At 48.8% G+C, this 108,026-nt stretch overlaps 5 protein-coding genes and 1 long non-coding RNA gene across 7 annotated transcripts; 3 read left to right on the top strand and 3 right to left on the bottom strand.

The window, feature by feature from the left end:
- Window positions 1–35,798: 35,798 nt before the first annotated feature.
- On the bottom strand, window positions 35,799–37,556 carry LOC122378827 (transcription factor AP-1-like). The gene has a single exon (XM_043360358.1). The coding sequence runs from the start codon at window positions 37,358–37,360 to the stop codon at window positions 36,548–36,550; it is 813 nt and encodes a 270-aa protein (XP_043216293.1). The 5' UTR covers window positions 37,361–37,556; the 3' UTR covers window positions 35,799–36,547.
- An 18,584-nt stretch (window positions 37,557–56,140) lies between these two features.
- LOC122378826 (40S ribosomal protein S26-like) lies at window positions 56,141–64,261 on the top strand. Of its 2 annotated transcripts, none has more exons than XM_043360357.1 (3): window positions 56,141–56,436; window positions 61,145–61,322; window positions 64,056–64,261. In XM_043360357.1, exons 1-3 carry the CDS (start codon window positions 56,434–56,436, stop codon window positions 64,214–64,216), a joined length of 342 nt encoding a protein of 113 aa, XP_043216292.1. In that variant the 5' UTR covers window positions 56,141–56,433; the 3' UTR covers window positions 64,217–64,261. The 2 variants fall into 2 exon arrangements, with proteins under 2 accessions (XP_043216292.1, XP_043216291.1); XM_043360356.1 differs by lacking the exon at window positions 56,141–56,436 and adding an exon at window positions 56,717–56,752.
- Window positions 64,262–65,984: 1,723 nt separating this feature from the next.
- Window positions 65,985–89,864, top strand: LOC122378824 (pachytene checkpoint protein 2 homolog). The gene is made up of 2 exons (XM_043360355.1): window positions 65,985–66,183; window positions 87,294–89,864. The coding sequence occupies exons 1-2, from the start codon at window positions 66,146–66,148 to the stop codon at window positions 88,696–88,698; spliced, it is 1,443 nt and encodes a 480-aa protein (XP_043216290.1). The 5' UTR covers window positions 65,985–66,145; the 3' UTR covers window positions 88,699–89,864.
- Window positions 68,041–72,800, bottom strand: LOC122378825. The gene is made up of 4 exons (XR_006256087.1): window positions 72,745–72,800; window positions 70,892–71,038; window positions 69,380–69,645; window positions 68,041–68,950 (listed from the first exon to the last, which is right to left on the bottom strand). It is a non-coding gene; the product is annotated as an uncharacterized LOC122378825 (long non-coding RNA).
- On the top strand, window positions 79,799–84,732 carry LOC122378823 (uncharacterized protein K02A2.6-like). The gene is made up of 2 exons (XM_043360354.1): window positions 79,799–80,113; window positions 80,678–84,732. Exons 1-2 carry the CDS (start codon window positions 79,931–79,933, stop codon window positions 84,092–84,094), a joined length of 3,600 nt encoding a protein of 1,199 aa, XP_043216289.1. The 5' UTR covers window positions 79,799–79,930; the 3' UTR covers window positions 84,095–84,732.
- A 5,554-nt stretch (window positions 89,865–95,418) lies between the features above and the next one.
- Window positions 95,419–98,081, bottom strand: LOC122378822 (platelet glycoprotein Ib alpha chain-like). The gene is made up of 3 exons (XM_043360353.1): window positions 97,954–98,081; window positions 96,282–96,620; window positions 95,419–95,936 (listed from the first exon to the last, which is right to left on the bottom strand). The coding sequence occupies exons 1-3, from the start codon at window positions 97,997–97,999 to the stop codon at window positions 95,578–95,580; spliced, it is 744 nt and encodes a 247-aa protein (XP_043216288.1). The 5' UTR covers window positions 98,000–98,081; the 3' UTR covers window positions 95,419–95,577.
- Window positions 98,082–108,026: the final 9,945 nt, after the last annotated feature.

The following is a 108,026-nucleotide window of genomic DNA, read 5'->3' as shown; positions in this document are numbered from 1 at the left end:
TGCCTAGCCTAGCCCTAATCATGTAGGTATGTTACAGGTCAAGTTCAAAGTCCACAAAATAAATTCCAATACATCGTGCCACGTCTTTTATGCAGTTCAGTTCTGAGTCAACTTCGCTGCCCATATTGCCCCTGCTAGACTTGATGCTTGGACGGACACTGCACCGCCTCTTCGCAAGTCAATTGAGCAAACTGTACGATGCGTACGTTGATCTTGCCCATGGATAGCAGCGATTCACGAGTGTAGAAAATGAAATTCAGCGTTGACCAGCATAGGCATGTTTTCTTGTTTATGCCAAAAAAGGATAAAAGATTCTCTGTATAGTAGGTATCATGCCCACAATTGTAGTTTATTAACAATGATATTGATATGCCTCCATACAATTATAAACCACTATGCAAAAGTGATAGGAATGAATTTAACCCTCGCCGGCCGAGGGGGGGGGGCGGGTGCCGCCCCCCCCCCATAGGGTTTTTTCGCGATAGCTCCGAACACGCTGGCGATAGAGAGCTGAAACTTGGCATACCTGACCTTTGATCCAAGCCGCATCTTTTGACACCAACCGCATTTTTGGGTCAGGTCAGGTCACTGACCTATGACGTCATAAGTGAACCTCTGCACGGTCTTCAGATGTCGCAACTTCGCAACGCTCTCACTTCCACAGGAGATGTCACAGGGAAATGAAACTTGCAGGATCTAGTATCCATTATGAGTCTCACAACTTGTATATCTCGGATTTTTCCTAAAGGTCATATGAGGTCAGGTCATTTTCGTGACCTCACCATTATAAGTCAATGGGGAAAAATGAAAACTGCTATTCTGGCGCCGGGAACGATCTCCAACTATCTCAAGCACACGGAATCGTGATTTGATGCACTCCTTGCAAGGTTAGATGCGTCACTTTTGCAATGTTGACCTTGCGTGACGTCATTTATGACGTCATCAAGGTCATATTAGTTTTTCGTCAATAACTCTTGATCAAATTGAGCTAGCGAGTCGAGAAAGCCACCAATGGACTCAGGAAGACCTGCCGAATCGAATGATATGCGACATGACCTCTTTCGACCAACTTCGTGACCTGGGGGTGCTGACCTGACCTTGACCTGAGGTCAACACCCCAAGTTGACCTGACCCGGACAAAAAGTATATCATTCGACGCGCCTGAGCGAGGCGAACACGATGCTGCCCAAAATCGCGGCTCTGCGGCTGTTTTTTGCGAAGTTATTCACCAAAAACTGAACCGTACCCTGGGGCACTTGACCTGACCTCAGAGGTCACCGGTTGACCTAGGACCTTAAAATCGGGTACCAATCTCTGCATCTCGTAACGGCGCACAAGCTCGTTTTTTCCGCGACGCGCTAGCTCCACCAGGGGCGAAACGGCGAGGGGGGGGGGTCGTACCCGCCCCCCCCCCCTCGGCCGGCGCGTATGTAGAAAACCAATAGGTCCGGCGAGGGTTAAAAAGAAGAGAGCAAAACCAATTAAAATTCTGACGTACCGATATTAAGAAACAGCTCTTAGCTTTAGCCCATTTTTCGATTGTTTATAAGCAAAATAGTTTTGGCGCACTTGATTCGAAGGACGGCGCTCAACATGGCAATTCCCGGTGCACACCGAATCCGTAACGAATACGGCGTTACGTCGCCAAAAAATCGAACTACGCATGCGCGTTGCATTGTGCCCTCCACTTTCAAGATATTATTTAATTGCCGACGTATTCATTACGGCACGTAACGGTCATTACGGATCCGGTGTGAACCACGCATTAGACGTTTAACCCTCGCCCGCACATGGGGGGGGGTGGTTGCCACCCCCCCCCCCAGGTAGTCTTTCTGCTCTGCACTTAACATTTTTAGAGCTAGAAGGCTGATTTTTCGTATAGCTGCTCCTCTATCCTTTCTTGATGTCCACTGAAAATTTCAAGTTTCTGTGATTTTTGGTTTCGGAGATATGACCTTGTTTTTCAGGTCATGTCATGACCCAAATGGCCAATTCTCAACATCTTGCGCTGGCTATGGGCCTTGTGAGCTTTTGACACCTTGATTTCGGCCTTTTTTGCCAGTTTTACCTCCCAACTATCATGGAACATGTTGTTCGACGATGTACAGATGTCAAGGTCAAGTTCAAGGTCAACCTAGGTCATCTAAGATAATTGCGTTTTAGGTAAGCGGAAATTACTTTATGTCAAGTTTTTTGACTACATTTTTGGTAAAAGCTTCTCAGATCATGATTTCATGTAATATGGACACAAAAACAATCGGTGCACACATAAGTATACACACAGACACACACATATTATTGACCTTGACCTAACTTGACCTGACATGACCTCAGCAGCAAAAATCTGGTCGGATAGTGTGACAAAGAGGTTCTAGCTGGCTTGGTACCAGAAAACAGCATCGTCATCGGTATATGGTAAGCAGCGCACTTGATATCCAACGTTGACCCAAAAAGCAACATTTTTTAGTTTGACCTGACCTGGAAGGTCAATGACTGACCTGAGAAGGTAAAACTAGGTATCATTGGATGCGTCTCTTCCCAAAGAATCTTTTTGGTCTTTACCGCTAAGCTCTATCTCCAACAGGAACGAAATGGCGCGGGGGTGGCAACCCCCCCCCCCCATGTGCGTTCTAGGATGGGAAAATGGCATGTGCGGGCGAGGGTTAAGAGCTCAGGCGACCTCGTCGTGTCACTATTAAATTCTGTTGAAAAAACTGTTTTATTGTGACTTGTCACAATATGAGACAAAATCAGCTAAACAATGCATCGTATGGCGGCGGCCAGTGCATGCGAGGTTCACTCTGCGAGGCCAGCGAAGTTAAAAGTTGATTGATGTTGATTTAACTAATGGTGATAATGTCGAGCGGTGTCCAGCAATCTTCTGCTAGAGAACTGAATAGCATATCGAGTGAACATGTGCCGCATTCCATATTTGTTCTATAGCCTTCTATTTCGCAATTATGCATTCTGATCTTCCATACACTTCAAACAAATCGGGCACTCCAGCTGCTTTAAATAAACCCAGAGAGCACAACTAATGCTCGCCTGTGGCTGAAACACCTCACAGGGCCGTAGCGGCCTCGTGCGCCGGCCTCGTGCGCCCCGGACCATGCCCCGGAGCGCAGCCCGGATCCGGCTGCGGCTGCCCCACGCCGCGCGCGCACTTTCACGGGGCCGGGCCTCTCTGAACCGGATACATACGCGGTGGTTTGGATGGACGAACGGAGCCTTACTATGTCAGTGTCACGGTACAGTGCTTGATAGTTTGGTAAAAAAGTGAGTAATCCGCTTGCGATGAGGTAACTGCACGAGTCTGGATACTAAATGACACTTATCATTCCTCCTCAGTCAGTTACGCGGCTATCCTTGAGGCTAAAAGAATGCGAATTCTGCTGATGTCGTTCTGTACCTACATTTTGTATCCTGTCATTATGTATCCCTTCAGCACGTGATGGCCCGAACAGTCATTTGGTGCACATATTCTATCCAGCCGGCGGCCGCACAGAACGTGTGGGCGACCGCGTCAGCGCCAAACATATTTACGTTCCGAGTCCGACACGCAATCATCGAAAGGCTTAGCTTTCAAACCTGTTCTGGGACGCCCCAATATTTAGCCGAGCTGAAATATCGCCGATCTCCATTTTTCCAGTTGGGAGGCTCGGCGGGCGGTGCGTGGGCGGTGCTCGATCGAGTGGTGCCGCCGGCCCCGCGCTGCGGACGGCGCTGCGTCCCTGAGGTGCGCGCCGGGCCGGTCGCGGCGCCGCTCCGGCATGTCCGGTCGGCGGGCGCCGCGGGGGCGAGACGGACGGAGCTCACCGGCGCGGGCGTCACTCGAGTAAAGCTGTTCCTCACCAGTCGCTATACTCATAGATTGTCCCTTCCCCGCTTAGAAATACGTAGGTAGAGAAGGGAAGGGTAGAGAAGGGAACAACTGAGGCAAACTGAAGCGATGACGATGTCAACTTTCGAAAATTTTATCCTTAATTTCTATTTTGCGGGGCTAGCTGTTCAAGCTTATCCACGCTTGACGTTTGTGGTGATGTGCCTGATAAGCCAGTTACGGATCCCTTCACGAAAAATCCCTACTTTTTATAAGAAATTGCCAGGATTGGTGCCAAGGGCGCGCTGTAATCGCCTGGATCTGTAAAATGGCACCGCAGTCCGCAGTCCAGCTGAGATGGGTTTCCGAAGTACGTATAGCCGAACTCGGCCGCCGGCAGTGGGCCGCTGTCTGTCGCTGCCCTAGTCACTCTCACTCCCGCAGCCCACTGGCCGGTCCGTCGCGAGGGACTGTGCTGCCCCGGGGGAGCAGGTGCGCCTGCTGCGGCCGATTCCCCTCCCCCACAGGCAGCCGGCGGCGGCAGCGTCTGAGCTTCTGTCGCGCCCTCGCGGGTCTTCCTCCTCCTACCCTCCCACGGGGTGCAGAGCCGTGACTCGGCTGCACGAGGCCCCGCGGGCCATGTGACGCTACGTCACGGCACTCGTCCGACCACAGTGCGGTCGTCCGTTCGCCGCAGTGGCGCCGCAGTTCGGCGAACGACAGTCGTCTCTGCAGGGTGCTGTGGCCGCGGGAGTGAGACGCTCCCTGTGCACCCAGCACTGCCTGGGGCGGACTGGCATGGGTGGGCGGGCGTCTCTCTGCACCCATGACTACCAGATGATGGTCGGGGCACTGCCGAAGGCGAGTCATGAGTGAGAGGGTGAGAGTAGATGCACCCGCGACCCGGAAAACCACGACTATCCCAATTCCCAGGGGTCGAACTGAAGCCTCTCAGTAGTAGCCAGCCAAGGTGCACACTGCACAGCCACAGTTAGAAGTAGCTAACCAATTTATAACAATGCAGCCGATATCACATTGTCCATTGATAAGAACGGAATGATTTGAAGCGTGCTCGTTGATTTTAAGATCATGTGCAATGAAAGCATTTCATGTCGCAGGCACCTGAGTTGTCTCGGGCTGTTTGTAAGTCGTTCTCCTAGGCGGCAGCGTTGTCAAGCCTTGCGGCACAGCATCGCACTAGGCGTTTGTTGCTGGTGCCATCTAGCGGCGGAAATGCTAAGCAGTTTGGAGCATGACTACCAATACGCGCCTTGATTTCGCTGGCGCCTGGCAGCGGCTGTAAAAGATTCAGTGCGTCTTGTGTGTCAGGTGCTCAGTTTCGAACTTCAAGCATGAACTTATTGGCGATTCGTTAATTCCAGTTTAGTTGGGTCCAAAGAACTTATGCAACAGTCCGGCGGTCATGCTTTCACTTTTCGCTACATTGACACAAAAAAGCATGCGAAACAGCCAGCTATTCCCAAGATAACGTTACTATCAATATAATCCATGGCTTCGGAGTGAGCTCACACTCCACTTGAAGCCTCAGCGTTTACGTTCACTCATATCTACCATATAAACATAGGGCCGGGACATTTTATGTGCACAGTGCATCAGCACTACGACTGACCTAAAACTGTCTGTTGCTTTATTTCGAATTGAAACACAGAACACCCCAGAAAAGTGTCCACAGTGACCATTCGCACTGAGCGCGGTGCAGCGCTGAGTGAACTGTACCGCTCTTTGTCCCCGGGTCCGTCGCGGGCAGGGTGCAGCTGCGTTTCATCAGGTGTTGGCCCGTGTGCCTCTGTGTCTGTGTGTCTGTGTGTAGGGGCCTGTGTTGCATCACACGGTTAGGCTCGGTCGGCGGGCAGCCATACATCATCTGTTTGGCTGACGGCGGTCTTGGCACCGCACCCGGCCGCTACCGGACAGACTTTGAGCCCTCGGCTCTCCAGTGTCTTTCCTTTCCTCGCTCGAACCCTCCTCTCTGTGCCCTCCTTCACTTGCTGTTGTTCGCAGGTCGACATAATGATGCGTCCACTTTCTGCTTTTCTAGATTGCTTTTTCTTTGTGTTTTTCCTTTCCAGATCGATTATGCGCTTGTTTTACATCGTAACATACATAGTCAGTTACTTTGTTTATTTTTGGCCGATATTTGACTGCGTGTGTTTATCTTGGTCGCCATCGCTTGTCACCCCAAACCACCTTAGATTCGTACTGGCGCAAGAAGGGATTCGTTTGCCTGCTATATTTTTATTGTCATCATTATTTTCATTACACAGAACTGAAATTGAAATGTGGATTTGTCGCAGAATTAAGTGATTGCAAAGTTAAGTAAAATTATTTTGTGTTGAAGGTCAGTACCTACCTAAAGGAACATCCATAAAAATACGTAGACAATTATCAGCATGGTGACTTCGCGAGGACGACGTATTCGTTTGACTTTGAACGACATCCTGAAGCAGAGAAATGTTGGCATTTTAACTATTCTGTCCGTACCATGCATCCTATAAGCGTTATTAGGTATGAAAAAAAACGTTGAGGGTGTAAAGACGCATTCCCAGGGGACGCATTTTCAAATGAGTTTTATTTCAGCCTATAGCAACCAACCAATTTGTACTTACGTTATCACGTTTACTCCATAATTGAATTGCGCGTAAAGCCTTGAATGTGGCCAATAATGGTATGTATTTATGTGCACTTATCTGAATATAGTGAGCACACAGTTGTCACATTGAAAGTATTCATCGCATCCGGTCATTAAATCGCGTTTATTTTTGTGTTACATACTGGCCTACAACTTGAATAAATATCACACATGTCGTTTCTGTTGGCCTGTTGACCCAATACCTAATTTATTCCCAGCATTATTTTCATGTATAGGTATCGTATAAGCTGATCATTTTTGCCTCCTTGCTAATCAAACTGGCTTTGTTCTTCCTGGCCAGGATCCCTCGGCACCTCTAGCGCCAACAGAAGGTCACGTTACGCCGTCACCTCTGATCAGAGGAATGCCCTCGTTCTGTCTGGGCCATTGACAGGATGTGATCCCTCGCTCCCAACGACACACAGAGAGACAGCGCCTGAGGCGTTTTTTTGCGCTCTAACTGGGTCACCGCACTCTCCGGCTGTGCGCTAGCGGAGCGCGGGCTGGTGTGAGACCCCCCCCCCCCACACACACACAGGGGCCGTGTGTGACGGGTGATGTGACCCGGGGCGTCGCGGTACCGCCGGCTCTGACAGGTCGCTGACAACAGGACCGCTCGGGCGCGACCCGTGGGCTCACTGCCATGCCCGGAGGCGAACGCGCCTGCCAGGCCTGTGAGGAGCGATCCCAGGCCTCTACGAAAACAGTAGCATCTGATTTTTACCAAATCATGACCACTGCTCTTAATCATTATTGAATGACCGAATTAATTGCATGAAAATGAAAAGAGTTACCAAATTCACTAAATCAACACATTCGCTCCCAATGACGACCGTTGCTGGATAGGTATGTATGGTGCTGTTGTTATCAGTAACGACAAATGCCGTTTTCCACCATATTGTTGGAGCCATTTATTCTACTTCACCGTTTTTGCCGTGTGTGCTGAGTGCCGCGCTCATGACATGACCCCTTTCTGCAGCGCCCTCAGGACCCCGCTCCGGCGGCGGTCCCCCGGCCCCGCATCCCTACGTGGCCTTCAGCCGACTCCGAGTCCAGACATAAACCAGTTCGGTGTTTATTACCCGGTTACCGCCGCGGAGAGGTGTGCCAAACCCGGGACCGACCCGCCTCAGACGACTCCGGCCCGCAGGGTGCAGCGAGGGGTGCTACTAGAGAACCGAGCATCAGATGTCTGACCCGGCCAGGTCACGCAACTTGTGGATTGGAGTGAGTGGTAGATTTATCATGCAATAATGCAGCTAGATATAATTATTTACAAAAAGTGTTCACTGTGCGCAGAACATTAGTGCATAAAGCGCTGATATTTGTCCGTATGATTTTAACGTTGCAGTAAGAAACCGCCGCGGAGAAAACCGGTGAGCCTTGCCTCTGATGGGCACGCATCTTCGAGAGACAGTTGAAATAGTGACACATTTTCATGGCTGTTTTTATAGCACATGCCTAACATCTTCCAGTGTTCCTGTCCAGCCAATGAGCGGCTTCTGTCGGATTCGGTCTCGGTCACTACAGTCGTCGGAAGACTTCGATCCACCCAGTACCCAGACCACCACTGTTTATACACTCACATGAGCCCAGACTCCCTCCGGAGACTGGTGCACAGTCAGTGCTAGTCTCTGTGCACTGTGCAGTGGACCACACCATACAGTCGCTACTCCCTCCGGAGCCCGGTACAGAGTCAGTGCCCCTGTCTGTGCACTGGGCCACACCACAGCGCCGCTACTGTGTTCATCTGTACCGACTACCGACACACAGTGGGCTGGCACGGTGCCAGCGGCCTGTCCAAACGGCGACCGGGAGGGGGGGGGGGGGGCACCAGTAGGACTGGTATTGGTTACTGCTGATCGCTGATCGCCTACAGTGCCGATGGAAAGCTGACATTTAGGAACCCGAAAAGCAGCTTTGCTCTCTCGTTAAATAAACCGGAAAGCGATACGAGCGAAACAAAGTCAGAAAACGAACGCAAATGATTGTCATTTTTCATGACCCTCTGGCCATTCTCCAAGTGATAAGGACAGTATCTATTTTGTGATTTCATTTCCCTATACATACAATGATTATTTCAACCCGTCCATGGCTTGAAAGGAAACAATCTTTTCGACCTTGATTGATGATGTGTAAGTAACGCGATTTTCGCAAGGGATGGTCTCGACATCAATGCTCCTGCTCTATTCCTTTGTTTCCGGTGGTGCTCCGGCAGTCGGCTCCCTTAGTAACACCTGTCTGTGAGAGGCCTCGGTAACAATAGCACTTGTCGCCGGGCGGCGGCAGGTCGCACTCAGCGACTGCCCTTGTGGCGCGCCGTGCCCCTCTCCGCTCAGTGCCGCAAACGGGGGACGGACGGCGCAATTTAATCAATGCCCTCCTTCCCTGGCGAGCCCTGGATTATCATATGAAAAGGCCTGGCGATCAATACGGCGGGGCACGCGAGGGGTCGTCCTGCTCCCCTGCAGAGCTCCCCTCTGCCGGCCCGGCGGCGGACCGCCTGCCCCCCCCCCCTCCCCCCCGGCAGCGGCGGGCGGCCGGCGCCGCGTGGCGAAGTTGTCCGCCGGCGGCCGCTCGACCATATATGGCCTGTGGCGGCGGTCCGGCGCCGCCGGGGCCGCCGGGGGGAGCTCTGCCGCCGCCGCCCCCGCTCATGCTATTGATTGCTTTGCTCTGTCCCCCGGACCATGATAGGGGCGGCTTAGGGCCATGATTATTGCAATAAATTGCCTGAATTGGCTGCCGCCGGGAGGGAGAGGGCTGAGCTGTAAAAAGGTCCGGAGAGGGGGCGTCGGCCGCGCCGGGCCCCGACCCACATCGGGCGCGAGCCGGCGGTTTGGCCGCGGCCGATCGGAGGAGGTTTTGTGCTGTTTTTGTGTGGGAGGAGCGGGACGCCGGATTCGCGGCTCTCTGTCGATGTTGGCCGAGGAAGCCGAGATATTGGAGAGGAAGTGCATCCGCGCCGCGACAGCCGTCATCCGGAATGAAAATAACTGGGGTTTGTCTGTTGGGCTTATCTGGCTAGGATTTTCCATCTGAAACGTTTCTAGATGGGAACGTCGACCATTTATAAATTTGGTTTACGATCATGAAGCCATATTTGGTTTCCATAAAATACAGAGTAAAATTTTAATCTGAGTACTTCCCAGAATAATCCTGTTGTAAATCATTTTGAGATAGTTGCTTGGCGTTACGAAATACAACATAGGTAATTTTCGTCTCCAACATGTCCATAGCCATCCACTTCCAGAAAGTATGGAGATTATGAAGAAATGGTTGACTGCGCAAAGCAAATGGTTCGTGGACGTGCAATGTGCATCAGCAGTTGGTAACTTTATCACTCAACAACGGTCTGTTATTGTCCGAGGCCCCGAATTCGGGTCTTATACGGTAACTAGATGGAGAGGATGGCGATTCAATGGACGATTCAGCCGAGCACCACTGCGCCGAATTTTACGGGGCATGGCTCGATGTTCGCGAGCCTTCTGCCGCGCCCCACGGCGGCGGTGGGGTCTGAGAACCGGTTCCGAGCGGCGCGCCTTCCGTATATACCTGCACTGCGCCGCGGCGTCCGTCGCAGGTGCGCCGAATTCGCGGACAGCACCGATTTTCCCGAGCGATGGTCTCAGGTGCGGCGGGGGTCCGAGCTGGCCCATCCTGTGACGTAGGAGGCCGTCCCACTGCACTAGTCCTGTGTATGTACAAAAAGCTCCTGTTGCTGAGCACTGAGCAGTTCATCTGCCAGTGAAAATACACTCCCACAATCCTTTTCTACCGCATTGGAACGAAATCAAACCACCCTGAGCTGTAACCTGTTCACATGCATCCTGCGTGTTCATGTAGATAGTTGGTCATTGGTCAGTGATCAACAATCATTCCAAGACTCCAAACCCGATGGTAGCACCGTCTGTTCATGCGGACATGTTCAGACGTCCAGACCGGTGACGGTCGAACCGTTACGTGGCGACCGTTTTGTCGTCGGACCGGTCGAACCTGGCAGCGCTGTGCTGGTGCCGCATGTATTATACACTCCGGGGGCGCATATGAAACTGCATTCAGGGACGCGCCGTGTATAGAGGAGTCCTGCTGCATCACACGACTGGCTATAGGTCAACTTGTCATGGCCGTGCCGTCTGCAGATGCATGGGACGCCGTGCACGTAGTCGTAATTTGCATGTCATGCAACATGTACAGCTGCAACGCATGCATTTTGTACTCAACTCACGCAACATTCGCACTCGGAAATGTATGTGCAATGTCAAATAGGCACTAAGCGAGACAGCTAGGGCCCATAGGGTCCACTTCGCACCTCATATTTAGGTACTTATATAAGAAGAATGTTTGAATGTTTCATAATGACCTTGCTCGGCTGTCTGGAGCAGATCTACTGATGTAGAAATGTGAGGATAAAAATAACTCCAAGGTTTGACTATCATAGGTGCAGTTTAAGTAACCTAAGATCGGATTAAGTCTAAATATGTATGTAGTAGGCACCTCAGTTGGCATTCGAATGGATCTTAGCATTGGGAAGAAAAACTAGTTATGTAAGCTTGTGCCGCTGCTCCTATCACGTCGTGTGCTTACCGACTTCTAATTGCCCATCAGCAATGTTTTGATATTTGATTGAATGAAATGCCACTTTTAAGGCGGCTTTGACAAAAGCACTACCTACCTCTGCATATATTTTTAAAATGAATGTAAAAGAAGCGACTCGGCGTGTTAGAGCGTGCCAATAGTTTTCTGAGAAGGCCAGTGATTTGAGCCAGGGCTGGTCGCCAGCTCTTGTCTTGGAGTTGTGGTGGGTTTGGTGCCAGGGCAGGGGAGGCAAGGGGGCAGAACCGCAGAACGGCAAATATACCGACAGACAGACAGACAGACAGGCAGGCAGACAGGCAGGCAGGCAGGCAGGCAGGCAGGCAGACAGGCAGACAGGCAGGCAGGCAGACAGGCAGATAGATACCAGTACACAGACAAGACATGTCATTACTGGATGCGCTTGGTCCAGTGCCCAGCCATAGTGAATACATATTATTAGTGATATATTAGTAATTAGGCTGTCTAACGGTCGTCGTACATAAGCATCATCTCCATCACATAGGCATCATCTCTATACAGACTGCAAACCCAGCACCATGACCATGGCGAGGCTTCTGCACTCCGCCCTATGTATGTGCTGTCTCTGACTTCACCCGACGGTGCCCCGCTGGCGGCAGCGGACCGGTGGCCGTGCAGACTCGATTGCCTTTACAAACATCCTGTCTGGCAGGGCTGTCGACTGAGGCGACTCTGCCCGGCGCGGTCCGGCCTGCCCCCACTCCGCGGACCGCAGCGGCGGCACCGTGCGACCTCATTGACTCCGCAAATGGTGCCCGGCTGGTTGGTCCGCTTTACGAATCGAGGCGGGCTCGCTCCGTTGCCCCAGCTTCACCCCACCCCACTCCCCATACCCCATCGGTGGCAGGGAACCTGAGCAAACACGTCTGACCTCGCTCAGAAACTGGCGCGGTATAGTTCATACAGCTGCGGTCCCAATCAACTGTACACGGCGACAACGGGCGAACTGAAGGTCGCACGCCCACGCAGTTGCATTGTGTGTATGTACATACCGGACTGGGAACTCCGGCGGTGTTCACACTGGCCGCTGTCAAAGCAGTTTATGTCGGCTGTGGTATTGGCTGATAGGGCGGCGGCGGGGGCGGCGGGGCGGCGCCAGGGTCAGTTTAGTGCCGGCGCCGGCGGGGCTGCCCCGGTCCCCTGCCGCCCGGCCGGCGTCCTAGCGCCGATTAGCGGTGTGTTGGGCGGCGGCAGACAGGTGGAGTCGATCCCGACGGCGCCAGGTGCGTCGGCGCGCCCCGTCGGCCGCGACGGAGGGACGGGGCGGGGCAGACAGGGCAGGGCATAGGTGGGATGGGGTGATGAATGGCCCGGAAATGATGAACCAAACCCAGCGTTGAAATTGTCGCGAATATGGAGCTCCCAAGCGATGACCTGATGCCAGGTCATAGAGGGTCACTCCCGAGCTGGGTCAGCTCCGGAGAGGCTGGGCAGTGAGCGGCACCTGATGTTAGAAGGGAGCAGTCGGGGGCACGGCACGGCTCGCCTCGACTCAGCTGTTTGTGTTGGATGCAGTGTGGCGCGGTTCGGCGAACTGACTCGGGTGGGAGCTGGGAGCCGCCGGCCCCTCCTCTCCCGGGGGGGGGGGGGGGGGGTCAGGTCATCAAGTGGGGAGGGGCGGAGACGGACCGACCAGTGAACTCGGCACACCCCTTAGAAAGTCGCCCCTATCCCTACCCTCCGACCGACTCCGGTCGAGCTCGCTGTGAACTCGGCGCCAGCCAGACCGACCCAAAGCCGCGCTCTGCAGCACTTCAAAGGACTCAACCCGAAATAAACTTCTCCGATCGACACAGAGGAGAGGCACTGGTGTGGTGCTGTTGGCAGTCACGAGACTTCAGACCGATTGCTGCAAAATACAGAAGGGCTGGCCCTAGATACGTATTTAGGTGAAAACGCCCGCGTGGTAGAAGTGCCGTTAGGTTTTCCATTTTCCATCATCCACGTAATTTAAATTAAATTTACACATACAATGCACCTGACCTCTCATTTACTGTTTACTGTTTACCATCCTGTGTTGACGTTATAAAAACGTTAACACTGCATAGACGTTATAACCGTCTATGCAGTATCAGACGTATTTGTATTGTGAAGAATATACGGTCGGTGGTCGGGCCTTTCCGGTTAAATTGGCAGTTCGCCATACCGCCCTTCGGGACATATGTATTTATAAGGCAACAACGATAAGCAGCGTCCATGGCACGGCATGCTGGGCCCTCGCAACACTAATGATAAGGAAAATAAATTCACCTTCAACTTGTTTACGTGCTGAGGTTTCTGCGGGAGTTCCCCAAACTTCAGGTGTTTGCATTTTGCAAACCAGTGAACTAGTTCATGAATTTATTAGTTCATCTTCATCACGTTAGGAAATAGGAATCCAGCAGTCCTGACCCTCTCGAGGCCTACTGAATGTCATGCATGCGGGCATTTGGGTCATGTGTCAATGAGGTTTCGAGTTCAGCACACGGGGAATCCCCTCTCCTTTCCCTGCGCCGGAGGACAGTCTGCAACCTGCAGGACTGGCTCCCCGTCCGACAACCGCGCGATGATGCGTAGCTGGGCGCTGCGGGGCCGCAGCCTGCCCCCCCCCCCCCGCGGCCCCACCTCCAGATGCCCTCTGGTGCCCTCTGGCGAGCAGCCAGCGGCAGCGCAGTCCCCCTCCCTCCCCCTCCCGCTCCCCTCAGCCCGAGCTGCCGAGTTCAGCCGTCCCGGGACATGGAAACCAGTGGTGTGGACTGTAAATAATTTCCTCAACCTCCTCGACAAACGCCGTTTTAGCATCAGATAGGAGCACTTGCACGGCAAGCTTGCTCTTCACTTGAACAATGGACCAACCTCAGTGCAGTGTCCCCCGTTTCTGCTCTGAACCAGCTCGCTGATCGGTTGCCCCCTCCCCCTTCCCTCCGCCGACGGCGCCTGTCGGGACAGGCCGTGGCCTGTTGAGCCGCCCCGGGGCGCTGTGCCGCCGACTCCGGCGATATTTCGCCACCCTACCGCGCCAGGGAGGTCCCGCTACAGTGCCGGTCGGCGACACTGCCCCTGTCCTCAGCGCCGGGAATTCACAGGGTGTAATATAGTGTTTATGCAACGGAGACTCGAAAACGAATAGGTAGTCGAATAGAAGACTTTTGCTATGGGCCACCAAAATGGTTTTCAAGGCCTCAATCTAACGGCCCTCAACTTTCAAGGCCAATGGCCTAACCATGCAATTTAAAAAATACACATGTCCGTGTCGGTAAAAAGGGAAAAACTAAAGCTTTTCCATTGTGATGTCAGGTCACTCGAAATTGTAAACAATTCAGCTGCGTTTTTCTGCATAATTTGATGTCTGAGTTGCACTGAGTCCATCTCGTTCCTTGTTGACTGAGGAGGTTTCTCACACAAATCAGGATCATTTAATCGAAAAGGTCACGCACGTGTAGATCACAATTCACACCTGGGCAGCCGATCAGCAGCGGTGGCTAGTTATGTTGCTCGCCCGCTCTGCGCCCGACGCGCGGTGCGCTTTGTATGTGTATTGTGTGTCCCGCACCGCCGCTGTGACCTTGACAGTCGGTGACGTCACGACCGGCGCAGGGGGGGGGGGGGGGTCCGGGGCGACCTTTGGCTGCAGCGCGGGCGGGCGGGCTGCGGGGCGCCGCCGTTTTACGCCGGCAGGGCAGGGGGACTCAGCTACTGAAATAAGAAATCTGGATTCGGGTAAGTACAAATGTGAATGGATGCGTGCTTCAAGAAGAGCTACGAGGATAAGAGTGTGATTGCTCCACAAGCTTAAACTGACATATACCTATGACAAACAATCCCGAGGAGGGCAAACAGATAGAGAAAAACCTGTGAGTGCTACGAGAGGGTTCTGGATGGCAGAGGCAAATGGCTGCTACAGCGAACGCCGAACTGCATATTGTAACCTTTGTACCCCGACAGGTGCCTTGCGTTATATAAGAATTGTTTCACCTTTGCACAAATGTGTTTTACGTAACTTGCATTGGATGGAAGAGATACGAATACTGCTCGATATAAAATCGCTCACACCAACTTTAAAGTTTTTGTTGGTATAGATATCGGAAACAGTACATATGTTTCCTTCGTCAGCCTAGGGAAGATGGATGTGAAAAAACTGTTGTGTGAATGATTTTTATATAAAACATAAACCCTTCCCTGCTCGATAATAGCCGTTTTCACGACAGCCATCTGGATACACATTTGGTGCACGTTTGGTGCAGATTAGCCGTTTTCACGACGGGCTATCCGGCGAGTGCATTTAATTTGACCAAATCTGCACCTAATCTCTTTTACAGCAAGTAGCTTTATTTTATGAATTTATTTCAGTGTTTTAATCGATGATATTCTCTGATAATGTGACACAGCAGGGATATAAGCAACCAGTAAAACGCCTTTTGGGCGAAGAACGAGCGAGCGACATAGTGAGCCCTGCACGCGTGGAAGGGCGAGAGGGTACTTGGACTTGGTCCGGGCTTGTGGAAAGCACCCTTCTAACCGGTCGCTAGCGGTGTGCCAAATTTGAACGCAATCGGCCCAGCCGTTCCTGAGATCTGGACGCGGTATTCTGCACGTGCGCACGTGCAAACGGGGTCCAAAATGACTTTTGCACGGCACCCTACTAACCGGTCCCCATCCCTGTACCAAATTTGAGCGCAGTCAGCCCAGCCGTTCTCGAGATCTGGAAACGCCCCCTGCACGTGCGCACGTGCAGTAGCACCCCAACCTTAACACATGCAGATGAATTAGCTGATGGAGACCTAACTGTGTACCGAGTTTCAATTCAATCGGCCCAACCGTTGTGCCGTTATTGAGGTTGCAATTTTGGGGGTTCTTAAAAAATGTCCAAATCTACCACGCGGTGGTGTGATGGCCACCATGCGTTCTTGCCAACCACCGCACGTGGCGCGTGACGCGCCACGTGCGGTGGTTGGCAAGAACGCATGGTGGCCATCACACCACTTAATTTTTACGTCCAAGTGACATTCAGTAAAGAAGACCGCTTGTCAATCGGATGTCCCGTTCCTAAGATATTAGCTTTTGAAGAGCGTCCCCACGGCCGGCCGGCCGCTCATACTCAGGATTTTCCCTTAATTCAGTATGAACTCGCTCGCTCGCTGCGCTCGCTCGCTCCTAAAAATTGCTTATACATTACCTATGCCTGCTTTGTCATATTATCAGTGAGTATCATCGATTAAAACACTGAAATAAGTTCATAAAATGAAGATATTTGCTGTAAAAGAGATTAGGTGCAGATTTGGTCAAATTAGATGCATTCCCCGGCTAGCCCGTCGTGAAAACGGCTAATTGCCCATACGACTCGTACCTATCTTATAGCTATGAATTATAATCAGAGACGTACTTACCTATATGCTGCTGTTTTGTAAAATGTCTTTTTTGTGGTGTACCCTAAGTATGATACTGGATGCTTACATGGGCGTCACCACCACTAGGGACACTAGGGACATTGTCCCTAGAAGTTTTGAAATCATCGAAAACTACTAGGGATTGTCCCTAGAAGTTTTTGGAGCTCCCTTTACTGGGGACACGCAAAGAACCCGGGACACGATAATGGCGGCAACTTGCTCAGCTCTCCCAACACATGTTGTGAACGGTCGCGTCAACATCGCCACGGTAAATAAAAAGGCCCGCGAGCGGTGTGCCTCCCCACAGATATGACGGTGCCCTACAGGCACGTGTGTGTGGTCGCCGTAAAGGTGGATACGGCACTCGGCAGGCCGGCACTAGTCCAAGAAATTGGTCGAGTTTGTTTCCTAGTCACCCGAGGAGACACCCGAGCCGATTCTGGAGGTACCCAGCATGAATACTGAAACGAACTCGGCTGGTTACATCTAGGTCCAGCTTATAAACCCGACCGATGACGACATGCAGCTGCCCCGCGCCGGTTACGAGCTGGGGCAGACTCAGCTGTATGAGGGGACTGGTCGCCACAATGCGCATGGACCCGGCGGGAGGTCCGAATCAGGGCGGTGCTGGGCCTTCGCTCTGGGCCGGCCACTGGTCAAGCCAACATTTCCTAAATCTCATTCCTAAAATTCCCTCTTGAACATCTGGGTGGGGATCGGAGAAGGCGGGTAGAGGGGAGAGGGCATGCCCCTCAAAGGAAAATCAGGGGGCGATCATATCATTTGCCCCCCCCCCCCCTCCCAAAAAAAAAAACAAGCGATGGGCCCCCATGGGCGTATGGGGCCCCGGGCCTTATTCGATTGTCACGAGGCTCAAGAAACCCACGCCAGCTATTAACAGCTCCCATACCGGTCTTTGAGGATCATACACTGACCTCTAATGACCCTTCCGTGGTGGTCAAGCGCCCACATTGACCGTGGATGACCCGCATTGACCTCTGAGGGCCTTCCGCTGGCCGTTAAGGGTCCCTAAACCGGCCTCAGGGGCCCATCCGGCGTCTGAGGGCCTCACATCGGTCGCTGGTGGCATCATTTCTGTCTCTAGGCAGTAGCGGCGGAACACCTTCAATTATGCCGGCCTCTAAGGGCCTGCATCGGCCTCTGAGTGCCTATTTTGACATTGGAGGCCCTCTGCTGGTCTCTGGGGTCCAACGCTGGCTCATGCCGGTCTTTTAGCACCCCACACTGACCTCTGATGTCCCAATGCTGGCCTGTAAGGGCCCATATTAGCCTCTGAGGGTCCCGCACTGGATTCTGAAGACCCGATGCCGGCCTCTAACGGCCCACATCGGCCTCTGAGGGCCCTCTTCTGGCATCTAGGGTCCAATGCCAGCCCACGCCGTTTTTAGGGCCCCGCACTGACCCCTGAGGGTTCCATGCTTGCCTGTAGGGACCCACATTAGCCTCTGAGAGCCCAAGTCGGACTCTGGTGGTCTCAAACTGCCATTAGGCCCTGTATTGGTCTCTGAGTGTCTTAAATTGGTCTCTGAGGCCCCAAACCGACCTCTACATAAAGACACCGGCCTCTGATGGCTCAGTTTTTGTCTTTGAGACCCAAGACTGGCCCTTATGTGCCTCTGAGGGCCCCGTACTGGCTTCTGAAGGATCGATGCCGGTCTCTGAGAACCTATACCAGTCTTTAAGAGCCCCACACTGACATCTAAAGCCCCGTTCTAGGGTCCCGAATTGGTCTCTAGCCTCTAGGCCCCAACCAGCCTATAAGGTCTCTAAACCGGCCACTAATGACCCAATTTTGTTCTCTGGGACCCAAGGCTTACCTTCGGGCGTCACGAACTGGCCTTTGCGAGCCCACATCGGCCTCTGGGGCCCCCATAGCGGCCTTTGAGGCCGGTTACGGAACTCAAATGCTCCTCATGACTTGTGACTTGTGAGGGATGCATTAACCCTCGCCGGCCGAGGGGGGGGGGGGGTGGGTGCCGCCCCCCCCATAGGTTTTTTTCGCGATAGCTCCGAACACGCTGGCGATAGAGAGCTGAAACTTGGCATACCTACCTGACCTTTGATCCAAGCCGGATCTTTTGACTTCAACTGCATTTTTGGGTCAGGTCAGGTCACTGACCTATGACGTCATAAGTGAACCTCTGCACGGTCTTCAGATGTCGCAACTTTGCAACGCCCTCACTGCCAGAGGAGATGTCACAGGGAAATGAAACTTGCAGGATTTAGTATCCATTATGAGTCCCACAACTTGTATATCTCGGATTTTTCCTAAAGGTCATATGAGGTCAGGTCATTTTCGTGACCTCACCATTATAAGTCAATGGGGAAAATGAAAACTGCTATTCTGGCGCCGGGAACGATCTCCAACTATCTCAAGCACACAGAATCGTGATTTGATGCACTCCTTGCAAGGTTAGATGCGTCACTTTTGCAATGTTGACCTTGCGTGACGTCATTTATGACGTCATCAAGGTCATATTAGTTTTTCGTCAATTTTTTGGGGAGGGGCAAACCATAACAATTTATCGATTCTTTCCATGCATCGTCCATAGGCGTAATGTTAACATCATGCCGTTTGGGGGGGGGGGGGCAAATGCCCATTTTGCCCCTCCCCCCTGGATCCGCCACTGACGCCCTGGAAAACTGTCCCTAGAAGTTCTGAAACCGTGGTGACGCCGCTGGATGCTTAAGTCTTCAGGTTGACTTCTGGAGAGTGTCCTTGACTTAACCGAATTCACTGAAAAATCCTATGCGCTGCCAAGCATGCAGTTATTCGGTGCGCAGCTCATGCTTAGTCGGGTGACGGTCACTGACTGGTGACTGGCGATAGCGCGAGCAATTATCGTAGGGACAGCGCCATTTGGCTTCTTTGCGGGATCAGCAGCTTTTGACGAAAATATAATGGCATCATGGACAACATCATTAGAGGCCGACTGCTGTGTCGTCTGCCGGTTGCACTTATGTAGTGACTAAACCACCTGAGCTCGCCGACTTTGATCAGTGGCGTGCAATGTCAGCATCTGCTCTGGAACTGGCTGCGGGTTTCCGGCCGGTACCTAATAAAAGGCGAACAAAACACTGATTCTTGTTTCCTCATTTCTGGGCACCTGGCGGGGACGACCTTGCGCCATTGTGCTCGCCAATTAACATGTCGATTGCTTTGTTCTATTATTTGTGTCCGCTACCCACAGTGTAATTTTTTTACCACATGCCGAGATATCCCTTTAACATTAGCACGTGCATTTGGGAAATGGCTTCGGCCCGCCTCGGCTAATGTTGAAGGTATTTGGGAAACGATTCGGCCCTAGGGCTTTTTGATTTTCCCAGACAAAATTTTACTGAATATTCTGAGCGGAAGAACCAATTCCAAAGAAGATATTTACGGATTGTGTGTTCACTAACAGCAACAGCAAAAGTAAGTGACTGCGTGTTTACTTACTTTTGCTGTCAACGTAATTCAAATAAACAAGGTTATCGTTCCAAAGCCAATGTATTTATTGCTGCAGAACATGGTCGGAATAATCATTATTTCTACATAATGCACACAAAAAACGAACAATTTAAATGCGTGAAGCATCTTAACGTGCCATAATGAAACATTTGATATTGTTCCAGCTGGGTTCCAAGACGCGTTTGATTCAGCGTTTCACCCAATTTTCAGTTTTCCTCACGGTTTCCTCACTCCTGCTGGACTCCATATCTTTATTCTAACTTCTGGCGCTTCACCATCTTCATCCTCAGTTTTTTCAAACCCTAAATAAGGGGGAAGTAGGAATTTCATCTTTCATACTCAACGCAGCCCAATAATGAAAAACACAAAAAATAATCACGGTGACTATAAATATGAGCATAGTACTAATATAATATTAACACAATTTTAAGATTAAAGTATAAAATATCAAATGAATATGATATTAACTGTTGCGCCGGTACGGCATGTGGTAAATCTCTTCAAGGCCCTCTAACCAGGTATGGACATCGGCCAATCGGGGCGAATCACGGCCGGCGGGAGGATGACGTCATCGGCCCATACTCCGCCGACTCCGCCCACCCACGGCAGCGAAACTGAATGGGGTTTGCGCCAATTGTTTCGTGATCGATTTTATCCAACTGGAATGCAATAAACGTTCAGCGGCCTCTTAACCCTTTGACTCAATATCCTTGCAACCTTTCAACAGCAAAAAATTGCAGCTAACTTTCTCTATTTTGCAGTCGGTGCCGACGGTACCGACTGCTGTACCTAAGCCGTGGGCCCGCCCGTAGCAAACGGGTAGACAGAAACTAGGTGACCAAAACACAAAACCAGCTGTTTTGTACACGATCATTAGCATGTCATAGGTTGATATAAATGCCAAGCTATGCACAACGCACATTCGTGGCTAGACAGCATAGAAGTTAGAACCAAAAATACTGTCAACAAAATACTGTCAACTACTGAGTTCAAGCGCGGATCCAGCTTGGAGTTGGGGAGGGGGAGGGGGCAACTGTTCATCGACGGCGGACATAGTGACTGTGTGGAACTCATTGTAGTTTTGGTTATCGGCTCGGGAACGGTCGACGGCACTGTGCTGCTGCTAGGTGCCTCCTCTGTCGTTTGACGGGGCTCTGGACTTGGAGCACCTGCTAAGCTTTGACTAACCGCTACGGCTCCGGTGCCATCGGCTCAGAGACCAACAGGCTGTACCGGCCGGAACTGATCGGCGATTCTGATTATGTTAGGCTGATTAAGAGATTCTGCTAGTGCGGGAGGGGCAGATGGAGCCTGGCCGGTGGGTTCTGCCTCAACGCGGGGCTGATGGGGTAAGGTGCAGCCCATATACAAAAAAGTAAAAGCGTTGGAAATATCGCTTCACAAAGTCAGAGCATTTAGCATGGAAACGCTATGGCCCTAGGAACTGAATGTCGTGGCGAATTTCGATGCAACCAAATTTCGGCGGGGACTTGCATCCACCTGCCGCTGGTCAGCCGTGCCACGGACGCTCTGAACTTGTCGCTGCCGGTGCTGGCCGAGCTGGCCGCGCTCTGGGCCGACTGCGCCGAGCCACTGCGGCCATGGTGCCCGACCTGTACCAATAGTAGCTGACGCCGGGGCGGCGCTCGGCGAGGCCGGTGCTAGTCGGAGATGGGGCCGCTGCCGGCTGCGGTGTCGCGCGGTGCAGCTGCTCGGCACGCTGGCCACGCCGCCGCCACCGGCTTGATGGCAGACAGCTTGCAGGCGCAGCTGGCCGCCTGGAGTCAGCGGCCTGTGCTTGAGCTGGCCATGCCATTCGGCATTCGCTGACATGAAGACCAGCCAGTGACCGTATACATTCCTGCCGCGTGTCGTCCAGCTGGCGCTCAGCTCCGGCAACGCGGAGCTAAGACCTCCGGGCTCCGCGTGCCAGCTTGCTGAAAGCCGTGACCGCGTTCACACTAGGTGAACCGCTTGCTACACGGCGCTATCACGAATAAGGCATTTACGCGATAATAACCAGTTCAGAAGTCTTGTACTTACGCGAAAAGCTGAACGAGGGGGTCCAAATGGGTGAATTCCAGATAAAAAGGTCAAATTAGGTCACGCTGGGTCATTTCAGGTCACAAAGGTCACTTTAGGTCACCTCAGGTCACCCTGGGTCAGGTCAGGTCACAGAGGTCACCCAGGGTCACGATGGGTCAGGCCAAGTCACAGAGGTCACCTTAAGTCGCAATGGGTTGGATCACATTGGTCAGGGCTATCATGGGCCGATGACGTCATTCCTGCTCATCAGCTGGCTACAACATCGGCCTATGGCACAGCATTACGGTGTCACCCCCCTGAATCTCTTCCCAACCTTGGGCTGTGAAAATGCAGTTTTATTCACCTCGGTTTTTTTGCTACGGACCTCGTGCCTACCGGCACTCGGTCCTCCGCACAAAAACCTCGGTGAATAAAACGCATTTTCCCAGCCCCGGTCGGGAATATATATTCACAAAGCAGCTCGTCTGCCGCGTGTAGAACTGATAAAGTGGAATTGCCTGTTGTTTCGGCACTGCTACAGCCAAGCAAATAGAATATACGTAATACGGTGATAATAAATAAATGATAATAATAAATAACGCAAGGTCAAGGGGCTTAGTTTATTGTTTTCTAGTCTCAAATTAGGCTACACAGCAGTTAAAGGAAATAGTTCACTTTCACGAAATTATTTTTTTGCAATGGATTTATGATTTTTTATGTTCAAAATGATCAGCAAAGAAAATAAAACCTATTTATAACAAAAGATTATTTTCTATATTTTGATAATAAGAAGAACTTTTCAGTTTCTGTAAGGCACAGGCGATCCAGTATGAAAAGAGCATGGGTCCCGAAAATTCTTCAGAAACTAGAGAAATGATCGCGGCCACCGGCATTTGGGCGATCTGCTGCTGCTGAATGTCCTTATTGATCAGTACGAGAATTTCTCTAGAGTTCTCGTAGATAATTTCTCTAGTTTCTGAAGAATTTTCGGTACCCATGCTCTTTTCATACTGGATGCGAATATATGCAAGGCACACATCCTCAACGCAAGACACCTTTTTCGGGACGAGAAATAGAATATCTTTGCCTAGGGTGATCGTTGGGCTGTAAAAGCTCCTGATTTATGCTCGTCTCAGCCCAGGCTACGGAACTGCTATTCCAGTTCAAAACCCATGTTAAAAAGTGAACTATTTCCTTTAAGACACTATTGTGTATGTGTTACAGGCAATGCGTGGAATCAGGCATTCTATAGAATGCCTGACCGACCAGGCATTCTATAGAATCCCTAGGTATTCTATAGAATCCCTGACTGCTTAGGCATTCTATAGAATGCCTGGCTTAAGCTCCCAGGCATTCTATAGAATGCCTAAGTATTTTGATTGTCCGAAACACACTTCGAAAATTAGGGGTCAGTGGCAGTAATGCTATTTGTTTACCTAATTTTCAGACCATTTCAGGGCAATGAGTTGAGAGGAAGCGAGGGAGAAATTGGGCTATGCCGACCACCAAATTGTGCGCCGCAAGCAGCAACTGATCCAATCCCGTTGGCACGCGAGAGCCACGGCGCAAGGCACGCGGGAGAGCCACAGGCCAACCAGTCGCTTCAACGGTTACCCTCGGAGGATTATGCTGCTACAGATACGAATCTGCATTAGAAGAGTGTTGGCTGGGAGGGTGGACCGTAGGCTTGAATCGAAAGTGATTGCGAATGACGATGGCTTTGTTCTGATATTAGAAATGAAGGTGAAGAATACACCAAAGGTCACATTTTATGTCGTCATAAGCACTTCGTGTAACGACTCTCAATATACATGGACAATGCACATTGCCCCAATAGACGGTAAATAACTTTTGAAAATACCAATTTCCAATTTTAGTGTTTTCTGGACCAAAATTTTGCGAGGAATCCGATAGTGTGGTCCCCGAAATCTGAAAAATTTCCATTTTGGAGATAGCACCTATTTTTTGAAAAATAAATATTCGTCAGGCTTAAAGGGAGATAATGAGCTTTCTTTTTTCTTAAATAAAAATTACTCGACATCTATACTATTTCTACTGTAGTTTCTATAAAATATGAAAATTTTCTACCACATTTTCGTATGTGAAAAAGGTTTTTATTTTTGCAAAAAAGAAGCAGTACTTGCAGTACTTGTAACACCCACCGAAATGCGTTGTCCTTCTCTATAAAAAAGTCGCAGTATATGGCGCTTTTGTTTCAAACAGCGACGCTTGGGTTTTTGTTTATGTTATCGCCTTGTCGTTGCTTGGTTGTAAGGATTCTAATTTGAATTAGAGTTAATTCGGTTTAGAATTAATTAGATTCTAATTCGGGGGTACATAGTGCCTACTCTTCTTTGTTTCCAACATTATTTTGCGCCACAAATGAACGGCATGCGCCAGAAACGCAGCCAAATCTTGCGATTGCGACTACGAAATTCATTATTTTGGCCTCAGAGCCTGAAGCGAAAAATACAAGCATATTTATTTCAAAAAGACTTCAGGTTTGTCGAACGGTGTTATGAGAATTTTGATAACAGTACTGCATAAGTTTTTCAGTGATGCCGCAAAAGTGTTGTATCTATCTTCTTTTATTGTGCAGTCGGCGGGACCGATTCAAAATTGAGTCGTTGCTACTAAAATAGCAGCATATGGCGACAGATGATGAACAGGAAAAATAGTTGCGTAAATTTAGACATAAACCACCCCCAAACCATGAATATCTTTTGAAGGCACTATAGACGACCATTAACTAACTAGATGTGATGAAGATCAAATGTAAGGAATACGCTCATTTTACAAAATTACATGCAAGTACCAAAAAGTGATGTAAGTACTTATTCAACGGTCATTTTCAGCGCTCCCCGCTAACGTGACTTCAAGTTGAGATATTTGCGGCAAGGTACCGAATTGAGCAAAATGGTTTTAATTTACATTATAACTTGTTGTGTTTTGTCAGAAAATGGTCCTAACTCAGATTTTGTGGAAAAAGGTCATAATCTCCCTTTAATAGTCAAATAAATTGGAAATATAATGAGTTAATTTTTGTAACAACACTAGAATGTGTCGAACATGAATTAGAGATATATTTTAGCTGAGATGATACTATATCTGCGCATACATGTACATGAACTAGTACATTAACCCGCGCGGGGCTGGGGTCTCCAGCCGAACGCGCGGGGCTGGGGGGGGGGGTAAATTTTACCCCCCCCCCCCCTGTTATCTCCCGAACTAATGGTCCGATTTGGAAAATTCAAACGCCAAGCAAAAGCTCTCACCACGAACTACTAAAAACATGTACTTAATTTTAAGTTTGAGGTCAAGGTCAAGGTCAGGTCAAGGGTACAAATTGCAAGTTCCTACAGTATCGGCCTTGCACCGTAGTTGCCGAAGAATGGAGTCATGGACTAAGACTGATCACCCAAAACGTGTTCTTAGGCTACCAAGACAATATTCGTTGCATACAATATCATTCAGAGGTCAAGGTCAAGGTCAGGTCACCAAAAAACAAAATATAGAAAAGGGCATGTGCGACACTTGTTTTATGGGTCGTTTTACTCATAGAATTCAATAGGCACACTCAATAAGTGATATGGGCCACCTCTGGATGAATTTCAGGTCGAGGTCAGGTCAAGGTCAGGTCAAGTAAGGTCAAATTTTGAAGTTGGTTGTTAAGGCCTAAAAAGGTGTCTATCTGATGCAGTTTTTCACGGCGAATCGAATGGTGCTATTTTTGTTTCCGTACGAGATCTAGAACTTCCAAAAAAGTCATTTTTCAAAAAAATTGTGTGTCGTGACGTCATAAAATTTTGAATAACTCCCACATTTTTGAACCGATTCTTCTAAAATTTAGTATGTAGGTGCACATAGACCACTTCTCTGACATATATTCCGGTTTTTTCGTTAGACTCAAAATTTTGGATTTTATTATGATTTTCCCAAAAAAGTCAGTTTTTTGAAAAAATTTAGGCCAAAATCCAAAATTTTCAAAAAACCGAGATAGCCATTTGATAGACAAAGTAAAATTACGTATAACCTTTTTTGTTACGTCTTGATTCCTTTAAAAATGAAGATGTTAGCGGCGTTTGAACTTTTACCGTTTTTGAGGCGAAAATGGCGAACATGACGTCACTAAAACGTCAATTTCTCAAAAATTTTCCGACGGATTTCGCTCAAATTTTCAGGGAACGTGTCAAATTGATGTAAGAAAAGGTACTGAAAGTTTGGCGGCGCTGCGCGCCGCCGTTTTTGAGATATCGCAAAAATTCGCGAGGGGGGGTAAAATTTACCCTCCCCAGCCCCGCGCGGGTTAACCCTCGTCGGCCGAGAAGGGGTGGGGCGGGTGCCGCCTAATAGGGCTTTTCGCGATAGCTTAAAACTCGCTTAGGGTAGACAGCTGAAACTTGGCATACCTAATCTTTTATTCAAGCTGGATCTTTTGACCTCAACTGCGTTTTCAGGTCAAGTCAGGTCACTGACCTATGACGTCATAAATGAGCCTCTGCGAGGTCCTCAGATGTTGCAACTTTGCAACGCCCTCAGTGCCAGAGGAACTTTCACAGGAAGATGAAACTTACAGGACGTAGTATCCTTCAGAGGTCTCACAACTTGTATATCTCGGATTTAACCTAAATGTCACATGAGGTCGGGTCGGTCACGTGACCTCACCATTATAAGTCAATGGGGGAAATACGAAAACTGTTATTTTGGCGCCGGTAATGATTTAAAACTATCCCAAGCACATGAAATCGTGGTTTCATGATCGGACCTTACAAAGAGTACATGAAACCACGATTTCATGTGCTTGGGACAGTTTTAGATCATTTCCGGCGCCAAAATAACAGTTTTCATATTTCCCCCATTGACTTATAATGGTGAGGTCACGTGACCGACCTGACCTCATGTGACATTTAGATTAAATCCGAGATATACAAGTTGTAAGACCTCTGAAGGATACTACGTCCTGTAAGTTTCATCTTCCTGTGAAAGTTCCTCTGGCACTGAGGGCGTTGCAAAGTTGCAACATCTGAGGACCTCGCAGAGGCTCATTTATGACGTAATAGGTCAGTGACCTGACCTGACCTGAAAACGCAGTTGAGGTCAAAAGATCCAGCTTGAATAAAAGATTAGGTATGCCAAGTTTCAGCTGTCTACCCTAAGCGAGTTTTAAGCTATCGCGAAAAGCCCTATTAGGCGGCACCCGCCCCACCCCTTCTCGGCCGACGAGGGTTAATGTACTAGTTCATGTACATGTATGCGCAGATATAGTATCATCTCAGCTAAAATATATCTCTAATTCATGTTCGACACATTCTAGTGTTGTTACAAAAAATTAACTCATTATATTTCCAATTTATTGGACTATTAAAGGAAATAGTTCACATTTTAACATGGGTTTTGAACTGGAATAGCAGTTCCGTAGCTTGGGCTGAGACGAGCATAAATCAGGAGCTTTTACAGCCCAACGATCACCCTAGGCAAAGATATTCTATTTCTCATCCCGAAAAATGTGTCTTGCGTTGAGGATGTGTGCCTTGCATATATTCGCATTCAGTATGAAACGAGCATGGGTCCCGAAAATTCTTCAGAAACTAGAGAAATTATCTACGAGAACTCTTGAGAAATTCGCTCCAGTGAGGCGCTCCAGTAACAAAAGCACGAGCAGATCGCCCAAATGCCGGTGGCCGCGATTTCTCTAGTTTCTGAAGAATTTTCGGGACCCATGCTCTTTTCATACTGGATCGCGTGTGCCTTACAGAAACTGAAAAGTTCTTCCTATATCAAAAATATAGAAAATAATCTTTTGTTATAAAAAGGATTTATTTTCTTTGCTGATCATTTTGAACATAAAAAATCACAAATCCATTGCAAAAAAAATAATTTCGTGAAAGTGAACTATTTCCTTTAAGCCTGACGAATATTTATTTTTCAAAAAAATAGGTGCTATCTCCAAAATGAAATTTTTTCAGGTTTCGGGGACCACACCATCGGATTCCTCGCAAAATTTTGGTCCAGAAAACACTAAAATTGGAAATTGGTATTTTCAAAAGTTATTTACCGTCTGTTGGGGCAATGTGAATGGACAGCTCAACCCACACTGTAATGGCAGGGAATATCCTGAATAAATGGTTCATTATTCCACGTCCGGACGGTGGCCCGGCCGTAACAAGAGCCGGATTAGGTGTTGTTCGATCTCCCCTTCCAGCTTGACTTCTGGGCCATGCAGTATTCGAAAGGTCGTCAAAATTATGAAATTTTACTCCAGTTCTTCTTTGGCAATGTTCGAAAGGATGCCATATCTAAAACAAATAGCTAAGCCATTTTTGGGTCAGGCCAATTTTTGTCCATTTTTGGCTCGTATCCGTTTTCTCCAGTTTGACCTTAAATCAATTCCTTAGAAGGCAAACACCTCCAAAAGTGGACGATTTGTCAAACTTTTTTCTGTGTATTTTTTTTTTTACCAAAGGCGTTTCCGATATTGACATTACCACCATCGTCTTTCTAGCGTTAAGATAAATACTCTGTACTCTCAGAATGAAATCCTGATACAATTTGACCTAATAAGGTCAGATTGAATACCTGACCGGAAAATTTGACTGAATGAACATGAATGACTGAATGAACATTTGACTGAATGAACATAAATAGCTGACCGCAAGGTATAGCCTGGCAGAAAATAGTAATGTTACATGTCGGTCTGTGCTCATAATCTTATACAACATACACTGATATGTTGGAAAGATTCGTGTATTTCCTAGGCATTCTATAGAATGCCTGAAAATCAGGCATTCTATAGAATGCCTGAAATTCTATAGAATGCCTAGGCATTCTATAGAATGCCTGATTCCACACATTGCCTGTAACATATGGGAAGGAGGGTGAATTGCGCCACCTTAAAGGGACAGTATCATCGAAAAAAAATCCATGTATGGAGCTGATTTTTTTATTAGCATTTCTTATTTTTCTGAATCAGAAAAACATAGTTTGAGGACCGACCTCGGTGAAAAATATTGCAACCACATTTCATTTTCATGATTCATTTTCATGAGCGAACCACCACTATACAAGCATGGCCGCCAGTTTGGAAGCATGCAAAATTACTACAGAACTGGCGCAGATAATACATTATTGACGCTACGCTTACGCGGTCGTTCTTCTGATTGAGTTGTCCTTAGGGAGAGGTAGCCTTAGGTATTGCCTATAAAAATATAACGTGACAATTGGAGGGAGTGACAATTGGACGTGACAATTGACAATGGGAGAAAATATCACGTGACAATCACGTGATAAACGTCATACATTGGAGGGAGATTGTGATTCAAGCTGGAGGAATTCCTTTGTTGAGCCGCTAGAATCCGAAGGAAACAGCGGAAATTGCCTACGACTATTTAATGAATTTAACGGTGATGAATAAGTGCGAAAAACGTTTTGGCTTTATAAAATTTGATGAAATGACCAGGGTAAAAGTTTTATTACTGGCGGTCAATTCAAAACGGCGCAAACATTTAAACAGTGAAGATAGTGAAGCACGATTCAAAGTGTGGTACACCTTTCGTACTTTGAGCGGCGATAGCGGGATAACGGTGTGGAGCTTCGAGGATCGGTCTTCAGTTCCCGGACCAGAAAGGTGGGGCCTATGCAATGTCAAATTTCATCAAAATGGTGATACTGTCCCTTTAAGGAAAAACGCTAATTGTAAGAAAACCGCTGGAGATATAAGCATGCATTGGTGACCATTTCAAAGAGGAACTCATTGGCTACGATTTAAGAGCCTCCCGATCAATTAAGAATGTTTCGTTTGCTTCTGACAGCTGCTTTTTCAGAAACATGTAAAAGGGCGCATTTGCCAACAACTGCTGTAAATTGCGCCAGGAGGATGGCGCAATTAGAACCCAATTACGCCCTATACTTTAACATGGCTAAGCGAATGAGACGGAATGCATACACCCCGGCAGTCTAATGTCATTGCGGCTTACTTTAACATTCATAATGTTATTCACGCTGGTTAAATAATAAATGTAGGTGTAAATCGCGATGTTTTTTTGCCCAGGTAGATAACTTTACATGTGTTCGTACGCTTGTAAAAGTGCAACGAAAACGTTTACTGTAACCGACTAGATATATGTGAACGTATGCGCCTATACGGTTATATTTCCAATCCTTTCTCTCAAAATTAATAATTTTTATTTTTTCGACAGTTTTATGACATCAGTTTTTACTTTTTTATCATAGCTGCCACCTCTTACGCCTGAGTCCATGTTAAAAATGTCGTATTTTGTCAATTACACAAGTTCGTAGCCTAAATGGCAGCTGCATTATAAGTTTGACGAGAGAAATAATTTGCGGACTGACGACAGCGGGTTGCTCCCCTGCCTGACATTAAACTCCTTCTTTATTGCAATCAGTTAATGATGCATTCATGCTGTCGTGATATACAATAGCTACACCATTATTCTATTTGCGCCTCCCTGGCGCAATTGCCATGGGCGCAATTAAAATTGAGGTACTTTTTAATAAAAGCGTGTAAGTTATCATAAAGATGTTGAAGGAAATTAATTGTTTTAGTGAAATATAATGAAAAAAGGGTTTTTCTTTCTAAATATCACTCTGAAAATCACACAAATATCACACATGTTTATAGCCAACGGTTCAAAACACTGCAAAACAGCTAAGAAAACGCCGTAACAGCTTTGATGGCGTAATGAGCCTTGCTGATTGGCTTCCTCGGGGAGCTTGGGCCATAAAAGGAACTATCCAGTGGGGAAAATAATGTTTTCGAACACAAAATTCAAAACATGCCATTGAATCCGTGGGAATGTTGGTGGGCGCAATTGGTTAGGAGGGCGCAATACACCCACTTTCCCCTATTGTCTAGCTCGGTTCGACATAAAGCTTTATGGCGAATGGTGTAGCAATAAATCGGCAGTCAAGAAAATGTAGATTTCAAAATTTAAGAGAGGACAAAAATCATTTGCGAATGCTTCTAGTGCAAATGAGATATAAGGTGGGAATAGTACCTAAATGCTTATAAAGCAAAGGCCCGAGGGGCCAGGTAACGACTGGGGTGAAGTCGCCGTTTGTGTATTATTTTACAGGATATGCTTATGAATAATGTAAGTATACAGTTACAACTTACAAGCTTAGCATGCTACATAGGTAATAGGTATATTTACAAATGGTCACGGCTGGCCCTTCCCACTCTTGCAGACTCACACACAAAAGCAAAACCGCCTACCTAATTCAAAGAGCAAAAGCTCAACGGAAGGAGGTTCAGTGGTTTCCATAGAATGATGTATAGTTTGAGCTTTTCGCGGACGTGTCTTTAAAAGGTTTCCCGGAAGCCGTCACAGCTCGCGGCGTTGTCGGTTGGTTGTCTGAGGCGAAGTTTGGTAGTCAGTGGAGCCGCCCCAGTTTGGGCCGGAACTGGCCGCCCCCTGTACCCCCCCCCCCCCCCGCCCCCGTACCGGTGGGGAGCGGTGGCGCGTGCCCACAAAGGGCAGGGCGAGCTGCGGCGCGGCGGCGAGCTGCAGAAACCGTGCCAGGGTCGCGGGCCTCGCTGGCTGAGAGCGGACAGTGCAGTGTGCCGGGGCTGGGACGGAGGGCCAGTGCCGGATCCAGGTCCCTGGGAGAGCTGGACGCGAGGGCGAGACCCGGCCTGAGGCTCTGGGACCTGAACGGTATGGGATATCGTTTGAGATCGGTGATCCCATCTAGAGACAAGTGCTATGAAACTAATATGTACGATGGAGCAAAAAATAACGATGTGATGAAAAGACAACAAGGACTTCGAAAGTGATCTGCAGGTGCTACCCATCGACCAATTAGAGCCAATGGGTCAATTATTTTTTTCCACTCGATGACAATTGCTGGGGAGCGACGGCAGCTGAAGAGTCGATTTATCCTCCTTTGGGACGTCTGGTGTTATTGAAATGGAATCCATGAACGCCGGACGGGGTATTTGACGACTGGGAACATATCATACATTGTGTTTGACTGTATTCACCATCATCACCCACCATGTTTTCAATTATCTCTTATTACACCTAAATAGTAGACGGCAGAGAGACTCCACACATTCTGAGCCAGACGCAGACGGTGACCTCAGCAGCTCCCGCCCTGCACTAGCCTGATGAACACTCGCATACATTAACCACTGCGCATTGTCGGTGTGTTAATTCCAGTGTTGTCATCATGCGTGCAGAGTGCGCCACTGAGTTTATTTGCTCTGCGCCCCCGTGAATAGGCCGCCCCGCCGAGTGACGGCGGGGAGGCTGCCGCAGCGCCCTGCAGGCTGTGCAGCTGCTCCGAGCAGAGCATCTAGACACACCATTGCGTCACAGACAATCGCGCGACGTCCGTCCGTCCGTCTCCCGGAGGGTGCTGCAGCCTGCGCGGCGGCCCGGCCGGATCGGCCGATCGGCCCTCCTTCGATAACATCCGGCTATAGGTCTCCTCATACTTCGCCCGCAGCGTGGGGAGCAGACTGCAGAGCAACAGCTGCCGGGCTCAATTGCATGTAAAATGTATGTAAATATCACTAGGCAAAAAATCAGCTACGGGCAATGAAAATTATAACGGATATAGGGGAAGTTGGGGGAACGCCGAATACTTTTTTCTGACGCCCGTAGCACCAGTGGCGTATCCAGGGGGGAGGCCAAGAGGCCATGGCCTCCCCCTTTGGGATCAAGCATGCAAGTGGGTCCTTTGGGTCACTTGAGTGCAGTGACGTACCCAAGGGGGACACGGGGGCCCTGAAGGGCCCCTGGTTACCTGAGGGTCCCCCTGGTCACCTGAGGGGCCCCTGATTATCTGAGGGCCCCTGGTTATCTGAGGGGCCCCCGGTGATCTGAGGGGCCCCTGGTTAACTGAGGGGGCTCACGCTCAGGTTACCTGAAGGGTTACAGGGCCCTTGGTTACAGGGCCCTTGGTTATCTGAAGGACTCCTGGTTACGTGAGGGGCCCCTGATTACGGGGGTGTCTGGTTACCTAAGGGGCCCTGGTTATCTGAGGGGCCCCTGACTACCTGAGGGGCCCTTGGTTAGCTGTGGGGTCCTTGATTACCGAAGGGGCTCGTGATTGCCTACGAGCCCCTGGTTATCTGAGCGGCCCCTGGTTACCAGAGGGGTCTCTGGGGATATGAGGGGCCCTGGTTATCAGAGGGTCTCCGGGTTACCTGAGGGGCCCCTGGTTATCTGAAGGGCCCCTAGCTACCTGAGGGGCCCTGATGCCCTGGGTGATCCCTGGCCAGTGATCTGAAGAAACCCTGGTCACCTGAGGGGCCCATGTTTACCCGGGGAATGCCTGGTTATATGAAGGGCCCCTGCAGTCACATGAAGGCCTTTAGTTACCCATGGAGCCCCTGGTATAGCCGGCCTCTGGTTATCAGAGGGCCCCCTGGTCGCATGGTGGGCTCCTGGTCAATTGAAAAGCCCCTGGTCACCTGAGAGGCCGCTGATTACCTGAACGGCCCCTGATCACTTGGATAATTCAATGGTATAGCCAAGGGCGAGGGGGCAGGTGTCCGTTATAGGGTTTAGGGTCCCTTCAGGCCCGAGAGGCCCTGCGGTACCAATGGGCGACAGAGGGTCCGCACTGGCTGACTCAAAGACTCCCAAGAGCCCGCGGGGGCCCTGTGAGCAGCCATAGCATGGTCCTGAGGCCATTATGGGGCCCGAAGGCCAGCGTGGTTCATTTTGTTGCCGATGTGGGGCTTTCAGAGGCCAGAATTAGCCTTCAGAGGTTGAGTGAGGCCAATGTGGGCGACATAAAGCCATCAATCTAGATCAGAGCTCAACCCGAGGCGGGCCCTTCTAAAGGTTAGGGTATCAGCCCTCAACCAGCGCAAGACACTAATAGATTGACATCTGCCCTTTGAGAAATGTTACAATCGTAAAAAAAAAATAAAAAAAAAAACATTTTGCTTTTGATAATCTTTATTCTTTAGTGACCCCAGCGACGACCAAAGCAAAAAAAAAACTGTAGGATATGCCTACTGCTGAAATAAATTGTAGGTACACTACAGAGCTAAAGATGTCGATGGCTTTTTCACGTTTTAATAGTTTTTTTTTAGATTGCCGAGTGTGCCTAAAAACCTCCCTCACATGGCGAAAGTGGCAAAGAACCGCACCTGGGCGTAGGTTAAGTACGCTACTAATGGGGCCCCTTAGGTAAGGGTGGGGCCCCTTGAGCAGGTTTGGCCTCCCCCTTTTCAAGATCCTGGATACGCCACTGCGTAGCACGCAAGGTAGACAACATAAGCTGTTCTTGTTGGCGTCATTCGAGAGGCCAGTCTTTTGCCTTTCAAACATACCAGGCGCATTTGATGAATTCGCATGCCGTTAAGCGCACAAACTAAAAATATCAAAGAAGTGACTTTTTCGGCGTTGCCCCGGACTGCGGGGAAAGCCGAAAATGGGAGAAATGATCTACGGGGAATGCCGACATTTATGTTTTGCCACTTTATCTCAAACTTTATCCAAAATTTATCAAAGCTGACACGCGTTTTAAGAGCTTGAGGACGCTTGGTGCACACTGGAAGTTATAATTGTGTGATATAATAAGAAAATGCCATGTAAATAATTCCTTATAGGTAACAGGCCGTTGTGTCGGTTGAAAGTGTAATTTGTGTGACTAAAAATTCGCGTTGCTATTCTACAGCAGTAAAGTCCACGTAGCGTGCTTTAAGTGCGTAATTGCACGTTTTCGGCATTACCCCAGCCAGCCATACTTTCATTTGCAGGCCCATAACTTTTCAACGTGCCGTATAAATTTCAAATAGGCAGCACACATACGCAAAGACATGCTGAAGATTACTTGACCGAATTGGCCAGACAAACGGTAGCATAATGAGTAAGAAATGCAGCTTCAAAGGCGCATGTAGTACCAGGAACGCGTACCTTGAAAACGCTCTTGGCGCCCTCACAGCCGAAGTATTCCGAATGACGACTCGTAACAAACATGCGATAATTGTAGTCACTTAAGCTTCAGAGCATCACTGACAGGTGGCATCCATGTCTTACGGTTTTCGAAATATCTCGAATTTCGGCTTTGCCCCAACTCCGGCATTGCCCCAACTTCCCCTACCTATATAACTGAAAAGATATGGAGTGAAATTCTAAAGCTGAGCCATAGACCTCCGTATGACCTCTGTATGAGCTCTGACCGATGAGCTGACCTCAATTTTGCGACCGATACCCTCCCCCCTCCCCCTCCCCACTCCCCAGTCCCCCGATTAAGACTTGCCGACGAAGTTTTTTTTAAATACAATTCGAAAGCTCCGACCTGAACGATTTCTAGTGGAGCAAGCCCTAGTTCATTTATTACACCTCTGTCCTACCTATGTATGGCTGAGTGTTAGTCTACAGAGTCTAAGTCATATGGCAGCCGCATTTACTCTACCACCTGAAGCAGCTAAGCTGACTGACGCTGGTCACTCTGCGACCTGCCTTCGATATTGTATCGGACCGTGCGGCTCGGGCGAGTCTTGTGGCGGCGAACAGGGCCGAGCTGCCAGCGTCCCTCCCGTCAATATCACGCCGGGCACCGTGCAGCATTCGTCTTAAAATCATCTATATGCTGTCAAAAGTCACAACTACCCCGAATATGGGCCGAGTTTTCACGAAGCATAACGTCTTCAATTGTATGTGTATTGTGTATTGTGTATCTTTGTGTAGTTATTTGTGTCCTACTGCCTTCGATCAGACGGCAAAACACTAAACCGAATGGGTGGAACGGTTTGCTGATGCAATGTCTCCCTCTCCGGCATGTCAAAAACAACCCATCATTTTGTTCTTGTTGTCGACGTGTTTCTCATTCGTCTTCCTCCCCATCAGATTCCAGTAAACGACGTCGTCATTTATAACTTTTTGTATATCGTACATGTTCATCAAAAGACATACAAAACCGTGGAAGCATATGTCGCCCCCAAAACTCGGGCACATCAATATCACGGTTCAAACAAAACACTCGACGATAGCGCCCGAACGTGGCGCCGGCCGGACAAAATCATAAAACTTTAACTTACATACGACGGTAAACAAGCAAACATGAACGCACCAAAATTCACTCTCTTAGATCAATAGCTAAGGCATCATTGCGTTGTACGATCATCCAGCGGCCAGTCGCTGCTTTGGTGACATCCCCGCGAGCTCCGTCCAGTCGTCACAAAACAAAGACTAGAGTCGGCCGGTTGCCCGCTCGCTGGCCCGGGCCAGTGGCGAAGTTGGCCGCCGGCCGACCGACTCGCGGGTTCCAGGAACCATCGTCGGTCGGCCAGCCGCTGTTGCCAGCCAGGCACGGTGGGGCGGACACCGACGAGTGGCTCGGACGGGACACGTTCCGTCCCCAACGACAACAGCTTCTCGATGAGGCGGCGACATTCACAGAGGCACGGCCGGCCACGCAAGCATGGAATGATGATCGCACAGGCGCACGCACAGCTCTGGCACGCAGCACACATGACTAGCGGTTCGCGGTCTCTGTCGTCCTTAGAGGAGGCACGGCTGGCTGGTGCGGGACGAGCCGATCACAGCGCGGCAATCACTCGCAGCCTATCACAGGCGAGGCAGGCGGCGCCCTCTCCGTCCGCGACGGCGGCGACGTCAGTGCGGCTGCAGGATCTGGCAGCCGTTCTGCGTGTGCTGCTGCACCTCCTTCTTCAGCGCCATCACCTGCTCGCGCAGCCGGCCGGCCACCGCCGCCAGCTCGCTGTTCTCACTCTTGATCTGACGCACGCGCTCCTCGAGTCGCGCGATCCGCTCCAACTTCCTCTTGCGGCACTTGGTGGCGGCTATCCGGTTGCGCAGCCTCTTGCGCTCGAGTTTGATGCGCTCCTGCTCGGCCATGTCGACGGGGCTGGGCGGCTGCGGGCTGCTGGAGGCGTGCGACGACACGGAAGGCACCGTCTGCGGCTCCTCCTTGATTTGCACGCCGGCCGGCAGACCGTAGTACTGGCCGGGCAGCGAGCACGGCGCCGTGCTCACCGCCGCCGCCGCCGCCGCCCCGTGGCTCGACTCGAGCGTGGTGTAGACGGGCGAGGCGTCGGCGCCGTACTGTCCGGCGTCCAGCTGCTCCTGCTGCTTCAGGTGGTGCAGCGCGTCCACGAAGCCGCGTGCGTAGTTCTCCTGCTCCTCGGTGGGCGGGCGCGCGATGCTGGTGAACACGCTGCTCAGCGCCGCGTTCCCCGGAGTCGGCGTAGTGGCCAGGCCGTGCTGCGTGATGAACCGCTCCAGCTCGGGCGAGGCCAGCTTCAGCATGTTGACGTCGGGCGAGGTGAGCAGCGGGTCGGTGCGCTGGCGCTTCCCGGGCCGCGCGTCCGCCAGGTCGAGCGTCATGCGCTTCTTCAGCTGCTGCACGTCCATCTGGGGCGGGTGGTAGACCGAGTAGTCCTGGTCCCCATACAGCGAGGTTTCCATCGCAGGGCGAGCCGGCCGCGGCACGCTCGTGGCGTTGTTTGAGAAGCAGCTGCTGCTGCGCACGTCCCCCCTCGGCTCGGTCCGGAGCGCGACTGACTGCTGGCTCCGTCGGTGTCTGGTATACACACCTCCCACGTTCACTGAGCGCTCCAACCGCCGTCCTCCGCGCGCCACTATACCCCTCTGACTCACCCGGCCGCCGCTTGGCGCGCTTTATACAAGTGATGTAATCCGACCAAAAATAGCCGGATTCGTCATCGTTCGGCGCTGCCATTGGTCGGCGGTGAGGCGATCCGTGACGTCACCAGCCGCGCGAACGGCTGGCTAACGGGCATGTGACGTCACACATGGTGTGCCTTGGTGGTGCAAGACGCACCCCGGGGAACGTCCAATGTTCCTGCACCGACAAGACAGCGAAAATATGGCGTGTCCTCTGAACCTGAGCACTGATTTCATCAATATGTATCAGTCACGGTCCATTCTATGTTTGGCCACCGTTAGGACGGGACAGAGCCGGCGTATCCGTCCCCCCGTGGGCCGTGCGGGGTCACGGAGCGGCACCTCCACGCGCCGCTTTCGTCGGTGGCGGTTCGTGGAACGGCCGAGGCCGGCGCCGGGTACCGGGTGCCGCGAATCGCCGCCACCGGACGCGCCGCCGGCGTATATCGTGCGCCGAAAGAAAGCAAACGGAGGCGCATCCGGTCAGCCCCAGTCCACCGGAACTGGGGGGGGGGGAGGGGGGACAGCAAGTGGCCCCTCGGCAGATAGCGGTCAGTGGCGGACAGACCACCGCAGAACCGCAGCGCTGCCTCATGGGACCACATGGACCACAGCGGTCCGGCCCACATTGTACAAACACAATAACAATGTGTCATCACCTATCCGTGCTTCTATCCTCAGGATACTGAAATCCTTCTCCTCCACGCCGCAACCCCCTCCGGGCTGGACAGGCAACTTTATCTCATGCGGGCTGCTCCCTTGGAGCGGCACCGCTGCTCCCGAGGGAGCGCACCCCGTAGCCGGGTGCAGTGAGTGCCTTGGGGCTGGGTGGCCTGTCCTCTGGACGGGCTCAGCCCCGGCGACTCACTAGGGTGCCTGCCCAGACCAATGTCTCCCCCTAATTCCTATCATCCTTCCGGCTCTGCAATGGTCTTGTCGACCGAAAGGGCCTAACCCAACAAAACAAAAAACAAATAACAATGTCTACGCAGTACGCACCATTACTAACTGTCCAGGCAGTGTCTACATTTCTCAGCTTTTTATCTCCGGGACCAGTCAGTCCTCATACTCGATCACACCTGCACCGCTTGCACCGTATGACCCACTCCACGCCACCCAACGCCGGAGGTGGGCAGTTAACCCGCGCGGGGCTGGGGGGGGGGTAAATTTTACCCCCCTCGCGAATTTTTGCAATATCTCAAAACGGCGGCGCATAGCGCCACCAAACATTCAGTACCTTTTTTTTACATCAATTTGACACGTTACCTGAAAATTTGAGCGAAATCCTTCGGAAATTTGTTGGGAAAATTACGTTTTAGTGACGTCATGTTCGCCATTTTCGCCTAAAAAACGGCAAAATTTCAAACGCCGCTAACATCTTCATTTTTGAGGGAATCAAGACGTAACAAAAAAGGTTATACCTACGTGATTCTACTTTGTCTATCAAATGGCTGTCTCGGTTTTTTGAAAATTTTTGATTTTGGCCCAATTTTTTTTTCTTAAAAAACCGGAATATATGTCAGAGAAGTGGTCCATGTGCACCTACATACCAATTTTTAGAAGAATCGGTTCAAAAATGTGGGAGTTATTTAAAATTTTATGACGTCACAACACATAAATTTTTTGAAAAATGATTTTTTCGGAAGTTCTAGACCTCGTACGGAAACAAAAATAGCACCATTCGATTCGCCGTGAAAAACTGCATCAGATAGACACCTTTTAGGCCTTAACAACCAACTTCAAAATTTGACCTCACTTGACCTGACCTTGACCTGACCTCGACCTGAAATTCATTCAGAGGTGGTCCATATCACTTATTGAGTGTGCCTATTGAATTCTATGAATATAATGACCCATAAAACATGTGTCGCACATGCCCTTTTCTATATTTTGTTTTTGGTGACCTGACCTGACCTGACCTGACCTTGACCTTGACCTCTGAATGATATTGTATGCAACGAATATTGTCTTGGTAGCCTAAGAACACGTTTTGGGCAATCAGTCTCAGTCCATGACTCCATTCTTCGGCAACTACGGTGCAAGGCCGATACTGTAGATTGTAGAAACTTGCAATTTGTACCCTTGACCTGACCTTGACCTTGACCTCAAACTTTAAATCAAGTACATGTTTTTAGTTGTTCGTGATGAGATTTTTCGATTGGCGTTTGAATTTTTCAAATCGGACCATTAGTTCGGGAGATAACAGGGGGGGGGGGGTAAATTTACTCCCCCCCCCCCAGCCCCGCGCGTTCGGCTGGAGACCTCAGCCCCGCGCGGGTTAACCTTCGCCCCAGTGGGGGCGCATATGTTACCATCCTGTCGCGTTTTTTGCGTATAAATAAAAAACCGCGGCGCGTAGCGCCGCGCCGTTTGGCATAGCTTTTTGTACATCAATTTTGGACAATGTGTGAATATTTGACCCCAGGTCATGTCAGGTCAGGTCACCAGGTGAAGTTAACTGACCAGGCCTAAAAAAGTTCGCAATCATGCCCAGCCTGCAGTGTTTGTCAGAAAGGTTTTAAACTTGGTGGATTGCATGATGTTATGAGCGCCTACAATTTGTATATCTCGGATTTTTTATATCCGTGACCTAAGGTCAGGTCAGTGGCGTGACCTTACCATTAGGAAGTCAATGGAGAAAAATGAAAATGCCTCTAGATCCGTGTGTACGCATAGAAACAGTCCAAATATTTCAGAATCACAATAATTTGGACAGCCCGTGACGACCAAGGTGTCTTTTTTGCTGATAGCCTCTAGAAAGGTCATCCGAGGTCATTTGAGGCTACAAACAGTTTTTTGCCAATAACTCGAGATTGGAAACAGATAGAACGCTGGGGATGGTCTAATTGTGTTTGTCTTGCCGAGACGCATCGACTGATATGCAACATGACCTTTTCCGGTCAGGTCATGACCTTGACCTGAGGTCAAATTTTCAAGTTGACCTTTCAAGGTCAAATTATAGTTCATTCGACGCGTCTCGGCGAGAGGAACACGATTCTGGCAATAGAAATGTCGTGACTTTTTCTAGTCAAAAGTTATTGTCAAAAACACTTTTCGTAAAAACAGCTATTTTTGGAGTTTTTGCCCTCTGTAGGCTAAACCGTTGACCTGAGGTCAATTTTGATTATAACCTTATCGAAAGAAGAGTTCATAAGCTATCGATTGCTTTTCCATGCGTTTTTCTAGCTATCATAGTTCCTGAGATACCTAAATGCATGTTTTCTGAAAAATATAACGACATTTGGCAAAATTTGACCTTTGATGACCTCCAGTGACCCCAATATTGCTCCAAGATGAAAAATGACCGAAATTCTTTCAAACGTACGCTTTGGCCGTTTTCACGACGGAACTTTCGCAGAGGAACTTATTTGATACCTAAAAAGTACCTACCCTTAGAGGCCTTAACATCCCTCAAACTGAAATATTTTATGTTCAAAATAATTTTAGAAGTTTAAATCCGGGCATTTTTTGCCCTCAAATCACTTATTTATTTACAAACACAGCAATTTTTGGTTCTAGTAGCCCACCTTTCGACTATGAGGTATTAAATCAGCGTGGCAACTTGCTCCCTCTTTGCTCCCTCGGGTATCTAATTCCGGAATTCTTAAAAACAAGGAAAGTAGGGTAACTGTGGGGAAAACGCACCCCTGGGTTAAACGCCTCCCCTAAAAAAATCGTATTTCTTATCGACGGATAAGTGTTTTATCCTGTCTTTCAGAACAGTCAGCTGCTTGTTTACGTAGGTCTCTATTTCCGGTTCTGAGTCTTGAGGAGCAGCGTGGGTAGGTGCTGATGTTGGTTTTGGGTGTTGTTTTTGTTGTTTTTACAGAAGATTCCTAATATTTTGATGCCCTCTTTATATCACAAACCTTGCTATTGTGCACATCACTCAAAACTGCGTTTTATTGTCATTCTGTTGAATATATTATGCTGCGGCTTTAGTGGCGCGTTTTTTGTCAATATTTTGTTGACCGAAAATGGAGTGGATGGGGCAAGACGCCTACTCGATGCATGGGGCAAGACGCCCCCAGTTTTCTGAAAGGAGGGCGTTTTGCACGGTGGTGAGAGTGCAGGGTAGCGCCCTGTAGGTCGGGGCCGAAAAGGCCGCTCCCTGTCCTTTTTTGCTGATATATCCTAAACGACTGCAGATATCGTCACCAAACTTTCAGGACTCCTCCGGGCATCCATTTTACACATTGCAACAAAATTTTATTCCAAAGGCTATGATAGGTTGACCACAAATGACGTCAGAATGACGTCAAGTTCTGCCATGTTCATCATTTTCTGTTGATAGATGGGGTGGGGGCGCTTTGCACATGGGTGTGGGCGTATTACCCAGGGTATGGGGCAAAACGCCCTTTTGCAAGGGTATGCGAAAACCTTTTTGGGGGGTTAAATACCACACGCAGGTGTCTTTTCTTGGTCTCAAAACGTAGTAAAAAGAATGAGCTACATGATGGTGCCCAAAGGTTTAAGTAATCTGTGTTGGGTTGAGTGTCAGAAGGTTTCGCGCTTAAGGGGGGCGTTTTTGACCTATTCACCCTATATATCGAGTTCTCTTTTATACCTATTCAGTTATGTTTTAATGGTGATTAAAATATGACAAATTTTTTAATTACATTTCATATAAGAAAACACGCAAAACAATGAAACAAAAATAACTACGGCAGATAATTACCTTCAGGTATCTAATTCCGACCAATCAGCACCTCAGTAGGATATGACGTCATACAAGAACGGTGGTGAAGGCCGTTTGCAGTCCCGGCCGGTAGGTCACGTGACCGCCGGGCGCCTCGGGTCACGCGGCGGTCGGGAGTCGGACGCGGGGCGTGGTCGCGGGCGGACGCGCGGGGCATCATGCTTTGCTTTGCTTGCTTTGTCAACTTCATATAACTTACTATCGCATTCGTGTGAAAGCCAAACACTGCTCAGTGCCCTTAGAAATTGAGTTTTGGAAAGCTCAAGTCCCTATAGCTCCTCAGGTCGGCAACAGTTGAAGCCTCATCTGAACCCATGTGAAAAAACGAGGGTAAGGAACCTTGTGTTGCTTTTTCTTTTACCGTCATAATTATCTCAAACCATCACAATTTTGAGTTGCCACATTGTCTGCTTCACTACATTCGTGTAAAACTTGGGTGAAGGCTGGTGGCTCAAAGAAAGGTGAAGATATTTCTTTAAGTGCCTAATCCGTGAAATTGAAATATCCCGGCTTTACTTTTGCCAAATTGTCAGGGAACTCAGATTTGTTTTTCAATAGAAAAACACAATTCTAAAGAATAGTGTTTTAACTATTGACAACAAACCTTCGGTTACAAATCTACACTTTTCATTTTCTCCACGATACATTTTTTAAAATTGTTTAAATTTTATCTACATTTGTTAAAATCGGGGCTTTGGTTTTGTGTAAACTAGATCATAAAGTTCAAGTTTACTATAGTTTTGTGTAACCTGATGGCTGAAGAAAATAGACTAATTTTGCTAAAATGATGTGCGGAAATTTGTTGCTTTCCAAATCAAATTACTCATACCTACCTATATTTCATTCAAAATTAGGAGGCATTATTACTGTTTTTTCTTGTAACATGAACTGAGTTTGGGTACGGTGCTCCGGAAACGTTGTGGAACTTTAAGTTAGCTAGAGCAGTTTCCATAAAAATTGTTTAGATAGTTGACATGGCTTGTTGACAACTCTTTTGCTGTTTCTAAAAAAGTGAAAAAATATTTTCCTGCATTAAGCACACAAGGCATGTTATTCTCATAAGCTATCGAATGTGTGTGTGTGTTCTTTTAAGCTGTTTTTTAAGCTTTTAAGCTGCAACTTCAGTTACTTCACTTTAGAACATATTGCCCAGAATGCGTCACTGATCATGAGCTGGTATATCATATCATATGTAGCAAATACATAAATGAGAATAGTGTGTCATGAATTTTTGTGCATGCTTCTGGATCATCTGTAATTACATCAAAGGCTCGGCTCAAGAGTGTCCTGCCGACCAGCTTATGCCCAACCCTTTCCGTTAGGTGGCACGGGCGGACATCGATAGCAGCGCCTCTATCGGTCACTAGGGAAAGCTGGGCTGTAGGCGACGAAATACCGGCTGAGTTGTCACAAGTTAAATAGGTTTATAGGCATCCTTCTTGTGAAAAAGTTGAACTTTTGCCTTCAATATTTCTACAGGCAATTTTAGAAGTGCCTTCACATAGATTACAAAACCGTTTGAATTATTTTATTCACTTCAAGCCTTCCCTATTGTTCTTGATGATGCGGGAACTATTTCTAATTAGTGTTTCTAGCTTAGTAAAAGAACATATTTCGCAAACGATGAAAAAAGCATAAATGGAAGATTTTAAATGCAATTTTCTGTAACAAGTAATGGTAAATTCTCCACACATCAAGGAAAAGGTGCATGCTAACTGATAATTTAAAGTTCTTGGGGCCAGTTGGTTTCTTCTTTTCTTACGTCGCCCCAATGGCCGCGAATACACTTGTGATAGCGCCTATCGCTGTCCGCAGAACGTCGCCTGCGACTCCCGCACGCCGTTTGCCCCGGCCGTCCGTACTGGTCTTCGCGCTGCGAGTCGCGCTGGAGTTCGCGGCGGCGTCGTGGAGCTCCCATCGGGACGGCGTGTGATGCCCGCGTCGAGCTTATAAGCCGTGAGCTTCGATTGGCAGCTCACGCGGTCACCAGCTGTATGTACAGTCTGTCTTAAAAGTACCGCGCAAAGTGACGGTGGATCCATCAAGCCTGACCGAGGAAGGGCCTGCTATAATTTGAAAGTCACCGAACCAATGGAGCTGGGGAATGGACGAGGATGTCCATTGCTTCGGTGACTCAAATTTGGCAGTCCTTCATCGGTCAGGCTTGATGGATCCACCGTCACTTTGCGCGGTACTTTTAAGACAGACTGTACAGCCTCGGCCCCGACGACCCCGCTAGTGGCCGAGACCGGCAAACCCCCGGCATGGGTCCGCTGTCCGGCGCAGCGCTGGCCGCCCGCATGCTATGCTACTTTTGGCTGTATCGCTGCCCAGCGGGAGCGCGCTCCACGCTGCGGAAGAGGTACACGTTGCGACCCGACTGAGGACTGCAACCGGATGGTGACACGTCGGCCTCTGCGCCCTGGCCGGGGCAGGCGTGACCGACGTCACAGTGGAGGAACGCCCAAACAAGACCAGCCCACCGTCGGAGCAGCATGGAAATATCATGTTCTGCCTGGACGTCGGACCCGGCGGCCGCAGTGCACCTGCACACGTGCGGAGAGGGGGCGCTGGAGGCTACTCTGGAGCTTCTGCCATTCCGCGGCGCGACTGCTGGCAAAACGGCGGCGATTGAGGCGGTTGGGAACAGCTGCAGCAATGGTGATGGCGGTGATGGCGACATGGCGGTTTGGGACTTCATCTCAGCGCGGCCGCCGCCCAGGCGCCGCTGCGCCCGGCTGCTCAGCCACCTACCGGATGGCGGGATGGCCCTTACGGCCCTCACGCCCGTTCGGTCTGCGGCCACGTTGTGGGGTGGCGGTCGCGGGGTTAGCGGCGTTGGACTTCGTCCTTTATCCAGACTGCACCGTACCATCTGAACGGATGGATCTGCCAAGAAAGATGACATCCGAGGCGGCTATGAGGCGATCACAAAGCTTCACCAAGAGCTTCTCCTTCATGGGGCCGGCCGGCCGTTAAAGGGACTATCCCACCTTCTAAAATGTTGTTAAAACCAGTTAAATTGTGCCCGACTTTATAGATTGGATGACCAGGAACACGGTTCTGGCATTTATTTTTCATTAAACATCTTAGGCTTCCCATATTCCAAACACAAACTTTCAAATATGTGACGTCACAGCCAAAATTACCTCCTTCGCCAGGCCACATTACTGTCATAAAGCTGATTCTTTTTACTCTGTAGGCACCACAACAAAGTTCAGACCAAGTTTTAAGCGATTTTTCAACGAACGAACCCATTTAAATCAGAATGACTAAACGAGGTGACGTCACACTAACGGTCGCTCCATGTTGAAGATAGGGCCTTGTACAAGGCCCATTTTCAAATGAAGGGAACGAATTTCTTCAACACCAAGAGGCCGTGGGGGTTGCAACCTAGATAGATAGTGGTTTCTGAACCTCGCCGCAAACTTGGCTATCTCAACTCAAACCCCATGTTAAAGGTGGGATAGTCCCTTTAAGTCGCAACACCGGCTGCCGAGTGCCAACAGCTGCGTGCGCTGGCGCCGACGCGTTGTGGGCCGCGCTGCTGACGCCCAAGCTGCGATATCAACCATCTATGAATAAGTGGCAGCGGTGGCGGCTTGTCAGTTGTTAACGTGCCTTAACAGACGTTGCGAATAGCCCGCGTTGGAATCGCATGGTTGGGAACACAACGCAAGTAAAAATGGGCTTCCTTGATGAACTTACTTTTTAAAGGTAGTGTGCCACCTTTGAAAGATTTCCCATTTTATTTTTCCTAGGATAAGAAGCTTCTGTTTTTACCTAATATCGCAAAAAAATCAAAAATGGGCCTGGAATAGTGCCTTTTTCGCCTAAAAGTTTTTCGGTTTTTAGATATGTATAACAACTGTAGTGGGCTCACCTGCAAACAGGCGTCGGGCAACAATCGCGAATGCGGCGCACTTGTGACAATAAGCAAAGGTCATTATAGTGTTACGACCATACGACGTACGGGAATGAGTTATCAGCTGTCTAATCGTAGACAACACAATGTCGAGCCTTAAACTGTAAGCCCGTATTGGTATTGTTTCTTTTATTTGGCTGTCGAACATTATTCATGGTTTAAAATATGATTTTATGTAAAATAATTGATATGAAAAAGCCGTCTTATAAGTTATGACCCCATTTCACCACACGCAAGTGGCAGAAATGACAATGATCAGCTGACGCATTTTTCTTGGCCGAAGTCAGAGCGCGCGGCCCGACGCACCACGCGTATTTGGAAATTCCGACCTCGACGAGCATCAGAAGCCACCTAACAGGCGTGTTCGAAACCGCAGGAGATGATGATGAACGGGTTTATCGAAACTTGATTGGATGAGCATATCGGTAATAGCGATTTCAGTGTGTGCATTTATTGTTCATAGTGGTGTGAAATGTGGTTGGGGTACGACCGACAACCCGTCGGGGCGAATTTCGCACTGGGGTACTCAAAATTTGAAGAATTTAAGACGTTTCCATGAGTTTTGAAGGTATGGATAAGTTCTAAAAATCCGGTTCTCCTTATCTGGGCCATTAACTCCATACGGTCCAAGAAAGCTGGCACACTACCTTTAAGCATTGTAGCCTTTGTAATTTTGGATGTTTTGCTGTAGATATTATTTTCTACATATATACTATATAGGCACTCACGTGCTTTAAATCGCGCAATGCAATTGAACCATGGTAAAGACAATGATAAATGAACTGAGAGCTGACATGCCCCATGCTTTGTGTGTGTGTATGTGTGTGTGTGTGTGTGTTTTTTTTTTTGGCGAGTCGATAAAAGTGATTTTGGACACTGGATGAGTTTTTAGGGGTGTGGTGAGGGGGGATGTAATTCCACAGACCTTCTGTCAGATTCACTAATGCAGTAGGTCTGTGCGGTGTTTAGTTATCGGAGCATTCTTTGAAAGTCGTGAATAGGGCCACCGAGTAGTGAGTACCTAAAGCCGTGATATTCCCCCACAAAAACTTCTTTTAAATAACCGGGGATAGGTACATGAGCAGAGTAAATGCTATTACGAACGCCTATCACAATGCTGAGCGAATAGGAAAATCCATAGATGGAGAATTGTGCCGCGTTACGGGTGCTCGGGCGCAGCCAATCCACCGTTACCCCAGCGGTGACCTTGACCCGCATCGTCTGTCTCGGCTCCAAAGCCAAACCGGCGTGGAATTGGGAGCGTTCGAGCACTCATGGTCCAGCGCAATTCTCCACCTAAATCCATTCCTGATACACATTTGCTTGCTCATAGTCATGTAACCCCGGTAAATTCACCCAACTTTCATATTGGTCGCTCCATAGACAGATGGCCACAGAGATCAACTTAAAAGGCCATTGTTGCATTCATTTAGTGGAGATCATTAAAGAGCCGTGACAGGCCACAAGTCGCGTGACATCATACGTGTAACGACCAATGACGTCGGCCTGCAAAACCCAATGGAAGCGGCTAGCAGCGTGCAATAAAACAGGGCGCTGCTTTCTAAATGTCTGTCGTGCGCCATAAATGAATATATTCTTTGTAGCCTGGCAACTCAGTATCTTTTTTTAACTATTGTACTAGTATTTAATAATTTCATAATTTTATAATTGTGCTTACGCTTTATGTTGATATTAGTGATAAATCCTTAGATAAAGTAAATCGATGTGATATTTAATAGAAAAATAGCAAACTAACGCACCATTCATTCGAAAGCTGGGGAACCTACTAAAAAGAACTACTAAAATTCCTGAGGAACCAAAGGATCAAATGGGGATTAAATAGATGCCTGCTATTCCGTCGTGAAAACGGCCATTGAGAGCTATCGACTGCTTTTTACCGCGTCTTTCTAGCCCTCTTAGTTTTTTAGTTAGAGTTGGGTGGTAACATATGCCCCCCCCCCGCACTAGGGCGAAGTTGGCTGAGACCGCCACTGGGGCGCGGGTTAACCCGGCAGGCGGTGGGCCTACCAGCCACCTTCCGCGCGGTGGGGGGGGGGGGCATTTTTTGCTCCCCCCCGTATTTCCGAAACTACTGGACGGATCCGGAAAATTCAAACGGCGTTCGATAGCCCTGTCAAATTTGTTGAAAGAAACCTAATTTCATTGACCTCGGGGTCACCGATGACGTCACAGGTCAGGTCAAAAAATAAAATGTTTCACCGTTCACGGGGCTTCTAGGGAAAGCGCTATAACACCGGAAAAAAACCATTTTGTCGAAAATCAGCGATAAGGCGTCAGTTGTCTAGTACATTTGTTGCTATTAGAGGTCACTGTTCATACCAGGTCAGGTCACAGGTCAGGTCACCAAAGGTCACCAAGGGTCACCACATGAACCCAACTTTACTAAGGTTGTGCGATGCATGTTTTATGGCCAGTTTTTCATTTCCAACTCAATGGTGTTGGTTATAAGACCATCAGGTACGGTTTAGACCATTTTTTGGTGGAGGTCAGGTCAAGGTCAGGTCAAAAAAGGTCAAATTTCAAAGTTGATATTTTTGCATAAAATGGGTATTGATTCGATGCAGCTCGTCACGGGGAGTCTAATGGTGATTTTTGTTTTTGCGCTACGAGGTCTAGAATTGCTATAAATTGAGTTTGAAAATTTGACGTCATCAATTTTGAACAGTTTTTTCGCTATAACTTGGCCAAAAAAAAGAGGTATCGATCTCAAATTTGGTATGTAGATAGAAGGCGGTAGGGACTATCACATATATTCCGTTTTTTTTTCGGAATTCAAAAAACTTTTTGGATTTTTTGGCTGTTATATTTAAAAAATCTATTTTTTGATTTTTGGGGATCAAAATCCAAAAAAATTCGAAAATCCGAAATAGCAGTTTTGTAGCCCTTTAAATTCACCTTTTATGTCTGAAACATTTTTCTGTATCTCTAAAGCTGTAGGCCTGACAGCTCTTCCCGCGAAACCTTTTTTGGGTCGAAAAGGGCAAAAATGACGTCACTTTGACATCATTAGCGGCCAACCTATCATAGCCTTTGGAACAATTTTTGGTCACCATGTGCGCTAGCTGCTCCCGGGAAAGTACTGAAAGTTTGGTGACGATCGGCGCAGCGGTTCTCGAGATAGGGGAAGGAGGGTGAATTGCGCCACCTTAACCCTATTCCTGGCGGGCTCCGCCGGGACAAGAAACTGGCGGGGGGGGGGGCCGATTCGGCCCCCCCCCCTTCAGATCTCAAAAACTACACATCGCAGCGACAAACGGCGAACGGTGTTTGATAGGTCGTTTAAAGATCTACAACTTTTACATAAAACATTTTCAGGTCAGGTCAATATTGAGGTTACCAGAGGTCATCAACGATAAAATGTTTTGGAATTAGTTACCTATATAACTTTTAAACTAAGAAACATAGAGACATAAAACCAATACATTTCTTGTTGCTCTCGCCGAGGCGATGCGAAATAAGTATGTGATGACCTTCACAGGTCAATTTGAAATTTGACCTGAGGTCAAGGTCAGGTCATTCATCAATGAGGTTGTGGGGTATGGTCATGCTGCATACCAAACGACGCGCCTTGACCAGGCGAGCAGTTTGGTACCACTTACAAGTCTTTAGCACCATCATGTCGTGATTTATTGACAGAAAAACGATTTATGACGTCACATGACCTCAGATGACCCGGGCCGGTGCCCCTGTCAATTAGCGGCACCAGGATCATCACCGATGAGATAATCTTCCATAATACTGAAAGAATTGGGTGGTTTTGACTCGTTTACACGAAGCCGGAAGCGTTTCAATATTTTCCCATAGGCTTGCAATGTAAAGGTCACGAGTCTGGCCTGACCTCAGGTCACAGATATGAAAATTCTGAGATATACAAATTGCACATACTGGTACCCTAACTAAAGCCTGAGCCCTGAAGAGAAGAAATTGATCGGTCAAAAACTCTAGCTCTGGCGTGATTGCAAACTTTTCTGAGGTAGGGTCACTAAACCACCTCTGGTGACCTGACCTGAGGTCAGATCAACTAAAAATTTTTTAGAAATGTTGCGTAAAAGCCTTTTGAGAAAAGTCAGAAAATTTGAGCTTCCTAGCTCAAAGCGTTTGGGAGAAATAACCAAAAAACCTCAGGGGGGGGGGCTCCTGAGGCCCCCCGCCAGGAATAGGGTTAAGGAAAAACGCTAATTGTAAGAAAACCGCTGGAGATACAGGGGCGGATCCAGGAAAACTCCAAGGGGAGGGTCATGAATCGAAGTGGTGCCCCTACCTATACCCAAAATTAAAAACTCAACGGATTTCGTCCACTTCATTTTGGTGGTGCCCCCATTTTCAGTTTTTTTTTCTTTTTTTATTTTAAGTCAGTATCTTAGCTCTTAGCCACAACCACATTTACCAATTGTAAGCAAGTATATATGAATGTGCTATGTGTATATATGTTGTGGACGCTGAGTAGTGAGTACTTACCAGGAACGTTATCAGGTAAGCAAATCGTTGTCAGTCCGACGAACTTGACCCTGGCGTCTAAAGGGTCTGTCCTTGACACTTCAGGCTTGTCAGGGGCACCAAAGTCCTTCCAGGGACACCACAAACCTGTCAGGGGCACCTACGGCCTTGTAGGGGCGCCACAGGCCCGCCAGGGGCACCACAGGCCTGCCAGGAAGCAGGGGCACCACAGGTCTAGCAAGTATACACGACAGGCCTGTCAGGGGCACAACGGGCCTGTTGGGCCCATGAGCACCCCTAGGGGCAGGGGTACCACAGTCCTTCCAGGGGCACCGCAGGCCTGTGAGGGGCACCAGCGGCCTAGCAGGGGCACCAGTCAACACAGGTCTGCCAGGGGCACCACAGACCTGCCAGGGGCACCAGAGGCCTGCCAGGAGCACCACCGACCTCGCAGGGGAAACATGGGCCTGTCAGGGCCCAGGGGCACCACGGACCTGTCGAGAGGCACTTCAGGCTTTTCAGGGGCACCATAGTCCTCTCCGGGCGCAGGGGTAGCAGGGGCACCAGAGGCCTGCCAGGGGCACTACAGGCCTAGCAAGGGCACCACTGGTCTATCAGGGGCACCACGAGCCTGTCAGAGCCAGGCATCTCAGGCTTGTCAAGGCCCAGGGGCACCACAGGTCTGTGAGGGGCACCAGCGACCTAGCAGGGGCACCAGTCAACACAGGTCTGCCAGGGGCCCCACAGACCTTCCAGGGGCACCACAGACCTGCCAGGGGCACCAGAGGTCTGCCAGGGGCACCAGAGGTCTGCCAGGGGCACCACCGGCCTCGCAGGGGCACCTTGGGCCTGTCAGGGGCACCACGGGCCTGCCGAGGGGCACTTCAGACTTTTCAGGGGCACCAGTCCTCTCCGGGCGCAAGGGCACCAGAGGCCTGCCAGGGGCACCAGAGGCCTGCCAGGGGCACCAGCGGCCTAGCAAGGGCACCAGAGGCCTGCCAGGGGCACCACAGGCCTAACAAGGGCACCACGGGTCTGTCAGGGGCACCTCAGGCTTGTCAGGGCCCAGGGACACCACAGTCCTTCCAAGGGCACCGCAAGCCTGTCAGGGGCACCAGAGGCCTGCCAGGGGCACCACAGGCCTAGCAAGGGCACCACTGGCCTGTCAGGGGCACCTCAGGCTTGTCAGGGCCCAGGGGCACCACAGTCCTTCCAGGGGCATTACAAGCCTGTCAGGGGCACCAGAGGCCTAGCAAGGGCACCACAGGCCTGCCATGGACACCACAGGCCTGCCAGGGGCCCCACCGGCATTGCAGGGGCGCCTTAGGCCTGTCAGGGGCACCACGTGCCTGCCGGGGACACTTCAGGCTTGTCAGGGGCGTTACAGTCCTGTCAGGGCCCAGGGGCACCAGGCCCGTGGTGTCCCTGTTAGGCCTGTGGTGCCCCTGGCGGTCCTGTGGTGCCCCTGTCAGGACTGTGATACCCCTGATAGGCCGGTGGTGCCCCTGGCAGGTCTTTGGGCCCCCGGGTCTCAAGGGGGGCCATGACCCATGTGACCCCCCTCCTTGGATCCGCCCCTGTGGAGATATAAGCATGCACTGGTAACTATTTCAGAGAGGAACTCATTGGCTACGATTTAAGAGCCTCCCGATCAATTAAGAATGTTTCGTTTGCTTCTGACAGCTGCTTTTTCAAAAACATGCAAAAGGGCGCATTTGCCAACAGCTGCTGTAAATTGCGCCAGGGGGATGGCGCAATTAGAACCCAATTGCGCCCTGTACTTTAACATGGCTAAGTGAATGAGACGGAATGCATATGTTGCGGGCCAAGTGCGAAGGCTAGTCCATTCGCGAATGGCCTAGTCCAAGTGCGATAACGCACTTGGACTAGGCCGTTTGCGAATGGACTAGTCCATGTGCGTTATTGCAGTTGGCCTAGGCCGTTTGCGAATGGACGGGCGTTTATGCTCCCAGTCCAAGTGCGAAGTCAGGCCAAGTGCGAAATATCCAGCAAAGTGACGTCAACTTGGATGAATAACTTTTCTGTGAACGAGGCGAGGCAACCTTTATGGCAATAATTCTGTTGAGGCTGCATCTGCAGCTCAAATGTTGAAAATGTCAGCATCCCAAATGCATTTTGATCGTGCTTACAAAAAAGCGGCGCAACGTAGCGACAAGCGGTAAACGACGTTGGATAGGTCGAGATGTTATCTAGAGGAAATACACAGGTCACTTTTGTCTCAGGTAAAAAACGAGGTCACCAGAGGTCACCGAAAGTAAAATGTTATGGTTTTCACAACGGAAATTTCGCAGTAGTTCTTCTGCAATCACTTTTGATCTAGAAAAGATAGAGGAACAATTCTAATGCCATCGTTCTTAGCTCGTCAAGGCGCATTTAAAGGGACCCTCCCACCTTCAAAAAAGTTTATGAATTGGCATGAAAGTGATGTCGCTCGGTTCAGAAAGAGCAAAAACGAATATCTACCAAATTTCACCGAAAAATATTCACCGGTTTTCAAGATATTAGACTTTTACTTTTGTTTACTTTTTTGGGGATCTCCGCTGTTTCTAGCGACTTTATTTTAGAAGTGCGGCGTTTGCGGCAGATGTTGCGCGCAAATAGCATATACCACCGCGTGCTACAAAACGTTTTAGTCAAACATTTAAAAATCGTTAGATATCTGCGCTGACGTCACACATTCAGAGGGGTATTCCTAAGCATTAGCCCCTCTGAATCAAAATGCTGCAATTTTGAAATTCAATATTTCTGATTTAAGGCATTTCTCGATGTTGTGAGTGCCGAAACCGGTAATTGTGAGCCAGGGACCCCATTTTGGCTATCTCAACTCAAATCTAATGTTAAGGTGGGAGGGTCCCTTTAATGATATATAATATTACCTCGAAAGGTCAAGTTGAAAAATTGACCTCCGGTCAAGTTCATGACCTGACCAAAATGGGTCATGTTGCCTATCATTCGATCTGTATTGACGAGACAAACACGAACGATCTGCAACATGACCTATTTCGGTCAGGTCATGACCTTAACCAAAAGTCAAATTTTTAACTTGACCTTTCCAGGTCATATTATACACCATTCGATGCGCCTTGACGAGCTAAGAACGATAGCGTTTGAATCGATCCTCTATCTTCTCTGGATCAAAAGTTATTCAAGAAAAACTATCAGAAGTAAAAACGAACATTTTTTCTTCGGTGACCTCTGGACTCTGGTGACCTAGTTTTTGACCTGACCGAAAATGACACAAGTACTTTCTTACATAGTTTGTACGGCTCTTTCGAATGCCGCCTACCGCTTGTCGCTACGACGCTCAGGAGTCGAGTTAGACAGGGGGGGGGGGAGGCGTAAAACCGCGATAAACGTCGAACGAAGTCTCTATCTCTATTCAATCAAAAGTTATTGAAGAAAAGCAGTTGGTGACCTCAGGTAACCTCGGATGACCTGGAGATCACCTTCCAAAGGTCACAAGTGATATGTTTCGGCGGAATCACCAACAGGGACCTGCAATAGGGGAAGTTGGGGGAACGCCGAATACTTTTTTCTGACGCCCGTAGCACGCAATGTAGACAACATAAGCTATTCTTGTTGGCGTCATTCGAGAGGCCAGTCGTTTGCCTTTCAAACATACCAGGCGCATTTGATGAATTCGCATACCGTTAAGTACACAAACTAAGAATATCAAAGAAGTGACTTTTTCGGCGTTGCCCCGGACTGCGGGGAAAGCCGAAAATGGGAAAAATGATCTACGGGGAATGCCGACATTGATGTTTTGCCATTTTATCTCAAACTTTATCCAGAATTCATCAAAGCTGACACGCGTTTAAGATCTTGAGGACGCTTGGTGCACACTGGAAGTTATAACTGTGTGATATAATAAGAAAATGCCAGGTAATTCATTCCTTATAGGTAACAGGCTGTTGTGTCGGTTGAAAGTGTAATTTGTGTGGCTAAAAATACGCGTTGCTATTCTACAGCAGTAAAGTCCACGTAGCGTGCTTTAACGTGCGTAATTGCACGTTTTCGGCATTACCCCAGCCAGCCATACTTTCATTTGCAGGCCCATTACTTTTCAACGTGCTGTATAAATTTCAAATAGGCAGCACACTTATGCAAAGACATGCTGAAGATTACTTGACCGAATTGGCCAGACAAACGGTAGCATAATGAGTAACAAATGCAGCTTCAAAGGCGCATGTAGTAGGTACAAGGGAAACGTACCTTGAAAACGCTCTTGGCGCCCTCACAGCCGAAGTTTTCCGAATGACGACTCGTAACAAACATGCGATAATTGTAGTCACTTAAGATCCAGAGCATCACTGACAGGTGGCATTCATGTCGTACAGTTTTCGAAATATCTCGAATTTCGGCTTTGCCCCAACTCCGGCATTGCCCCAACTTCCCCTACCATGATCCTGAGCATATTGAAGTCATAGGATGGCATTCTGAGTAAGTTGATATTTCTCCCATTGACTTAGATATAATGGGGAGAGCGTGAAATTGACCTGACCTCAGGTCACGAATATAACAAATCAGAGATATACGTTTTGTACATACTTACCTGGTTTCCATGGGCACTTTGAGTCATACCGGATTACGGAAGGATTAGGGTTGTAACTCCTAGGTACCCGTACTCACGGAACCCATGTTTTTAAGTGGATTAGGGTTCGAATGGCTCTGTTTTATCGGCTGAGAATAAAAAAGTATCGGAAATTACGGTAAGCAGGCTGTAATCGCACTAATCCTTTATTTCACTGATCGGATCAGCAGACCCCATCAGGGCTCGGGTTAAGCTTGTAAATGTTGTAGATGCGATCGATTTGTTCGTTCATCAGCCCCTAAGTTAGGAGGTTCAAACTTGCACACCATGTGTAAAATTGATGAGACAATAGTCGTACCAAATTTCGCGGCGCTACGTGCCGCGGTTTTCACGCTATTTGCGAAAAACCTCAGGGGGGCGGATATCCGCCCCCCCGTCGGTGCGCGGGTTAAAACCGATGAGAAAACTGGATTTGGGGATACCTATAGGTTGAGAGGAGACACTAGGGCGATGGGCGAAGATCAGACCGTCCCCCCCCCCAACGAAAAAGTCCGTGCGGAGCCCTTTGAACGTAACACTTGCTCCCCGGCGAAAATTGCCGGAGTAACCGCCCCTGCTCGGGAACGGCACTAGGCCCAAGATTACTTTACTACTCCTAGGCCGACCGAGCAAAAAAAAAAAAAAAAAGATTTGATTCTGTGAGCTACTCCGACAATCACTGCGACATCTATAAAGCTATTCCCTTAGGGCGCCCTCTACCACAGTAAAGGTTAGACCCTCAATATGCCTGACTACTTTGCACTTTTGACGGGGCTCGCTAGCTCATTTGTTCTGCGATAATTTTGATACCGCGCTATTCGCATCGTTAGATGCGATCATTTTGTAAATTTTAAAAGCACCACTGGCATCTTTTCCAACATCAGGGACGGAGCTAGGAGCCTGGAACATTCCTTATAGAAGCGCGGCTAATGTAAAGAAAGAAGGTGCGCACGATTCTCACTTGCGATCTCGCCTTTTTGGTTTATTATATTTTTATACATTCACTAGTAATGGATTTTTAAAGGAGGTGATAAGTGCTGTATTTGAACTCAAACATTATTGAAACGTTACTTGAAACGTAGTTTGGTTTTTAGTGGTCAGGTTCCTTTGACTCAAAATATATTTTTGTTTGAGTGAAAGGCAACGCCGAACTTCTCTTACAACCCGGAGGCGTCGCAATCATGGTATGTGACCGATTATTTATCATTTTGGGGGAGTTATTCCGCATAGACCTGGTATTCAGTTGTTATAGAATTATTAAATCATGTGCTAGATCGTCTGCTACCGAGGTTTTTACGGCGTGGACGGAAAAGTAAAGGTCGAGCATATGAGCACCAATTTTTTTTCGTAATTTTTGTTGAATTTCATGACAATTACTGGCCTGTTCCACTTTCATTGTAATGTCACAGCTATGGTGACATGGGCTTTGGATGGCTGAATATTTTGTGAAGCTGGAAAAGTATTCTGTGTAGCGGCAGAATGTGGCAGTCACTCGTCAATGTGAGAATTTTGGGGCCTGTTCTAGCGACTCCAGTAGACATTCTTGACTGGAGGCTCTACCAGAAGTCTTACTGGGCTGTGTTTCACGGCAGAGCGCTGCGCGTGTCGGTGCGTTGGGTTTCCATGGCAATATCAACAAACTCCACTCTGACGCTGCTCTATGACGTTATCGTAAAACGCTAGCACCCCAGCGCCAGCACCATCAGCACGCTAGCAGCATTCACACTCAAACGTCTGTTCTCTGTACTTGGTTCCTTAGGACCTCTGTTCTAAACGCGATTCGTCACAAGCCAACAGATCGCATGCAACGTCATTTGAGTGACGTCGTCGTCAGGTGTGTGCCTCAGCTCCCAGCGCACGCAGCATTGGGCGGTGAAACAGGGCCCGGGAGTCGCTGGAACGCAATCTGGAGATTTCTGGAGATTGGTTTCCGGATACCAAAAGATTGTAGAATGTTCACTCTTGAAAAACAAAATTTGTTTTTAATTTTGGTAAGAAGATTTACAAAATTATAATAAGGTTCTTTACAATCAAATTGTAAAATTCACAGTTAAAAGCCCTTTGTTTACATTTGTAGTTGTCACATGTGCGCTATAATTGTAGACCAGTTGGACGCAAGAGCCAAGTTGCTACCGTAAAATGGGGTGTTAAGGGACAGTGGGGTGTTAAGGGACAGTTGCATGGGAAAAACTTTGAGTCATATTAACTTCCTAATTTGAGAAGGTTCAATAAAAACTTCAGTGTGGTAGTTGACACTGTTTTGCTCTTGACCATAGGAGAAAGTGGTATGGTTTTTCATGCAAGTGGTTTGGTTCAAAAATGGATTTGAAAATCATGCTACATTTTCACAAAATTGAAACATCTCCAAAACTCTGTGTGTACCACATAAACTAGTGGGTGTACAGGGAAAATGAATGTATAGGTGTATTGTCACATGTATTGCACATGTTTCCTGAAAAACTTGTGCAAATCCACCCATTCATTCATCATCCTCTTCCTCTTTTCCGGATACATGCATATTTTGATGTGGATGTGGGGTGCTAAGGAACAGGGAAGAAAAAATAAAAAATAAAATCTAAATATAATTTAATCAAGTAGGCATGGAAAACACCGAATTCCACATAAAATGCTGGCAAGTTCATGCTTTTATCTCTAACACATCTTAAGTTATGTAACAAAACATCTCAACACTCTCTTTTACAATGATGGGTCAATGGAGACTGATGTAAGTAAATGTAATGTCATCATAAAAAGGCTAAAACAAAGAGGGCAACATAATGACAAGTGACAAGCTTCAACATGGGTTTTTATTGATGACAGAAGATTACTTTTTGGTTCTGTTTACCTTATAATTAGCACATTTTCCACAAGTGTAAACTGCATTACACGTAATTGGCTAAAGAGGTCATTAGTGGTGAATGAACCTGACTTGTTTTGTGACAGAATATGCAAAACATTTCAATAAATAAATTGTGTGCCCTTCCACACCCCAATTGTGGGCATTTGATGACCATTTCTTGGAATAATATAGGTGTCCCTTAACACCCCACATTGGGGTGCTAAGGGACAGTGATGAAAAATAATAAAAAATAATATGCAGGTATAAATCTTAAAAAATTTAATGTGGCAGGCATGTAAAGCACCAAATTCCACATAAAATGCTGACAATTTGATGTTTCTATCTCTAACCCTTCTTGAGTTATATAACAAAACATCTCAAAACTGTCCCTTAACACCCCGTTTTACGGTACGCGCCCTAACCCACAACAACAACAATTGTAGACCAGAGCGTCCAGAGAAATGTGGACCTCTCAACTCTCTGGGGGCGCTGGAATGCTCTCTGGGGAATTCTAGAGCTTTCTGGTGGTTTCTGGAGGTGCTGGAACAGGCCCATGATAGGTACTTGTCTATTTCCTAAGTATACTCTAGGATTGCAAGTCACTAATTCATTTTGTTTGTCACACAATGACTATCATTACTGCTGAAGTAAAACTAGATGTTTGGACTATTAAGTGCCGTTATCGACAAATAAAATTTGGTAACAACTTTCTGTTCACTGTGGCACATTGTTGTCTGAAACAAATAAGTGAAATTTAAATTTTTTCCACTCTCACAGGAAATTGATTATTTATGCTGGTATGGTATTGTCTATGACAATAGATATAATACACTATAATATACTTTTATATAAAACTAATGGAGGAATCTGAAATGTTTGAAAATATACAGCTGCTCAAAGTAAACCTATATGCACTTCCATGGACATTTATTGGTATGCATAGCATAAATATTGATGAGTGACAATTTGTTTTTGGTGTGAAAATGTGAATGGAAAATGGTGTTCCAGCATAATTTGCAACAACAATTTTCACTTTCCAAACATTATAATCTGGCTTGGGTGTTAGAGTAGAAAATTTATCACCAGAACATGGTTGAGACAGAGTAGGTAGAAAATGAACAGTCAGCAAGGCCCCATGAAAAGCAGAAAGTATAAAAAGTTAAAATTTCAATACAACTGTGGTGGGGTGGAGGATGGAAATTAGACCATCGATGTGAATACTTTTTCTTGGTAGAATTGACGGAGGAAAAGGGTCTTATGAAGAATGGATTGAGAGTGAAAACTGATAAACATTTGGATGTCATTTCTCACCCAAATTGACACATTTGGGACATTTGTGATATATTTTTTCTCATAACTGTTACATGAAAAAGCTATTGTAAATTATAGATTGCAAGAAGCTGAATTCCTCCCATCAAGGCAATGTGGCAGACCAAACTCAGGGCACGGCTAGGTCATCTGACCCAAATTCAGATTTTTGGAAGGAGTGACAGTGCTGGGTACAGATCCAATGCCTCCTTTAGGCTTCTCCAGAAAATTAACTCCTTGGGGTAGGAAGAGGAGGAGTGGTGGTGAGAGGGGGCTGCATTGGAGCACGGAATAGCTCTTGATGGTGTGAAGATATCTCATTGCAACTTTTCAAAACTTAACCCGCGCCCTGGTGGGGGGGGGGCTATTTTTTGCCCCCCCTCCAGACTTTTCGATATATCTCCAGAACCGCTGCGCCGATCGTCACCAAACTTTCAGTATCCTCCAGGACATCAATTTTACACATTGTGACCAAAAATTTTTCCAAAGGCTGTGATAGGTTGGCCGGAAATGACGTCAGAGTGACGTCATGTTCTGCCGTTTTCGACCCAAAAAAGAGTTACGCGGGAAGAGCTGTCAGGCCTATAGCTTTGCGAATACAGTAAAACGATAAAGACCTAAAAGCTGTAGAATTGACAGGGCTACAAAACTGCTATCTCGGATTTTTGAAATTTTTGGATTTTGACCCCCCAAAATCAAAAAATAAAATAGATTTTTTGAATATAATAGCCGAAAAATCCAAAAACTTTTTTGAATTTCGCAAAAACCGGAATATATGTGATAGTCCTTACCGCCTTCTATCCACATACCAAATTTGAGATTGATACCTCTTTTTTTAGCGAAGTTATAGCGAAAAAACGGTTCAAAATTGATGACGTCAAATTTTCAAACTCAATTTTTAGCAATTCTAGACCTCGTAGCGCAAAACAAAGACCACCATTAGACTCCCCGTGACGAGCTGCATCGAATCAATACCCATTTTATGCAAAACCATCAACTTTAAAATTTGACCTTTTTTGACCTGACCTTGACCTGACCTTCACCAGAAAGTGACCTAAGCCGTACCTGATAGTCTTATAACCAACACCATTGAGTTGGAAATGAAAAATTGGCCATAAAACATGCATCGCACAACCTTAGTACCTAAAGTTAGGTTCATGTGAACCTGTGACCCTTGGTGACCTGACCTGTGACCTGACCTGGTAATGTCAGTGACCTCTTATAACAACATATGTACTAGGCAACTGACGCCATATCGCTGATTCTCGACAAAATGCGTTTTCTTCGGTGTTATAGCGCATTCCCTAGATGACCCATGAACGGTGAAACATTTCATCTTTGACCTGACCTGTGACGTCATCGGTGACCCCGAGGTCAATGAAATTTGGTTTTCCTCGACAAATTTGACAGGCCTTTCGAACGCCGTTTGAATTTCGCGGATCCGTCCAGTAGTTTCGGAGATACGAGGGGGGGGGGGGCAAAAAATAGCCCCCCCCCCCACCAGGTCGCGTTATAAACAGACCCCACCAGGGCGCGGGTTAACACTGCTCAACTTACTTGGTGACTCTAGGTCCCCTCAAAAGGTTGATATAAGAGCAGGTTGACACCTGAAGACTTAGGCTCAGGCTTTGACAATAACTTTTTTTGCTGAGTATTCAAACCTGAAACCAAAGCATCCAGAAATAAATGTGAGATCAGAGATGTGGCATCCACGTGCAATGAATGCATTTGTTTATGTTTTTCAGACGACCAAGCGCCGCAATGGAGGACGCAACAAGCACGGCCGCGGCCACGTGAACCCCATCCGCTGCACGAACTGCGCCCGCTGCTGTCCCAAGGACAAGGCCATCAAAAAGTTTGTCGTCCGTAACATCGTGGAGGCCGCCGCTGTCCGTGACATCAACGAGGCCTGCGTCTACCAGAGTAAGGAATACCTATATTACCTCTGCACTAACTATGGGTGTCCAGTCCGTATTCTTTTCCAGTTTCCACTGCTATAGTTTTGGTTTCATTTTTTCCAACTGATTCTCTAATAATTTTCCAACTTATTTGCCCTATGCAATCACTCAAAAGTCAAAATGTTATCTTCAATCGATAACTTGTGATCATGTGCTGTAATTGCATGTTGTAATTCATTTTTCCACCATCTCCACCTGATGCTACCTGATTATGTTCATTGTGGCTTGTTTCGGTACCTTATCCCCCGCCCGTGTAGTTTTTTTTTGTCAGTCGTGAACGTATGGGGGGTCCGTTGGACCCTCCTTTGCCGTTTTGCCCCTGATTGGGCTAGAGCTTCGCGGTAAAAACGAACGTGCTGTCCGTGACGAGAGGAAGCCGACGATACCCAATTTTAAGGTCCTAGGTTATTAGTTGACCTTCCAGGTCAGGTCAATGACCCCAAAATCGGGAAAATCGGGACCTGTTAAAACATCGTTAAGTGAGGTTGTTATGGGGGGTTTCGTGGGATGCTGATAATGAATTTCAAGTTATTTTTATCACCGATGATGCTTTCATGCATCTAGGCCAGGTCGGGTCAGGTCAGGTCAACCAGTAGGCGCCCTGCCGGGTATTCATAATAGGTGTCAACCGCCACTGACAGTTTCGTAACATGTTCGAAGGCACCAAAACTACCTTGTAAACGGCAAATGTTCAAATGATTGCTAAAATGGAAATCAGCTCCAAAAACAAGCCGGGACACTTAAAACTCCAAAAATGAACCGATGTCATCAAAGGTCATTGACCTGACCTGACCCTCACGTGACCTTAACACCCACCATTTCATGGGATCAACATCATCTGAAATGTCTGAACTTTTGAAACCACAAAAAACTGCAAACGTGCGGACAATGAGCTGACATGCGCCGAATCGCGATTTCGGCCAAACATGGTCTCGAGAAATAGGTCGCTGATCGAAGATCATTTGCGACAGGGTCATGACATTTTCAGGGTAGGTGTAAAACTAATGAACTCAAGGGTACTGAACATAGCAACCAGCCGCTTTTTGAGCGAGTTATTCGCGAAAAACGGGTGGGTGTTCGTCTACCCCCTATACATAATTGCGAGGGTTAAACATCCATGGTTAAACTGTCCCCCGCAAATGATCTACCATGTACCGATACAATCATTTAATCATCGCACATTAAGGATGGACCCCCTTTTTGCGAATGTCTCGCGCAAGAAACCGCCAAATGCATGTTCTAGGATCGTTACTATTGGAGCTGATTTCGAATTTAGCACCAACGTTTGTGAAGTATATAGTTTTGGTGCCTTCGTAACATGTTGCGAAGCTGTGAGTGTTGGTTGACATCACGGAAAGGCGGCAGGACGTCCGCTGGTTGACCTGACCCGACCTGACCTAAACGCATGGAGACATCGTCAGTGGTAAACACTAGCATAGAATTCGTGATGAGCACCCCGAAAACCTCAACAACCACTTAACGAAGTTCTAACAGGTCCCGATTTTCCCGGTTTGTGGGTCATTGACCTGACCTGAAAGGTGCACCAATGACTTAGGACCTTAAAATTGGGTATCATTGTCTTCCTCTCGTCACGGGCAACACGTCCACGAAGCCCTGGCTCGATCAGGGACCGAACGGCCCTATACGTTCGCGGCTTGCAAAACACCAATACGGGCGCGGGTTGAAATACCATTACATTGGTGGATTCCCTACACGACACGTTGCACAGCATTGTTGTGCACCCTGCCATATTTGGGCGCGACTCTGTACTCTGGTGTCGGGCTCAGGCGAACGCAGGGAAAGCACACGCCGGGCGATTCCGTGCGGCACCGCTGGACCTCCACGTGTCGCCCCGTCAAGCCCGCACATGTCGCCACCAGTAGTTCTCAATACGGTAGTGGGGCTGCAGCCGTCGCTATATGATTTATTTAGAGGAAGGTCAGGCATCATTTGTCGTCCAGAGAAATTGGAAGAAGTTTTTCAGCGATGTTTTACCAGCACCATGTGTGAACAGCATCGCTTGGGGTCTCGACATTATCCCCAAAATTGCCAGTTTGAGTGAGAAGTGGCATCCAAATGAAATGATTTTCCATTCCCATCCCCAATTTTCTAAAGCAATTTTTTTCACTCGATTTTATCAACAAGGAACCCCACCGTGTATGTTTGCTGGCTGGCTTTTGTCTACCTCGATGTTTCCTTCAATTATCTTATGAAGCAGCCCCCACCTCGTCGAGCATTTATATGCAAATTGACGATCCCGGTTTTCCGCTCTTTTTCGTGTCCTGACTCGCGATTTTCCACTTGAGGCCCCTTTGCAGGGAGGATTATCCCTCCCCCCCCCCCCCACACACACACACCCAGACACCTAAGCCATAATATGATTTTTGACGCTGGGTCTTCCTGTATGTACTATGTATGCATGTATGTATTGTACGTGTATTGTATATCTGTCGACTGTCTGTCTGTCATGTGTGTCTATTTGTCTGTCTGTCATGTGTGTCTGTCTGTCTGTCTGTCTGTCTGTCTGTCTGTCTGTCTGTCTGTCTGTCTGTCTGTCTGTCTGTCTGTCTGTCTGTCTGTCTGTCTGTCTGTCTGTGTGTTAATTTGTCTGCCATATAGGCATACAAACTAACAGGTACTGTACGTTTGGATATCTTGTTCTTGGGCTCCCTCGGTGACGTTCGTCTGTCCGTTTCAGCGTACGTGCTGCCGAAGCTGTACGCCAAGCTGCACTACTGCGTCTCGTGCGCCATCCACTCGAAGGTGGTGCGGAACCGGTCGCGGCGCGACCGCAAGGACCGCACGCCGCCGCCGCGCTTCCAGCGCCAGGACAACAAGCCCCAGCCCAACAAGAAGTAGACGGACGCTGACTATGACGAACATGTAATACACCGGGACACGTCAGTCTGTCTGTGTGCTGTGTCGGACGGCGGAGAACGGAGGCAGCCGCGGAGGCGTCTGCAAGGCCACAGGCTCTTTCTTTCAAATATGACTAGGACCCGGCATATGTGGGGGTGGGGGATGATCGCCACCTTCGCCCTCGCCCTTAGATCTCGCATTAGATCCTTAGATCCCCCTCTTAGATCTCGAAAACGGAGCAAGCTAGCGATTACAGGGGTCATTTTCAGGTCAGGTAAAGAAATGACGTCACATAAATAGTGGCACTAGAAGTCCAGCTTTTTTCGTGAACAACTTGTGTAGTGATCAAGCTAGAAGAAAACCAATAGTACAATTGTGATCCATTGGTCAATGCGCACCGAAATATTTTGTTATGACCTGTACAGGTCAGGGTCAAAGCTTGACCTCAATGTCATGTAGGTATATCATTCGATGGGTGTTGACGAGCTCAGAGCTGAACCCATGAGACCATTCGCGAGGCTGTGCCTCTTTTTTCCGTGAGGAGTTGTATTGTATTGTACTTATCGTGGCAAGCCGATCCATCCGAAAATGGCTTTTAATGGCTGCCGAGTCAGGTGAAACGAATGAGGTGGGCACAACATTATACTCAAGACACACGCGTCACATTTGCGCACTTACATATTTACGTTTGCGCCACCGCGCCGCTACACATTGGCCGGGTCGCAGTGCTGCTCACGCAGTTATAAGCAAATTGTAAAAACGTTTGGCGAGCTTTGTTTGATGATGTCATATGGCCTTACAGGTGTTACATTTCAGTGCAAAAATAAGTTGATTGTTCCGCCATTGACTTCTGGTAATGGCGCCATTGACTTATGACCATTGACTTTTAGGTAATGAGGAGGGGAAAAATGGCCTGACCTCAGGCCATCGATATAACAACTTTGATATATGCCAATTGTAGGTACCTATAAGCTTACCACATCCTGAGTCTTCCAAATAGCTCAATCAACTTCTATTGCTCTGATGACTTAGTGCAAAAAGAGTTAGGTGATGTCACACCAATGTCAGCAATGCTACGCACCGCGGGGTTTTCGCTTTTTATGAAAAGCCTCCGGGAGGGCCGAGGGGCGGATATCCCCCGCCGGACGGTTGGTGCGCGGAGGCGGCCTAGATGTCGCAAAGTGTAGCGACACATGCAGTGCAAATGGTAGCAAGATTACTACTCAATGGTAGCAGACAGCAGTAGTTTCCCTACCAAAGTAGTGGTTTTCTACTTCAGATGCTCGTCGGGGTCGGAATTTCCAAATACGCAGATGAGATTGCTCATTCCTTCGCTAATAGACCTGACGGTATCTCGCTCGCGGATGATGTCGGATGATGATGTCCGTCATGAATCTTTCTTTTTAGCCTAATGATGAATCCAAGAATAAGCATTTTCAAAAGCCGAAGCTGACAATGAATGCTATGGCCAGCTGTGGCAATGTTCAATCGATGAGTTTGTTGGCAATTATTATTTAGGGGTCGCATATCTCTTCGAACAAAATGACTGTTCGCTAGCGTGTTTACGCATTCGAAACATTACATAAGATACATAATTAGTAATTTACTGAGTTTTTATTGCTTTCTCGACATTTTCCGTATAAAAGTTATGTGTCAAAAGTAAAAAATAATGCAGAATTGTTTGAAAAATAACAGAAAAGTCAATGAAATGGTCCAGTTGTCATGGCAACTACGAGACAGGTCTTCTTGGTGATCATAATGATGAAAAGCAGATGATTAGTGGCGCAGGGCGCTAAAACGCGACATTTTTGAAAACGCCGAGTCTTATGTTATTATTTCTAAACTTTGTAAGCAAAGTGAAGCAATTTGTGGGTACCGTGATAGAGTTTATGCTTCTCGGTAAGCAGCTTCAATAGCTGGACTGGCTGTATGGTAGAAGAAAACTGGTTTACTAGAGCGGCTCAAGGGTAAGCACATGCTTCACTTTCCCTGAACTGTTACCTATACTTCAGTAGGTAGTCATAAAGCAGGCGTCACACTTCCGTGTTAACGGCCGGAGGTCCGGTGACGGTGAAGTAGGCATCGGTTTGTGTTACTAGGTACTGTCTTGCTTCTGCAACCTTCGATAGGATGAAATGACATTGAAAAGAAGACGTAAAAGGTGGATTAAAATATAAGAGTGAGAGTGGCGCTAAGTTAATCCTTAGCTTCAAATGAAACATGTGACTTTTAGGTACCTATTTAATCTACTGGAGGAGAAATTTGGGTAAAAGTGTTGAGCTGGAGTGAAGATAAAATCTAACCTGACCTTACCTTACATACTAGCCTACCAACCTACAAAATTGCCTGTCCCATAGCTCAGCGGACTCTGGTGAGAGCATGCATGGTCCACGGTTATAACAGTCCGGGTTTGAAATGCGACGGGCGTTTGACATTTATGGGCCTCCTGACCGGTATGGTTGCGATTGGTGGCAGGCTGTAGCCAGGCAAAGTCAGCGAGGGGACCGTCCGTAGGTGGCTGTGTGCGCATGTAAACATTTGGACTCTAAATTCTGCCATAGAACTGGAATTGTGCAATTGGAGGGTAGAGGGCAGGGTCACCGCAACAAGCTTTGCTTAGCAGTGGCTCTGTCCCTGTGAATCCTTCCTATCAAAAGGTTTGGACTTAATTTAATTAAAAAATCCCAACCTACCAACTCACAGTAAATGTTCTCAAAAAGTCTTGTTCACTTTTCAAGCACAAATTTTTCATAGTCTTAGATTAGGTATTTGACATCTTCAAACCATACATGATAAGTACTTAAATATGGTGCAAATATATGAACCAAACATATTCACTACCTGTTCAGTAAATGTGTAGATGAAGCACAGTGAAGATAAAAAACATAATCTAACCTGACCTCAGACCTAACCTTACCTACTGAGCTACAACCTAGAACCTTCCAACCTACAACCTACAAACCTACAGCCTTGAACCTACCAACCTAAAGCCTACAAGCCATCAACTAGCTAACCATACTTCATCTACACATGTACCACATAATCTAACCTGACTTAATGTTACCTACTTTCCTACTAATCTACAACCTACCAAACTTTAACCTACAACCTACAATTTCTGCTGTGGCATATTCATAGCATGAGTTGTGGCACATATGAATGCAATCAGACCTGTTGTGAACAATACCCAACCTACAACATACCAACCCACAGCCTGTGTTCTAATGTTCTAAAGGCTCCACTTTCTTATGTTTACTCACTGAAACGTCAGTCTTTGCATTTAAACGGCGCTGGTATATCGGTCCATCGATGCGAATCACTACCAATGTCATCGTTCACTGGCATATAATACCGGCGTCCCCAGACTCAAGAGTTAAAAGTGTGAGGTATCTAAGGAGCCGAGCCAACGCGGTCCGCTGGAGACCGGCATTAGAGCCTATGGCCGTTGGAGGGCCATCAGATCACGGCATGGCCCACCGAGGCTTGCGTGGTGATTGTAGAGGATAGCGTCTTGCAGGCTGCAGTCTTGCAAACACTTGCAGACCGGCTTTGGGCCCTCGGAACGGAGACTGGTCCGTAGCTGGTTGGAGCACGGCCGGCATAACTTCGCCTACAATACGAAATTCGCTGTAAAGTTCGAACCTATCTGGAAAGCGTCGGTAAAAGTGGAGGTGGGGAACAAACTGTAATATTCACAGCTCTGTAATATTGATATCCGGTAACAGCTGGGGCGAATGTGTGAACAAGCACACAAAGCATCGACACCACTCCACTCACAAATTCATTTCATATCATTCATAACACATTTGGTTAAAACACCTGACAAAACACGTGACTCATTTTATTGCAAAACAGCTTTCCATTTTCCCACACATCAAACTGTTGTCCAGCCGCGCTTCGTTGTGCGAATCACACACGGTCGCCTCCTAGCCGCTGGCCGGGTTAGCACCAGAAACTTAGCGAGCCACGCACGCGGCCGGCCATCGGCGAGGGTTAGGTGCGGGACGGTCGCCGGGTCGTGGCTCCAAGGCTCCATGAGGCTGCCAATGTCCAAGTCATACATGCAGTCTTCAGGTGCGTAAAGCATTTCCCGATCGCACTCTACACGTTTCTCTCTGGTTTCCTGGCACCGCCCCCAGCGGCCCCCATGCCTTTGATGGCGTCGTCTCCGTGTTCGTACGCGAGTTTGCCACGGAGCTGCATTTTATCGAAAGATACTGAGCCTAGCCTCTCATGGTTATCTGCACCCCATACTGCTTGCGAAAAATGGCCTAATCTGAATGACATCGGGCAGCAAATGGACTCAATGCTTCGTCAGACTCCTAGGGCTTGGCAACACAAACTGCTTTCTTAGATAACGATAGGCCCGGGGCCCCTGGTCGTACAGTGCCCGACACTCAATGATCTGCTCATCCGTGAATCGTCTGTCACGCACTGCACATGAGGACAGGTCCAACTGCATTTTGAAAAATGCCAGCTGCCTTGGGTTGAGGTACAAACTTGCCTTTTCCAACACGGACTGCGCTGATGTTACCTTTCGGGCAGCTCTGAGGGCCCTTCTCAGCTGTCGATTTTGCTTCTTCAAGCGTCTCACTGCACACCTGTAGTGGCTGGAGTCGCTGGTTGCCCGTACAGCTGGGATCGGCGGCCGATTTTCGTCACCACTCTCTGGGCTATCGGGATCTTCATTTACAACCATGTCCTCAAAGTCACTCCAGCTACGGCCAGGAGCTTCTGTGAAAAAGATACATAATTAATATGAATTATATTTTTTACATTGCATGGATGAGGGATATTTACATTCAAGTTTAATGGTAAAATGTTTGAATGGGATATTATATCAGGATTCAGGGGGATTCAATTATCTATTCTTACACCCAAAAAAACTGGGCAAATAAAGAAAGCCTTGTGCGTTATGCTGCAACATACCCAGGAAGCATTGAACACAAGAAAAATGTGAACATCCGACATGTCATTGATAAAATTTCCGGTAGACCACAAATAATTTTAAATCGATTGGAAATCCTTCCAGCAAGACCGGATAATTGTGACCCAGTCAAAATGAACAGAAGATGAAATTGCTATATTTAAAAGCCTGGACAAAATACGCATGAGTCATTGATGCCAATAATACCTTTAGTACTTTACCCTAAAATTACTCACCCTCTGGTTTTGTTGTGTTTTTGTCTGTTCTCAGAGTTGTGTTTGTCTCTGGTTTGGCACACAGAGGTCTTTTTGGAGTAACTTGCTTGGGCTCATTTGGAAAGTCAAAAAGAGTTGGAACTGCATCTCTTCGGAGACGCTTGCTGTTTCGGTGGTACTGTGATGGCTCAAAGTGTAGAGAGCAGAACTTGATGTTCATGTATAGAAACTCCACTGACTTGTCCAAGAGATCAGTCCTTCTACTGCTTTGCACCCATTTCCAGCATCTGGAAGCAAATCATAACATGCGTGATATACGTAGGTACTGACAGGAAGTTATCGAAGGTGTCAAACTTATCCAAGGTGTCAGGCGTTGCAGTCCCCAAAAGTGGAGCGCGGCTACGGGCGGGGCCTAACACCATTCGACGTGAGACCTGTCCTCCGTCCACTGTTCGAGCTAAGAGACAGTATTTTATGGTGATGAACGCGCATTTTCGATATGTCTTCTACATCTGAAAGTTTTTGCGTCTAACCACAAACCAATCCTCCAACCTGACAGCGGTACAGTGAACACTGCCGATGTTGACAAATAAAAACCATCGGCATTCGGCAGTGTTACTGTTTACTGTACCGCTGTCAGGTTGGAGGATTGGTTTGAGGCTAGGCTAGATGGTAGGGGCACAAACTTTAAGATGTAGAAAACAGCAAAATGCGTTGTTCATCACTATAAAACGCCGTCTATTAGCTCGAACAGTGGACGGAGGATAGGTCTCACGCCACCTGGTGTTAGGCACCGCCTGCAAGTGCAGACGCGCTCCACCATTGGAGACTGCAACGCCTGACACCGATGCGGATAACGTACGGTGCTCTGCGCGAAATGAAGATGTCATGCTACGAGGCTAAAATTTTCTTGGTAATATTTTCTTACCAATACTCATAATCTGAGGGGTTCTACATTATAATCTGAAAACATTTGATCGTTTTTTTTTTTTTACTGACCCCATAGTGGGGGCTGTGGAACTATGCTAAGTCCAGCTGGTAGACAGTGTTGCAAGAGAGTTTCTGATATACCAGTTCAGACTACAGCTTAAAAAGTAACTTAGTTACAAGCTTTAGGATAACCAATGAAGTAGTTAAGGCCTGCATCATAATGCATGTTGAACCTAAACCAAGACTGTGTAGTCTATGGATTTTCGACAGCTCCGACTCTGACTCTTGCTTTCAAAAACTAACTCCGGCTCTGACTCCGGGCAAGACTGTCGACTCCGACTGACTCCAACTCCGACTCCGACCACCTAGCAGGGCTGCTGAGTCGATGGATTTTCGGTGAATCCGACTCCGTCTCCGGTTTCCAAAACCGACCCCGACTCAACTCCCGGTCACACTTGTTTACTCCGACCGACTCCGACTCTGCATCCCGGGCCTAAACAATGCAGGTCATTCATTGCACTAAAAATAAGGGAAATTTATTTGGTAGCACACTTCCTACACTACAAAGACTTAGTAAGTATTGAAAACAATGTTATTTCTTACCTGACACCATCTGTTGGGATGCGATGAAATGACAGTTCTGGGTTTCGAAGCTTGGAATTGGAGCAGTTGATGGCTCCACACCACGCGGAATTATCTCTATGTCTTGCCATTTCTTGCTTCGGAACTCTATAAAATTGTTTCAGTACTCTGTAAAACAAAAACAACAGTTGAAATATAATGCCTTGGTTACAATGCAAGCTCTATGTCTGTTCCATAGGGACCTTTGAAGATGGTTTAGTCAAGAAAGTACTAAAAAGCTGGAATATAAGCACATAAACCGCACAATTAGTAGGTATTTATTTAAAGGGGTTACAAAACTATCCTCAAAGTTGTTTATTGCTACAGTTATATTATTTTTATGCTGAAAATGATCAGAAAAGAAAATACCTAATAAGTACAAAAGGATTTAAAAACATTTTTACATATGAAGAGGTATTTTTCATCATTTGTAGAGGCTAAATAGTGTTTTCACGGAAGCTTACCAAGCATTGACCAATCATATGCATTGGTAGGTAGTTTAAAACCAATTGCATGCTGATTGGCTGACGATTGACCTGTGCCAGAGGTGGTGGCATTTTTTATATCCCATTAGGCGCTGCATTCCTCCATGAGGGAATTATTTCTTAACTAAAATTGATACATCTTTTGCCAGGGTGATCGTTGGAGTGTAAAAGCTTCAGAATTGTGCTAGTCCCAGCTCTGAGCTCAAGCTACAAAACTGCTATTCTAGTTCAAAACCCAATGTTAAAAGTGGCACAATTCCATCAAAATGATCAGAAAAGATAATATTAAAAAATGATATTTAAATGTTTTTTATATTGGAAAAACCATTTTTGCTACTTTCCATCTTTGGTAGAGGCTAGATTGATGATGTTTGCAGCAGAAGAACCAAAGCCCCGACCAACTCAGACTCAGACTGCACACTCAGACTGCATGCTGATTGGCTGGCCATTGGCCTCTGCCACGTGTGCATTCTTCACATTCTTCTGAAGGGAAACATTTCTGCATAAGGGAATAATTGGTCAACAAGAAATGGATATAACTGCTTGGGGTGATAGTTTGACCGTAAAAGCTCCTGACTTGTGCTTATTTCAGCTTGAGCTACAAAACTGCTATTTCTGTTCAAAACCACATGTAAAAGGCATTATGTTTCTTGTAAGGGACTAAGTATTTTGCATGATCAAAAATTGAATTTGGTCTTGCTTTCTCTGATGTGCTGTTACAAATCAGTTTCAAGGCCATATATAGATATAGGTGCTAATGGTAATGAAAACACAAGTCGTGGTATTATATAGTATATATTAGGTCCGAGTGGACAATTGTGACGCTGTTGATACAAATATGTAACAGCAAAAAATGTAGGTTTTAGGTTAGGTTAGGTTGTAGGTTTGTAGGTTTTAGGTTTTAGGTTGGTAGGTTTGTAGGTTAGGTTAGGTTAGGTTGTAGGTTGGAAGGTTGTAGGTAAATAGGTAAGGTTAGGTCAGGTTTGATTATGTTTTTCTTTTATTTCCAAGACATATAAGCATCATTTTTGGATTCAGGATGTCAAATAATGTAAGAATATGAAAACTTTATCTTTAAGCAGTCACTCGGACTCAATGTATACTTTTACCCAATTCGTTTACAAACTTAAAGAGAGACTATCAAAGAAAGAGAAAAACTGTAACCACAACTTTTTAACTTATCCACCTAACACCTCCAGAACACTTTTAATAGGTACCTAATCCATGGCCTCAGGCCTATTCATTCCAAAACATCAACATGCTTATTGATTTACTATTTACAATGTATTATGGCCATTGGCCAAGGCCGTATAATATCTTATGGCAGCCAGCACAATTTAATTTATTTACACTGAAAGGTCAGTGGCGTCAGTTGTAAAACCACTTCGGCATGTGTAGTGCAAAACAAGATTACTAGAACATAAGGTTGGACAAATTGTGACGTCACTGGTGCTTGGAATATTTTTCCTAGTATCCCACTAGACAGTCCTAGTTGAAACTAAATTTGAAGGGAGGGCAGTCCATTGCCAAGTATCTGATTTTGTGAAAATAATTGTTGGAAATATAAAGTAATGCACCATGGACTTGTTTTCAATTGGGAGCAGATGATATATAAAGAAAAATAAATGTTTTACGATACTACTAAATCAGATAATTTGGTACAAATTCATAGACGTATAAATAAACTGGACTGGCAATTCGAGAGGACCTCCCATGGAAGATAGTGGCGCCGACAAAGCGGCGCCAAAAAATATGTGCTGTGAAACGTTGTAAAGCAAATAAATTTGTAATTATTTTTAAATGGATGATCGGATCGAGGTGATGCTGGTGCCGTTTGACATGCCATTTCTGGAGGCAGGTGATGGTTTAGGTCCCGGGTCATTCTATGTCACGTGGCGCGTGTGACTTGCCGACAAACACATTGAGAACAAAAACCTATTATCGAAGCTTTAAGCCAATCCAAGGGAGGTCCCGGTGCCAAATTTGTAGGTCACATGTCCCGGTACCAAGCCACTGACATATGGAATAATCGGCACCGAGAGATACATATTGCACATGCTCGGAGCGAAAAACATGTTTTGATGAGGCATTCTCCGATGTCCGAAAACTTTGACCTAAGCACCTAAAACTCGGCACAATGACACAACATGGACAAACGCTTGAAGGCGTTGTACGAATAGGTGTGCTGAGGTGCACTGTCCACATGCTTGGCACGTGGAAACCTTTTGATATTACACTTCGTGCTACGCGTACGTACGTGCGGAACGATATATTTACATTTCCGAAGCTATAAGCATCGTAGCGACACGTGCAAGGTGGCGTTGGAAAAGTTTCACCGAGGCGCATCAGAAGTATGCCCTAAAATTCCGAATTTGAGGCAACGTGGTCAAGGTCAGATAAAATTGACCGGAAAAGGTCAATTAAACCCTCCCCGTTTGGCCACTGATTGAGCTAGAGCCTCGCATAAAAACGAGCGTGTTTCCCGTGACGAGAGCAAGCCGATGATACCCAATTTTAAGGTCCTGGCTCATCGGTTGACCTGCCAGGTCAGGTCAATGACCCAAAAGTCGGGAAAATCGGCACCTGTTAGAACGTCGTAAAGTGTGGCTGCTGTGAGGTTTTTCGTCACGAATATCATGTTAGTTTTGATCACAGATGATGTCTTCATGCATTTAGGCCAGGTCAGGTCAGGTGAAGGTCACCCAGCAGGGGTCCAGCCGGGTATTCATTGTAGGTGTCAACCGCCACTGACAGCTTCGTAACATGTTACGAAGGCACCAAAACTACTTCGAAGTTGTTGAAAGAACTGCTAAATTCGAAATCAGCTCCAAAAACTAGCTTCGAAACATGTAAAACTCGAAAAAGTGAACCGAGGTCATCAACGGTCAATAACCTGACCTGACCTTCAGGCGACCTTGACAGCCACAATAATGCATGGGACCAATATCATTTCACGTGTTTAAATGTTTGAAATCACAAAAACACTGCAATCGCGCGGATAATGTGAGCTGACATACGCAGAATCGCGATTCCGGCCAAGCATGGTCTCGAGGAATAGGTTACAGGTCAAAGGTCAATTTGGTTAGCGTCAGATTGTTAGGGTAGATTTAAAATTAATTACCTCGAGGGTGCTGAAAGTTTTGTCGCGATCGGCAACTTTTTACGCGAGTTAGGTATTCGCGAAAAACGGAGGGGAGGGGGGTCCGGTCGACCCCCCTCCCCCTATAAGCCCGTGGGTTAAGAATTTGACCTCGGGTCAAGGTCACAGAAAAGGTCCTGTTGGATGCCATTCGATTTGTATTGCTGAGCTGAACACATTAATGGTCGTTTCAGCTCTCTAGCATATTTTTATCTAAAGTAATGGATTGACAAAAAATGTTGGAGACGTTTCATGACCTGAAATGACCTCAGGGGCATAAACGGGTCATAGAAGCATTTTTTCGGTTTAGTGTGTCATGTTCACCTGTGGTTCTTGATGTTTGAGGGTGTTTTAAGCCAAAAGAAAAGCATTTCAATTTGTTCCCTTTGATTTACGTACAATTTACAAAAGCAGGGACTATATAATAGTCCCTGCTTTCTTCGATCTACATAACAAATTGTAGATCGATACCTCCTTTTTTGGCCAAGTTTTAGCGAAAAAAAGTTCAAAATTGATGACGTTAATTTTTAACTAAATTTTTAGCAATTCTAGACCACGCAGCGCAAAACAAAGACCACCATTAGCCTTCCCGTGACGAGCTGCATCGAACCGATTCCCATTTTATGCAAAAATAGCAAATTAGAAATTTGACCAAATTTGTCCTGACCTTTACCTGACCTTCACCAGAACATAACCTAAACTGGCCCCAAAGGTTGCCTGACCCACATAATCGCATTTGTCATGTAAAATGGACCAGAAAACATGCATCACATAATAGTTATTTTTATATTGTGACCCTCAGTGACCTGACCTTTGCGACCTGGCCTGGTATCAGTGACCCCAAATAGCAAAATATGTGTTTGACGAACAATTCCTCATCGAAAATTGTCATTCATCGATTCCTTATCGATGAATGACATGCATTTTCCTCGATTTTACGACACATTTCTTGAAATGCGTGTAAACGGTGAAAATTCGACATTTGACCTGAACTGCGACGTCATCGGTTTGACCGAGGTCAATGAAATTGAGCCAAAAGGTAATTCCTCGTTGGGGCCATCCAACACCGTTTGCTGCTTGTCGCTATTTTGCGTGGTTCTCGAGATCTTGGGGGGGGGGGCAAAATACTCCCCCCCCCCATGGGACCGATGCTTGGTAGACCCTAACGGGGCGCGGGTTAAATGACAGAACTGTTCCCAAGAAATAACATTACAGACCAGTCGTCTCCCGGCCTCAATGGTAAGCGGCTAAAACTTTGAACGACTACCTATGGATCGGCACGCTGCCGGCTCACTCCGCCCGCTGGCTACGGGTGGCCTTGACCGTTCAATGCCGATTGGCCAACGGCCGAGGTCGTGCGCTGGTCAGCACGCAGAGAGGACGGGACGCGGTACTGCACATTGTGAGTGACTCTGTCCTTTCCCCGTCCCCTGACCGCATGCCGTGTCGCCGGCCCAGACGATAGAAACCGGTTCTAGCCTGTACGCAGGCTGCCACTCTGACCCTTCCCTCCCCACTTTACTATCTGCCGTAGTACGCACTCGCGAGTAACTGGGCGGAGCAAATGGTCACCGATACAGAGGCGGAACTGGTTGCCCTCCCGCTCGCCGAGCGACCTACCGCTAAAACCCGCGAGACCTGTACCCTGAGTTGCAAGCTACTGGAGTGTATAATGTAAGAATGACTGAATCACAAAGTTCTTAGATACATGGTCACTTCACTTTGCCTGGTGAACTGACCATAAGTCCATAAGTGACCTGGGGTCAGAAATTTTTGCACACGTTACGAATTTGATGTATCGTAAGCTTAACTAAGTATGGATTTTATCATTAACGATCATGATTTAACTATTATCATAAGTTATTTTCACAACATAACATTCATAAATCTCATTTCTTTGTTGCTGACGAAATTAGCTGACGATCGTTTGTTGAAGGTGCAACATCTTCACTTTCGGTTGCTAGGGACGCTCGGTTGCTAGGAATGGCGTCATCAGTAGCAAAATGCCACGGACGTATAAATAAACTGGACTGACGATCCCAATGGACCTCCTATGGAAGATAGTGAAGCCGACAAGGCGCCATTTTACGTTGCCAAAAACTCGTGCTCTGAAAGGTCATCGAACCATTACAATTGGAATTGCGTCTAAACGGATGATCGGATCGAGATGCTGGTGGTACCGTTCGATGGGTAATGCCTTGAGGCAGGGGATGATGCATGTCACAGGTCATTCGGTGTCACGTGGCGCGTGCCACGTGCCGACAAAGTCGGGAAGAGCAAAAACCTTTAAGCGACGCTCCAAATTAAACGGTGGGCGGCACAGGTGCCAAATTCACAGGTCACATGTTCCGGTGTTTGACCATTAACATATGGTATGCTCGGCAGCAGGGGGTGCGGAATGCACGCGCCAGGGGCGAAAAACATGTTTTGAGGATGCATCCTCCGATTCCGGAAAACCTTGACCTAGGCACACCAAATTTGGCACACTGACACTACTGGACGAGCGCTTTAAGGCGCTGTGCAAATAGATGTGCTGGGGTACACGGTGCACGTGCTGTGCACGTGCAAACCTTTTGATGTTGCACTCTGTGACACATATACGGGCAGAGCGGGTAGCGCTAGCAAGCTCAAAGTGCCAAATTTACACAGGCCACCCAGAATGCATTCGAGCATAGTTATTGAGCATATCTATCTCCTGGTGGACCCCAAAGGTGCGCTCTGCACGTGCAAAAAATTATCCGCGCCGGGCGGTGGGGATGCTTGGACACCCCATGTAGGTTTATGTAAATATCTCGAAAACGGCGTTGTGGAGCGCCGCCGTTTTTAGCACACCCTTTCATGAATCTTTTTCACACATGCTGCATAACTTTCAGACCCAGGTCACTCAAAGTTAGGTCACCAGGTTACGTCCAAGTGGCCTTACCTTAGGAAAAGTTATAATGCCTGTCATAGCTACACAGACTGAACAATCGGTCTAAAACGTTGGCGGCGATTACTAAGAGCACCATATAGGTATACGTAAAGTATCTTATCCATAGTGAAGTATCAATTGTCCATAGTAAAGTAGCTTATCCATAGTAGGTGTCAACCACCACTGATGGCGTCGTAACATGTTACGAAGGCACTAAAACTATAACTTCTTAAATGTTAAACTGAATGCTAAATTCGAAATCAGCTCCAAAAACTGTCCTAGAAACATGTAAAACTCGAAAAGGTGAGCCAAGGTCATTAAAGGTCAGTGATCTTGACCTTACTTTCACGTGACCTTGACACCCACCATATTGCATGTGACTAACAATCAACATCATATCACATGTTTGAACGCTTGAAACCACGAAAAGACAGCAAACGCGCGGCTAGTGCGCGCCGACGTACGCCGAATCACGATTCCGGCCAAACGTGGCCTCGTAATAATAACTTAATATCAGATGCTGATCTCCCGCTACTCAGTCAAGTTAGAGCCATTTCTTCTTGGCCGCGGTCACCGGCCCAGGCCACCACATGATATTAAGTTATTATTACGAGGCCACGTTTGGCCGGAATCGTGATTCGGCGTACGTCGGCGCGCACTAGCCGCGCGTTTGCTGTCTTTTCGTGGTTTCAAGCGTTCAAACATGTGGTATGATGTTGGTCACATGCGATATGGTGGGTGTCAAGGTCACGTGAAAATGAGGTCAAGGTCACTGACCTTTAATGACCTTGGTTCACCTTTTCGAGTTTTACATGTTTCTAGGACAGTTTTTGGAGCTGATTTCGAATTAAGCATTCAGTTTAAAAGTTATAGTTTTAGTGCCTTCATAACATGTTACAACGCCATCAGTGGTGGTTGACACCTACTATGGATAAGCTACTTTACTATGGATAATTGATACTTTACTATGGATAAGATACTTTACGTATACCTATACGGTGCTCTTAGTAATCGCCGCCAACGTTTTAGATCGATTGTTCAGTCTGTGTAGCTATGACAGGCATTATAACTTTTCCTAAGGTAAGGGCACTTGGACGTAACCTGGTGACCTAACTTTGAGTGACCTGGGTCTGAAAGTTATGCAGCATGTGTGAAAAAGATTCATGAAAGGGTGTGCTAAAAACGGCGGCGCTCCACAACGCCGTTTTCGAGATATTTACATAAACCTACATGGGGTGTCCAAGCATCCCCACCGCCCGGCGCGGATAATTTTTTGCACGTGCAGAGCGCACCTTTGGGGTCCACCAGGAGATAGATATGCTCAATAACTATGCTCGAATGCATTCTGGGTGGCCTGTGTAAATTTGGCACTTTGAGCTTGCTAGCGCTACCCGCTCTGCCCGTATATGTGTCACAGAGTGCAACATCAAAAGGTTTGCACGTGCACAGCACGTGCACCGTGTACCCCAGCACATCTATTTGCACAGCGCCTTAAAGCGCTCGTCCAGTAGTGTCAGTGTGCCAAATTTGGTGTGCCTAGGTCAAGGTTTTCCGGAATCGGAGGATGCATCCTCAAAACATGTTTTTCGCCCCTGGCGCGTGCATTCCGCACCCCCTGCTGCCGAGCATACCATATGTTAATGGTCAAACACCGGAACATGTGACCTGTGAATTTGGCACCTGTGCCGCCCACCGTTTAATTTGGAGCGTCGCTTAAAGGTTTTTGCTCTTCCCGACTTTGTCGGCACGTGGCACGCGCCACGTGACACCGAATGACCTGTGACATGCATCATCACCTGCCTCAAGGCATTACCCATCGAACGGTACCACCAGCATCTCGATCCGATCATCCGTTTGGACGCAATTCTAATTGTATTGGCTCGATGACCTTCCAGAGCACGGTTTTTTGGCAACGTAAAATGGCGCCTTGTCGGCTTCACTATCTTCCATAGGAGGTCCATTGGGATTGTCAGTCCAGTTTATTTATACGTCCGTGAGTGTGTTATGTTCTTGACACAGCGGAGTATGTAGACGGCGGGGAGCTGGCCTGTACAGTGGCGACATCTAGCTCCGGTAGTTCGGCCGCCGTCCGCCAGGGTCTGCTGTCTCCGTCCATTAGAGCGATCAGCTGATCGTGCGGCGGGACCGGGAATCTGGTGCTCGGGAGTCCGCCGAGTGCGTGCGTGGAGGCCGGTGGTATCGTGACGGAGAGTGGTGCATTATGGTGTTCTGTTGCTCGAGGCCAGAAATACAGCGAGGACCGCATCCAGAGCCATGTGTGTACTGAAGCAGTACAGAACAGAGGAAGAACAGAACAAATTGGCGACGAGGATTATTTTGTAAGGATTGCAAGGAACCACGCCAGACGAGAGCCGTCGCCGCCACCGCCTCCGGCATTGGACGAGTCCACTCTCAAATGAAAAGGGGAGGAACGTACGGGTCAAGGTGAACAGCTGATCAGCTGATCAGAGGAAAAGTAAACAAAGATGGCTGCGCCCTATTTGCCCAGTGTCAGACAGTTCAGAAAGGGTGAAGATTTTGAAGTTTGGATGAAATCACTTGAGTACTATTGTTTAGCGATAGGAGCCGTTGAGCCTGAACGGAAAAAGGGACTGCTGCTGCATCTTTTGGGCCCAGAAATGCAAGAAATATATGAAACTCTGCCAACAGTGGAAGAGGAAGAGTTGGATGTGTTCCAAATGACAGTTGAACAGCTGAAACGCTATTTCAAGCCAAAGTCAAACCAAGTGTTTGAAGAAGTTCAATTCCAGATGCTGAAAAGGGAACAAGGAGAATCAGTGGAGACTTTCGTGGCTCGTCTACGCTCACAAGTAAGAAAATGTTCATTTCAGGATAAGGACATTCATGTGAGAAACAGACTTGTAGCTGGATGTGGTTATCCAAGGCTGCAGGAGAAGCTTTTGGGCATGCCTGACCTAACGCTTGAGAAAGCAGTCAACATTGCACGACTTCATGAAAAAGCACAAGAAGAAGTGGAACATCTCAGTCTGGATCGAGTGCAAGAGAAGCCAGAGATGATTCATCGAATCAACAAGGGTCCGCACAACCAACAGAAGAAAACTCACAGCCCAGGTGAGGCAGAAAGCTGCTACAGGTGTGGACGTTCAAATCACAAGAGTGAAAACTGCTTCTACAAAACAAGAGAGTGCTACAAGTGTGGGAAGAAAGGTCACACAAAAGCCGTGTGCAGGAACCCAGGGAAGAAGACGAAGATGGAAGAGAGGAAGGTGAATACCGTGAATGAATCACCAGAGGTGTATGACATGTATCACATGGCAGAAAAGGCACAACCCTCATATCAAGTGGCTGTAACTCTGGAAAATGAGCCAGTCACCATGGATGTGGATACTGGAGCAGCCCGTTCTATCATGAGCTACCTCAGCTTCAAGAAGATGAAGATGAGTAAGAAGATGGAACCCACCAGTGTAATCCTCAGATCATATGGAGGACAGCGGTTGAAAGTGAAGGGCAAAGTGAACGTCACAGTGGAGATCAATGGACAGAGAAAAGACCTGGATCTACTGCTGGTGGAAGGAGATGGTCCTGCTCTGCTGGGAAGAGATTGGATCTCTGCTCTCCAACTGGATCTGACAGGACTCATCAGTGTGGTTCAGTCAGAGGAAGGAGGGAGCTGGCAAGTTCAAGAGCTCATGAACAAGTATGCAGACTTGTTTTCAGACAAACCAAGTACCTGCACCTTTGAAGCAAGACTGCAAGTGGATGAAACAATGCCAGCCAAGTTCTACAAGGCAAGACCAGTTCCTCTGGCAATGAAGCAACTGGTGGAAGATGAGATCAACCGACAAGTACAGAAGGGAGTGCTGGAGCCTGTCTCACACTCAGAGTGGGCAGCCCCAGTAGTGACAATCGTCAAACCAGACAAGAAGTCAGTCCGACTCTGTGGAAGCTATGATTTGACAGTGAATCAGGCAAGCAGGCTGGAACGGTATCCAATGCCTCGCACTGAGGAGCTGCTGACCCAGTTGTCGGGTGGTCAACGATTCACAAAGTTGGACCTGAAGGAGGCCTACCTCCAGCTTCCGCTTCAGGAAGAGAGTCGCAAGTACATGGTAATCAATACTCACAAAGGCCTCTTCATGCCCAAGAAGCTGCAGTATGGGGTCTCCTCAGCCCCAGCTATCTGCCAGAGGTACATGGAGAGTCTGCTGGCAGGGATACCACACACAGTAGTCTTTCTCGACGATGTGTGTATCACAGGGAAAAACCAAGAGGAGCATCTCAGCAACCTGGAAGAGGTGTTGAGGAGGCTGCATGATGCAGGTCTGCGCCTGAACCCAAAGAAGTGTTCATGGTTCCAGTCAGAGGTGCAGTACCTCGGGTTCAAAGTGGACAGCCAAGGGATCCATGCTACAGAGGAGAAATTGAAGGCGATCAAAGAAGCTCCTGCACCAACGAATGTTCACCAACTGAAAAGCTACCTGGGCTTAATCATGTACTACAACAAGTTCATGAAGAACCTATCAACGGTGGCAGAACCACTCTACAGACTCCTGAAAAAGGGTCAAGTATGGGAGTGGGGAAAACAGCAACAAGCCAGCTTCAACAAGACGAAGGAGCTACTCTGCTCTGCTCCATGCCTCACTCACTACCGAGCCTCCGCTCCGCTGGTGGTGTCAGCTGACGCCAGTCCGGTAGGAGTCGGGGCAGTTCTCTCCATAGTGGATGAAGCAGGCGAAGAACGTCCAGTGGCGTACGCGTCACGCTCGCTGAACAGCACAGAGCGGAACTGGAGTCAGCTGGACCGAGAGGGATTGGCCATCGTCTTCGCAGTGAAGAAATGGCACAGTTTCCTGCTGGGCCGAGCGGGCGTCACCATCAAGACAGATCACCGTCCGCTACTGGCTCTGCTCGAACCAGACAAGCAGCTACCGCTGATGACGTCACCGAGGATTCTTCGTTGGAGAACGATCCTGTCAGCATATCAGTACACTCTGGTGTACTCGCCTGCTCACAAACAGCGGAACAGCGACGGACTCAGTCGTAATCCGCTGCCTCTGGAGGATGATGCCACGCCACCAGTACCAGCAGAAACAGTCATGATGCTGGAGACGCTGGAGAAGACGCTGCTGAAGTCTGAGCAGATCCGCATGTACACGGCTACAGATCCGGTGTTGAGCAAAGTCATGACGCATGTTGCTCAAGGATGGCCAGACAAAGTGGAGGACCAGCTGAAATCCTTCCAGAACCGGAAGACAGAACTCAGCCTCGAGATGGGTTGTCTTCTCTGGGGGAACCGTGTGGTGGTTCCAGAGAAGCTGCAAGGCAGGCTTCTTCGGCTGCTACACGATGGTCATCCTGGAATCGGTGCGATGAAGGCGACTGCACGCTCGACAGTCTGGTGGCCAGCAATGAACAACGCCATCGAGAACACTGTCAAGTGCTGTGAGCGCTGTCAACAGCATCGCAGCTCAGCACCGCCGGTAGAAATGCGACCATGGAGATTTGAAGATCGGCCATGGACCCGACTTCATCTCGACTACGCTGGACCAATAGAAGGAAAATGGCTGCTGATTGTTGTAGATAGCACCAGCAAGTGGATCGACGCTCATGTGACGTCAACACCATCTGCAACAGCAACCATCAGCAAGCTGAGAGTAACATTTGCAACGCACGGACTGCCGTCAGTGGTGGTAACTGACAATGGCACCGCATTCACCAGTGGGGAGTTCGCGGCGTTCCTGCGAGCAAATGGAGTTCGACATCTGAGAACCCCAGCGTACCATCCGTCATCAAACGGACAGGCGGAAGCCGCAGTAAAAGTGGTGAAAGAAGGACTGAAGAAGTATGTGGAAGGCACACTCGAAGTTTGGCTGACGCGCGTTCTGTTCAAGTACCGAACGACGCCGCATTCAACAACCAGGCAGACGCCAGCTGAAGTGCTGATGGGCCGGAAACTCCGAACGCACCTCGATCTGGTTTTCCCAGACCTCCGAAGCACAGTCGAGTTTCAGCAAGACCAGCAAATCCTGAGGAAGAAGGCACAGTCTCGTCAATTCAAGATTGGTGACTCTGTGTACGTCTCGGAAGTGGGAAGAGGAGAGCCGAGGTGGCATGCTGCAGTCGTAACGTCCGTCCGCAGTCAGCTGTGCGAACTGAAGCTGGACGATGGTCGGGTGTTCACTCGACATATCGATCACATACGAGGTCGTGAAAGCAAGAATGAAGCTGAAAGCCAGGAAGACAGAAGACCGAGACAGCTGAACGAAGAAGAAGAAAGACTACGCCAAACGAAACAACCGAGAGAGGAGGAAGAAAGAAACTACGAAGGAAGAAGAGAAGACGAAACCGATCAAAAAGAACAGTGGTCAAAGAAGACAAATCGAGCAGAGAAGGTGGACGAACAAACGAAACAGAAGAAGGACGAAAGGAATATGGAAACAGAAGAAAGGAAGAAAGACGCCAGCAGTAACGTATCCGAGCCTACTGCAGAGCTGAACAAGCCGGTGGGAGGTCATCATACGGAGGAAGGGAACCGTGGCGACGCGGTTATTCCGAGCTCCGCGGCTACAGCTGGTGACTCCGGGGGACAGTCGGTTTCTGGTGCACACCGGTATGCGCTCCGTGACCGATCTCGACTCCGACCTCCGGACCGGTATGGATCTACGTGAACCTGTCAAGTGAATGGCGAGTGTTGGATTGTTCATGGATTGTTTTTTGTTAGTTTTGTTCCGCGTATCAGTTTTGGGTCTGAAAGATACTGTCGCTGTGCCAACGGGGTATGTTGTGTCGCAAATCCGTGACCGATCTCGACTCCGACCTCCGGACCGGTATGGATCTACGTGAACCTGTCAAGTGAATGGCGAGTGTTGGATTGTTCATGGATTGTTTTTTGTTAGTTTTGTTCCGCGTATCAGTTTGGGTCTGAAAGATACTGTCGCTGTGCCAACGGGGTATGTTGTGTCGCAAATGCATTATTATCGTTTGAACAGTGCGGATTATGTAGGGGGTAGAACTTAAAAAGCTAAGGGAAGAGGAATTGTTATGTTCTTGACACAGCGGAGTATGTAGACGGCGGGGAGCTGGCCTGTACAGTGGCGACATCTAGCTCCGGTAGTTCGGCCGCCGTCCGCCAGGGTCCGCTGTCTCCGTCCATTAGAGCGATCAGCTGATCGTGCGGCGGGACCGGGAATCTGGTGCTCGGGAGTCCGCCGAGTGCGTGCGTGGAGGCCGGTGGTATCGTGACGGAGAGTGGTGCATTATGGTGTTCTGTTGCTCGAGGCCAGAAATACAGCGAGGACCGCATCCAGAGCCATGTGTGTACTGAAGCAGTACAGAACAGAGGAAGAACAGAACAGAGTGCAACATGTAAATCACTGCAGTCCACGTGCGTGAAGATAGCGACGTATTCAGCGACGGATTCAGCGTCGGATTCAGAATTCGCTGAAAATTCGTTATCAGGTCAAGTAGGACACGCTGATTCCAAAAATTGACATAAAACACATCTTTAAGTTCATCTTCAACGTCAAATTTGAGGTCAAAGACGGAGTACCCCTACCCAAAAAGGTCCCGAATAAATGCCCCAAGAGGACCGAAAGTGGTCACACGTGATAGCTCGTCACCGTGGGCAGTCTCCGTGACCATGACCTTGACCTTTGACCTTCAATGTCAAATTTGAGTTCAAATGACGGGCTACCGGATAATGTCCCGAAGTTATGGTAGGTGCGGGCTAAAAACGGTCCTAAACGACGGCCAGCTTCGTGGGCTAGCCTCCGCTACCCTGACCTTGGATCTAATCCTTGACCTTCAAGGTCAAACACAAGGACAAAGAAAGGCGTCATTTCTAAAAGAAGGAGGAGGGCATAGTGTGATGAAGTTGATCTGCCACGTCTCAAACAACCATTCCAGTAAATGCAAGACCGCTCGGGCTTAATTTTATTCTTTTTACCTTGACCCCCTATGTTTGACCTTAGAGGTCAAACCCCAGGTCAAAGGACGGGGTACCCAATAACATCCCCAGACCCCAGTCATTGCCCCAACACGCTCAAAAATGCTCATACATGATAGCTCGTCACCATGGGCAGCCTCCGTGACCATGACCTTGGCCTTGACCTTTTACCTTCAAGGTCAAATTTGAGGTCAAACGACGGGGTACCGGATAACAAGTCAGCGTGTCAGCGTGCTACTTGACCTGATAACGAGTTTTCAGCGAATTCTGAATCCGTCGCTAAATCCGTCGCCGAATCCGTCGCTGAATGCGTCGCTATCTTCCTTCACGCTAGTCCGCAGTCCGCAGTAGTTGGAATTTTGCTACCAGCTGTGCTTCATACCTAGCGTTCGACATGCGGATAATCAGGGATAATTTTCCGGGATCATTGGCAATTTTTTTGTATTGCAGTGACCATCGATGCAATTAGCCACATTTTTAGATTGCGTACATGCGGTCATGCGTACCGGGTTAACGTACATATGTATGTAGGTACATAGCCGCGCACGGCCGGGCCGGTTCCCTCACTAACTTCGCCTGGCTACGGCCTGCCAGTCTACCAAGCCGGCGCAACCATACCTACCTGTCAGGAGGCTCATAAACGTCAATGGCCCTCGCGCTTTGAACCCGGACTTGTATAACCGGGAACACGTGCTCTCACCACCCGGAGTCCAACGCTCTACCGACTGAGCTACGGGACCGGCCAAATATTGAAACTGTAACGTCATTGTTTTCTTATATATAGCGGGCTGACATTAGATTTTATTACGGAGCGAGCGAAGCGAGCGTAGTCTTTCCTTAGATTAACGGAAATTTCTGAGTATGAGCGGCCGCTTTTGCGAGGCTTATATCTCAGCAACCACTTGACCGATTTACATGCGGTAATTTTTGTAGGGTAGCTTCATTCCTTCTACCAAGTATTGGACTATTCCCGATGCATGTGGGTGACCCCTTATGCACGTGCCACGTGCAAAACGAAGAGGTGTCCGTTTTGTAATTGTTGCAATATCTCAGTAACTACTTGACCGATTGTGCCGAAAGCTGGCATGTAGGTAGGCACCCACTAGGCACTGCATATCCATGTGCCAGAGTTGGGGTGCTGCTGCACGTGCGCACGTGCAGGGGTCGTTTCCAGATCTCGAGAACGGCTGGACCGATGGCGCTCAAATTTGGTACACGGTTAGGGACCAGTTAGTAGGGTGCCGTGCACAAGTCAGATTGGGACCCATTTTGCACGTGCGCACGTGCAGGGTATCGCTTCCAGATCTCGAGAACGGCTGGGCCGATTGCGCTCAAATTTGGCACATCGCTAGAGAGAGACCGGTTAGTAGGGTGCCGTGCACAAGTCAGTTGGAGGTACCGCCTCGAAATTTTGCACGTGCAAGGCTCACCCTCTCGCTTGCTCCGTTAGTCGCCCCAAAAGGCGTTATACTGGTTTATACTAATTAATATGATATAATATAATAGGTACTATATTAATCAGGGCGTCATAAGACGTTATGTTTTGTCAATGGTTCAAGCTTTGTTGGAATCGTTGACATTAGCGTTGAGCTCATTTTTGTATTTTCCTTTGGATTAATTATTACCTATGATTTAGAAAAATGCCTTTAGATTAGAATTGTTCTATTACTGTTCAGTGTTCACTTCAGTCAATTAGCTAAAAACGCTGCAATTAAGAAAAGCTGCTCGAATGAAAGAAGTTGGTAAATTAATGAAATTTTTTGCTTAATTTTATACTGATTGTGTCTTTGTCTTGGTAACATTGTTTTCTATGTCCCCTTGGTTTGTTTGATTTCCCCCGGATCTATACACCTCTTGTCTCTATAAACCCAACAAAGCACAGTTTAATGCCTACAGCTGTGTACCTTGCCCTTGTTTTCCAGAATGGACTGCATGGACAGCACTCCTGCTGTGAACGGTAAAATGAACGGGGACGCGTCCGCGGGCCCGCGGGCTCGGCCGGCCGGGGACGCGCCTCCCAGCCGCGCGGGTGGAGACGCCGACACCCACCCGGCCCCGGCCCCGCCCCCGCCCGCCCAGCCGCCGGCGCCGCCCATACTGGACGTGGAGATTGTGCTGAAGCTCGGCTGCGCCACCGACCGGGCGCGCATCTGCAAGCACGCGCGTGAGTTTCTGACGTCGCTGCGCACGGTGACCACGTGTACCACCTACATGAGTCTGGGCGAGAAGCTGAGCGCCAGCGCGGCCGAGGTGGCTGTGTTCGACCGGACCGGGTCGCAGGAGAGCCGCTGCTACACGGTGTCCGAGTGCCAGCTGGTGTGCCACCCGCACCGGCTGGAGGAGTCCGGCCCGGAGGTGGAGGAGGTGGAGGACGAGGCCGGAGACATGCCGGCCGCCACCCAGTGGATCCTGCCCAGCCGAGACTTCCACGGACTCTGGGACTCGCTCATCTACGAGACCAACATCAAACAGCAGCTGCTCAACTTTGTGTCCACCACGCTACTCTTCTCCGACAAGGGAGTCAACGGCAACGTGATCTCGTGGAACCGCGTGGTGCTGCTGCACGGGCCGCCCGGCACCGGCAAGACCTCGCTGTGTAAGGCGCTGGCGCAGAAGCTGGCCATCCGAATGTCGGACCGCTACGCGTACGGTCAGCTGATCGAGATCAACAGTCACAGTCTGTTCTCCAAGTGGTTCTCCGAGAGCGGGAAGCTGGTGCAGAAGATGTTCACCAAGATCCAGGAGCTGATCGACGACCCGAAGGCGCTGGTGTGCGTGCTGATTGACGAGGTGGAGTCTCTGACGGCGGCGCGGCGGGCCTCCTCGTCCAGCGCCGAGCCGAGCGACGCCATCCGCGTGGTGAACGCGCTGCTCACACAGATCGACCAGATCAAACGCTTCCCGAACGTGCTCATCCTGACGACGTCCAACATCACGGGCGCCATCGACCTGGCCTTCGTCGACCGCGCCGACATCAAGCAGTTCATCGACCTGCCCTCACCGGCGGCCATCTACAAGATCTACCGCTCCTGCGTGGAGGAGCTGGTGCGCACGCGCATCATCTCCTCGGCCGAGAAGCTGTTCAGTCTGCACAACCTGGAGCTGACGCAGTACGTGGGTAACGCGGCCACGCAGAGCAGCCTGCGGCTGTGGCAGATCGCGCAGGCCAGCCGCGGCCTCAGCGGGCGCACGCTGCGCAAGCTGCCGTTCCTGGCGCACGCGCTGTTCATCACCACACCGTCGGCCACCATGTGCGAGTTCCTGTCGGCGCTGGAGGCGGCCGTGGCCAAACAGTTCCAGGACAGGACTGAGCTCAGCAACAGCTGAACGGACACTTATGTGTTCAGTGGCGTGCCGGGGTGTGCGGCGTCCACGGTCGCTGCTTCAGCGGGCGCGGCCCACACTCTGTGAGGACGCCTAACGACCGTCCGACGAGAGAGGTAGGTGACAGTGAGTGGTGTGTCGAACAGTGTGCGTGGTGGCTGGTGCTGCGTGTAGACCGGGGGTGGGGGGGGGGGGGGCTGTGGAGCAGTGTGTCTAGCACTCAGTGCGCTCGCTGCTGTATGCGGACGGGAGAGGGATGTCAGTAACTGGTGTGGTGAGGTGTGCAGCAGTGCACTGGGTGCTGTATGCGGACGGGGGAGGGATGTCAGTGACTGGTGTGGTGAGGCGTGCAGCAGTGCACTGGGTGCTGTTTGTATACGGGGGAGGGATGTCAGATGTGGTGAGGTATGCAGCAGTGCACTGGGTGCTGTATGTATATGGGTGAGGGATGTCAGGTGTGGTGAGGTATGCCGAAGTGCACGGGGTGCTGTATGTATACTGAGGGGTGAGGGTTGTCAGTAGATAGTGTTCGGCGTGGTGAGGTGTGCGGTACTGTGTTAGGGGCTCTATGCGGACAGGGGGGGGGGGATTAATGTCAGTGGACATTGATGTGTGCTTGACAGTGCGCTCTGCGCTACAACCTACAGCCGGTGGCCGGTGGTGTCAGGTGACTGAATGTGTGCCCAGTCACATTCAAAACCTAGCCAACTCACGGGTGTTAGCGATATACATATGTGGTTTAACTAGACTTGTTACCTAACCAAGTGCTTTTGCCTGCATAATGCATTTACCTCACAAATCAGTCGCCTGTTACGATGTTGTCAGCTCGTCATGACTGACTTTGTGATGGGCGCTAAATTTGATCTCTTGTATGGGCCAAATTAGATGTATCATGAGCAAATTAAATAGGAGGTGATATTTTTATACCAACACTGCCAATCGTAGCCCGTGTGTAAACTGCTGTGCGCTGCACAGCTACGCGTACTAGAGTTAAATTTCTGCATAATGTGAGGTCATGAAGTACATGAGGTTAGTACATGAGGTAGTAGGCCAAAACCGCAACGAGTTAGTACTTAACTTAATTGTGAATGCGGGAACGTTGAAGATCCGATGCGATGGTCTATTGAATCGATTGTTCGTCTGGTTGAAGCAATACATTATAGCAGTTATTTCTTTTGTTCCTGGAACAGACATTATAACCTACTTAGTTTACAGCTTGTTTTCGTTTATACTTGTGAAGATTTGATGGATTTACTCTGCACCATTTTGTCGCGAAGATGTTTCATAAGACCGAATCGCTGTTCACCAAGGTGCAGGGACACTAACTACTTGCGTCATCAACTTTGTCGAGCGAAACGATCGGGCTGGGCGGTGCTCAATAGCAGGTGTTCGGCAATAGCAGGTGTTCCATATCAACAAGTGGTTGAATGTTTGCGCTGGTCCGTTGTCAATCAGTCTCGTCAGCAAAGTCCGGCGCCGGCCGACCTTGCTAAGGTCAGAGATACGTTCATCATGCCTACCCTGGTGGTTAGGTGTGGCGCAGCTGAAGGCGATTTGCTCGCTCGTCAGGCCATATCGGGACTCTTGAACAGATATAGAGATGAGTAACACGGGAAGTTCGATGAGACTGGGCTAATAAAAATCGTGTCAGCGTGACTCAGGTATGATAAGAACCGACCTCGACCATTGAACTTGTACTTTTTGAAGCATCGCGACATACGAATTTGCTGCGGTGTGAACTTTACTTTGCGGGTTATTTGCATTAGATATACATATACATCTACAGCCTTTTAAATACACGATCTACGTCGTAGATGTTTACTAGTTTTTTTTTACACATAATTATGCATCTTATACACACAAAATGACAACATTGTACATTATAATAGTGTTGATGCGTTGGTTTGACCGTACGGAACGCTGCTTTCTATGAGATACATGAGGTACGCCGTACGAACCAGAACATAAATGAACGCCAATTTAATTATTGACTGACAGCAAGCTGTCTAACACCCCTATTGCTCTCCAGTGTCCACATATGCACACATCACTAATCCCTTTCCCGGATACCATGTGCATTGGTAGATCTTTCTCTCGAGTTGGCACGTGTGTCACGTTCGTTTTCTGCATATATCGTCCACCTTGGCTGGGCTCTTCTTTTTTTTTTCTTGGCAGGCCATGTTCCAGTATGGTCGCCTGGTACAAGTATTTGGTTTAGCCAGGCGTAGTTTTCGCATCAGTAGGACCCGGCCGGGACGAGCTATGGACGTTCTTTGTTCGGCAGCGCCTGACTTGCATGGTATGCGGTCAAGACCTCAGTAAAACTTGACTGGATATGGCAAAGCATGGATGGCTGTCTCCAGTCAGCATTGCTGGAGCTGGGCGGATCATGTCCTATCGACTCGTCTCAGTAGGGCCGGGCCTGCGCGGACCATCTCAGTAGGGCCGAGCCTGCGTGGACTATTCTCAGTAGGGCCTTGCCTACGCGGACCATCTCAGTAGGGCCGGGCCTGTGCGGACCAGATGAAGCCGTTGATGACGGCCTCGCAGCAGGCGCGCGCGCCGCGTCTCAGGGTGCCGACCAGCCGGCTCAGCAGGCTCGGGCTGGGCTCGGAGGGCACCAGCAGCCGGTCAGAGTCGTCCGCCGGCCACAGGCAGAGCGCCGCGAACCTCCGCACCCTGTCCAGGAGGGAGACGGCGCGGCCGGCCCCCTCCCCCTGCTGCTGCTCGTCCAGCAGCGGGCGGCCGAGCGCCGGCTCCGGCCGGTCGCCCGGCGCCGGGCCGCGCTTCCTCTTGAGCCGCACCGGCGCCACCGGGTCGCTGGGCACCGACGGCGCCGCCAGGCTGCTCTCCAGGAAATCCATGGTGCAGCGAGCGAGGGGTCGAGCTCGCTCTGACCTCGATGGACTGGTGCTGGGGGATGGCACAGGAGCCGGTGTGTCCAGGTGGCGATGTGCCCGTCCTCACTAGGTCTGTCTCCAGTGAGTGATCAGAACCAGTGGGCGTTTCAGGCACACCGTCAGCACACAGCACAGGCCACTGCTTATCGCGGGCACAGGCTAGTTTCGCGGTCTGGGAATCCTCCGGATCTCATGTGGTAGGTTCTGCCGATGCAGTGGAGAGACGACTGGCGACTGTTAGTCGCCGTCTGGAGACTGACCACTGGCGCCGCACGGACAGCTGATAACGGACGACTGGTGAGTGGTGACCGTCTCTCTCGCCCGCCCACGCACTGCACCTGTGCTCCGCCGACCGATACCGACTGTCGCGGAGTCGGCGCGGCGGCCGGCCGTCCCAGCTCCTATCGTCGCCTATCGCGGAACTTTGGCCGCGGAGATGGCAGCAGCCCTGTCCGGCGTCACAGCGGCTATCGGAGGCGCGGAGTATTGTGCGTGTATTCGTTGCTGCGATGGGCCTGATGTTCTTGGGACGATTGTGGTATTTTTCTTGACCACATGCTGACAGCAGGCAAAAGACAGGTAGCCAGCAGCCACTGAGCAGCTGGCCTACGGTTACAGGTTTCAATGTGCCCTTGTATGTGATTGTGGTTGACCATGTTAGACATCACGTCATCAATACAGAATAGGAAATTTAAATGAACGCTTATTAAAAAAAAAAATCCAAACCACTAAGAAAGTGAGAAAAGTTGGTGTGACGTGGCCGGACGCTGCAGAAATAGCCGACGCCCCGGCATCCGTTCTCGCTATCTGTGTGTGTACCGTTGACAGGAAGCTGTGGCTGGCAGTGAGTGTGGGGGAGGTGTGGGGGAATTTGACCAACGCGTCCCCTTAATACACCACCACTCAGCTTTCTCCAGAGCAGATGGATGTCCGATGATGGACATGCCGGTATTCGCCGTATCTTCTACATGATGTGGGGCTATAGGTGTGTGTACATCTTCTTCTTTATTATTTTTGTCCTTTATCAGCGACGGTACCTGTACCTAATGTTGATAAACGAGCGGAGCTTATCCCTGGTTTACCGGGAGATTCTCACAATGAGCGGCCCGACCCGGCTCAATCAGGCCCTAGCCGGCCCCGTGACGCTTCCGCATCAATAGCCGTTTTCACGACGGCCATCTGGTACACATTTGGTGCAGATTACTAGGTGCAGATTTGGTCAAATTAGGTTCAGTGTGTCTCTTAGTAGCTATCAGCTAGGGTTGCACTAATTACTTATATGCCTGCTTTGTCATATTATTAGAGAGCATCATCGATTAAAACATTGAAATAAATTAATAAAATAAAGATATTTGCTGTAAAAGAGATTAGGTGCAGATTTGGTCAAATTAGGTGCACTCGCCGGATAGCCCGTCGTGAAAACGGCTATTATCTCTCTGCATCCGCTCGATCCATCGACAAGCGTTCTGTTGCATCAGATAACCAGACCAATCCGTTTGCGAAGACGTGGACATCCGCTGTCGATTACACACGAGCGTCCACCGCAGATGAGCCAGGGGAGCGCGGGGCGCGGTGGCGGACAGTCCGACTGTTTATACGTCTCGGACGTGACGGTGATGGCGATAGAAGCAAATTGTGCCGAGCGTTTTCAGAGAGTGTCAGTTGTCCGTGCTGCCAAGTCGAGCAACTCGAGACGTGACAAACTGCAGCTCGCTTCAAAACCGAGCGTCTTGTCCGCAAGAGAAACAAGGTAAAGATAGGCAAGGCTCAGAAGAAGAAAAGAAAATCGTGGCAAAATATCATAGACTTAGTGGTGACCAGTGATCGTTACTCACAAGACATTTGCCGGCAACAAGAGCACCGCCAGCGCTCACAGGAGCTCCAGTCGGCTCTGCTGCCGATAAAGGGCATTTCGGAGCGGACATGACGTCACTAAAACGTCATTTTCTAAAAAAAGAAATTCGACGGATTTCGCTCCAATATTCAGGGAACGTGTCAAATTGACGTATGATAAGGTACTGAAAGTTTGATGTCGCTGGCGTAACGCGTTTAGAAGTTATCGGCGAAAACGGGAGGGGGCAGATTCTGCCCCCCCCCCCCCCAGCGGGGCGCGGGTTAACCCTCGCCGGACCTATTGGTTTTCTACATACGCGCCGGCCCAGAAGGGGGCGGGTACGACCCCCCTCGCCGTTTCGCCCCTGATGGAGCTAGCGCGTCGCGGAAAAAACGAGCGTGTGCGCCGTTACGAGACGCAGAGATTGGTACCCGATTTTAAGGTCGTAGGTCAACCGGTGACCTCTGAGGTCAGGTCAAAAGCCCCAAGGTACGGTTCAGTTTTTGGTGAATAACTTCGCAAAAAACGGCCGCAGAGCCGCGATTTTAGCAGCATCGTGTTCGCCTTGCTCCGGCGCGTCGAATGATATACTTTTTGTTTGGTTCAGGTCAACTTAGGGTGTTGACCTCAGGTCACGGTCAGGTCAGCACCCCCAAGTCACGAAATTGGTCGAAAGAGGTCATGTCGCATATCATTCGATTCGGCAGGTCTTCCTGAGTCCATTGGTGGCTTTCCCGACTCGCTAGCTCAATTTTATCTGGAGTTATTGACGAAAAACTAATATGACCTTGATGACGTCATAAATGACGTACGCAAGGTCAACATTACAAAAGCGAAGCATCTAACCTTGCAAGGAGTGCATCAAATCACTATTCTGTGTGCTTGAGATAGTAGGAGATCGTTCCCGGCGCCAGAATAGCAGTTCTCATTTTTCCCCATTGACTTACATATACCTACCTACATAATGGTGAGGTCACGAAAATGACCTGACCTCATATGACCTTTAGGAAAAATCTGAGACATACAAGTTGTGAGACTCGTAATAGATACTAGATCCTGCAAGTTTCATTTCCCTGTGAAAGCTCCTCTGGCAGTGAGGGAGGGCGTTGTGAAGTTGCGACATCTGAAGACCGTGCAGAGGTTCACTTATGACGTCATAGGTCAGTGACCTGAACTGACCCGAAAATGCGGTTGGTGTTAAAAGATTTGGCTACGGATTTCATGTTAGTTTGATCACAGATGACGTCTTCATGCAATTAGACCAGGCTGGGTCAAGTCAGGTCAGGTCAACCAGAAAGCTTCCTGCCGGGTATCCATAGTACCTAGGTGTCAACCACCACTGACTTTTTCATAACCTGTTACGAAGGCACCAAAACTACTTTGTAAATGTTCAAATAGGTACATACCTAATAAATTGGAAATCAGTTCCAAAAACCACCCTAGGAATATGTAAAATTCGAACAAGTGAACCAAGGTAATTAAAGGTCAATGACCCTGACCTGACCTTCACGTGACCTTGAAACCTACCATAATGCATGGGCCAACATCATTTCACAGGTTAAAACGTTTACAACTGCAAAAGGCGGGAAACGCGCGGATAATGTGAGCCGACATAGGCCGAATCGCAATTCTGGCCAAACATGATCTCGAGAAATAGGTCACAGGTCATTTGAGCCAAGTTTATGACGTTTTCAGGGTAGATGTAGAATTCATCTACTTGAGGGTACTGAAAATTTTGTCGCGGTCGTTTACTTTTTGCGCGAATTATTCGCGCAAAATCGAGGGGGAGTCTGGTCGACCTTTGCAAGTGCAAGTGTTAAATAGGTAAGTTTTATTCAAGGACGGCAATTTTATTACCGTTGTAAGTACAAAGCTTGCATTTTAAACGCGCTATGTATTTATGAAATGAAGGGATGTGAGTAGAATGTAGGTACCTACTGCATTGGTGGTGTGAGTCGAATAAATCAATAAAAACAAACAATCTGAGGCCGTGATATTTTCATGTTTATTTCGGCTTCAAAAACAATTATCAGATGGTTTGGACACACTACTACCAATGTTGAGCCAGCTCTGCCGCATATCCTGGTATCCCCATCGGCTCTCGTTCCACTTGAACGCTGCATGCAGCCGGTCGGCAGCGTCCGCCGGCTAGTCGCACTTTTTCTGCACGTCGTCCCAGTGGAGCGGGTACTCGCACTGCAGGTGGATGGGGTGGCCCTCCTCGCAGAAGTAGAAGTAGCTGTCGTCGCGCGGGTCGGCGAACAGACCGAAAGGCGTCGGGCACACAAAGTCTGGGTCCGGGCCGATGGTCGTCGAAGGGCGGTACGGAGTGGTGGTGGGCTGGTAAGGGGTCGTGGTCGGCTGGTAGGGGGTCGTGGTCGGCTGGTAGGGGGTCGTGGTCGGCTGGTAAGGGGTGCTGGTCTCGGGAGCCGGCGGAGTGGTGGAAGGCTCCGGAGGCGCCTGGGACGTCGGCTCCGCAGTCGGCGGCTCCGTTGTTATCGGGGTACCTGGAAACAACGGCGAAGCATGCGTCGTTTGAAATGATGCTAGTAACTGTTTTGTAGTCTACATTGACTATTTGTTGGTCATGCCGCAACAAAGAGCAATAACTAGGATTAGCAAGTAGTTAAACCAAAGATGGCATAATTTTATGTCCCAACAAGTTGGTTAACAAGGAGTTCTTCGGGCAGCACTCGCCTCGTTTGGGAGCAGATCGACTTCATGCAATATTTATATCCTCGAAATACCAGCGCGTCACCCTTTTACCATGATCACAGCTTCATTAATGATTCCCTGCACGGCGCCGCGGGTCTCCGCGCTCCGGCTCCGACCCGGCCGCCCCCGAGTCTGACCTGAGACGGTGACGCGCGCGGCACGCGAGCTGTAGTGCGAGAACTCGCCCAGCGGCCAGCACGTCCAGTAGCCGTCGTAGCGCCAGTCGATGTCGGTGATGACGATGCTGCACACCCGCTCGTGGTCCGGGAACAGCGCGTGTACCTGCGCCGGCGGGTCCACGTTGTAGAAGTGGTCGACGCCCAGGTGGGTGCCGTCGATGCGCCAGGAGCACACGTCGCCGTCGATGAGCTCGCAGTCGAGCTGAGTGCGGCCGCCGGGCGCCACCACAGCGTCCTGCGGCTCCGTGATGAATTTGCTCTCGCCGACTGAGTCGGCCAGCGAGGCCGAGCCGCCCGCTGAGGAAGCGGCCGGCGCCACGGCGTCATATTTAGGACAGCGCTCAGGGTCGGTGCCGCTTATTACGAGCGAGCGAGCGCAGCGAGCGAAGTGAGTCTTTTCAATATAACGGAAAAATATCAGTATGAGCGGCCCGGCCCGGCCCGGCCCGGCCCGGCCCGGCCCGGCCCGGCCTGTAACGCTTTTGAGAGGCTTATATCTCAGCAACCGCTGGACCGATTGGCCTGCAGTCTTTTTTGTTGGGTAGCCCCATCCCTTCTACCCCGTAATTGACTACTTTTGATACATCTCAGTGACCGTCGTGGCACGTGCCACGTGAAAAGTCAAGGGTGTTCAAGCTGTCTTGCAAAAGTAGTGATTTTGAGAGGCTCATATCTCAGCAGCCGCTTGGGCGATTGACTTGCGATAATTTTTGTAGGGTAGCAGCATCCCTTCTACCCAAAATAGGATACTCTCGATGCATGTGGGTCACCCCCAGTGCACGTGCAAAATACCACAATGAGAGGTGCCAAATTTGTTCCCATTTCAGTAACTCGGTAATTACTGGGACGATGTCGCTGAAACTTGGCATACAGGTAGGCACCCACCAGGCAATGCATTCCCATGTGTTGCGGTTAGGGTGCTACTGCACGTGCGCACGTGCAGGGGGCGTTTCCAGATCTCGAGAACGGCTGGGCCGATTGCGCTCAAATTTGGTACACGGTTGGGGACCGGTTAGTAGGGTGCCGTGCAAAAGTCATTTTGGACCCCGTTTGCACGTGCGCACGTGCAGAATGCCGCTTCCAGATCTCAGGAACGGCTGGGCCGATTGCGTTCAAATTTGGCACACCGCTAGCGACCAGTTAGAAGGGTGCTTTGCTCAAGCCCGTTGGAAGCACCCTCTCGCCCTTCCGCACGTGCAGGGCTCACTATCTCGCTCGCTCGTTCTTCGCCCAAAGGGCGTTTTACTGGTGAATTATATCCAAGGTTTTTAGTTAGTATCTATAAGCTAGCTTTGAGATATAAACAAAATATGACAGTGACCACCCAAAGCAAACAACTAAAATACGATGGCATGAAAAATCAAAATACTAATGATAATAATAAATACGAATCTCCAACTGGAGCTCATCATGCTTGACGCTGTGATGTTGGGACAAGGCGGGACTGGCAGGTAAACATGTGATTTCACCGGTAATGGAAGCAACGAGGCTGAGGGTCGCAGTGGGTGGAACGCGACTGTAGCTAACAACGAGGAGGTGAAGATGGCAGCGAAGGAGCTGTGGTGACTGAGGGTTCCTGTGTGACTGTCCGATGGTGCGGTGACTGGTGAGGTAGACGGCGGTGCCTCACCGATCAGCAGGCAGCAGAACAGGGCCGCTCCGGTCCGTGGCGCCATGGCTGTCTGTGTCCGTCAACTAGTCCCGGCGGTATCCCAGTTCGGCACCGAGAGAGAGAGGACCTCTGGGTCGTACCTATCGACTGATAAGGAGCCGTCGCGGGAAGCACTGCACCTGTGCGGCTGTGCCCCCCAGGGCCCGACTGACCCCCCCCCCCCCTACCCAGTGGTGCGCGCCACCTTGCCCCTGTCACTATGAGACGAAAAAAGTAACCAAAGCTACTACCGCAGTATTACAATTACAATCTGGGCATTTACATGGTTAGAAGTAACAACAGATGGGATTGAGTCTATTGTAAATGGCGGTGTCAGTAACTATGCTGCACAGGTGCGGGTGCATACGGGTGTGGCAGTGCAGAATCTTATCGTCCCTTCCCCGTCTCAGAACATTCACACTCGTCTCGAGCCAGCTCTCACAGGCTGGTCTTTCACACATGCAGGTAAAGTTTATCCACGTGCCGCTCTGCACTGAACGCAAACAGCAAGTGCTCTCTTGTAATTGATGAATAGCTTAATGCAGTGCAACGGCGTGTTTTGTGTTTCGGACTGTATTAATATGACCGTGATGGCTCCCATAGCTGTCAGACGTTGATTAAATGATTCTATGAATTGCTTTTGTCGCGTCACATTTTCCCGTCCCTAGGGGGTAAAGATAGCTGTAAAGTCCAAACTCCGAGCAGTGCCGTGCGAGTGGAAAGTTCCGTGCCGCCACTGCTGCCTACTGCATTAGGCATCTACGGGCATCTGCGTATGGTAACCAGAGTGCTGGCCGCGGCCCTGGGTCACTGCTACCAATGAGCATGCTTCTACATATATAAGGATACTGATGATTCATTACCCAGCTATGTCAATTGTCATCCAAATTGTCGTTTAACGTTACTTTGATCGTCACCCTCAGGTGTCGGTACTTTGTTTTTAGCTTCTGATTACCATTGCGTTGCGCGATACCTAAACAGCTGCACGGTATTCGCCCTACCTTCGTTGCGGTTTTTTTTTCCTTTTCATTTTAACCCTAAATTTGGAACGAATATTGCAATAACTTTAGAAGCGCAGCAAACCTACATATAAGCGCTGCATATACATGTAAGGCCGGTTGGTAGGAGCGCCATGTGCCGATGGGATCCCAGAGACTGTTGTGGATCCCAGTGACCATGCTGTGTACCCCGGGAGATGCACGTTGCACGCCTGCTACCGTGCCGTTACGCCTGCTATTATCTACCGTGGGCCTGTCGATAGCCGTGATATCGGGTCACGCCACCGCGGCCGAGCGGGGTCAGACGCGAGCGGCGGCGCTGACCTCCGGCGCAGCTGTGTGAGTGCCTGGTCCCTGGCCGCCCACCCCCGACACAAGGTCGGCCACGCTGCGACCGTCAGCGGCCCGCGGCACGCGCCAGTGACCAGTGGGTCAGCGCTCAGCACGATCCGTCAGCGCGGAGACAGGATGGGAGGAATGGCGGGTGGCGAGAGATATTCGATTTTGTATTTGTGTTTTCCTTTTAGATTGTACCGTTAACAAATAAGCAGGACCTACACAGGATGCACACATAGGTTCGGTAAAAAATATTTTGCAAATAAATACGCGTAACTTTCACAATACAACTGAACTTGGTGAATTAAAGTCAAATAATTAACGGAAGATTAAGTGAGTTGCCGTTTTACCTACGCAATGTAAATATTTATGTAAGTACCAAAGTCAGCCCAGCTTCGGCCGTAACCCCGTTCCATTCATTCCTGCGGTGGGCCGAGCGGCGCGTGCCTCCCTTACGTCACGTCGCGTCGCGTCACCTCGCCCTGTCACGTGACACGTCGCACGCGGGCGCGCTGGGCAGCCTAGGCCGAACACTTGCGAAGGAGCCATCACTGTCGAGCCCCCGAGCCGAAATGACGCACAAGCCTGGGCGCCGCAGTCGCCGCTGCGTGTCGTGCGGTGCAGTCTGCCCTTACGGCGCTGCGTCGTGCGGTACAGTCTACTCTCACGGCGCTGTGTATTGCGGTGCAGTCTACGCTCACGGCGCTGTGTATTGCGGTGCAGTCTGCTCTTACGGCGCTGTGTTTTGCGGTGCAGTCTACTCTCACAGCGCTGTGCTTTGCGGTGCAATCAACATAGTTGCATTGTGATTTGTGGTGCAGGATAGCTGATAACTACATTAGACGATAATTGAAATGCGAAGAGGGCGTTAACGCAGCAGACGTGCCTCCTAAGAACTTATCAATTGAATCGATAAATCAAATAGAAAGTGATCATCTGCTGAGATTTATTTTTCACAGTGCTGAAGTGTGTTTTGCTACTTTTTTGCGGCAGCTGTGTGGCAGTGGATGTGACTGTACCGATGGTAGGCCTATTTGCCCTTCTGAGTCAGCGTTCCGGAGTGCAGGACTGCACGCTGGTGGCCCGTCTGCCAATCACCACCGGCACTGTCGGGCGATGTACTCGTTTGAGCGCGGCCAGCAGCGACTGTGGCGCTCGCACGTCAGTCTGAGGAGGGACGTGTCCGACTCGTACTCGTGGTGCTATCTGTACGAGCACGGCGGCCGCTGCGAGCCAGAGGGCGAGTCCGAGATTGAGCTGGATGACTGCGGGCCAGCCGCCCCCGCGGCCGCCCCTGCCCCCGCCGATCGACCTTCGGCGGATTGTGGGCGGCAGAGGGCGGCAGCTCCGGAGAAACTCTCAGAAACTTCGTCCCACAGGGACAGATACAACAGACTGCAGGCCGAGCGCACGTCGAAATATTTCAAGGGCCCTTCGGTCAAAACCCCGCTCAGAAAGGAATTGGTTGAAATATTCGAAAAACTCGGCGGCAATCGTGGCAATGACAGTGGTTCAAAAATGAACTTGGCGATGCGGTCAGAGGTCAAACACCCGAAAAATGAGATAAGCGGCCTAAGACGCCAGCAAAGAGGGGCTAGATACTCTATTGCCTCCTCTAGATCTGACAGAGATTCGCACGTTTCCGACATAAGTAGCAAATCGGGATCCCGGACACCCAAAAACGCAGAGCCGGGCAACCCTGACAAAAACCATAGCATATCATCTTCTGAGATTGAGAACATCATGAACGGGCCTCAGATAGTTGAAGTAAGAAGAAGGCATTCTCCCAGTGAGATGACGGCTTCACAGAGAGGGTCCGTTGGACGCAGGGTGGTTTCGGCGTCTAGGATTCCTCTCGCTATTGGTGGGTCTCCTTTACGGACTCGAACTCGACCCGATACCGCTTCAGCCGAGCGCAGATTTTCTTCCAGTTCGGCAGTATCTCAAAGTGCAAATGGAGGGCCTGGAGGTCGTCAGGATCCCGCTGACAGGCAGGTGCATCAGGGTAGCTCCGGTGAGAGGTCTGCTGACCCTCCAGGTTCCATTGCACCGTCCTTTCGCCCTTCATCGAATCGTCTCATTGATGTCAGAACTGAAGCCGCCAGAACGTCTGAGATTCCACCCATCAGTCAGTCTGGTGTTAACAATGCAGCAGCCCCTGCCAGCCCAGCAGCAGACACCGCCCGCTCTCACTCTGGCAGAACTGACCGGCAGACACCGGCTCCTCCCGACCGTACGGTCCCGCCATCTGGTCAGACCCCACTGCTGCCATCTGGCACCGCTCCCTCCACCGCGGCGGGCCCGCCCCGTGCTGCCGGCTCCCTCCCTGCCACTCGGCTCTCGGTGCCCGCTGATGTGTTCCCCAGCGCTCCGAGCCGCTCCGCAGCGGGTCCAGCAGAGGTCAGTACCGGTGGTGGGGATGGAAGCTGGTGGGTGTCTCTCGGGGACCGCTCGCCGAGGGTACCTCCGCGGCTGGTGACCGGGACACCGGCGACAGGCCGACCGGGGCGGGGGAGAGGCGCGGAGGTCAGAGGTCCGGCTGGTCAGACGGAGGGGTACGGGAGGGTGCTGAGGCGGGCTGGGCTCCAGAGCAAGCCGGGGCAGGCGGCCAGCCCAACCGGGAGGACCGCTAGCCGCTCTGGCAACGGCAGTTTGAGGAGACGTCCGGCCGTTGGTAAAACGAGCTCTCCTGTGGGACAGAGGGAATCCAACCTACCGTCAGATCGACTCCAGCCATTGGATAAGCAGCGCGTACCCATTCACAAGCCGACTCAAGCTGTCACACTGACAAACGCAGCAGAAAGCGAGCGCCATGGAACTTCCGGGGCGTCACGGCAACTCAGTTCTTCGGCGGTCAGAAGCAATAATGAAGGACGCGCTCATCCCTCGAGAGCTCGGACCAGCGCCGATAAACCAGTGTTGGTAAGTTTCACGAACCAAAAGTGCAGGCGTTTGTCTCGTTGTATATTAGCATAGTGCCTATAAACGCAACACGTAATTTGTTCGGTAAGGCTATAAAGAAAATAAGTGAGCACTCGAGCACTCGGGCATGCCAAGTGCTTCGAGTCTGACCTGTCTACATCATTTTTATGAATAATGATGTGTTACGACGCGCTTTGTGTGAAGTATTATGCTAACGGATAATTAAAACGCCAATGATACGAATAAAGTTACTTTTATTATCATTTCTTTTGAGTGTCTATGAATGCAGTCATTGCACGGCAGCTGTCTGATGTCTGTCTATCTGACAGCCCCGGTGACTGCCGCCCTCCCTATCGTCTGTCTGTGGCCTGCTGTTTCAGCAGCGCAGTCCGCTGACTGACCGGGAACGGGGGCTGGCACGGAGGGCCTCCCAGCTCAGCAGTCAGCTGTCACAGCTCGAGGTGCGCTGTCGCCAGCTGCAGCGGGAAAACTCCAGACTGGTCAGTGGAAAATGCATCGGGCACAGTGTTACTGGCGCGCAGCCTTCATTATTCGATTGATATTTTGGCCGCCGGTAGCGATGTGCAGCTGTGCCATACGTAACTTGCGTGCCATTAGGTACAACATGTAATGTACTGTTTGCTCCGGAATTTAAACATTTAAAGTTAAAGAAGTTAAACATTTTCCAAAACGGAAAAGTTAAACCGGAAAAGTTAAACATTTTCCATAAAATGGAAAATGTTTAACTGTGAATACTGCGAACCTCCCGAAGTCCCACGATTAGGTTAAATCAGAATGCGCTCTGAAAGTCTACAACATTTAAACGTTGTGACTTAATGCTGTTTTCATGCTGTTGTTGGAGAAATGTGCTGCACGAGGCACTTGAGTGAGGTATTCCGAGGGCTTTTTAATTCCGCTTCCAAAAAAAGCAAAAAAGTTTGGAAGCTAAACTCTCCCCCATCACCATGTTGTCTCTACCTAATGGTTTTGAAAAAGTTACTGACACTTCCCAGTCCAACTTCAGTAGTCTGGAAAGAGTAAAGCATACAAAAGCTCTCGATTATGGCGTCCGCTTGCCCAGTTGAATCCTCAAAGTCTGATGACCGCATTAATAAGCCACACCGAGAAAATGGCAGCATTATGCTAAACATGAGACATTTCGCGCATGAATATGGCGTCTGTCACTCTGTGGTCGGACAGAATGTAAAGCCGCTCAGCTTATGCTGATCCCTCTTCTCCGCAAAATGCGAGAGAATCAGACAACACTCTCTTCCATCCACACAGCCTGAAGTGAGCTTCGGGCTCGTGAGCGAACAATGTTGTGGCGATTGACTATGTGCTCGTGTTTGCAAAAACTCACCAAATAAACTCACTAACGCAATACGATTAACCCGCGCCGGGCCGGTGCTCTGCGATTCCGCGCCGGGCCGGGGGGTGTCTGAACACCCCCCCCCCCTTCTAACTCGGCTCCTGGGCCACGTAGCGACACTCGGTAAGCGGCAATCGAAAGAACGTCCAAAATAAGGACGAAAACACTTCGGTCATTTTTTGGGTCAGGTCAAAGGTCAGGTCACCAGAGGTCACCAAAGGTCAAATGTTCATTATTTCAACCTTTTGGAAACTACCAACGGCTATCTCGGAAACCGATAGAGCTACAGCGCCGCGAAAAAGCGCATTCGATAGCACTTTTACATACCTTTCTGATTAGTGTTCTCAGATTTGACCTCAGGTCAACGGTTTAGCCTCCAGAGGGCAAAAACTAAAAAAATAGCCGGTTTTACGAAAAACGTTTTTTCGGCAATATATTTTGACTCAAAAGAGCTATGCCATTATTTTTGCCACCATCGTGTTCCTCTCGTCGAGACGCGTCGAGTTAACTATAATTTGACCTTGAAAGGTCAACTTGAAAATTTGACCTCAGGTCAAGGTCATGACCTGACCGGAAAAGGTCATGTTGCATATCAGTCGATCCGTAACGTCGAGCCGAACACATCTAAGGCGTTTTCAGCGCTCTAGCACGTCTCTATCAGAAGTTATTAGCGAAAAACTGTTAGATTCTGTTCGTGACCTGAGATGACCTCGGGGACATAACGAGGGGTCACAGTTGCCATTTTCCGGTTCAGTGTGTCCATTTTACCTACAACTCGGTGTTTGAGAGTGTCTAGAAGAGCGTTCGTGCAAAACAGACGCTTTTCAATTTTCTCCCATTGACTTATAATGGAGAGGTCGCAAAATTGACCTGACCTTAGGTCACCGATATCAAAATTCCGAGATAAACATTTTATAGATAATGTTACTCTAATCAATCGCTGAAAGTTTTAAGGCAATCAATCAATCGGTGTAGGTAAGACGAGCATTCTTATTTTTTTCTGAGGTGAGGTCACTTGGCGTGACCTGGTGACCTGACCTAAGGTGACCTGGGTCTGAAATTCTCACAACATGTGCGGAAAAGATACACAAATAGGTGTGCCAAAAACGGCGGCGCTTTGCGCCGCCGTTTTTGAGATATCTGCGAAAAGCCGCCAGCGGGTTAAATAAACGTATATAATATACAAATTATTATACATGCATATTTTTGAATGATATTTCCCCCGTATTTAAAGTGTTTTATATGCATACATATATGTAATCACTACTTGGGGTATTTTCTACCATCACAACGCGACGTAGCACTAACGCTACGGTCTGGTCATGGAGACGAAATCCGAGTCTGACCTGTCTCGAATGGTTTCGTAGCTGACATAAGCCCCTTATAGAAATGCACCAATTGATTTGAAAGAACATGTCTCTCCACGTTCACTGAACCTGAAAATAAAGGACTTCTTTGTCATCTTATGTAAAAATGACCATTGACATTGTATTTACACAATAAAGGTTGAGCAGAATATCGTGGTAGCGTTCCTGTAATGTTTTGGTGTAACTATGTACGCTGTGAAACTATTAAGATCTACTGACGATAACAAGGCAGCGTTCAATTCGTTCATGCCTATCGGAAGTCAGTTTTGAAACTTTCGGTAGGCTGTCTGAAGTTTTCAGATATTGTCTTAGAGATCTTGACTTGATCGGCGGGGCCGCTGACATGTAGTCATGTTTTCTGATTTGGCCTCAGAGCATTCTTAGGCGTGGGCAAACGATAGGGGTTGTGAATGCGCCTGGACAGTATAAAAGACCTTATCAAAAATATTCAAACAGTGATTTTTGCGCTCGTCATGAGTCAATGTGATAAGATGTTTTACAATAAGGTTTAAGATTGGAGATAAGTATTAGATACAGACATGGTATAAATGCTTCAACACTTTTAAACAGTTGGGAAGATATTTAAAAGCCGGCAAAAAGAAGCCGTGTTTATGTCTGCGGAAAATAGAAACTGCGCTACTTGCAGTGGTAAATGGATCCACTATGTTTGTCAGTTAGCTTCATTTTCTCTTTTATTGGTAAGTTACACCAATCTTCCAGTCCCGCTCCACCTCGGTGGCCGAAGTTAGGGCCCGACCGCGGGGCCAAAACGGGCTATTGGGTGGTTCAACGCCCCTGGCTGTAAGTACCCACCACCTACATATGTTTACGAGCAGTGGGCACTGCGCCCAGCACAGTGGGCACTGGCATTGGGCATTGGGCACCCCAGATCACCGTCGTCCATTTGAGGTCGGCCGGCAGCCTGGGGCCTGTCCTGTTTCAACGCACGACGTTACAGCGCGCTATACGGTATGGTGCGGCGTTTGAGACGACTTCGTCGCAACAAACACGGGCGTGCCAGCGTAGCAAGCGTCCGAGTTTGTTAATGTTACCATGGAAACCCAATGCACCGACACGCGTAGCCACTGAACTCTATAATGCGCGTAGCGCAGCACTATTGCGCCGTGCCGTGGAACAGGGCCCTGGTGATAACAGCTGATGGGTAGGCCGTACCGCAAAACACTGGTGTCCTGCGGTACAGTCTACCTATCAGTCGACTCGCCGACTCCCGGCTGCGGCTAGTCGGCAGCACAAGGGGGGCTTGAACGACACAGGAACGGGAAATAACAGATCTTTCAGAACGTTCGTAATGTTACTGGGGGATCCAGAAAGGACGCTGCTGGGGACATGCCCCCATAAAAGTTTCTCCAAATTAAAAAAAAACGCATCGAATTTCGATTCGTAACGCACTGCTATGCAGTTGAAAACGAATTCCCAATAAAAACTGTCTAGTTTTCGTTTTATTCTCGAAAAACAAACGTCAATCTTCGTTGATTTTGGACACTACGGGGGGGGGGGTCATTTGCCCCAAATGCCCTCTGGATCCGTCAGTGTGTGATGTATGATAAGACAATGATGATGTATGTATACATATATTTTCAATCAGGTTTTGGATTCGATGCATTCCCATGTCTTACTAGAAATGGCCTATAACCGAACTGTTCATGCTTGGTGCGTTCTGCGTTGCTGTTGGAAGTCGGGTAATTTGTATGCAAGTAGCAGTGAATGCTGACGTCGCGTGCCGGTGCTGGTTGACAGAGGGCCTCGGTCGAGGCGGAGCGTCACGGCCCGCTGGCAGCCAGGGCCAGGGCGGTGGAGACCAGCCGAGAGGCGCTTCTGCTCAAAAAGAAAAACCTGGAGCTCGCAACAACTACACGCAAACTGGAACAAAAAGTGCAGGAACTCAAAAAAGTATGTTTTGTTAACTTTTGGTACTTTTGGTTTTGACTTTTTTGGTACGATATCCAGCATTGAATGCAGTCATTTATTATTGTGTCCTTAATCTCATCGTTAATTTTGATATTTTAACCCTACCTTTAATATTTGCTCTTTGATTTTCATGAAAAGGCTAGATCAAATTTACAAAAATTCCGATTTCAATCCTCGAAGTCTTCTGATGGTGAAAACATCATTCTAAAGAAGCTGAGTTAGATATATCTTGTTATTGAAGATCTATTTTATAGCGTCATGACCTAGGATCAGTCCAATGACGCGTTACGTTGTCTATCCCCTCAGGATATGTGCGAGAGAACAAGGCCAGAGGTCACTGGGTCTCAGACGGCGACTCTGCCCCCGCCGTCACTCCGAGCTCGACCCATGTCAGCCGCCGTCGCACCTCCACGAAAATCCCTCCCGCCGTTAGCCGCGGCTGCCGTCAGACCAGGAAAACCAGCCCTCCGGCGCACACGAACCGCAGAACGGACGGGTCAACCGGCCGAGCGGCTGGGGAAGGACGAGTCGCCTCCGCAGCCAACCAGCGCTGGAGAGAAGCTAACAAATGAGGAGAAAAATGAGGAGAAACTATCTGCTACACAACTGGTGTGCGCACAAACCAGCGCACAGTCCCACCAGTCCGACCGCGCCGCTGTCACGGAGAGCCGGTCTCAGCTGTCACCGAGCGACTGTGAGCCACGGAAAGGGCGACGGTTGGAGCCTCCGGAGGTGTCAGGGAGTCGACTGAGCCCTACCGACACCGAGCGACAGGTAAGGAAGCATCTTACGTGGAACATCTTTTTGAACATTTATTTTAGCTTGAAAAATATTTAACTGAAGTTCAGACTACATACGCCATGATTTATATTATCAAGCATATTAATGATTTATATTATCATATATTAAGAAGTGTCCCAAAGATTGTCTATTGGGCAGCCACCCTGTTGGGAGTCATGATCCGAGCGCTAACTGTTAAGTCCCATCTGCCTTGCCCCTGTCCCGTCTGTCCTGTCACCGTGCTTCCCTCGCTCTATCACTGTGTCCCGCCTGTCCTGCTGCTCTGTCCGGCCTGCCCCGCTGCTGCTGTGGCGGCATTCTGTCCCCGTCGACCGGACCTGTCTCGTGCCC

Source organism: Amphibalanus amphitrite, unplaced genomic scaffold, assembly GCF_019059575.1.
Source record: "Amphibalanus amphitrite isolate SeventyFive unplaced genomic scaffold, NRLGWU_Aamphi_draft 000065F_arrow, whole genome shotgun sequence".
Taxonomy (NCBI): Eukaryota; Metazoa; Arthropoda; class Thecostraca; order Balanomorpha; family Balanidae; genus Amphibalanus; species Amphibalanus amphitrite.
This window is presented reverse-complemented; position numbering and strand designations above follow the sequence as displayed.

Bases quoted from the DNA above. Each gene is read 5' to 3' on its own strand.
- LOC122378827 (XM_043360358.1), bottom strand. From the start codon at position 37,360: ATGGAAACCTCGCTGTATGGGGACCAGGACTACTCGGTCTACCACCCG.
- LOC122378826 (XM_043360356.1), top strand. From the start codon at position 56,732: ATGTGGCAGTCACTCGTCAAT. The intron at 56,753-61,144 runs GTGAGAATTTTG...TATGTTTTTCAG, and splicing joins TGTGGCAGTCACTCGTCAAT to ACGACCAAGCGCCGCAATGG. The intron at 61,323-64,055 runs GTAAGGAATACC...TGTCCGTTTCAG, and splicing joins CGAGGCCTGCGTCTACCAGA to CGTACGTGCTGCCGAAGCTG.
- LOC122378824 (XM_043360355.1), top strand. From the start codon at position 66,146: ATGGTAGAAGAAAACTGGTTTACTAGAGCGGCTCAAGG. The intron at 66,184-87,293 runs GTAAGCACATGC...CTTGTTTTCCAG, and splicing joins TTTACTAGAGCGGCTCAAGG to AATGGACTGCATGGACAGCA.
- LOC122378823 (XM_043360354.1), top strand. From the start codon at position 79,931: ATGGCTGCGCCCTATTTGCCCAGTGTCAGACAGTTCAGAAAGGGTGAA. The intron at 80,114-80,677 runs GTGGAAGAGGAA...AAGAAGACGAAG, and splicing joins TATATGAAACTCTGCCAACA to ATGGAAGAGAGGAAGGTGAA.
- LOC122378822 (XM_043360353.1), bottom strand. From the start codon at position 97,999: ATGGCGCCACGGACCGGAGCGGCCCTGTTCTGCTGCCTGCTGATCG. The intron at 96,621-97,953 runs GTGAGGCACCGC...CCGCTTCCTCAG, and splicing joins GTTCTGCTGCCTGCTGATCG to CGGGCGGCTCGGCCTCGCTG. The intron at 95,937-96,281 runs GTCAGACTCGGG...CGTTGTTTCCAG, and splicing joins CGCGCGCGTCACCGTCTCAG to GTACCCCGATAACAACGGAG.